The sequence below is a fragment of the Drosophila subpulchrella genome, unplaced genomic scaffold, assembly GCF_014743375.2.
Source record: "Drosophila subpulchrella strain 33 F10 #4 breed RU33 unplaced genomic scaffold, RU_Dsub_v1.1 Primary Assembly Seq375, whole genome shotgun sequence".
NCBI classification, from domain to species: Eukaryota; Metazoa; Arthropoda; class Insecta; order Diptera; family Drosophilidae; genus Drosophila; species Drosophila subpulchrella.
In genome coordinates this window covers 1,059,929-1,204,107 of record NW_023665596.1, presented here as the reverse complement: position 1 = coordinate 1,204,107, position 144,179 = coordinate 1,059,929, and positions in this window count along the sequence as shown.

Sequence of the window (144,179 nt, the reverse complement as noted above, 5' to 3'; positions counted from 1 at the left end):
TTTGGGACGGAGTTAATTAAGAAATTTGGGAGGAGCCCTGTTAGATTTGCTCGATGATCTGAGCGGTAATTGTTAGGTACATGGAGTTCGTTTCGTTAGATCGGATTTGGCATCAGTGGCGTTTTCGCCTGCAGCCTTAATGCATATATTCATAGCGGACTTTGCTAATTATGCCATTACGAATAGGACTTTTTTAATTTATTGATAGACTTTAAAAATAAATTTAAAAAAAAATTTTGGAGTTCGGAAATATAAATCTAAAACAAGAAATTAAGCTCACTTCGGCACGCCGGATTTTCTATACCCTTTCAGGTCATTCCCGTGGGAGCTTTGTATGAACAAAGCTTCTCGATTTTTAGAAAACTAAACTAATTATAAAAGTTTTAAGATAGTGCTTAATTTCAATTTACTACCGTGTATGATTACCGAAAACGAAATATAACGGTCTATGCATTATTTTGACATTAATTATTTGATCGTTCCTATGGCAGCTATTTGTTCAAGTCTTCCGATTTGTTTTAAAGTTGTTTTCAAAGTTCTGAAATATTAAAAGAATGATATTCCCAAGAGTTGAAGTTAAAAGACACCAAAGCTAAATTTTTTTTTTAATTTTAAAAATCGTTTTTTGATCATTCCCATGGGAGCTATTCGATATAGCTGTCTGATCCAGCTCGTTCCTGCTTGAATACTACCTGCAATATAAATAAGACTTTTTGGAAGGCTTCTTCCCGGTAGCTTAAGAACTAAGAGACTAGCTTGCGTAGAAACGGACAGACGAACATGGCCCCCATGTACCGACAATTTATGGTACACCCTGACGATCGCAAGTTTCAACTGACATTTTGGGGATCTTGACCAGAGCAGCCAATGGAAGTCTATCACCTCAACACGAAGGACCTATGGAATGGCATACGCACCATTCCTAACATAAGGAGTTTTCAATTTATAGCCCAACGGAAACAAGAACGGCATCCTATTAGTGCGTCTGTACTTCACTGTACATTAGGGCGGTCCACACTTGTATGGACATTTTTAAGGTCCTACACTCACCCGCCTATACGCTTTGAGATATTTAATGTATGCCAAAATAAATTTTTTGAAAAAACGCGTTTTAGGGTCTGCGAATTGGTTTCAAAGATTATAACTCATACGCACTGTTGCCCTTGATCAAAAATATTATTTTCATACGGGTGGCCTTGACTTGGTTTTATTTCTCAAATTCGTTTGTCAACTTTCCGAACTACTTTGGAAGCCTTAAAAATTGAAAAACTTTTCTAGTTGCTAAAACCAGAATTTACTTGGTCGTCCAAGATCGAATTGGACTTAATTTTTGAAAATATTTACAACAAGGTATTAAAATCCTCGAGTTGCATAATAAGTCATTTAAAAAACATTTTATTATTAATTTTATTTATTTTTGAAAAAACCGTTTCATAAATAGACCTTCTGTAAACACTTATACACCCAAAAGAGGAAGGACAAAGAAGGCAATACTCAATTATATATGTTTATTTATTATTTAAAAACTGCCATCAGTTACATTGCCATCACTTTCTTCCGACAAAGCAGATGAAGATGCCAGGGCATGGTTGATATTAAAGCGTTCATTCAACATGATTCTGAAACGGCTCTCCTTTTTTATTAACATTTTTTTAGGCTAAAATAATCTTGTGAAGCCGCGATATGGATTTAATAAAATGATGGTGAGGCCGGACTGGAATACCCCTTTGACTCCAAATGGTAACTAGCATTTGTGTTACATCTTTGGCGCTTTGTAACAAAGTTTTTCCGGAAAATCTAGTCCAAAAGAGGACACTAGATAATACGGACCTTTTAGATGGTAAATCCGTTGTGCCAAATTCGGTTCTTAGATGTCCAACCAAAAACATTTCAAAATTGTCCATTTCTTACTAATATTGACTGAGCTAAGAATTTTGACAAAGTTGGGGGTGGGAAATCGATTTTTTCGAAAAATGATCTGGCTGGAACACATGTCTTATGAGTAATTTTAAAGCAAACTTTGAGGACGATTCGCAAGGTCTAAGTCCCAACAAAAATTTTTTTTATTATACCCGTTACTCGTAGAGTAAAAGGGTATACTAGATTCGTCGGAAAGTATGTAACAGGCAGAAGGAAGCGTTCCCGACCCCATAAAGTATATATATTCTTGATCAGGATCACTAGCCGAGTTGATCTAGCCATGTCCGTCTGTCCGTTTGTCCGTCTGTCCGTCTGTCCGTCTGACCGTCTGTCCGTCTGCCTGTCCGTCCGGATGAACGCTGAGATCTCGGAAACTATGAGATTTGGCGTGCAGATTCCTGAGCTTCTTACGCAGCGCAAGTTTGTTTCAGCAGAGTGAAACGCCCACTCAAACGAACACAAACCGCCCAACACTGTGGCTCCTACAGTTTTGGTGCTAGAATAAATTTTCTAACTGAAATGTATTGTACTTATCAATACCTATCGATTGACCCAAAAAGTTTGACACGCCCACTTTAACGACCACAAACTTCAAGAAATCGTAAGTTTGAACGCGGATATCTCGGAAAATATCAAAGATAGAGATATGGGACTTCAGATTTATATTCCGTAGGCTTGAGCACAGCGCAAATTTGTTACGCGAATATGCCACGCCCACTCTAAGGCCCACAAACCGCCCAAGCCTGTGGCGCCCACAATTTCTATCCTAGATAACAAATTTTAACTGAAATATATTGGTCTCGTCAATACCTATCGATTGATCCAAAAAAACCTTTGCCACGCCCACTCTAACGCCCACAACGCTTAAATCTGTCTACCACCGGTAGGTGGCGCATTTCAATCTCACTTTGCTGCTTGCATATCTCCATTTCCCTTTGGTTCCTTTATCTGAGTAACGGGTATCTGATAGACGAGGTACTCGACTATAGCGTTCTTCCTTGTTTTTAATTACATTTTTTTACAGAAATTAATCTACCATGTAAAATGGTGAGAACTAGTTTTCATTTTTTGGACCACCCAACTGTACATGTATGTCGACGATCTGCTGACAGGGGCAGACTCCATTGAACAGCTACAGGAGAAGGTCCACGAAGTTAACAATATTCTCGCGGAAGCAGGAATATCACTTTCAAAACGGAACGCAAGTCACCTCATTGAATCAAATACGGAGTTCTATATCAAGCCAAATGGAGACAGTATGACGAAGGCTCTCGGCATGTCTTGGAAGCCACAATCGCATTGCCATCGGTCGGAGAAGTTACCTACCAACGAGTTATTTTAGTCCTAGCTCGTCTTTACGGTCTATTCGGCCTGCTCAGCTCAGTGGTCGTTCGCTGCAAAATCGTCGCTCAACAACTCTGGCTGCAAGGACTGGGATGGGATTTCACATTACCATCTAACCTCAACGTGGACTGGCATCGAATCGAATTGGTTCTCCAGAACATTAATAATATCGATATACCACGATTTGTGAATTCATCGCCAGAGCAATCTAGACAAATCCATGGGCTTTATGAGATGCGTCCGGACATGCATATTTGCATTTTCTGCGCACACGAATAAACGGCAAGTTCATATCACGGTTGATAATTTTGAAGTCAAAAGTCGTGCCAACTAAGGCACTTTCGCCACCAGGATAGGAGCTATGTGGAGCAAATTTTTTGTGCAACGTATGGCACAACATTAAACACATGCTCTTTTGCACAGATTCGAAATTGTGCTTCATTGGATAAACTTACATTCATCGCAGCTCAAATGCTTTTTTTGCCAATAGAGCAGTGGTCGGCACACACTTACCATCACAAGTTTGCCTTGCATTAGTGTGAGTGTAAAAAACACGAAGTTGGCGCGCAGCGCTCTGACTCCTGACGTTTCTCTGTTTTGCACTGAAATTCTGTGTCGCAGCAGCAAAAAAGCGCGCCGAAGCTGAGAAAAAAAAGAACCGAAGACCCATGCCGAAGTCATACGAACATCTACGTTATACGTGAGCGGGTTGAGGATGGGCAGAACACTTCCCAATGCTCACTAGATAGGCCGCTGCCGACCACTGCAATAGAGTATCCATAATTCAAGCACAATCGGTCGATGTCACCTTCCGACATGTGCCAGGGAAGATCAATCCTGCAGACATCGTAGTAAGACATTACAAGCCCAGACTTGCTAAACAAATAATGTGTTCGCTTCCTTTTGACCGACTTTAGACTGTCAGACCATTTACTGTAACTGGAGTTGATGTATGTGGACCGATCTGTTTGCTTCTTATCAAACCTTTCAACTAAAATTTTCATTCTTTCGATGAAGCATTTTGTTTCTCGTCATGGCACCCCTTGTCGCATATATTGTAATTACATGGCACGTGGGCATATTAATGCCCGAGTCCTGACGGGGATAGGGCCTAGGGAGAGGCGTCCGATGTTCAGGCACCATTTGCCGGCTCCATTTGCCGGGTCGTGGGATCTTGGTAAGCCTCTCTCCTCTCCAACATAACGAGAATAAATATTTAAAGTGCCCAGAAAATAATATTAGTCCATAAAATCAGTCAGTCGTCAGTCCACACTGCCCCACAAGCTTAGCTGTCGCTTGATCGCAATACGATCGGGCTGTGTTTTGGCCATATTCCCCTATTGTCAATGTTGTCCGTCGAAAGTTATATCATTGTTCTTAACCTACTCCACTTCTCGCGTCAGCACACCCCCCTTAATAAAGTTCTAGCACTTCATGGTTTTGATCTCTTTTCAAATTATAAATTTATTGAATAATATATTTCGGCGTGAATGAGTAACATAATGTTGGCTATTGCATATGGAAATTAATTAATTGACAATTGTATTGTTAGCGGAGAGTATCGAATTTATCACCTGGTGTCCACATCAGCAAAACGCTGACTATTCACGACTACATGCGTCGCTCAGAGGGCTCTTGCAATTGTACATACAACTACAAGGCTGATACTTGCCGCTGAAAAAGTAGTCTATAAAACTGTAGGATACTGCACGAATATTTATGTATGTATTTATGTATTTTATAAGAAAGGAACCGTGTTCCGACAAACTTACCCCCTTTTAATCGACGATATCGACGCTCCGGATCCTGGGCTTTGGAAAATATTATATTGTATATATATATATATATATAAGTATATATATGTATATATATATATGTCGGCGATTGGTATATCTCAGTGTATAAGGAATGCTAGTTTCTTGTGTCCTCTCTTGTGTCATCTTATGTCCTGCATTTTTGTAATATCATGCATAATTTTTGCATATCATGTTGCCTGTGCGGCGCTAAAAAAAAGTGTAGCACGACACACGACTGCGTTGCAGGCTTCGTGGATTTTGTCATGTCCTTTTTTGAGAGGAACCGTTTTAGCGAGGCGTCAGCGTTGTGGCGCTGTCGCCGTGTGTGGTTCGGAGGAACAGGATAGGCAGTTACAAGAACGAATAGTCACTCTCTGTAAATCGACGCCTGTGTTCAGACCGAAACGCACTCCGCTCTAATGGAACCCGAACGTAATTCGACATATATATAAAAGCGGCTGTTCTTAAGTATACCAATTCACTTAAACACAAAATTTATAGACATATTATGCCAGAGGCATGCGATTTATTCAACGGAGAGACTCGCTTTCTCTAATTGTTCATCATGATTCGCACTTTGTCTGTCGATTCGGTTGATTTAAATGTATTTTTAACGCATTTTTGAATGCTTCCAATGTTTTTTGACTCTCACTTGGCTCCTACAGCTGAACAATTTTCAGGAGCATGGGGATCACGGGTACTGCGGCTACAAGCATCACAGTATGTCAGATGTCGTCCTTATTGTTGATCCTTTCCACGTTCTTTGATGACAATGGCGGCGCTGATCCGACACATAAAATTCTTTCGAGCTGGGATTTGTGCCCTCCTTAAGGACTGTTGGATATGGTGGCTGGTCCTGGTGGCAGAAGACTCCGTGGACGACTACGCCAGGGAAAGTCGCCTTCCCTCGGAGCTACCGGCTTCCGTCAGCAAGACACACAAATGAATTCTCCTCTTTTTTCTAATTGTCTCCGGTCTTTTATACCAGACTAGAGCTTTTACTTGGCTGCCGGTATGGATCGGATAAACTAGGTGTTCCCAGCTAGGATTACTGTTTCTTGATATCTACTATCTTGGGAGTCAACGGTCGGCTGTTGCACTTTGCCTGCCATGTGGTAGCAGCGAAGAATACTGCCACAGCGTGTCATAGCTTGTCGTAGGAGGCGACTAATATGGCAATGGTTGCCCCATCCGAGCTTGTCGGAGCTGAAGGGGTGAGGCCTACCGAGCCTGTAATTTCGGTAGCACGGGTTGAGCAGCTCCAAGACTGCTCATTGAGATTGGCCCCCTTGTGGGAGTATTGTGGTGGCTGTGGTTGACACCTAAATCGAGGGTAGAGTCTCAGGGCTCGACGTGGATGTTGCGTTACACAACTCGGGTGCTGTGACCCACAGAACAGTAGAGATTATAGATAGATCTCGCCCCTACGCAAGGGGAAGTGCTTGCCCGACAAGTAAGTACTTGAATTGCTACTGGGGTGGTTCCTATATACATACACCCAAAAAAAATGATCATAGAAACTAAACTATTCGTACATTAAAACTAAACTATTGAGTGTCAAAAATATCTTGATAAGATGCGTATTAACCTTATGACACCCAAAGTATTAAACTGAAACTTTCGAAGTTATCAAAGTTAAACTAACGAGTATACAATTTATACTCACTCAGTGTACTGAAATGTATGCTGATAGTTTACTTTTTATACTATTTAGTATAAAAGCTATCCTATGTAGTCTCCGTTTTATACTATTTCGTATACATTTTATACTAATCTAGAGGGCCGTAGTATACTTTTTAAGCTATTTATCGAAATCGTTAGTATACATTTTATACTATTTCGTATAAAACTTATACGATTTCCCCGTTGCCTGTAGTATAAAATTTATACTATTTTGTTTTTCGTGGTATCCCAAACCCAATAAAATCAAGTTGTATGTTGTTTTTCTTTTATTTCTATTTCACATATTATTTTGTTATTATTTCACAAATATTCATTTTTTGCGCAACACACATAACACATGTTTTTAGCTCCTTCGTGTTTTTTTTTTATATTCCTTTACCTAACACGTATATGCAGACTAAAATAAGTACAAGCAACAAGAGTAGGGGCCGTGATTGCGCGGTATCACCGCAAGGTATTGCTTAGCGCAATGGTAGCCACCTAGGCTGTAGCTTCTCTCCTCTCCTTCTCGATGCGACGCAGCGTTCGCAGTACACTCGCTGCGAAGGCTGCCGTCGCTGGCCGAACTCTTGCCCCGGTGGTCTTCATCAGCATTTGGCGATCAGACCCGAAGCGGCGACATTAAAATAGGACATGCTGATCGTCCTCAACAATCCCACTGCCGCACTCTGGACAACCGTTCTCCGTGTCGTGCCCGAAGCGCTTAAGGAAGCTTCGGAAGCAGCCATGTGCACTCAGCGCCTGCGTGAGGTAGAAATCTACCTGGCCGTGCTTCCTATTTACCCTTGCGTCCAGCGTCCAGCGTCCCTTGCTGGAGTTGTCCCAGGCTGCCTGCCAGTTGTCGACGCTCTGCATCCTGGCACTCCTCTTCACCTCGGTCTTGGTTCTGTGGCTCCCGCACCAGTTCACATAGGGGAACTTGGCCTGCAATGACGAGCGCTGCGTCGTCCGAGATCGTCCGGATGGCAATAATAATTAACGCGTCAAGCAACGCCAACTCCGGTAGCATTTTCTCTGTTCGTATACTCGCTATTGTCCTGGTTTTACACCAAAATATATGTTCGAATAATCGCTATTTTCCTAGTTTCACACCATGAAAAACTATAGTTTAAAAATAACACAACAGATTTACGCTTTATACTCTTTGGTAGAGCACTTACACTACAAAGTATACAGTTGAAACTAATTAGTGTTGAGTTAATACTTACATTTTTATACTAACTTTAGTATACTTTTAACACAACGCTTATTAAGTGTATACTTTTGGTTTTTTTTTTGGGTGTAGCTATAGCTGCTAGTCCAGGGCGTTGGTTTGGCGCTTAATCTAGACCCGTGCATTATATACTCACTTGTGGGTATATTAGAATGCCGTGGCAGTAATCCCTTCAGTGCGGAACACGTCACGTTAAATAAGTTTGGAGGGATCTGAGACACACCTGTTGCACTTTGCCAGCTTCCGGAGTATGGTCACCAATAGGTCGATCGTGGCCGTTGTTCTGGCCACGAGACACCTGAGAATTTCCGAATTACATTTACTTCTGCCTTTACCAGTATGAGTCTGGCTAGTCAAATGCACCCCTCCCCCCGACTAAGGATTCATCGTTGTTTCCCTATGTGAATCATTCTATGTGAAGGGCGCACGTAACAGGCTCGAAGTGATCGATGCGGACCATATGGAATGACTTCGCAAAAGGAATCTGCGTACGACCATTGTTGTCGGTTCCGTGTTTTATTTTCTTCTCCTTCTTAGGCGCCCATTCACGTGTGTCTTTGACCCACTCCTGTTATCAAGAGTCTCATGTTTTATCGGCTGAGCTGTCCAGGCGGAAACTCTTGTACTATTAAGAAAGCTTTGTAGTGTTGGGCATGTTTTTCGAAGTATTTCTTAACCAGCGGTCTACTCGGAGACCCTCCTTTTTGTATTCCGCTAACGAAGTTAATGGGGATGTTAGCAGCAAGCCGCCCATCTGGGAGTTCATTTTGTCTTTCAAAAGCTTCAGTTTGAAATGCAAGTTGTGCATGTCGGAGATATAATCGCTGAAGGTTTCGTGCTGTCCTTGCTTGCGTTCCATTAATTCCTTGACTTTCATGAGGCCACTTCCGGTAGTGGAAGACGCTCGTTCCATCACCTGTGTCAACAAATAGTAGTCAAAATCGTAGTCTTCTGTCTTGTCCTCCATTGGCTGCCAATACCATTTAGTCGCCGCACCTGCCAGCAGAAGATGGAATTCACGAAAGACTTGTTGGCGGCTGAGGTCATAATATTCTTGCAATCGGTCCACGCGGAACAGGAAGCTCTCAACTGTCATGCCGCATCCGCTTCCGTTGAACTATAGGTTCCATCTGTCTAAGCTGCTTTTCGATGCTCTGCCTCAAGAGCTCCATCAATCTTTGTTCACGAAGCTCGGCAGCCTCTAAGTTGACCTCCTCGTGCCTCTGAAATTGGGGTAGCATACTTGATCTTCCTTTCTGCGGTCCTAAGGGTAGATTCTCCCCACAGGCGGATCCTTTCATTTCAGTGGATTGGTCCAGATTGTTTTCCTCGGACAGGGTGTCCTGGGTGATTCTGTGCGAGCTCCCACAACTCTCTTTCAGGTGAATCTCCTAGCCTTGGCGCGTTGTTGCTCGGGTCACACTTCAGGTGCTGGGTTGGAATAAGACCTTCTTCTTGGCCCCGTTCATTTATATGGTTGGAAATTCTTTAAAGGCCTCCACTTCTTTAATAAGTTGTCACTTTGTGCTAATAAATAGACGCACTGAAATATGTCTTCACTTTTTATTCGTTTGGTATAACAGGATCACGTGATTCCTTTCAAAACATACGGTCAGCGAAGTAAACGCTGAATAAGTCGACAATAAAATGATTTAAAAACTGGGGGTGCCCCTTTGCTCCTCAAGTTTCTCTTCGGTCAAGAACCGTCCGTAATTTAATCCCCAAAAATAACACAAAACAAATACTCCTAACTAGGGGTGTTAGCTGCATCTACAAAACTGGGTTCCGCTAAGCTAACATGCCCATACTTTCCCTTTTTATAGTCAGCTCAGATGTTCCAAACGGAAACTGGCTGTGTTTAGATAAGGAACCTGTACAAAATCCGCCTCCCGCCAGTCGTCGGAAAACAGGTTGTTTGACCGATAATTCTCGGGCTCCACAACCGTTTCCTATTTCTCAGGACTCGAACCAAGCAAACGACCAGACAAACTAGCCTAGTACGTCATGGGTCGTCGGCAAGAGAAACTAAAAATAAGACCATCTTCTTGGCCTCTTTCATTTATATGGTTAGAATATCTTTAAAGGCCTCCACTTTTTTTAATAAATTGTCACTTTGTGCTAATTAATACACGAACTTAAATATGTCTTCACTTTTTATTCGTTTGGTATAACAGGACCACCTGATTCCTTTCAAAACATCCGGTCATGCTAACATGCCCTTACTTTCCCTTTTTCTATTCAGCTCAGATGTTCCAAACGGAAACTGGCTGTAATTAGATAAGGAATCTGTTCAAAATCCCCCTACCGCCTGTCGTCGGAATACAGGTTGTTTGACCGATCATTCTCGGGCTCCACAACCGTTTCCAATTTCTCTGGACTCGAACCAAGCAAACGACCTGACAAACTAGCCTAGTACGTCGTGGGGCGTCGGCCAGAGAAACTAAAAATCGTCCACCACCCAAATATGTCAAGGGAAACCGCAAAGACTCGAACCAATCAAACGACCCGACAAGTGCCTAGTGCGTCGAGGGGCGTCCGCTTTGCGTTTCCTGTCAGTTCATCGCAGCTCAAATGCTTTTTTTGCCAATAGAGCAGTGGTCGGCACACACATACCATCACAAGTTTGCCTTGCATTAGTGTGAGTGTAAAAAACACGAAGTTGGCGCGCAGCGCTCTGACTCCTGACGTTTCTCTGTTTTGCACTGAAATTTTGTGTCGCAGCAGCAAAAAAGCGCGCCGAAGCTGAGAAAAAAAAGAACCGAAGACCCATGCCGAAGTCATACGAACATCTACGTTATACGTGAGCGGGTTGAGGATGGGCAGAACACTTCCCAATGCTCACTAGATAGGCCGCTGCCGACCACTGCAATAGAGTATCCATAATTCAAGCACAATCGGTCGATGTCACCTTCCGACATGTGCCAGGGAAGATCAATCCTGCAGACATCGTAGTAAGACATTACAAGCCCAGACTTGCTAAACAAATAATGTGTTTGCTTCCTTTTGACCGACTTTAGACTGTCAGACCATTTACTGTAACTGGAGTTGATGTATGTGGACCGTTTTTAACATCCTATAGTATACGCAGCAAGGTGCCATTTGAGACGTATTTGGCTATCTGTTTGCTTCTTATCAAACCTTTCAACTAAAATTTTCATTCTTTCGATGAAGCATTTTGTTTCTCGTCGTGGCACCCCTTGTCGCATATATTGTAATTACATGGCACGTGGGCATATTAATGCCCGAGTCCTAACGGGGATAGGGCCTAGGGAGAGGCGTCCGATGTTCAGGCACCATTTGCCGGCTCCATTTGCCGGGTCGTAGGATCTTGGTAAGCCTCTCTCCTCTCCAACATAACGAGAATAAATATTTAAAGTGCCCAGAAAATAATATTAGTCCATAAAATCAGTCAGTCGTCAGTCCACACTGCCCCACAAGCTTAGCTGTCGCTTGATCGCAATACGATCGGGCTGTGTTTTGGCCATATTCCCCTATTGTCAATGTTGTCCGTCGAAAGTTATATCATTGTTCTTAACCTACTCCACTTCTCGCGTCAGCACACCCCCCTTAATAAAGTTCTAGCACTTCATGGTTTTGATCTCTTTTCAAATTATAAATTTATTGAATAATATATTTCGGCGTGAATGAGTAACATAATGTTGGCTATTGCATATGGAAATTAATTAATTGACAATTGTATTGTTAGCGGAGAGTATCGAATTTATCACCTGGTGTCCACATCAGCAAAACGCTGACTATTCACGGCTACGAACGTCGCTCAGAGGGCTCTTGCAATTGTACATACAACTACAAGGCTGATACTTGCCTTGATCCTGGGCTTTGGAAAATATTATATTGTATATATATGTATATATAAGTATATATATGTATATATATATATGTCGGCGATTGGTATATCTCAGTGTATAAGGAATGCTAGTTTCTTGTGTCCTCTCTTGTGTCATCTTATGTCCTGCATTTTTGCAATATCATGCATAATTTTTGCATATCATGTTGCCTGTGCGGCGCTACAAAAAGTGTAGCACGACACACGACTGCGTTGCAGGCTTCGTGGATTTTGTCATGTCCTTTTTTGAGAGGAACCGTTTTAGCAAGGCGTCAGCGTTGTGGCGCTGTCGCCGTGTGTGGTTCGGAGGAACAGGATAGGCAGTTACAAGAACGAATAGTCACTCTCTGTAAATTGACGCCTGTGTTCAGACCGAAACGCACTCCGCTCTAATGGAACCCGAACGTAATTCGACATATATATAAAAGCGGCTGTTCTTAAGTATACCAATTCACTTAAACACAAAATTTATAGACATATTATGCCAGAGGCATGCGATTTATTCAACGGAGAGACTCGCTTTCTCTAATTGTTCATCATGATTCGCACTTTGTCTATCGATTCGGTTGATTTAAATGTATTTTTAACGCATTTTTGAATGCTTCCAATGTTTTTTGACTCTCACTTGTTCTCTAATTGTATTACTAAAGGATATTGGTCTTTGGTTACGCATAGGTTCACTTAAGCGTTGATTGGCTCTATTAACACATTTAAATTGCATTACTACTTTCTCCGAAATATGTTATTGGTCACTATGCTTTTGAAGGGATGGCTCCTACAGCTGAACAAATTTCAGGAGCATGGGGATCACGGGTACTGCGGCTACAAGCATCACAGTATGTCAGATGTCGTCCTTATTGTTGATCCTTTCCACGTTCTTTGATGACAATGGCGGCGCTGATCCGACACATAAAATTCTTTCGAGCTGAGATTTGTGCCCTCCTTAAGGACTGTTGGATATGGTGGCTGGTCCTGGTGGCAGAAGACTCCGTGGACGACTACGCCAGGGAAAATCGCCTTCCCTCGGAGCTACCGGCTTCCGTCAGCAAGACACACAAATGAATTCTCCTCTTTTTTTCTAATTGTCTCAGGTCTTTTATACCAGACTAGAGCTTTTACTTGGCTGCCGGTATGGATCGGATAAACTAGGTGTTCCCACCTAGGATTACTGTTTCTTGATATCTACTATCTTGGGAGTCAACGGTCGGCTGTTGCACTTTGCCTGCCATGTGGTAGCAGCGAAGAATACTGCCACAGCGTGTCATAGCTTGTCGTAGGAGGCGACTAATATGGCAATGGTTGCCCCATCCGAGCTTGTCGGAGCTGAAGAGGTGAGGCCTACCAAGCCTGTAATTTCGGTACCACGGGTTGAGCAGCTCCAAGACTGCTCATTGAGATTGGCCCCCTTGTGGGAGTATTGTGGTGGCTGTGGTTGACACCTAAATCGAGGGTAGAGTCTCAGGGCTCGACGTGGATGTTGCGTTACACAACTCGGGTGCTGTGACCCACAGAACAGTAGAGATTATAGATAGATCTCGCCCCTACGCAAGGGGAAGTGCTTGCCCGACAAGTAAGTACTTGAATTGCTACTGGGGTGGTTCCTATATACATAGCTATAGCTGCTAGTCCAGGGCGTTGGTTTGGCGCTTAATCTAGACCCGTGCATTATATACTCACTTGTGGGTATATTAGAATGCCGTGGCAGTAATCCCTTCAGTGCGGAACACGTCACGTTAAATAAGTTTGGAGGGATCTGAGACACACCTGTTGCACTTTGTCAGCTTCCGGAGTATGGTCACCAATAGCTCGATCGTGGCCGTTGTTCTGGCCACGAGACACCTGAGAATTTCCGAATTACATTTACTTCTGCCTTTACCAGTATGAGTCTGGCTAGTCAAATGCACCCCTCCCCCCGACTAAGGATTCATCGTTGTTTCCCTATGTGAATCATTCTATGTGAAGGGCGCACGTAACAGGCTCGAAGTGATCGATGCGGACCATATGGAATGACTTCGCAAAAGGAATCTGCGTACGACCATTGTTGTCGGATCCGTGTTTTATTTTCTTCTCCTTCTTAGGCGCCCATTCACGTGTGTCTTTGACCCACTCCTGTTATCAAGAGTCTCATGTTTTATCGGCTGAGCTGTCCAGGCGGAAACTTTTGTACTATTAGGAAAGCTTTGTAGTATTGGGCATGTTTTTCGAAGTATTTCTTAACCAGCGGTCTACTCGGAGACCCTCCTTTTTGTATTCCGCTAACGAAGTTAATGGGGATGTTAGCAGCAAGCCGCCCATCTGGGAGTTCATTTTGTCTTTCAAAAGCTTCAGTTTGAAATGCAAGTTGTGCATATCGGAGATATAATCGCTGAAGGTTTCGTGCTGTCCTTGCTTGCGTTCCATTAATTCCTTGACTTTCATGAGGTCACTTCCGGTAGTGGAAGACGCTCGTTCCATCACCTGTGTCAACAAATAGTAGTCAGAATCGTAGTCTTCTGTCTTGTCCTCCATTGGCTGCCAATACCATTTAGTCGCCGCACCTGCCAGCAGAAGATGGAATTCACGAAAGACTTGTTGGCGGCTGAGGTCATAATATTCTTGCAATCGGTCCACGCGGAACAGGAAGCTCTCAACTGTCATGCCGCATCCGCTTCCGTTGAACTATAGGTTCCATCTGTCTAAGCTGCTTTTCGATGCTCTGCCTCAAGAGCTCCATCAATCTTTGTTCACGAAGCTCGGCAGCCTCTAAGTTGACCTCCTCGTGCCTCTGAAATTGGGGAAGCATACTTGATCTTCCTTTCGGCGGTCCTAAGGGTAGATTCTCCCCACAGGCGGATCCTTCCATTTCAGTGGATTGGTCCAGATTGTTTTCCTCGGACAGGGTGTCCTGGCTGATTCTGTGCGAGCTCCCACAACTCTCTTTCAGGTGAATCTCCTAGCCTTGGCGCGTTGTTGCTCGGGTCACTCTTCAGGTGCTGGGTTGGAATAAGACCTTCTTCTTGGCCCCGTTCATTTATATGGTTGGAAATTCTTTAAAGGCCTCCACTTCTTTAATAAGTTGTCACTTTGTGCTAATAAATAGACGCACTGAAATATGTCTTCACTTTTTATTCGTTTGGTATAACAGGATCACGTGATTCCTTTCAAAACATACGGTCAGCGAAGTAAACGCTGAATAAGTCGACAATAAAATGATTTAAAAACTGGGGGTGCCCCTTTGCTCCTCAAGTTTCTCTTCGGTCAAGAACCGTCCGTAATTTAATCCCCAAAAATAACACAAAACAAATACTCCTAACTAGGGGTGTTAGCTGCATCTACAAAACTGGGTTCCGCTAAGCTAACATGCCCATACTTTCCCTTTTTATAGTCAGCTCAGATGTTCCAAACGGAAACTGGCTGTGTTTAGATAAGGAACCTGTACAAAATCCGCCTCCCGCCAGTCGTCGGAAAACAGGTTGTTTGACCGATCATTCTCGGGCTCCACAACCGTTTCCTATTTCTCTGGACTCGAACCAAGCAAACGACCAGACAAACTAGCCTAGTACGTCATGGGTCGTCGGCAAGAGAAACTAAAAATAAGACCATCTTCTTGGCCCCTTTCATTTATATGGTTAGAATATCTTTAAAGGCCTCCACTTTTTTTAATAAATTGTCACTTTGTGCTAATTAATACACGAACTTAAATATGTCTTCACTTTTTATTCGTTTGGTATAACAGGACCACCTGATTCCTTTCAAAACATCCGGTCATGCTAACATGCCCTTACTTTCCCTTTTTCTATTCAGCTCAGATGTTCCAAACGGAGACTGGCTGTAATTAGATAAGGAATCTGTTCAAAATCCCCCTACCGCCTGTCGTCGGAATACAGGTTGTTTGACCGATCATTCTCGGGCTCCACAACCGTTTCCAATTTCTCTGGACTCGAACCAAGCAAACGACCTGACAAACTAGCCTAGTACGTCGTGGGGCGTCGGCCAGAGAAACTAAAAATCGTCCACCACCCAAATATGTCAAGGGAAACCGCAAAGACTCGAACCAATCAAACGACCCGACAAGTGCCTAGTGCGTCGAGGGGCGTCCGCTTTGCGTTTCCTGTCAGTTTCCCCACCTCCCATTCTCTCCTGGATCGACAAACTAACAGTAGTCCCGCTCCGCAATGGCTAAATGCGTTACCGTAATGCTTGCGCTCCTGCTCTTTCTGGACTCGAATCTATCAAACGACCTAGAAAATGCCTAGTACGTCGTGGGGCGTCGGCCAAAAAGCACCTATAAATTGTAATTACGTTAGTTTGAACAAATAGTCGTTCAGCGCCTAGTTGTAAGTAAGTATTATAAAAAGGATAATTCACAGTTCTTGGTTTAAGGAAATTCCGGAAAATTTGTCCATGAACAAAATAGGGAATATCTACGTTTAAAATCATTTCAAAGTGAAGCCTTTAGTCTGCAACAAAGTTTGATTGTCCCGTAATGAAGTTCTAGCACTTCATGGTTTTGATCTCTTTTCACATTATAAATTTATTGAATAATATATTTCGTGAATGAGTAACATAATGTTGGCTTATGTATATGGAAATTAATTAATTGACAATTTTTTTGTTAGCGTCTCCGCTATCGAATTTATCACCTGGTGCCCACATCAGCAAAACGCTGACTATTCACGACTACATGCGTCGCTCAGAGGGCACTTGCAATTGTACATACAACTACAAGGCTGATACTCGCCGCTGAAAAAGCTTATAGTAGTCTATAAAACTGTAGGATACTGCACGAATATTTATATATGTATGTTTATAAGAAAGAAACCATGTTCCGACAAACTTACCCCCTCTTTAAATCCTGGGCGATGAGATCTCTTTAAATATATTAATATACGTGCAAAAAAAAACGGCTGTTCTTAAGTATACCAATTCACCTCAACACAAAATATATAGACATATAATGCCAGAGGCATGCGACTTATTCAACAACCGGTGGAGAGACTCGTTCGGTTGGTTTATATGTGTTTTTTACGCATTTTTGAATGCTTCCCATGTTTTTTGACTTTCACTTGTTCTTCAATTGTATTACTAAAGGATATTGGTCTTTGGTTACGCATAGGTTCACTTAAGCTTTGATTGGCTCTATTAACACATTTAAATTGCATTACTACTTTCTCCGAAGTATGTTATTGGTCACTATGCTTTTGAACGGATGACTCCTACAGCTGAACAATTTTCAGGAGCATGGGGATCACGGGTACTGCGGCTACAAGCATCACAGTATGTCAGATGTCGTCCTTATTGTTGATCCTTTCCACGTTCTTTGATGACAATGGCGGCGCTGATCCGACACATAAAATTCTTTCGAATTGCCGAATTACATGTTCTTCTGCCCTTACCAGTATAAGTCTGGTTAGTCAAATGCACCACTCCCCCCGACTTAAGATTCATCGTTGTTTCTCTATGTGAATCTTTCTATGTGAAGGGCGTACGTAACGAACAGTACAAATTTCAATGGTGCCTGTTGGACAACTCAACCGCTTCAAGCAAGATCTCTCCAGCCAGCAAAGTAACAAGTTCCCAAAAATTGAACGCCCTTTTGACGTAGCAACTTATCTTATAATGACTGCCTTCTACTGATTAGTATCGTTCTTTTGGACCAATTTATAGTTAGTTGATCGCGAACAAATTAGAAAATGGGGGAACGTCAGTTTCTTTGCTATAAGTGCTGGGCAAGCTAAAAAGTATGCGATTGCAGTTACCAGGAAATCATTTTCATATATTTTTAGCAAGGAAATAGCAAGGAAACTGACGTTATGCATTACAACTTGCGTCAAATTCTTACGTTCCCTAACACTGAACATGGCGCATATTCTCCGTTAATATTTACCCTTCAAGAAAACAACATAAAACTAATTTCGGTTTTTAGGCGTGTATTTTTTAAGAAGCCATTTATGCCAGGGTTTTTCATTTTATCCAACTTTTTCAACTTTGACGAATTGTAGCTTCTAAACTAATGAATGGAACTCAATGATGTGTATAAGAATAAAGTATAAGTTAAAAAGCATTCTATAACCTGTAAAATGAGTCATAGATGCCCGAATTCGATTTATCACAACTCGAGTTAGAAAATAAAAAGGTGCGAAAAGGCGAAAAACGTTTTTTACACTTAAAAAAAAATTGGTACCATAGAAAAAACTTTAAACGCCCTTTTCTTAATCAGGGAGATGTATCTTACCGGAAAACAAAGGTTTCCTGAAAGGCGTATTTCATCAATTTTTTTTATAAACTGGTGTAATCGATATATTAACAAATTTCAACGGTAGTACATTTGGGTGGTCTTTTCTAAGAGTTGTTCGAAAACAAAAGATATTTATTTATTTCTACCATTAGGCAGTGCGCAGTGACTCCAAACTGGAAAAGTATCAAGAACCATACTGGATGTGTTGTCAAAAAAGATAACTTTACGTACATAAACCGTGACTTAAGTGAAGAAAAAGGATGCGGAAATAAGGATGTTTGTTGATTATATGGGCGTAAACAAGAAAACCGTCCATGACAATTAAATGAGTTGCCACTCATAGTGGATTTTTTTTTAGCATTGACTGGAAGAGTGGGTCTGTGAAATACAAAGCATTTGTAACTTCGGATGGTTCCTCTGAATAGCTGGGAGTGCCGGCTGGCCCTAAGATTGGACCTATTGTTTTCCAAAGGCTTATTTCAGACGTTTTGCAAGATATCCTCGAATCGTGGACCATCTGGACGATATCATTTTTTCCACCCGCACAATTGATAAACATAATTATATTTATGCGAAATTCATAGATTATTAAAGTTACAATGTAATAACAGAAGTCATTTTGCCGAATAATGTTCACTTGAACAATTCAAGCAAACAAGAGTATCCAGAACATAAAAGGAACCGACATTGAAGATCGTCGGCTAATCCAACTGCCATATAAAGAGATTTTTTTCTCAGCTCGGCTTAAATTCTGAATGTAAAGGTTTGATAAGCTTATTAAACATTGTTTGTCAGCTAATAGGGTCTTCCCACAGAGATCCATCCACCCTCTATCATCCGTTGAACGGATGGTCCATAAGGCTTTGCCGTTCCGAAAATTTCTCAGTTAGTTCCCCATCGAAATTTGACGGACTACTTTATGCGATAGTTAGACGATAATTTTGGGTGGCAGGAGAACATCGAGGAGTTGCCGGGAGCCCGAAAAAATGTCCATATATACAAGGAGATGGCCCAGACCTTAATGGAAGCTGGGTTTGATGTGTCCTACAAGGACGTCCGGACAAAAATAGAGAACCTGACCAAAAAGTACAGGTAACTTATATGCGCGCAACAACATATTGGAAATCCACTCAACAATATTATTCCATGCAGGCAGCCAAAAAAAATAAAATGGGGCCAAGCGGTGGCGCTTCTTCCGCGTGGCAGCATTATGAGTTGCTCCACGCGTTTCTAGGCGCATACCGCATCCACAACATGGAGCAGGACTCCTGGGAGATCGAAAGTATGTCCTAACACTTATATTTTTGGTTTTAAATTATCTAAAAAAATGTATTTATTGCAGATACTAGGGAACACTTTGTGGAGCTCTTGGATGTAGACCCAGATGACAGGGAAGCCTCTACCTGCAGCGGCAGTCAACGCTTAGGCAGCACTGCGCCCTCTGCTAAGCGCGCAAAGGTGGACCACAAGTCGGAACTTGTGGAGATAGCTCGACAAAGACTGAAGGAGCAGAGAACGCTGACAGAAATATTGTCGAGAATGGCAGACAGCCAAGCCAAATTCCAATCGGATTTGTTGGAGCTGTTAAGTAAATCAACGAATTCCTTATAAACTTATAATTATTATAATGATATTATAATTAAATAAAAAACAAACAGATTTATATTAAATTAACTTTATTTGTTACCATTTAGACAATATTGGGAAATAGCTGCTCTTATTTTTTCTGCAGGTTGGCTAAAATCTGCAGACATACTAGTCCGATTTGGTTGTTCGCGTAGGACATTTGCAGCCTGTTGTCAAGTTTCATTTATAGCGCTGTTGTGCTCATTTAAAGTGTTGTGCAAAAGGCTAGAATGACTGCATTATTGTTCTTGTAGTGGCTGTCAAGACCTTTCCCAATAAACCGAAATTTTGCCTTTAAATGGCCAATGCATTTTCTATCACTCGCCTAGCTTTAGACAGATTGTAGTTAAAATTTCGCTGTCCTTCGGATGCAGTTGTGGAAAATGGGTACGGCTTCATCAGCGTTTGGGAAAATCTAAAGGCAGAGTTCCCAATAAGCAGCACCGGAACTTGAACGCCACAAATTTCCCTTGTTTTTTCGCGAAGACTTTTGAAATATAGTGGAGTTGTTGCAGCGCCCAGCAGACCCGATGTTTACATAGGTAAATCTGTATATGTAGTAAATTTAAAATACAATGCGTTTAGAACATTGTTGAGCTCTTAGAAGAAGGCCGTTTACCTGTAATCCACGAGAGCGAATAGTACTATTGAGTACCAGCCTTTGTATACCCCCTTCCCATACAGTCCATCCGTTAGAAACGGTTGCGATTTTTGACAAATGGCACGAAATTTGTGTATGCTGATACAATTAAAGAATGCGATTTATATTAAACAGAAGCGATACGGAACATTTTCGGAAAAGGATGTAACAGAAAAAAACGACGAGTTCTTCAAGGAGAGCTTTCGTATGAAGAAGAGTACCTTTTCGTTTTTGGTGGACCGACTTGGTGTTTTGCGGACGAGGGACACCAACTGGCGAAATGCCATTCCTCTTGAAAAGCGGATCGCTATAGCCTTGTACATCTTGGGATCATCAGCGGAATATCGTTACATCGTAAGGCTTTTTGGAGTGGCACAGAACAATGTGTGCAAAATTCTCCACAAATTTTGCCGGGCACTCATTTTTGAGTTTGCCAGTGAGTTCATGTCACCGGACTATCTTACTCCAGAAAAAGTGGACGAGTGTGTCAAAGGATTCGAAGCAATCGGATTTCCCCAGTGTCTAGGTGCAATTGGTAAGACATAAATTCATTAAATCAGTTCATGGTCTTAGCAATGTATAATGTGTAGATGGTTGTCACATTGAGATAAAACCGTCAGCAGCCGAAGCAGTCGATCACCACAACTACAAAGGCTGGTACTCAATAGTACTATTCGCCCTCGTGGAATTCAAGTAAACTGCCTTCTTCTAAGAGCTCAACAATGTTCTAAGCGCATTGTTTTTTAAATTTACTACAGATACAGACTTACCTATGTAAACATCGGCTCTGCTGGGCGCTGCAACGACGGTGTCTTCTTCGTTTCTTCGCGAAAAAACAAGGGAAATTTGTGGCGTTCAAGTTCCGGTGCTGCTTATTGGGGACTCTGCCTTTAGATTTTCCCAAACGCTGATGAAGCCGTACCCATTTTCCACAACTGCATCCGAAGGACATCGAAATTTATACTACAATCTGTCTAAAGCTAGGCGAGTGATAGAAAATGCATTTGGCCATTTAAAGGCAAAATTTCGGTTTATTGGGAAAGGTCTTGACAGCCACTACAAGAATAAGTCATTTTGCACAACATTTTAAATGAGCACAACAGCGCTATAAATGAAACTTGACAACAGGCTGCAAATGACCTACGCGAACAACCAAATCGGACTAATATGTCTGCAGATTTTAGCAAACCTGCAGAAAAAATAAGTGCAGTTATTTCCCAATATTGTCTAAAAGGTAACAAATAAAGTTTATTTCATATAAATCTGTTTGTTTTTTATTTAATTTTAATATCACATTTCATTTTGTTCTATTTATTATAAATTATAAATTTATAAGGAATTCGTTGATTGACTTAACAGCTCCAACAAATCCGATTGGAATTTTGTTTGGCTGTCTGCCATTCTCGACAATATTTCTGTCAGCGTTCTCTGCTCCTTCAGTCTTTCCCGAGCTATCTTCACAAGCTCCGACGTCTGGTCCACCTTTGCGCTCAGTGCTGCCTGAGCGTTGACTGCCGCTGCAGGTAGAGGCTTCCCTGTCATCTGGATCTTCATCCAAGAGCTCCACAAAGTATTCCCTAGTATCTGCAACAAATACATTTTTTTAGATAATTTTAAACCAAAACAAGGAAGACCGCTATAGTAGAGTACCTCGACTATCAGATACCCGTTACTCAGCTAAAGGGACCAAAGGAAAATGGAGATCTGGAAGCAGCAAAGCGAGATTGAAATGCGCCACCTACCGGCGGTAGACAGATTTAAGCGTTGTGGGCGTTAGAGTGGGTGTGGCCAGGTTTTTTTGGATCAATCGATAAGTATTGACGAGACCAATACATTTCAGTTAAAATTTTCATTCTAGCATCAAAACTGTAGGAGCCACAGTTTTGGGCGGTTTGTGGGCGTTAGAGTGGGCATGGCACTCTGCTGAAACAAACTTAAGCTGCGTAAGAAGCTCAGGAATCTGCACGTCAAATCTCAATTGCCGAGCTCTTATAGTTTCCGAGGTCTCAGCGTTCATCCGGACAGACAGACGGACAGACGGACATGGCTAGATCGACTCGGCTAGTGATCCTGATCAAGAATATATATACTTTATGGGGTCGGAAACGCTTCCTTCAGCCTGTTACATACTTTCCGACGAATCTAGTATACCCTTTTACTCTACGAGTAACGGGTATAAATACAAGTGTGGGGACATACTTTCGTTCTCCCAGGTGTTCTGCTCCATGTTGTGGATGCGGTATGCGCCTAGAAAAGATTGGAGCAACTCATAATGCTGTCACGCGGAAGAAGCGCCACCGCTTGGCCCCATTTTATTTTTTTGTCTGCCTGCAAGGAATAATATCGTTGAGTGGATTTCCAATATGTTGTTGGTAAGTTAACTGTACTTTTTGGTCAGGTTCTCTATTTTTGTCCGGACGTCCTTGTAGGACGTAGGTCTGGGCCATCTCCATGTATATATGGACATTTTTTGGGGTCCCGGCAACTCCTCGATGTTCTCCTGCCAAATATTGAGGACATCTGCATAGTCCACCTCAGTTGCCACCGGCAGTTCGCGTATTCCACTTTCCACTTTCAAGAAGAAGAGTTTAGGGCTTCCACCCAAAATTATCGCCTAACCATCGCATAAAGTAGTCCGTCAAATTTGGATGGGGAACTAAATGGGAAATTTTCGGAACGGCAAAGCCTTATGGACGGATGGTAGATGGTGGATGGATCTCTGTGGGAAGACCCTATTAGCGAAACACAGTTGTGTAGAAACGGCTAACCCCCCTAGTTAGGAATATTTGTTTTGATTTATTTTTGGTACTTAAATATAGTACGGTCAAGACCGAAGAGAAACTTGGTGAGTATAGATGAACACCCCCCCACCATATAATCCTATATTTTCGAATTATTACGCGTCTACGTTGCTGAACGGGCGTTTAGTAATTATCACGTTGATTCTGTTATACTAACCAAAAAATTGCACTATTCAAGTAGGAGGAGGCCTTAAAAGATAGCCCAAGCAACAACACGCGGGGAGGATCACCAAACCCGGAGTGCGAGCGCTCCAAGGCTAGGCGATTCACCTGAAAGAGAGCCTTGGGAGCTCTCACAGAATCAACCGGAGCAGGAATATTCATTGTCTGAGGAAAATAATCTGGAATTTATGAAATAAATTTATACTAACTTGATATGAAATTTATAAAAACTAACTTGATATGTGAAACCCATTTGTTTGTTCCTTTTTTGTTTGTCTTAAATTTGTTTACCTAAAGTATTAGTTGTGTTCCCACTCGATTCCACATTAGAATTTTTTTTAAATCTTTATCACAGTTTTTAGATCTTAAATCCGTTAAAGTTAGGTGCGGAACGTTGCGGATGTATTTGTAATCGTTAATATGCTAACACGACTTCTTATTTTTTCAAGGTCACATTTTGCCAGCGCGCTGCAGCGGAGCCCCTGTGTCTTCTTTTGTTTCTCCGTCTTTGTATTCCCATTTTTTGATTGTTTACAGCTTTTTTTTGTCAGTTTATTACTTTTACTTAAAATTATTCTAATTATTTTTTCATTTTTGTATATTTTTTTTGCACTCCCAAAGGAGTTTCGAATTATTGTGTATTTTCACTACAGTATATTTTGAATTTATTGTGCACCAAAGATGGTAGCAATGCTGCGAAATTAAGGGAAGTTATCGAAGGTGTTCAATATAATATTGAGAGTAACGGCTACAATTTCGAACCCAACAAGCATTGTAAATCGATTGGCTACATATAAAAGAATTGCTGCTTGTTGGACTCGGTATGATCGACAAAAATCGACAAGTTTACTGGATAATACAGCATCGAGCACATTGGAGCTTCATGGAGATGTAGTGTAATGCCCTAAATCAAGGACGCACAAATCCTATTCATTCATATTTAGTTTATTGTAATCATTGTCATAGTTTCGCTATTAGCTTTAAGATCGGACATGAAGTTCAACGTTATGAATTAAAAAGGAACTAAGGAAACTAATCAAACTAGTGTGGGATTGGTTTTTCTTATTTAAATGAGAAGTCCCACTAATTGTAATTTTATTATAATATGTTTATAGTTTTATTTAAAAGGAATAGTGATAAGTAGTTCTGAATATAGTTTTAGGTATTTAATAGGGATTTTAACAGCGTTTTAGATTATTACTCGCGTCGTTCTTTTACTTCGTGTATATTTCACGTCTTTCTTCTTCGTCTCTCTCGTTCTAAGTGCTCGTCAAAGACTTCCTTTTTCACCTCGCCCATAATTAGTAGTGCTGTTCATCTGTGGTGGGTTCGGCTGACAAGGATGCCAGAACTATTCCCACAACTCGGCCATCCTTCTAAACATTCGTCCCGAATGTATCCTCGTCGTCCTCGGAATACTTCTTGAACTCGTCTGAAGTGAACGCTGTGCCTCGATCGGATATTATTTGAGCAGGATTTCCAAATATTGCGCTCTGAGCCTCTAGTCTAGTGATGACGTCCTTAGAAGACGTTGATTTCGTAGGATGTAGCCAACAAAATTTGGTGAATCCGTCAATGACAGCAAGAATGTGCTTGTAGGCCTTGTGGGTTGATTCGAGAGGTCCCAAAAAATTAATGTGGAATGTTTGAAGTGGCTCCGCTTCCTTGGGCAATGGGTGCAACTCTCCTTCTTTTTTCCCAAGTTTGCGGTTGAATACGATACACGGAATGCAGCATTTAATCTGTCTTTGGATCTTGTCTTCAAGTTTCGGAATGTAATATTTCTTTCCGATGATCTCTTTGGTTTTCTTTACAGAAAAATGTCCTTTTTCATGAGCCTGCCGAATGATTTCACGTTGAAGGATCGGTGGTACAACTATAATCTCATCGTCGTTCACCAATTTGAACAGCAACCCAGATCGTAAAAAGAAATTGTTGTGGATAGATTTCTCAGCAAGGATGTCAATTATGGCCTTTAATTCATCGTCTTACCATTGAACAGACTTCAATTTGCTGTGCAAACTTTCGTCGGAGATCATCATTACAGGGTAACGGCTTAGAGCATCAGCATGGCGTATGCGTGTGCCTGATCTGTGTTCGACTTCAAAGTCAAACTCCTGAAGTTCGAGGATCCAACGTGCGACTCTGGTGCAGACTTCTCTTTTCTCAATCGTCTTCGTGAAAGCATTGCAATCGCTGATCAGCTTGAAGTGCATACCCAACAGGTATACTCGGAACTTTCTAAAAGCTTCTACCACTGCAAGGATCTCCAACTCGTAGCTAGAAAACTTTCTTTCTGCGTCTGTAGTTTTCTTACTCATGTAATACACTGGATGAACTTGGTTATCCTTAGGAGATTTTTGGAGTAAAACTGCCCCAAAACCGTGTTTCGTGCTGTGGATGAAAAATTTTGAGCACAGGTTTTTGGGTAATCAAACTCTTAAGCTTGTTAAAAGCGTCAATCTCTCTGCCAGAAAAACAAAACTTGGCGTCATGCTTCATAAGATCGTTCAAAGGTTTGGCGATGATCGAAAAGCTCAGGATGAATGTGCGAAAATATCCAACCAGACCCAGAAAGCTTTGTAATTGCTTCTGGTTTGTCGGGAGAGGAAACTTCGTCACAGCTTTCGTCTTGTCGTCTGAGATGCTGATCGATTGGTTTTCAATACAATGGCCTAGAAACTCGATTTTCTTTTTTAGGAAGCAGCATTTCTTCAGGTTGATAACTAAACCATACTCCTCACATCGCTTGACGACTGTCTTGAGACTGGCTACTGCTTCGCCTTCGTCTGCAGCTGGGACAATGATATCGGGTCAAGTCTCGGAAAATGGCGTTAACGTGTCTTTGAAATACGCCTGGAGAATTCGTGAGGCCAAAAGGGACTTTCAGGAACTGGTACTGGCCATTGTGAGTTACAAAGGATGTGAACTTGCGGCTTTCTTCATCGACATTAACGTAGAAAAATCCGTTTTTGAGGTCCAGCGTGCTGAATACATGGGCATCTTGCAGACGGTCTAATTGGTCTTCGATCAAGGGAAGGGGAAACATATCTCATACTATTACCTTGTTAATCCTCCTATAGTCAATGCAGAGTCGAGGTGTGTTATCGCGTTTCTTTACCAGGACGACCGGACTGCTGTACTAGGACTCAGAATGCTCGATGATTCCGTCCTTGAGCCATTGTTCGATTTGATCGTCTATAATACACCGCTCGGAAAACGCGAATCTACGCGGGCGCGAATGTACTGGAGTGTCGTCCCTTAAAACGATACGCATTGAAACGTTTGTTGTTTTTGTACTTGTCGGCTTACAGTTATTAATTAGATCGTAAACTTCGCGTTTTGCGTGTTTATGTTTACATTTTCGGCATTTTCGACGTTGATTTTCATTAGTGCACCTATTTCAGTTTCGGCATGCTTTCCTTGGCTTTGTATTTTTATTCCGTCACGATTAATTGTTATTTCAGCGTTGTTACAAAATTCGGCACCTAACACAACTTGCACGTCTAGAAAGTCAGATGAGACAACAAGAAAGTGTTCTTCAAACACTTGATCGTCAACTTCGAATTCTTCTTTAAAAGAACCGAATGGTTTTACCCGGTTGTTGTTCCCGAAACCGACAAGAAAAATGTTTACAGCACTTAGTTTTGGCTTGTTCAAGATTACGTACGTTGTTTCACTTACAATGTTGTATTTGCTGCCTGTGTCAATAAGGGCTGTGTACTTGTTGCTTTTCATATAAATGTCTTTACACATCGAAAGTTTATCATCGGATACTTTGCGCGTATTTTTCGGAGTTTCAACCGTTTCTATCTTGCCTGTGGGGCAGTCTTTCGATATGTGTCCAAAATTGTTGCAGTTAAAGCACTTTCGACCACTGTTTCGATTGGGGCACTGATTGGATGTATGGCCACCGGCACCACAGTTGAAGCAATGTACCTTTCTTTGCATTGACACTTCCTTATGACCTTCTTTACCTATCGGGTACTTCGACTTGTCTTCGTAAATTTTAGGCTTTCCGGATTTTTCGCGAATTTCAAGTCTTTGGCATTGTACAAAATCGATTTGTTTACACTTAAGTCATTGATGCCATCGATTACATATTGCATGAGTGCACAGTTGTCTACACTGCCACGAGAAGCAATTTCTTTCATTTTGAGAAGATATTCTTGAACACTTTCATTGTTTTTGATTTTCCTTTCGGATAGCAACTTATGCAATTGAGCGCTATTTACTTCGGCCTTGAACTCTTTGATCAACGCGATTTTTAACATTTGCCAATTTTTGATACCACTCTCACTCATAATAAAGACTTCAGCGAGACCTTTTAGAGAACGTTTCGCGAAGATGAGTTTTTGCAGGTCATCCCAATACATAATGGAAGCCATGTCCTCGAAATCGGCAATCCACACCTCAACTGCAAGGGTGTCATCTCCACTGAACGGTCGAATAGAGTCTTCTACATCGCGGAAGTTTACAGAAAAACGCGGCGAATTCACAGCGAAATTTTGTACAGAGGCGGAATCGTTATTGTTGGACGCCATTGTGCCAGCCCGTGCGTTTTTCAGTTTCTTCTGCTTCTCTGCGTTGCTCTCGTCGTTATGTTCGTCATTCTCTTCTCGTTCGTCTATTTCATCATCTTCGGAGTCCTCTTCATCTGCATCTTCCAGCAGTTTTCCTGCGCGCAAATTTCGGAAAATGTGAAGCATGAGATCACTTTTGTCGTGGTGCATGCCCAAAATGTTGCAAATTATGGCAAGATCGCTGTTTGATAAATTTTGCGCAACGTAAGACACTTTCTGGTTATAGAGTCCATCAGATTCCGAAAAGTCAAACCCATCGAAACCTCGTAGTCGCTTTCGGTTATGCCGATCGCCTTAATTTTCGTAGACAAACTTATGCAGCAGGTCGACATTCTTTTTTTTTTCAGATTTCAGTGCCTGAAAAACCGACTCAAAATCAGCTAGACTGGACATGAAATAGTTTTTGTAAATGTTCGCTCGTACTCGTTGTTCTTCCTTACACTCGTATTCGTCGTTCTCACTCACATTCTCTACCCGTCGTTTATATACACATACGCGTCGTTATATATGTATATGGCAGATCACAGTGGTGGTTTTTAAAGTTTTTCCTCGTTTTCCACAGTTTTTGTCGTTTTAAATCTTTTCTTAAGCACACTTTTCGTCGTTTTACTTTTACTTTTCACGTAGCACTATGGGGAATTTGCCCACTTTTTGTGGCATTAATTAATAACTTAAAAACAAAGCAACATTTCAAAGTTTTATTTTTTGAATTAAGTATATAAAATCCAAAGGAAGTAAATTAAGAAATATGGGCGTGGTCCCGCCTTTAAAAGAAAAAAAAATTTTTTTTTCTTTTTGTCAATCAAATAAAAATTTTTTTTCTTAACTTTTTTTTTATAGAAGACCAAACTGAATTTTAAAAAAAATGTTGGCGTTTTTTATTTTTCATTTTCTTAACGAAATTGTAATTTTTTGTTTTGTTATCACTATAATTCTTAACAAAAATACTAAAATATTTTATATCAACGGTTAGTAAGTGAAATGATGTTGTAAAATAATTTTGAAATAATCGTTATTTAATAAGAAATATAATTGCACACTGTTTCTCTTAAGATAACATCGAAACTGGCATTTACCAGACAAAAATGCGAGAAATATACCATATTAGGTAGAGGTCTTTAAAGCTAAATTTTAGAGAAAGTGCGCAAAAGTGCACTTTTATACTAACCGAGCTCAATGAGAATTAAATACTCTACAAGATACAAAAGGTTTCAGAGGTGGAAACAGCTGGAATCACTTTGTAGCTCCATTTAAAAATACAAATTAACTTAAACATCTTGTTTTTTTTGAGGTTAGAACTACAACACGAATATACGAGCACCACAATCAATAAATACAACATCAAGGTCACAAACACAAGATATAAGTCCCTCTGATTGGATGGTATTTCAAAAACTTCAGTGCTATGTTTAGTTTTCCACTTTTTGACAATTTAAACTATTAAGAATAATAGGCGTTTTACCAGCGCTGCCACCTCGTTGAAATAAAAACAGGCTTTAACAGCTGATAACTTAACAGTGGGGCGCACTGTTAAACTTTTCTGTTAGTAACATTAGATATTGATGTTATCCTGATGCATTGTGATAATAAAAACCAAATTTTAACTACTTTTAAAAAATGGGTTTTGGCCAAGAAAAGTGGTCAAATTCCCCATAGTGCGTAGGTTGAGGCCCCATATTTGTGGGATTGGTTTTTCTGATTTAAATGAAAAGTCCCACTAATTGTAATTTTATTATAATTTGTTTATAGTTTTATTTAAAAGGAATAGTGATAAGTAGTTCTGAATATAGTTTTAGGTATTTAATAGGGATTTTAACAGCGTTTTAGATTATTACTCACGTCGTTCTTTTACTTCGTATATATTTCACGTCTTTCTTCTTCGTCTCTCTCGTTCTAAGTGCTCGTCAAAGACTTCCATTTTCACCTCGCCCATAATTAGTAGTGCTGTTCATCTGTGGCGGGTTTGGCTGACAAGGATGCCAGACCTATTCCCACACTAGTATTAATTTTGAGCCAAGACACGCTCCCTAGACAACGCCCCCTAACGCGTTATCGCACTCATGAGGCCCGCAATCGATAGCACCACCGATAGCGGGGAACTGGTTCAGCGAACGTGACGCTCGACTGAAGTGCGATCTCTGACTGCTAAGCTCGTCCTCTTCCGTTTTGACTTTTCGCCGAGAGTGGACGTGTGTCCGAGCATCCCTCCGGCACGCCACAACCGACACACACGTGACAAGATACGCGCTGATCTGCCGGGGACTAGTCAGCCTTGCGTCTCCGAACCCGCGCCCGACGCCGCACCTTTTCGTTTAGTGTTTTAGGCTCTTGTCGATCTGCGCAACACCGACCGGCGCACCAAAATACACGTAAGCAAGCATACTCATTGTGACGGCAGCAGCCAGGGCCCCCCCTATTCTAATGAATTGCGAATACAAACCTGAAACTTAAAAACCCCGTGTGTTATTTCTACCCCTACACCCCCCTCCTGCTTCTCCTATCCTTTCTCGACCCAGATCAACGGCGCGTGTTTGGTTTCGCATCCACGCGGCGCATCTCGACCGAGAGCTCCCACCATAGAAACCTCGTAGACTCCGAGAACATCCGGAGTCTAGAATACCCGTAGACTCCGAGAACATCCGGAGTATAGAATCCCCGTAGTCTCCGAGAACATCCGGCGTATAGAATCCCCGTAGTCTCCGAGAATATCAGGGGTATAAAAGTCCCGTAGACTCCGAGAACATCCGGAGTGTAGAATCCTCGTAGATTCCGAGAACATCCGGAGTATAAATCCCCGTAGTCTCCGAGAATATCCGGAGTGTAGAAACCCCGTAGACTCCGAGAACATCCGGAGTGTAGAAACCGAATAGACTCCGAGAATATCCGGAGACTCCCAGTTCACCCGGAGTAGATAAACCACGCCGTTCACGCCCGGCGGAATCCCCGTAGCCAACTCCAGTCGGAGTCATCCAAGTTCACCACCAAGCAGCGCGATCGCCCTCTCAGTACCTCGCTCTGCCACAAGAAAGCGTTCTCAGCGGGACCCCCCCCCCCCCCTCCCTCCCCCAAGTTCCCCACCAAGCAGGGCGATCGTCCCTCTCAGTACCTCGTGCTGCCACCTTCCATACAAATTTCATCTACAGGTTCCACCCTTCTACATAAATTTCTTGTATAGGTTCCTTGGCCCCGACTGAGGTTTTACCCCGGCCAGAGAACTTCGTGACAGTAGTTAAATCAATCACGGATGAATCTATTGAAAACCTAACGTTAATTGGAAAGTGGGGTTTTGATGGAAGTACGGGCCATAGTGAGTACAATCAAAGATTTTCAAGTTACGATTCAGAGCCTATTTGTCACATCAACTCCAACTAATTTAAAAAAGTCGCCATTCAATTATTTGGAAGAATCCGCGGCCATTATCAACACGTTACTGCAGGACAGTTCATTTTCAGTTCAAAAAAGAGACAAGTAAACTGTCAATCGAAGAGGAAAAATACTTTAGGGAAAAAAAAAACATAAACTCAAGTCGACAGAATTTTTGATTTATAATAAAAGGATAATGGTTGAGAATAGTTTACAACTAACTTTGATAGACGAAAAAGTATGCAACGCTTTAAGTGAGTCATCCCCTTCAAAATTGTATATATGTGGAGCAAATCCAAAAGAGATGAATAACTTTGATAAATGTCTAAAAAAAGACGTGAACAAAGAATATTTCGAATTCGGTTTATCCCCACTTCATGCTAATATATGTTTCTTCGAATACTTTATACATCTATTCTATAAGTCCGTCTTAAAAATGTGGCTAAAGGTCCGGAGTAAAAGTTGAAAGTTTTAGACCAAAAGCATAAAATTCAAGCGGCGTTTCGGGAAAAAATGGGATTAAAAGTGGACAAGCCCAGAGACGGAAACGTCCAATGATGGAAATGTGGCTAGAAAATTTTTCTCAAATCACAAATTGGCTTCTGAAATCACAGGGCTTTTCATTAAGCTTATCCATCGTTGTGCCACTATACTCCAAGCTATTGCCTCGGGGTACAAAATAAATTTTGACATATTAAATGAATATGCCATAGATACTGCTAAGGAATTGATAAGGGAGTATCCATGGTACTATTTGCCAGCTACAGTCCATAAGATGTTAGTTCATGGATCTTCTGTGATTGAGCATGTACTCGTATCAATCGGAGAGCTTTCGGAGGAAGCTGCCGAATCGAATAATAAAGAATTAAAAAAATGTAGACTGTATCACAGCCGAAAAATGTTACGCATTGCGACAAACACAGACATGTTGAACACACCCATTTTACGGTTAGACCCATTTATAACTGAACAAAGAAAACATGGAAAGAAGGATAAATCAACGTGTTCGTGCCTAACCGAAGTAGACACTTCTGGGTCGCACCGCGGGACAAGGGGGTAATGAGCACTTGTCGCTGGCACGGGGACGCTTTGCTGGCAGGACGATCGCGTCGCGGCAATGGTAACGATGGTTACTGCGATGCCGGACCACAGGCGATGCTGATCTGCGCTGAGGTTAAGCTAACGTGGTTAGCTGCTAGTTGAGATGGTGTGTTACGAGCCCTATTCCCAGAGATGGAAGTAGAACCGCGGAGTTATTAGGTGTGTTGATAACTGATTTATTCTTCATTTGATACCTGCTTATATTCTACTTGGAACACGGAAGCTTAGTGTAATGGTTAGTGAAAGAAGCTATATTCTAAAGTAGGTCAGGGAATTATGATTATGGTATCAGTTGCGTAGTTGGCTCGGCTGACACCGCAAATGTGCTGACTGCATTGGCGGGTCAGCGTATCGTTGTGACGGTGAGATGGTAAGTTAGTGAGACATATAATATGCTGACCAGCAATTCTCATCTGCAGTGAGTGCTACTGAGCGCCTGGTACTGTTCCCAACTTGGCTACTGCTTGATTTGTTGGGTGTGGTCATGTTGAGTACCTTTGGGTACGAACACAACGTTATTTGAATCTGTGTTCAACTTATTAGAAGAAACATTCTACATTTTTATTATAATTACAACTAGGGTATTCAATTGCGTTGCAAACGTTTGAAAAGTGTAAGCAGTTCCAACAACAATTTCCATACAAAATAGTTTTCAAGGCCTACAACACCCCAGCCTATGTATACAAATCTGTTGTACTACCCATAATAATGGGTAGGAATTTTAGGAAAGAAACAAATTTGAATTTTAAATGCAAAAGAAAAAAATTTGTTTTCTATAAATCAAAATCATTGAATAACAATTTCAATGGAAGAAAACACCTCAAGAAAGCGAGCCAGGGTGGTCGAAACTAAGCGATGGTCTGAGAGCGAAGTGAATAAAGTCCTAAATTATATGTTGGAGCAATACAAAAATTGAAAAGTTATCTTTCTTTTGTACGTCAATTTCCTGCAACGATGTTTTAAAATAGAGGGCGTTCACAATTCTCGTCTGGCAAACTTACAAAGCTTACACTTTTGCAATGCAATTGAATACCCTAAATGATTTGTTGATGGCTGTGCAAATATATATTAAATAAAATGGTTTCGGATGGTTTAGTTTATGATTTTTCGATATGATATTATCTTAGTAGGTATATAGTTCGGGGATTGGATGGGATTGAAATATAACAAAAAACAATAAAAAATCTTTCCTGTGGCAGATATATGATTTAGTTGTCCGATTTGAATAAAATTTGATAAGCATATGTAAAACTACACCGAACTATATGAACCGAACTATATGTTTTAGTTGTCCGATTTAAATAAAATTTGATAAGCATATGTAAAACTACACCGAACTTATAGTGGAGTTTAGATAACATATCTTTAAAAATAAAAAAAAATGTATACTAAATTTGTATTATAACCGATCGTTCCTATAGCAGTTATATCATAAAGACGTACGATATGGCCCATTTTCATAACATATATTTATAAAAACTTTCTTTGATTTTGGGGAAAATTTTGTAACAATATAATAACTAGAAGTATTTAAGACCGCGGCTTCATACAAGCCGAGACACTGTGCAGAGGCACCAGAAGGACACAAAATTGGGGGAGCTCTTCAGGCAGAGCAATGAAATGCAGCGAGTCATGAGCGCCCAGATAAAAGCTCTGAGTGCGCAAGTGGCCGAGTTACAGTCTCCGTCATCTATTAGGCAAGAGCAGACTGACCTCATCGCTCCGAAGCATTCCAAATCCCACCGATGGTGTTTTAAGGTATTAAGAAACGTCGCCCCAGACCCGGTAACGCAAGACATGCACAACAGCCAGATGCACCGGTTAAATGCATAGACTACCAACGGCGCTACGCGAAAATGTATTCATGTACCTACACGACATGCTGCTCTGTTCACCTACATTAGAAGCTCACCTGGATACGTTGAGCCAGGTCAGCGCCTGCTTTCAGCGGGCGAAACTAAGCTCTAGGGCATGACTGGCTGGTACAAGAGGCTCATCCAAAGCAACGCACAAGCAGCAGCACCGCTCTACGATTCCTTAAATAAAGACTGCGTAAAGAAATTTGAATTTTCAGAAGAGGCAGTTAAGGCAATTGATCTTTTAAAAACCAGTATGGCATCAGCACCTGTGTCGTCACCACGGATTTTAAAGGCCCTTTACCGATGACTTAAGCGGCGAACTCCCGATTGCCCATATGTCAGACAAATTGAACAAGACACAGCGGAATTTTAGCATAACCGAATTGGAATGTTATGCCGCCATTTTCAGCAATACCAAATTCCGTGCCTACGTAGGCGGGTTTGCTCTCTAATGTTATTACTGACCATGCTAGTCTAAAATGGCTGCTGAGTCAAAAGGACATATCTGCCAGATTAGCGCGATGGAGTCTAAAGCTACAAGCGTCACTCAATGTAGTCCCAGATGCCCTCTCAGTATTAAACCCTTAGGAATGTCCTACACGAGTCAATAGGTATTGAACAGTATTACGCTATCTTCGGGACGCGAATGATTACCCATTTATCCGATTTTGCGGAAATTGGGCGGAGTACAGGTAGGAGACCCTCAAAAAAGCTTCCCGGATAAAATGGAACTCTTCCGACAAAAAGTGAGCCAGGGACTAATTCGAACCCATGAATGCGCTGAAAATTCAATTTTCTGTGTGACAAGTTGTCTATAGGAAAAACAACATGCAGAGTAATAAGTGTGTTGTACTCCAGCGTAAGGGCAAAGCACTATATGAGCAAGGTAATGTTGTGAAAAAGTGTCAGGGTATTCCATGCCAAAGACCGGTATGTCGCCTAGCTCCATAACCGTAAACCGACGACTCCAAATAGCGATAGGCTCAGAGAAAATACTGATCAGAAAATACTGATCTCAGTAGAAAATACTGATCACGTGATAGGTGAAACATGTAATCGGAACAAGACCGATTCCGCTATAAAAGTCCCAAAGCCCCAACAGATACCTCACCAGACATAATGCATTCCCTTAAGAAGTACAACCAAGACATCGAAGCTGCTCGCCAGCTCCGTAGACTTGGGAACTGGGCTTCCATCTGGAGTAGCTCAATGGGCTCCAGAGGAGCATCGATATCGACGAAGACTTTATCCAGCAATGCTGGCTACAACTCCTCTCAAGCCGAAAGCGCAACAAGTATGAAGTCTACGGTATAAGACGGGAGATCCGGCAACGGACCCGCAATCAGAAGAGGGAGAGGAGTCAATTGCTGCGAGTCCAGGAGCAACTATCCCGTACACAACGAGCAATAGTCCGCGCGCAGGAGGAGGACCGGAAGGTGGGCGATCTTATGAACCGCGCCACTAAGAAGCTCAACAGAATAAGCCGGCGGCTGGGACTAGTCGCTCGGATGAACCTATTTATCTGAAAACAAGCCAAATCAGTCAATACCGTGGTTACGCACACTCAGCATTATAATCCTATCATGTTTCAGTTGTACATTATATATTTCTATAGTCTCTATTGAGTTATATTTTCTGTTTACAGGTATAAATATGTATGTATGAATGTTTCCGTGCATGGCCGCAAAGCTCTTTAATATTGTTTCAGGAATAAAATATCAATAGTTTAGCTTACATAAAAGGATAAATAAGCCCGATTAGCTCTTCAATCTGAGACTGGGTCACAGGATTGGGTCAAAGCCACAAGTGAATGGGCGCCTTAAGAAAAAAAGGAAGAAACACGGAACAGACCACTATTGTCGTACGCAGATCTATTTTGCAAGTGCAAAGTGCACCTGCCGGTCATTGACTCCCAAGAAAGTGGAAATATAGAAACAGTACACCTAGGTGGGAACACCTAGTTAACCCATCCAGTATGAGAGGTTAGTGAAAGCTTTCGTCCGGTAGTCCCCAGACAAATAGGAATGGCAGACAGAATCTGTTCTGATTTCCCTGGCTCTGGATTAAAGGTGCTCTCCCATCAGAACAGACCACAGACTAGAAGAAGACTGGTGTCCAGATGGACGTCTTGACCGTTTCCCTGAGATCAACTTTATCCTGAAGGAAGTCCTGGTTACTTATCCTGGGATCAACTTTATCCTGATGAAGTCCATCTGCAAGCACCGAACGACGGAAAGTACTGGTAAGCTGTATGTCTGGAAAATACCCCCAAGATGGGCAGCCAATCAACCAAAGTGCCTGGCAGTACCGCCAATGCTATCAACACAATGTAGATCATCGAACATAAGGACGATATCCAAGATGTCATCAAGACTTTGAAGCTTATCGTTGGACTACCCCTAGTTCTCGTAGTCTTGAAGGTCTTTAAGATGTACAAACGATCTGTGCAGAGACGCCGCGACCAAAATCACTCCCTGGAGAGAGTGGTTACTCACATTTGACGCTAACCGAAGCAGACACACACAAGTGCCCAAGACCACAGTGCCTACCAAGAAAAGTTCGTAAGCAAAGAAAGATATCAAATTTCAATTAATTACAAACAAAAGTGAATCGCCAAAAACAATTAAAAATAAACAAACTGCGAAATCATGCATGTCTGAATGCAAGTTAAGTAAAACCAACAAGCAATGAACCACAATTTAATGGAAGAATTTAGTATTTATAGTCGAAAAGGCTACTGTCATCTCTACAGTACATGCTTTGATAAAAACATATTACTGGGTAATGTAACTACGTTCATAGTTAAATTCAAGAATTAATTATAATAAAATCATAGGTACAAAAAATATTGTAATCAAAAATACATAATAATTTTAGATATACTCAGCATATTTTTATAAATCTACATTTTTATATAATTTATAAATATTAACTTTCCAGCGGAGAGTATCAGTCTTGTAATTGAATGTGCAAATTCAAGGGCCTTAAAGAGACGTTTGTAGTCGTTAATAGTCAGCATTATGCTGATGTGTGCACCTTTACAGTTGATCAATTCAATACTCTCCTCTAACAAAATAATTGTCAGTAAAAGTACATCCCATATGCATTAGCCAATACTATATTACTCAACTACGGCGCACGCCAATTTTTTATTAAAAAAACGTATAATGTAAAAACTGAATACAATATCATGAATTGCTAATCCTTTCAAAAAGGGGGGTGCTGACGTGAGAAGTGGAGTAAGTCTAGAACAATGACATACCTTTCAACGGACAACATTTACAATAGGGGATCGAATTGCACGGCCCGCGACGATTCATATGGCACACCGCCCGATCGTATTGCGAGCTTGTGGGGCAGTGTGGACTGACGAACTTTATGGACTTATATTGTTTTCCAGGCATTTTATATATTTATTCTCGTTATGTTGTAGAGGAGAGAGGCTTAGCAAGATCCCACGACCCAAATACCACGTAGCTTATGCCGGCAAAATGGTGCCTGAACATCGGACGCCTCTCCCTCGGCCCAAGTCCTCTTTAGGAATCAGGCACTAATATGCCGAGGTAAAAACATTTTACAATGTGTATTTAGTAAGTCGAATTTATAAGCACTTTTGCGTCGAAAAATTTAATATCAGAACTTTGGTAAGTATAAGGTGCGATCGTCAGGACCCCTTACCTCGTGTCAAAGTTTTTTTTATATGAGAAGTTTTTGTTTTAAAATTCACTTCCCCTTGAGTTCTATTAACTTTTGCTGGCATACTCACATATAATAATAATAATAATAGTAATAGCCTTAAAATCACAATATATATTTTCGTTGGCAAGGTCACGCCCACTTCATTACTGTATCCCGTACTGAACTATAAAAATGTTTTTTCCAGGAATTTAAATGAAGTATGTGTAGTTTGACATTGGAAAAAAAAACTAAAAATGTTCTTATTATAAAAAATTGTAGCTGATGACAAACTTTTAAATATATTGCTTTTATTGAAAAAATGTCTTTTTAGAATATTGTCCTATCAAGTTAATGTTGCATAGTTTTGGGCATTAAAGGTAAGCATGAAATGTTTTTAAATTGAACTGAATGGGGTTGCACTTTTTATCGCTCAATAACTTCCAAAGGGTAATTTTTATGACAAAAAGTGTTATGGATCAAAAGTTGAGGAATCTTAAGGACCATATAGTTTGAAATTTAAAAATAAATCGTTCGAACCAATTTTGAGAAAATAGACAAAAAAAGATCTTAAAATAAAACTTTTCGCCATAACTTTAAGTCTATTGAATTTTAGAATTTGAGGGATGAAAGCGTGAATAACATATTATTATGCCTTTTCAGCGACATTTAGCGTGTATCCGTAGCATTAATTGTTAAGAAGCTATAAGCAATTAAAATCGAACTATTATTTTTGGATTTCCCGCCAATCTAGTGGGCCTTTTTAAAAGTCGTAGTACAAAAGTTTACAATATCGAGCTTCTTAATACAGCCAAAAGGGATTGATACAAAACCACAAACAAGGGGACAAACATTTTTATTTTGAAAAGATCCCAAAAAATTTATGTTTGGAATAATTTTTGAACGGGGCATTGCATATTAATTGCATATTAATTAGGTGTTATTCGCTGCGTATTATCGGTAAAAATAAAAGTTGGCCTATAACCTGGGGAAGTTATCCCTACCGGGCTATACAGCTCCAATGATCTAAATTTTCACTTTTACACTTTCACCGCTTTTTCCCCCAAACCAATTAAAAATATTAAAATCTTGGTGAGCAATCTTTTTAGTTTTTGCAATACCTTTCGATTGATGATCACTCATTGTGATCGGTCCGATTTGCATATTTTTAATTGCGTGCTTGACACTCCGTAGACTGCCTTACACAGTGATAAGTTTTGTAATGTGAGTATCGTAAGCCCATGAATAAGAACTGTAAATTTAGAAATTAATGCATTCTAGTATGTAACAGGTAGAAGGAAACGTTTCCGACCCAATTAACGCCCACAACGGTAACCAGTCAACAATTTTTAATATTTTTCAAAAAATTTAAAAGAGATTTCGTATTTAATATTAATACACATCTACATGCAAGTGGTATGGAGATGTATTTATACAGAATATCGTATGGTTACTAAATTTTACAAGCGTCACCTAGGTATCACGTTATGTGGCGTGTTAGTGAAATCTCCCAAAAAGCCGATTGGAAGGTTAGCGGGTATCTGTTGATGTTGTTTAATTGGGCTTGCATTTGGCAAGCTAGCTGACTTATTTGGGGTGGGTCATTTGGAAACGACCCCTTCTCCAACATAATGTAAATAAATTAATGGTGCCTGAAAAGTGGATAGAATATGTAAAATTCATCGGTCTTCTGTTCACACTGCCCAACAAGATTAGATGTCGCTTGATCGTAACACAATCGGGCATTTTTTCTCCCTCCCCTTCACACGTCGTGTAGCTAACGGAGCGTCGCGGGGCTAATCCCCTAATGTCATAGTCGTCAGTCATTGTCATTGTCTTGGCCCCTTCTTCCATTCCCCTTTTTTATGGGCTTCTACCAAGACATTATTATGTTTCGCTTCCCATAAATATTTTATAAAAAAGGTTCGTGTACGGATGCATAACTCTGACAAAGAAAATGACAAGATATATGTTGTAGTGTAAAGACTGCTTTGATTTGTTTTAATAATCTTTATTTTAAATCTGGAGCAGCATTAGTGCCGCTACCAACGTCCAGTTGTTTCTGATTTAACATTTTTCATTAGGTTCTAAGTAAGCCTAAGTCTTGTAGCTGCGCTGCCCACAGTTGGACGGCAATGAGACGGCTATGTATATCTTATATATATTATGTGTATTTAATTATACTCTCTTAAGCTAGAGCGCGAGGGTATACATATGCATGTACTTGAGTTCTGTTGAGAGGCCTGCGTGTGTAACAGAATGCTGACACTTGCACTTTCTGTGAGCGCGCCTTTTGACCGGGCCTTTGTTTATGTAAACACTGCAACAAAGTGTTATAGTGTGTTTACTTCAAGTACTCTTGGTACAGTAGATATTCAATATATGTGCATACTACATCTCCGTCCTTTTGAAAAATAACGTAGTATTATGCAGTTATCTTATATATATATATTACTTAAAAGGATAATTTATTTTTAAAATCTTTTTTTTATTTTTTTTTTTCATTAGTTGAAGAAGCAGTGTGTTTTACTTTCCTTAGCATAGTCATCTATATTATATATGGGTTCTATATTTTTTATACTATTCAATTGTTTTGGTAAATTATTTGCTTTACCAAATACTAGCTCGTATGGACAATAATTATGTGCCATTGAAGGGGTCGTGTTAAAACAAAAAACGAAATATTGAAGCCATACGTCCCAATCAGATTTATCAATCGATATATATGAGCGTATGTATTCATTGAAAGTTCTATGACTTCGTTCTATTGTTCCTACTGTCTGGTGGTGGTGTGCCGTAGATGTTATATTTTCCATTTTTAGGTATTTGCACAAGTCATTTATAATTGAATTCTTATATTCTGTACCCATGTCCATAATGAACGTCTTCATTAGACCGCACTTCAGAATAAATTATTCAAAAATTGCTTTAGCGACAGTGTTAGCGTTTTTACTTGGAACTGGTATGGCAACTAAATATTTAGTCAGGTCACATATTAGAGTGACTGCATACTGATTGCCATTTTCTGATTTTGGTAGTGGACCAATAGTGTCCACTGTTACTCTGTCGAAACCATATATAGGCGTATCAGTTATTGTACTTATTGTACTTAGTTATTTTAGCTTTTAGGCATTTCTGACATTTTCTTACGTACTCAGTAATATCTCGAGTCATACCTGTCCAAAAATAATGTCTTTTGACCTTAGCCAAGGTTTTTGTAATGCCAGTATGACCTCCTTGTATTGGATCGTCATGGAATTTAGACAGTATTGCTTCTTTCTCGTCTTTTTTTCTATAAGGGCCACCGGGTTGAGTAGCGCTACTCTTAAGGTATTCAATATCTTGTTGCCCATTTGTTTAAAATTATCTATTGAAACATGTTCAAAGATATGTTCCCACGGTGCCTTGCATTTAAGCCTTTGGAAAAATGACTTCATATACGTTGGGCTTAGAAGCTTTCTCTATAGATTGCGTAGGCAATTCTATTTGTTTGTTTTCCGCGCGGAATTTCTGTCTATTTTAATATCTAGTAGTGACTGTTTTTATATTTCCAGTAATGTTTTGTAGATCTTTAATGGTTATTCTTGATAACGCATCAGCTACATAATTGTCTTTTCCCTTTAGGTATTCAACTGTGAAATCATACGTTTCTAACTCTACCTCATACGTGTCAGTTTAGAACTCAAATTAATCATTGAAAATGATATATTAATGGTCTGTGATCTGTTTTGATTGTAAAGTGATTTCCATAAATATATGGTCGAAAATGTAATATTTCCCAATGAATTGCAGCTAATTCCTGCTCAGTTGTACACTTATTAGTTTTCCCTTAGCGAAAACTCTTTATGCATATGCAATGGGAAGTTGGAGTCCGTTATGGTTTTGAGTTAAAGCCGCTCCACACACTTGCTTACTTGCATCAGTAATTATACAAAATTCTCTGTTGAAATCGGGATATTGTAGCAAAGTAGGTTCCATAAATTTTGTTTTTAAATATTGAAATGCGTTTTGGCATTCATCTGTCCATTCAAAAGGAACATTCTGTTTACATACATTCTGTTTACGGCGAAGTTTTTTATGAAACGCCTATAATAATTGCAAAATGCTACGAATCGTCTAGCGATGTCCGCATTGTGCGGCGCATGGTAATTCATAATGACGTCATATTTCTTGTCGTCTGGAAGTATTCCTTTATCTGTACATTTATGACCGAGAAAAGTCACCTCATGAATAAAAAATAAACATTTTTCTGGATATAACTTTTGATTGTATTTTATGCATTTCTCAAAAACAACCTATAATTATTAAATCATCCATATAAAGGAATGCTTGTGAAGGTTCTAATCCAGAGAATGCAATAGTCATCATTCTCTGAAATGAATTGGGCGCAATTTTTAATCCGAAAGGTAATCGCGTGAAGCGATACGAGCCATTGCTCGTTGAAAATGACGTTATATCCTTTGAACTTTTTTCGAGTTCAATTTGATGAAATCCTGACATTAAGTCAAGGCATGAAAAATATTTTGCTTGTCCCAGTTGATCCAAAAATATCATCAATTCTTGGGAGAGGAAATTTATCGGACAGTGATTTTTTATTAATTCGACAATAGTCAATCACCAATCGCAATTTCTTTTGTTCTGAACCTGGAGATGGTTTTTTAGGAACAAGTAACAATGGGCTATTATATTCAGATACAGATGGTAAGTAGTAGTTTTCTGAAAGCGTTTTTATACCCTTGCAGAGGGTATATTGATTTCAGTGAGAAGTTTGCAACGCAGTGAAAGAGACGTTTCCGACCCCATAAAGTATATATATTCTTGATCAGCATGACTAGACGAGTCAATCTAGCCATGTCCGTCTGTCCGTCCGTTTCTACGCAAACAAGTCACTCAGTTTTAAAGCTATCGGGCTGAAACTTTCCCAAAAGTCTTATATTTTTTGCAGGTAGTATATAAGTCGTAACCAGCCGGATCGGACAACTTTATCTTCTAGCTCCCATAGGAATAATCGGAAAAAAAAATTTAAAAAAATTATATCTTTGGTGTTTTTTGACATATAACCTCCTTAGCTTGGAAATAACATATTTTACTTAGTTTTGATTTACGAATTAAATTTTATCGAATTCGGACGACTATATCATATAGCTGCCATAGGAACGATCGGAAAATTGGTGGAAAAATAATATGAAACAAATTATAGCTTCGGTGTTTTTCAACATATAACCTCCTACGCTTGGAAATAAGATTTTAAAGTTAATTCTGAATTTCGAATTTAATTTTATCAAAATCGGACGACTATATCATATAGCTGCCATAGGAACGATCGGAAAATTGGTGGAAAAATAATATGAAACAAATTATAGTTTCGGTGTTTTTTAACATATAACCTCCGACGCTTGGAAATAACATTTTTCAATTAGTTCTGAATTTTGAATTTAATTTTATAAATATCGGACGACTATATCATATAGCTGCCATAGAAACGATCGGAAAATTGGTAGGAAAATAATATGAATCAAATTATAGCTTCGGTGTTTTTTTATATATTATCTTATACTATTGGGAATATTATTTTTTGTGTTTTTAAATTTAATAATTATAGCTGCAAGGGTATACAAGCTTCGGATTGCCGAAGTTAACTTCCTTTCTTGTTAGATGTTGCTATGGTACTTGCCATATAAATACCATGCTTAATTTCTTGATTTGGAATCAATACACTGTCTTCTTTTAAATTTAGATGAATTTTTCTAATAACTTCGGATCTTGCTGGCAGAAGTATTGAGTTGTTGTCAGAACTGTATGTTATTGGAACATAAATTGGAAATTTTAAGTTATTAGGTCTAATTATAAGACAATCTTCAAATGACTTGAAGTCTAATTGACAGTTGTATTTTTTTATAAAATCGATTCCTAAAATGCCATCACAAGGGATAGCGAAATGTAAATCCACGATATGAAAATCGTGTTGGATTATGTTCTTAGTGGTCTGTATCTCAATAGAAGTTAACCCCTTGGATTCGGCTACCTCTTGACTTATTCCTCTTATGTCTATAATATAATTATCTTGTATGTCATGAAAGACATCAGAATTTTCTTTAACTACTGAAATGTCTGCACCTGTGTCTACTAAAAAGACAAGTTCTTTTCCTGTAGCCACATGATTGAATGATACAAATATGTTCTGACTGAGATTAACGGTATGAACCCTTGCATTTTCTACTGTTGAATATCTAAAGGGTTTTGTGAGTTTCCCGATGTACTATTGGTTACTCGGATATTATTTTGGTTATTATTGCCTCGACTCGAGTTGCCACGGCCTCTAAAGTTTCTCTTTATTGGCCTCGTCCAGTATTGTTTTGGGTACTATTTGTAGTTGTAATTATTATTACGACTACGAAAGTTACCTCTGTAATTTCCTCGTCTGCGGTTTCCGCCACGCTGCGGATCATTTTTGTAATATAGGACAGTGTTTGGCTGTCCGGTTGCTTCTGTGCAACTGTTTACAAATTTTGATATGGCATCATTCATAGACAGAGAAAATTATGACGTTCTCAAATTGAGTATTTGTATTCTCAATTTGAGGATGTACTCAATTTCAGTACAAAATTTGCGGAAAAAACTCATGTTGAGAAAAGCTGCACTCATTTTAAGAAAAAGGACTTTAATTGATCGCAAAATTCTAAGTTTGAGGAAATATGTTCTTCAATTTCCAACTTGAGAATTAATATTCTCATTATGAGTAACCGATAAACTCAAAAATGAGTTGCGAATTCTCATAAGGAGTTCTAGAGAATTCCGTTCTGCGAACGAGACGAGAGATGAACGGCCTTTAGTTCGTTGCGTATATGGTTGTCTCTCTCTCACTAATGGGTGTGTAAAGTGGTGCGCGCCGCATTTGTGTGACTGTCATTTGCCGTGTGATTTAGCTAAGTCAAGCCGTGCGCGTAACACAAAGCTAAAAAACTATTTTATGAATAGGACATTCGTGCGACCCTTCCGTACCTCGAGGGTAAGTTTTTTAATTTAAACTGTATTTATAATGTGCTAAATAATGATACAGTAAACAAACACTGCAAAAATATTGCCAAAGCGTGTACATTAATATGTATGTATGTGTGATTGTAAGTGGCGTGAAGCAGTCTAGTTTAGTTAGTTTCTACGTACATTGTACATACATACATACATATATAATTTCTTAAATGCTTTTTAAATGTACACTTAATAACATTCTATACATACAGTGGCGAGCAAAATTGAGTGCATGTTCACGACGCACACTTTCGTCACCTACAAAATCATAACTACACCAGAAAATCCAAAAGAGTTTTTTGTTTTATTTTGATTAATTAATTCTTAATAAATTCTAATCAAAAACAATGATGATAAAGATGAATTCGAAGAAACTAAAAGTAAAAACGATAAAACCCCGCATAAACTCAATTTTGCACGTTGGCACCTTTTCACCAATTTTCGCTTTCTTACTTCTCTTATCAGCATAAATCTGCAGAATTCACCGTTATATTTGTTTTCGTGTTATTTTTGATGTTCCTAGCGCAGATTAAAACGTGTTTCGGACTAAGCAAAGTGTTTTTAAACTAACTTGTAATTATAAACAATTTTCGAGCATAAAAATGAGAAAATTATCTGAAGCAATTGAAAATAATGTTGTAAGCCTGACCGAGAATGGTTGTACTTCACGTGCAATTTCCAAGAGGCTTGGTATAAGCCAATCGGCGGTAATCGCAGTTCAAAAGAGACGGAGTGTGACTCCCAAAGCGCAAGTCGCAGGTCGTAAAAAATTATTGAAGGAGTCAGATGCTCGACTAATGATGTCTGAGATGAGAAGGAACAAGCTTCTAACACCAAAGGGTGCTTCTTTGGCTATTAACAAGAATGTAAGCGAATGGACTGCTAGAAGAGCACTGCGAGACATCGGATATATTTCAAGTGTAAAAAAAAAACAAACCTGCATTATCCGATAAAAATGTTAAAGCGCGGTTGAAATTTGCAAGGGCACACAAAAGTTGGACTGTTGACGATTGGAAACGTGTTGTCTGGTCTGACGAGTCAAAATTTAACCGTTTTCAGTCTGACGGAAAACAATACTGCTGGCGTAGACCCGGAGAAAAAATACAGAGACACCATGTAAAACAAACTGTAAAACATGGTGGTGGAAATATAATGGTTTGGGGATGCTTCACATGGTGGCATGTTGGCCCTCTGCACTTAATAGACGGTATTATGCGGAAAGAGGACTACCTACAGATTTTGCAAACCAATCTTACCAATTTTATTGAAAAATGTGCTTATCCCGAAACAGAAATTGTTTTTCAACAAGATGGGGATCCGAAGCACACTGCGAAAATTGTTAAGGAATGGATTGGAAAGCAACAATTTAAATTGATGGAGTGGCCAGCACAAAGTCCCGACCTCAATCCCATTGAAAATCTTTGGTCAATCGTGAAAAGACGGCTCGGGCAGTACGAAGCAGCTCCATCAAACATGGCCAACCTTTGGGAGCGTGTTGCAGCAGAATGGAGTCGTATTCCTAAAGACATAATTGAAAACTTGGTAGAAAGCATGCCAAAACGCGTAAATGAAGTCATATCAAACAAAGGTCTTTGGACGAAATATTAATATTATTTTAATAATTAAAACTTTTTGAAACGTGCAAAATTGAGTTTATGCCGGTTTTTTTCGTTTTTACTTTTAGTTTCTTCGAATTCATCTGTATCATTATTGTTTTTGCTTAAAATTTATTAAGAATTAAATAATCAAAATAAAACAAAAAACTCTTTTGGATTTTCTGTTGTGATTATGATTTTGTGGGTGACGAAAGTCTGCGTCGTGAACATGCACTCAATTTTGCTCTTAATAACGTTTTCTTTTTCAGCCTCTGCTCTTCGCTAGACCAGTCAGCTAAGGGAAAAAATATCATAACCTAGAACATGTATAACCTGGAACATGTATATATACATATAACTGTATTACAAAATAAAATAAAAAAAAAATATTTACCTTTTTCTGGGAATGGGTGGAGCGGGTTTAAGTGCAAAAGTTCTTCATTTGAGAATTTAGAAGTTCACTATCAAGAACTTGTTTCTCATTTTGAGCGCTGGAAATTTCTCAGTATGAGTAAAGGGGATACTCGATTTTAAAATTCAAGCTAAATTATTTCTTAAAATGAGTGCAGTTTGTACTCATATTGAGGAAAAATGTTCAAAAAAGAGCACAAATGTACTCAATGTAAGTACAAATTTTTTGAGAAATTTGTACTGAAAGTGAGTATTTTGCACTCAATGTGAGAATTTTTGTTCATGCTGAATTTTTGAGTACAAAAATACTCAATTTGAGTGCAAATTACTTGAATAATTCTCTCTGTGTAGTATTGAAGGTACCAGCTTGCATGATAAGTTTTACCTTATGGATTGTACAATTTTTAGTCATTGCTTTGACTGCATGCTGAGTGGAATAACTTCTGGCTAACTCTAGTGGTAAGCCGTCTGTTATATATGCACCTTCTAAAGATTTTATCATATGCTCAACCTCTTGTGTGTACTGGCTAGCAGTTTTATTGCGTTGCTGTAGGTTCATCAGTTTTGCTGACAATACTTCTACAGTTTCGCCCTTGACGTTGCTTTTTAATCTGGAAATGACTTCAGTTATTGTTGTTTCATTTCCGATTAGATTTCTGGCGACACCTTTTAGCTTTGTTTTTATACCCTTGCAGAGGGTATATTGATTTCAGTCAGAAGTTTGCAACGCAGTGAAAGAGACGTTTCCGAACCCATAAAGTATATATATTCTTGATCAGCATGACTAGACGAGTCAATCTAGCCATGCCCGTCTGTCCGTCCGTTTCTACGCAAACTAGTCACTCAGTTTTAAAGCTATCGGGCTGAAACTTTCCCAAAAGTCTTATATCTTTTGCAGGTAGTATATAAGTCGAAGCCGGATCGGACAACTTTATCTTATAGCTCCCATAGGAATAATCGGAAAAAAAACTTAAAAAAACTATATCTTTGGTGTTTTTTGACATATAACCTCCTAAGCTTGGGAATAACATTTTTTACTTAGTTTTGAATTTCGAATTAAATTTTATCGAATTCGGACGACTATATCATATAGCTGCCATAGGAACGATCGGAAAATTGGTGGAAAAATAATATGAAACAAATTATAGCTTCGGTGTTTTTCAACATATAACCTCCAACGCTTGGAAATAAGATTTTTAAATTAGTTCTGACTTTCGAATTTAATTTTATCAAAATCGGGCGACTATATCATATAGCTGCCATAGGAAAGATCGGAAAATTGGTGGGCAAATAATATGAAACAAATTATAGCTTCGGTGTTTTTTAACATATAACCTCCTACGCTTGGAAATAACATTTTTTATTAGTTCTGAATTTCGAATTTAATTTTATTAAAATCGTACGACTATATCATATAGCTGCCATAGGAACGATCGGAAAATTGGTAGGAAAATAATATGAAACAAATTATAGCTTCGTTGTTTTTTGACATATTATCTTATACCACTGGGAATATCATTTTTTGTGTTTTTAAATGTAATAATTATAGCTGCAAGGGTATACAAGCTTCGGCTTGCCGAAGTTAACTTCCTTTCTTGTTATTATGGAAACTGCTAATTGTTCGTGCTCGCCTTTTATTGATTCTATTATTTGTTATGCATCAATAAAACTTGTTAAGTTTTCAGCTTTACCATCGAAAACTGGTATAAGCTTGGATGCTGTATTAATAAAATCAATATTAGATGGGGCCATTGTGATATTGTTGCTTATTTTATTTTCTATTGTGTTTGAACTAAAATCAGAATCTGTAGAATTATCCAGATCTGATATTAAATTAGCTGGAATAGTAAGATTATTTAAACTTGCTCTTCTATTTTAGGATTTGTCTCTGTAAGGTCTTTTGATTCTATTTGGTCAATGTCAGTTTGATTTGTTGATTTAGGTTCATCACCAGTTTCAACTGTTAGGGAAGTGTTAAGTATAGTCGGTACTGATATGTCTAAACTGAACTTTTGTTTAATTGATATTAAATTAGATCGTAGTCTGATCAAGAATTTTGATACTTGGGACTAATGATCTTGATTTAATTTTTACCTCTGGCCACGTATTAGTATTCGTGCTTCATTAAAGCATTTTACAAGTATTTCCATATGTTTTTTAATAGTATGTTTTTGAATTGACCTGTTTTGAGTAAGTGAATTGTATGATTTATCAAGGTCAACTTTTATGTTATTTATTTGCTTATATAATTAATTCCATTCCATTTTTTTATGGATATGAATTATTTCTTATAGGTTATCAACACTATTGTTCTACCTAGCATTGGGTGTTCGTCTACTACTGATCTAACTTGTACACCTGGAATGGTGTATAATACAATTCCCTTTAGGGTGCTTGTGCAATGTATTAGTGGGGGAAAATCTAATTTAAAGGTTCCAGTATATAAATTTTCTTAATCGTATATGCTTACTGAAATCGCTGAGACTAATTGCGGAACACTTTCTTTAAAATAAGGGTCCCTATCATATGTCTCTCTAATTGCCTTTAGCGTAGCCATGTTTTAGTTAATATATTTTTATTTGTATTTATTTTTATTTATTTTATTCCATTTTCTTAATGTTTAAAAGTTGATTACAGAATTATTTTTCAATTAATGTTGTTTGTGCTCTATTTTTTTTTTAATTTTGTCCAGATCATTTGCCTGGCTCATATATTTCTTTTTTAGACATTTATTATGCAATTTATACAGCTTATAGAAACAATTTGCGCACATTATAACAACAATTATATATAACAATGTATGTATTAATTCTAAGTCATTGTTATTTGACTCTACCTTATTAATAACATTTGCAGTAGAATCCACTGTTTTTGTGTCTATTAAACCCATCGTTGGGGTTGGTATTCTTAATACGTATCTTGGTCTGTCAAATATTTTAGAGTTTTGAATTAATTCATAAGTTTTGTTAATGTTATTCATTAACAACTAGTTCGATTTAAATAATTTAGATTTGACTGTTTGGACGAAGAATTTTTTCCTGCATAAATTATGCGCTCTTGGCAGCGCTGTCGGTTCACGTTTCCTTGGTCTGGCTTGGTGCGGCCGACGGTGTCGGTGCTGGCTGCACAGGCTATACTTCTTTGGTGGGGCACCGGTGCTGGCTGCACAGGTTTACTCGCAATGGGGTGAACACAATTGTCCCTCGCAGTCATTCGGGCATGTCTTCTTCAGCTTGGGAATCTCAATTTTTTCTGGTAGAGGCAGTTTTTGTATAGTTTTGGCAAGATTTTGAATTACAGGGTAGGTGGATGTGTGTGTGGCTGTGATTTGATTTTTACGTACTGTTAGCAAATTTTTGATGTGTTCAACTTCGGCATGTAGTTTTACCGAGTTGTTCCAACTTATTGCATTGCCGCTGTTCAGCAGTTTCAGTAATTCAGCCTTTCTGGCTTTTAATCTTTTCACAACGCCACTACGTTTGGCACACATCACACTCAACTCAGTTTTGTTTCTTGTTGCTCGTGTTACTGCCGTTGTTGCCGTGGTTGCCGTTGTTGGCGTTTCTTATTGTGCCAGGTCCAGATCCAGGTTCAGATCCAGTTGGACCAAAGTCACGGTCGCCATGTAGTGTAAAGACATCTTTGATTTGTTTTAATAATCTTTATTTTAAATCTGGAGCAGTATTAGTGCCGCTACCAACGTCCAGTTGTTTCTGATTTTACATTTTTCCTTAGGTGCTAAGTAAGCCTAAATCCGCTGCCCACAGTTGGGCGGCAGAGAGACGGCTATGTATATCTTCTATATATTATGTGTATTTAATTATGCTCTCTGAAGCTGGAGCGCGAGGGTATATGCATGTACTTGATGATGATGAGCGGCCTGCGTGTGTAACAGAATCTGACACTTGCGCTTTCTGTGAACGCGCCGATCGACTCATGTTTCGGCCACTTAGGTTTTTGACCGGGCATTTGTTTATGTAAACACTACAACAAAGTGTTACAGTGTGTTTACTTCAAGTACTCTCGGTACAGTAGATATTCAATATATGTGCATTATGGCGGTCAACATTTGTATGGAAAGTTTTAAGGTCCTTCTCTCACCCGCCTATACGTTGCGCTTTGAGGTATTAAATGTATACCAAAAGAAATTTTTTGAAAAAAACGCGTTTTAGGGTATGCGAATTGGTTTCAAAGTTTATAACTCATACGCACTGTTGCCCTTGATAAAATATATTATTTTCATATGGGTGGCCTTGACTTGGTTTTATTTCTAATACTATAATTATGCTATGAATTTCATGCTTTCTCCAACACATGAAATTAGAAAAGCCCCTGTTTATACAACACAGACAAATTCATGAAATGATATTAGTATAGCTGTCAAATTTTTTGAATTTGATATAGAGCTCTATAGAGTAGTTGGCTGTGAAGTAGTGTGAGGAGTTGAATAACTCCCCTCAAATAGAAGCAGCAGCAGATGGCCGGCCGCTTACCAGATACTCGGCGAATTCGCGTAGTAACGGCGCGGCGAAGAGAGTTTGGAGACTTGGATAGAGAGCGAGAGAGTTTAGAGACCAAGGATGGAGATCGAGGGAGTTTGGAGACCAACGAAGGAGAGCGAGAGAGTTTGGAGACCAATGAAGGAGAGCGAGAGAGTTTGGAGACCAAGGATGGAGATCGAGAGAGAATGGAGACTTCGCGGGCAGAGCAAGAGTGCCGTGTGCAAAAGCGGATAACGGAACTTCAACGGACCTTGGACTCTCCCGTGAACTTTGGACCGGGAGAAGAAGTGCCACATCTCGGCAGTGGAGTGGCACACAGGCGTGCCACAAACATCATGGGAATCAGCGGGACGGCAGCAGTGCGCGGAGCATCGATTGGAAGCGGTACATGAAGGACAAGTGGGTCAACCAGGAGGCACGGACTTTGGACCCGGAGTGGAGAGATCCAGCGTGCCGTGCGCAAAAGGGGAAAAACGGTTCCCGGAGGCCCTATATAAGGCCGCAGAGCGCTGGCAGCTGGATCAGTCGATCACGAGGAGTCAAACCTTCAAGATCAGTCAAAGTACCAAGTGAACAATCAGTCAAGCAAGTAATCTACGAGGGAGCTACAACCAAGCGAGTCGTCGGAAGCAGCGCCGTGGGAAGCACACAAGGAGCAAGATCGCCACGTCGAGACGTTCGGGATTGGGACATCAGGAATCTCCGAATTGAGACACAAGTGGCTGAGTTCCGGAAGGCAACACACGGCTAAGTCAAGGCGTTCGTTTTCCAACTTAGTCGCGACCACACCCTGGCGAGTCGCCCGGCGGGTCCGTCAGAGACAAGCGGAAGAGTCCTACGACGAGGAACCGTCAGTTCGGGGAGGAAAGTTGTCGGAGACCCAGCGTACCTTGCCCCACCAAGCAGGACCTGGCGTGACGGACGAGCGGTAGATCGGTTTGCTGTTTCGAGAGGCGAGCGCCTGGAGAGCCCTGCGATTACCGGCGAAGTTCCTGAACTGCAACCACCCAACTCCCCGAGTGCCAGAACGACAAGCTACTGGTCAGGAGACCATGCAGAAGACATCGGCAGCGACGCCAGCAGACATTTCCGGCAGCCACGTTACCACCGCCGCGCGGAGCTCATTGGGGAGCGCAGGCGCGTCACGGACGATAAGCATTAGGGTGAAGCCGGGTGGAACGTTCGTCTGCGCTAGGCGTAAAGCGAAGTGAACTGCTAGGCAGCTTCCTGGCGACAGCCTGGACTGTCAGCGCGATCTGAGCAAGAACCTAGCGGGACCGTCCGGGACAGAGCAAGGGACAGGTATTGCCTCGAAAGGCGTCGGCCTGGAGAGCAAGGCTTGTTCACCCTAGTCTGAGAACGGTGACGCTTCCCTAAGCCCACAAGGCCGAGCTCTTTGCGAGTCTAAGGCGCAACAAGCGACCCCGAGGCAGCGCGTCGGCGAGTGAGCAGAGGCGGCCACTACGAGCGTCCCGAGACCTAGGAGCCAAGCGGAAGCCGAGTCAACGCGTCGACAAGCCAGAAGGAGGAGCACCAGCAGCCGGCGGAGCCAGCGCAAGGAGATACAGGAGCCAGCATAGCCACACACCCGCTGTACCAATACCACGAGAATAAATCCCACTGTTGCCATCTGAACCTTTTGTTTTCTCACTGATCTACGGGGCAGTCACGTCATATAAATTTGGTGGGACGAACACACAATCTTCTGAGCTAGCCGCACGAATCTCGTAGCGAGCAGACATACAAAATCAGTTCGTTACATCTGGCGCCCAACGTGATTGTCCCAACAGTGAGAACAGCACAGTAAAAATAAGAAAGAAGTGGATTTACCGCCTCAAGAAGGAAGACTTCGCCCATGTCGCACAGAGGCTTAATGTCGCCCTGGAGGGCAGGCTAGACGACATGAGGAAGGCACTATCGGAATACTACTCCGAAACAGAGAATGATCCACAACTCGTCGACATCTGGGCCGAGCTGGAGGCAACATACTACGACAGAGCCGGCCCAAGCATTACGCTAACGAACGCTGAAGGGGACAACCTGGTGGCAAGCTTGAGCATTGACAACATGCAAAAAGAGCCCCACAGGAGAGAATCAAGCCAAGAAAAGAAAGCAGCAGCGCTGACCCCGAGACCAAGCCAGTCGGACTATGCAAAGGTCGCTAAACAGGTCCGTGAATGGTCGTTCAGGTTCGACGGGGCGGAAAAACCATTCGAGTTCCTGGAGCAAGTAGAATGGTCCGCCAACACGTACGGTTTGGAGCTCGATATGATCCCTCGAGCGATGCCGGAGTTGCTAAAAGGAAGGGCTTTGAAATGGTTCATCGCCAACAATAAGCAGTGGAGAACTTGGGCAGAATTCATTGAAAGTTTCCACACATATTTCCTGCCAAGAGATTTCTTCACCAGGCTGGCGGACCAGGTCCGGCAAAGGAAGCAAGGCTTCAGCGAGTCGTTCAAGGACTACATGATCGACATGCAGACGATGGTGAGGCCACTTAAATACTCCGCTAAAGAGACCCTAAGGATCATCAAGGAAAACTGCACCCCTAGTCTAAGGATCTTCCTAAGGGCATACAAAGTGTCGGACCTGGACTCGCTGATGATATTAGCAGACGAGTACGAAGAACTTGAAAAGGAACGGGAAGTTTTCGCACAGGAGAACAAGTTCTCAAGGACCAAGTCGGCGTCACCAACACATGTGACATGCAGAAGATGCGAGGAGACAGATAACCAGGACATACGAGGAAACGACCAATGGTCACCACCACACCAAGCCAGACGACAGCAGGCAACAAACGCACCACGCGGAGGTCATGGGACACCACCCCCACAGCAACAGAGACAGCCAAACAATACCTTGTGGAGGCCGCCAAGCAACACACAGAGGCCACAAGATGCCACCCATATCACAGACCCGCAGGAGGCCTGTCGGAAATGCGGTGGGAACGGACACTGGGCCAGAGGATGTCGTAACCAGCGGCTGCTGTTTTGCTGGATATGCGGCAAGGTGGGTGTTAGGAGCGTCGATTGCTGCCAACGATCGGGAAATGGCCAGCGATCTCAGCCGCAGAGAGGCGAGCGGGGATCGCACAATGCCACCTCTCCAAACTAACGGGCGAGCTAATCGAGGAGGAGCAGCAGTTGTCCGCAGCTGTGATGATTGGTGGGAAAAGCTACAAAGCCACAATCGACACCGGAGCAACGGCAAGCTTCGTTAGCGAAGATTTGGCGGACAATATTGCTGCTCTAGGAAAGATTACCAGGACGAGACGGCAAGTTAGGTTGGCAGATGGAAGGTGCGGCGGAATTAATGCGCAGCTCGAGGTCGAGGTCAAATTCGGCAACAAACAAGTGACCATGAGCCTGTTGATTTTACCCGGGGTAGTGGATCCATTAGTGTTGGGATGGAACTTCCTGAAACAAGTCGGAACCGAGATAAGGTGTGCTGGACACGAAATAATAATACCAGCCAGGAACCGACACAATGGATGGCTCGAGGAGAAGCTATCAGTAGCAGTCGTTCAACAAGTAAACGAGTTGGACGATACTACAGCGTTCCTTGAAACAGAGCTGGCAGACTTCAGCACAATGTCGGGAACATCGAATATGGCAGACCACCAGATCAAAATGAAGGACGACAAGCCAATCAAGCAGAGATACTACCCAAAGAACCCAAAAATTCAAGGGGAAATCAACGCAAAGGTGGACGAGCTTCTCCAAATGGGGTTCATAGAGCATTCAAAGAGCCCATACAGCTCCCCCATCGTGATGGTGAAAAAGAAGACAGGCAAGGGGAGACTGTGTGTCGACTTCAGGCAGATCAACGCGAAGTCAGTGAAGGATGCCTACCCAATGCCCCGCATAAACTACATCCTAGATCAACTAAGAGAAGCGCGGTACATCAGCAGTTTGGACCTGAAGGATGGATACTGGCAGATCCCACTGGAAGAAAGTAGCAGGCAATATACAGCATTTACGGTACCAGGCAAAGGTCTGTTTCAGTGGAGGGTAATGCCGTTCGGACTTCACTCGGCGTCGGCAACGTTTCAGCGGGTCTTGGACCAAGTAATTGGCCCCGAGATGTCACCTCACGCATTCGCTTACCAGGATGCCATAATAGTGATCGGTCGGACGCTGGAAGAACACAAAAGAAACCTGAGGGAAGTGTTCCGCCGTCTAAAGGAGGCAAATCTGAGGCTGAATCCAGAAAAATGCCAATTCTTCAAAAAGGAGCTGCTGTACCTGGGTCATCGAGTGACTAGCGAGGGAATAGGAACAGATCCAGAAAAAGTAGCCGCCATCGCCGAACTAGAACCGCCATCGACTGTCAAAGAGCTCCGGCAATACCTAGGAGTAGCGTCGTGGTACCGCCGGTTTGTACCAGATTTTTCCAGAATCGTCAAACCCCTGAACGACCTGCTGCGCAAAGGCAGTAAGTGGGAGTGGACACCAGAGCACCAGATGGCGTTTGAGAAGGTTAAGGCAAGACTCTTGGCAGATCCAGTGCTAGCATGCCCGGACTTCAGTAGAACTTTCATCCTGCAAACAGACGACAGCGACTACGGCATCGGAGCGATACTGACCCAGGACACCGAAAAGGGCGAAAGAGTAATCTCCTACTCGAGCCGAACACTGAACGGCGCGGAAAAGAACTACTCGACAACGGAGAAGGAGTGCTTGGCGATCGTCTGGGCGATCCGAAAGCTCAGGCCATATCTGGAAGGTTACCACTTTAAGTTAGTAACCGACCACATGGCCCTGAAGTGGCTCAACAGCATCGAAAGCCCTTCAGGAAGGATCGCCAGATGGGCCCTGGAGCTACAACAGTACGACTTTGAGATAGCGTACAGAAAGGGCCAGCTAAACGTGGTGGCCGACGCATTATCAAGACAACCACTACCAGAGACGCTACGAGGAGTAAAAGAGGCATCGTCAACAATAACCTCAGGAGAGTGCAGCTGGATCAAGGACATGGGCGAAAAGATAAGGACCCAACCGCAGAAGTACCCGGACTATGTTATGGATGGTGAGACAATGTATAGAAACGCGTCATGGAAGATGTGCGTCCCGAAGCCGCTACAAGAAACAGTGTTGAGGGAAAACCACGACGCACCGTCCGCGGGACACGTAGGAAGCCGAAGGACAATCGCACGGTTGGCAGCCCGATACTACTGGCCAGGCATGCATAGAGACGCCCGAGCCCACGTACGAAAATGCGAGATTTGCATGCGGTTTAAGCCCAATCAGATGCAGGCGGCCGGGAAGATGTTGACCCAAGTGCCGGAGGAACCATGGGCCACGGTATGTGCAGACTTCGTGGGACCCCTACCAAGATCTAAGCACGGGAACCAAATGCTGCTGGTCATGATTGACAGGTTTTCGAAATGGACGGAACTGGTGCCCCTACGCAGTGCGACAGCAGAGTCGCTCAAGAAGGCGTTTAGGGAGCGCATAATCGCAAGGTACGGGGTCCCGAAGGTGGTCATAACGGACAATGGAGTACAGTTTGCAAGCCGCATATTTAAAAATTTCCTGGCTGAGATGGGTATCAGTCAACAATTCACCGCGCCATACACACCACAAGAGAATCCGACCGAACGAGCAAACAGAACGGTCAAGACCATGATTGCGCAGTTCGCAGGGCAGGACCAGAGAAACTGGGACGAGAAGTGGCCGGAGATTATGCTAGCAGTGAACACGAGCACATCGGAATCCACCGGCCATACACCGGCGTTTCTTACCCAGGGAAGGGAACCACGTCTACCCAGCAGCCTATACGATAAGGAAACCCTAGGAACTGGACGAGCTACGGAGACCCCTGAGGAAAATGCCAACAAACTAAGAGAGGTATTCGAGATCGTGCGGCGAAATATGGAAAAGGCGTCCCAGGACCAAGCTAGACACTACAATCTGAGAAGGAGTAGAGGAAATGTAAAAGGAACTTACCCATGAAAAATTGCAAAATCACCACGAGCCAGGGAAGGGGGCGCCTCGATAGGCGATCGATTGGCATTAGATGAAAGTACGATCGATGGGTACACTTCAAATGGTAATATCGGCTCAAGGTGGAAATATCGCAACGAGCAGGTGGCAACGCCGCGCCGTCTGTATCGATAAACGAATAAACATCGATCACGCACGAATGGTGTGACCAGGCGGAGGAAGCGATAAAAGGAAGGGAACGCAGCAATGAGCAGCGAGCTGGGGATCGATAGCCCAGGAGTATCGATGTCCCAGTGGGAACACAGGAAATATCGGCGCGGGAGATTTAAAGTTGCTACGAGGAGGATGACCCCCGCTGTAGAAACTCAAGGGAGTTAAGAGCGTCGAGGGAGCATCGAGGGAGCAACGAGGGAGCGCCGCGGGAATCACAAGGACTCAAAGGCTAGGATAAGCAAGGAAACGCCGGAGAGTAGGAACCAGTCTTAAATGTTTCCCGAAGTAAGGGGGGAATGTGAGGAGTTGAATAACTCCCCACAAATAGAAGCAGCAGCAGATGGCCGGCCGCTTACCAGATACGCGGCGAATTCGCGTAGTAACGGCGCGGCGAAGAGAGTTTGGAGACTTGGATAGAGAGCGAGAGAGTTTGGAGACCAAGGATGGAGATCGAGGGAGTTTGGAGACCAACGAAGGAGAGCGAGAGAGTTTGGAGACCAATGAAGGTGAGCGAGAGAGTTTGGAGACCAAGGATGGAGATCGAGAGAGAATGGAGACTTCGCGGGCAGAGCAAGAGTGCCGTGTGCAAAAGCGGATAACGGAACTTCAACGGACCTTGGACTCTCCCGTGAACTTTGGACCGGGAGAAGAAGTGCCACATCTCGGCAGTGGAGTGGCACACAGGCGTGCCACAAACATCATGGGAATCAGCGGGACGGCAGCAGTGCGCGGAGCATCGATTGGAAGCGGTACATGAAGGACAAGTGGGTCAACCAGGAGGCACGGACTTTGGACCCGGAGTGGAGAGATCCAGCGTGCCGTGCGCAAAAGGGGAAAAACGGTTCCCGGAGGCCCTATATAAGGCCGCAGAGCGCTGGCAGCTGGATCAGTCGATCACGAGGAGTCAAACCTTCAAGATCAGTCAAAGTACCAAGTGAACAATCAGTCAAGCAAGTAATCTACGAGGGAGCTACAACCAAGCGAGTCGTCGGAAGCAGCGCCGTGGGAAGCACACAAGGAGCAAGATCGCCACGTCGAGACGTTCGGGATTGGGACATCAGGAATCTCCGAATTGAGACACAAGTGGCTGAGTTCCGGAAGGCAACACACGGCTAAGTCAAGGCGTTCGTTTTCCAACTTTGTCGCGACCACACCCTGGCGAGTCGCCCGGCGGGTCCGTCAGAGACAAGCGGAAGAGTCCTACGACGAGGAACCGTCAGTTCGGGGAGGAAAGTTGTCGGAGACCCAGCGTACCTTGCCCGACCAAGCAGGACCTGGCGTGACGGACGAGCGGTAGATCGGTTTGCGGTTTCGAGAGGCGAGCGCCTGGAGAGCCCTGCGATTACCGGCGAAGTTCCTGAACTGCAACCACCCAACTCCCCGAGTGCCAGAACGACAAGCTACTGGTCAGGAGACAATGCAGAAGACATCGGCAGCGACGCCAGCAGACATTTCCGGCAGCCACGTTACCACCGCCGCGCGGAGCTCATTGGGGAGCGCAGGCGCGTCACGGACGATAAGCATTAGGGTGAAGCCGGGTGGAACGTTCGTCTGCGCTAGGCGTAAAGCGAAGTGAACTGCTAGGCAGCCTCCTGGCGACAGCCTGGACTGTCAGCGCGATCTGAGCAAGAACCTAGCGGGACCGTCCGGGACAGAGCAAGGGACAGGTATTGCCTCGAAAGGCGTCGGCCTGGAGAGCAAGGCTTGTTCACCCTAGTCTGAGAACGGTGACGCTTCCCTAAGCCCACAAGGCCGAGCTCTTTGCGAGTCTAAGGCGCAACAAGCGACCCCGAGGCAGCGCGTCGGCGAGTGAGCAGAGGCGGCCACTACGAGCGTCCCGAGACCCAGGAGCCAAGCGGAAGCCGAGTCAACGCGTCGACAAGCCAGAAGGAGGAGCACCAGCAGCCGGCGGAGCCAGCGCAAGGAGATACAGGAGCCAGCATAGCCACACACCCGCTGTACCAATACCACGAGAATAAATCCCACTGTTGCCATCTGAACCTTTTGTTTTCTCACTGATCTACGGGGCAGTCACGTCATATAAATTTGGTGGGACGAACACACAATCTTCTGAGCTAGCCGCACGAATCTCGTAGCGAGCAGACATACAAAATCAGTTCGTTACATCTGGCGCCCAACGTGATTGTCCCAACAGTGAGAACAGCACAGTAAAAATAAGAAAGAAGTGGATTTACCGCCTCAAGAAGGAAGACTTCGCCCATGTCGCACAGAGGCTTAATGTCGCCCTGGAGGGCAGGCTAGACGACATGAGGAAGGCACTATCGGAATACTACTCCGAAACAGAGAATGATCCACAACTCGTCGACATCTGGGCCGAGCTGGAGGCAACATACTACGACAGAGCCGGCCCAAGCATTACGCTAACGAACGCTGAAGGGGACAACCTGGTGGCAAGCTTGAGCATTGACAACATGCAAAAAGAGCCCCACAGGAGAGAATCAAGCCAAGAAAAGAAAGCAGCAGCGCTGACCCCGAGACCAAGCCAGTCGGACTATGCAAAGGTCGCTAAACAGGTCCGTGAATGGTCGTTCAGGTTCGACGGGGCGGAAAAACCATTCGAGTTCCTGGAGCAAGTAGAATGGTCCGCCAACACGTACGGTTTGGAGCTCGATATGATCCCTCGAGCGATGCCGGAGTTGCTAAAAGGAAGGGCTTTGAAATGGTTCATCGCCAACAATAAGCAGTGGAGAACTTGGGCAGAATTCATTGAAAGTTTCCACACATATTTCCTGCCAAGAGATTTCTTCACCAGGCTGGCGGACCAGGTCCGGCAAAGGAAGCAAGGCTTCAGCGAGTCGTTCAAGGACTACATGATCGACATGCAGACGATGGTGAGGCCACTTAATTACTCCGCTAAAGAGACCCTAAGGATCATCAAGGAAAACTGCACCCCTAGTCTAAGGATCTTCCTAAGGGCATACAAAGTGTCGGACCTGGACTCGCTGATGATATTAGCAGACGAGTACGAAGAACTTGAAAAGGAACGGGAAGTTTTCGCACAGGAGAACAAGTTCTCAAGGACCAAGTCGGCGTCACCAACACATGTGACATGCAGAAGATGCGAGGAGACAGATAACCAGGACATACGAGGAAACGACCAATGGTCACCACCACACCAAGCCAGACGACAGCAGGCAACAAACGCACCACGCGGAGGTCATGGGACACCACCCCCACAGCAACAGAGACAGCCAAACAATACCTTGTGGAGGCCGCCAAGCAACACACAGAGGCCACAAGATGCCACCCATATCACAGACCCGCAGGAGGCCTGTCGGAAATGCGGTGGGAACGGACACTGGGCCAGAGGATGTCGTAACCAGCGGCTGCTGTTTTGCTGGATATGCGGCAAGGTGGGTGTTAGGAGCGTCGATTGCTGCCAACGATCGGGAAATGGCCAGCGATCTCAGCCGCAGAGAGGCGAGCGGGGATCGCACAATGCCACCTCTCCAAACTAACGGGCGAGCTAATCGAGGAGGAGCAGCAGTTGTCCGCAGCTGTGATGATTGGTGGGAAAAGCTACAAAGCCACAATCGACACCGGAGCAACGGCAAGCTTCGTTAGCGAAGATTTGGCGGACAATATTGCTGCTCTAGGAAAGATTACCAGGACGAGACGGCAAGTTAGGTTGGCAGATGGAAGGTGCGGCGGAATTAATGCGCAGCTCGAGGTCGAGGTCAAATTCGGCAACAAACAAGTGACCATGAGCCTGTTGATTTTACCCGGGGTAGTGGATCCATTAGTGTTGGGATGGAACTTCCTGAAACAAGTCGGAACCGAGATAAGGTGTGCTGGACACGAAATAATAATACCAGCCAGGAACCGACACAATGGATGGCTCGAGGAGAAGCTATCAGTAGCAGTCGTTCAACAAGTAAACGAGTTGGACGATACTACAGCGTTCCTTGAAACAGAGCTGGCAGACTTCAGCACAATGTCGGGAACATCGAATATGGCAGACCACCAGATCAAAATGAAGGACGACAAGCCAATCAAGCAGAGATACTACCCAAAGAACCCAAAAATTCAAGGGGAAATCAACGCAAAGGTGGACGAGCTTCTCCAAATGGGGTTCATAGAGCATTCAAAGAGCCCATACAGCTCCCCCATCGTGATGGTGAAAAAGAAGACAGGCAAGGGGAGACTGTGTGTCGACTTCAGGCAGATCAACGCGAAGTCAGTGAAGGATGCCTACCCAATGCCCCGCATAAACTACATCCTAGATCAACTAAGAGAAGCGCGGTACATCAGCAGTTTGGACCTGAAGGATGGATACTGGCAGATCCCACTGGAAGAAAGAAGCAGGCAATATACAGCATTTACGGTACCAGGCAAAGGTCTGTTTCAGTGGAGGGTAATGCCGTTCGGACTTCACTCGGCGTCGGCAACGTTTCAGCGGGTCTTGGACCAAGTAATTGGCCCCGAGATGTCACCTCACGCATTCGCTTACCAGGATGCCATAATAGTGATCGGTCGGACGCTGGAAGAACACAAAAGAAACCTGAGGGAAGTGTTCCGCCGTCTAAAGGAGGCAAATCTGAGGCTGAATCCAGAAAAATGCCAATTCTTCAAAAAGGAGCTGCTGTACCTGGGTCATCGAGTGACTAGCGAGGGAATAGGAACAGATCCAGAAAAAGTAGCCGCCATCGCCGAACTAGAACCGCCATCGACTGTCAAAGAGCTCCGGCAATACCTAGGAGTAGCGTCGTGGTACCGCCGGTTTGTACCAGATTTTTCCAGAATCGTCAAACCCCTGAACGACCTGCTGCGCAAAGGCAGTAAGTGGGAGTGGACACCAGAGCACCAGATGGCGTTTGAGAAGGTTAAGGCAAGACTCTTGGCAGATCCAGTGCTAGCATGCCCGGACTTCAGTAGAACTTTCATCCTGCAAACAGACGCCAGCGACTACGGCATCGGAGCGATACTGACCCAGGACACCGAAAAGGGCGAAAGAGTAATCTCCTACTCGAGCCGAACACTGAACGGCGCGGAAAAGAACTACTCGACAACGGAGAAGGAGTGCTTGGCGATCGTCTGGGCGATCCGAAAGCTCAGGCCATATCTGGAAGGTTACCACTTTAAGTTAGTAACCGACCACATGGCCCTGAAGTGGCTCAACAGCATCGAAAGCCCTTCAGGAAGGATCGCCAGATGGGCCCTGGAGCTACAACAGTACGACTTTGAGATAGCGTACAGAAAGGGCCAGCTAAACGTGGTGGCCGACGCATTATCAAGACAACCACTACCAGAGACGCTACGAGGAGTAAAAGAGGCATCGTCAACAATAACCTCAGGAGAGTGCAGCTGGATCAAGGACATGGGCGAAAAGATAAGGACCCAACCGCAGAAGTACCCGGACTATGTTATGGATGGTGAGACAATGTATAGAAACGCGTCATGGAAGATGTGCGTCCCGAAGCCGCTACAAGAAACAGTGTTGAGGGAAAACCACGACGCACCGTCCGCGGGACACGTAGGAAGCCGAAGGACAATCGCACGGTTGGCAGCCCGATACTACTGGCCAGGCATGCATAGAGACGCCCGACCCCACGTACGAAAATGCGAGATTTGCATGCGGTTTAAGCCCAATCAGATGCAGGCGGCCGGGAAGATGTTGACCCAAGTGCCGGAGGAACCATGGGCCACGGTATGTGCAGACTTCGTGGGACCCCTACCAAGATCTAAGCACGGGAACCAAATGCTGCTGGTCATGATTGACAGGTTTTCGAAATGGACGGAACTGGTGCCCCTACGCAGTGCGACAGCAGAGTCGCTCAAGAAGGCGTTTAGGGAGCGCATAATCGCAAGGTACGGGGTCCCGAAGGTGGTCATAACGGACAATGGAGTACAGTTTGCAAGCCGCATATTTAAAAATTTCCTGGCTGAGATGGGTATCAGTCAACAATTCACCGCGCCATACACACCACAAGAGAATCCGACCGAACGAGCAAACAGAACGGTCAAGACCATGATTGCGCAGTTCGCAGGGCAGGACCAGAGAAACTGGGACGAGAAGTGGCCGGAGATTATGCTAGCAGTGAACACGAGCACATCGGAATCCACCGGCCATACACCGGCGTTTCTTACCCAGGGAAGGGAACCACGTCTACCCAGCAGCCTATACGATAAGGAAACCCTAGGAACTGGACGAGCTACGGAGACCCCTGAGGAAAATGCCAACAAACTAAGAGAGGTATTCGAGATCGTGCGGCGAAATATGGAAAAGGCGTCCCAGGACCAAGCTAGACACTACAATCTGAGAAGGAGTAGAGGAAATGTAAAAGGAACTTACCCATGAAAAATTGCAAAATCACCACGAGCCAGGGAAGGGGGCGCCTCGATAGGCGATCGATTGGCATTAGATGAAAGTGCGATCGATGGGTACACTTCAAATGGTAATATCGGCTCAAGGTGGAAATATCGCAACGAGCAGGTGGCAACGCCGCGCCGTCTGTATCGATAAACGAATAAACATCGATCACGCACGAATGGTGTGACCAGGCGGAGGAAGCGATAAAAGGAAGGGAACGCAGCAATGAGCAGCGAGCTGGGGATCGATAGCCCAGGAGTATCGATGTCCCAGTGGGAACACAGGAAATATCGGCGCGGGAGATTTAAAGTTGCTACGAGGAGGATGACCCCCGCTGTAGAAACTCAAGGGAGTTAAGAGCGTCGAGGGAGCATCGAGGGAGCAACGAGGGAGCGCCGCGGGAATCACAAGGACTCAAAGGCTAGGATAAGCAAGGAAACGCCGGAGAGTAGGAACCAGTCTTAAATGTTTCCCGAAGTAAGGGGGGAATGTGAGGAGTTGAATAACTCCCCACAAATAGAAGCAGCAGCAGATGGCCGGCCGCTTACCAGATACGCGGCGAATTCGCGTAGTAACGGCGCGGCGAAGAGAGTTTGGAGACTTGGATAGAGAGCGAGAGAGTTTGGAGACCAAGGATGGAGATCGAGGGAGTTTGGAGACCAACGAAGGAGAGCGAGAGAGTTTGGAGACCAATGAAGGTGAGCGAGAGAGTTTGGAGACCAAGGATGGAGATCGAGAGAGAATGGAGACTTCGCGGGCAGAGCAAGAGTGCCGTGTGCAAAAGCGGATAACGGAACTTCAACGGACCTTGGACTCTCCCGTGAACTTTGGACCGGGAGAAGAAGTGCCACATCTCGGCAGTGGAGTGGCACACAGGCGTGCCACAAACATCATGGGAATCAGCGGGACGGCAGCAGTGCGCGGAGCATCGATTGGAAGCGGTACATGAAGGACAAGTGGGTCAACCAGGAGGCACGGACTTTGGACCCGGAGTGGAGAGATCCAGCGTGCCGTGCGCAAAAGGGGAAAAACGGTTCCCGGAGGCCCTATATAAGGCCGCAGAGCGCTGGCAGCTGGATCAGTCGATCACGAGGAGTCAAACCTTCAAGATCAGTCAAAGTACCAAGTGAACAATCAGTCAAGCAAGTAATCTACGAGGGAGCTACAACCAAGCGAGTCGTCGGAAGCAGCGCCGTGGGAAGCACACAAGGAGCAAGATCGCCACGTCGAGACGTTCGGGATTGGGACATCAGGAATCTCCGAATTGAGACACAAGTGGCTGAGTTCCGGAAGGCAACACACGGCTAAGTCAAGGCGTTCGTTTTCCAACTTAGTCGCGACCACACCCTGGCGAGTCGCCCGGCGGGTCCGTCAGAGACAAGCGGAAGAGTCCTACGACGAGGAACCGTCAGTTCGGGGAGGAAAGTTGTCGGAGACCCAGCGTACCTTGCCCCACCAAGCAGGACCTGGCGTGACGGACGAGCGGTAGATCGGTTTGCGGTTTCGAGAGGCGAGCGCCTGGAGAGCCCTGCGATTACCGGCGAAGTTCCTGAACTGCAACCACCCAACTCCCCGAGTGCCAGAACGACAAGCTACTGGTCAGGAGACCATGCAGAAGACATCGGCAGCGACGCCAGCAGACATTTCCGGCAGCCACGTTACCACCGCCGCGCGGAGCTCATTGGGGAGCGCAGGCGCGTCACGGACGATAAGCATTAGGGTGAAGCCGGGTGGAACGTTCGTCTGCGCTAGGCGTAAAGCGAAGTGAACTGCTAGGCAGCTTCCTGGCGACAGCCTGGACTGTCAGCGCGATCTGAGCAAGAACCTAGCGGGACCGTCCGGGACAGAGCAAGGGACAGGTATTGCCTCGAAAGGCGTCGGCCTGGAGAGCAAGGCTTGTTCACCCTAGTCTGAGAACGGTGACGCTTCCCTAAGCCCACAAGGCCGAGCTCTTTGCGAGTCTAAGGCGCAACAAGCGACCCCGAGGCAGCGCGTCGGCGAGTGAGCAGAGGCGGCCACTATGAGCGTCCCGAGACCTAGGAGCCAAGCGGAAGCCGAGTCAACGCGTCGACAAGCCAGAAGGAGGAGCACCAGCAGCCGGCGGAGCCAGCGCAAGGAGATACAGGAGCCAGCATAGCCACACACCCGCTGTACCAATACCACGAGAATAAATCCCACTGTTGCCATCTGAACCTTTTGTTTTCTCACTGATCTACGGGGCAGTCACGTCATATAAATTTGGTGGGATGAACACACAATCTTCTGAGCTAGCCGCACGAATCTCGTAGCGAGCAGACATACAAAATCAGTTCGTTACAGTAGGCAGTGCCTCAGCATTTCGTAAATTGGGGCTGAATTCATAGAGAACTTTCGTGTGTTATCGAATTCATGAAACGGTGTTTATGCACACACGAATTTGCTAATTTCGTGAATTGATTTCATGAAATAGGCATAGCATAAACACAGTATATAATTCGTTTGTCACCTTTCCGAACTACTTTGAAAGCTTTACAAGTTGAAAAACTTTTCCAGTTGCTAAAACCAAAATTTTCATGGTCGTACAAGGTGGAATTGGATTACATTTTTGAAAATATTGACAATAAGGTATAAAAATTCTCGAGTTGCATAATAAGTCATTTAAAACGTTTCGCAAATAGTTTTATTTATTTTTGAAAAAACCGTTTCATAAATGGACCTTCTGTAAACACTTATAGACCCAAATGAGGAAGATCAAAGAAGGCTCTCCTTTTATATTAACATTTTTTTTAGGCTAAAATAATCTTTGTGAAGTCGCGATATGGATTTAATAATATGATGGTGAGGCCGGAATGGATTACCCCTTTGACTCCAAATGGTAACTAGCATTTGTGTTATATCTTTGGAGCTTTGTAACCAATTTTTTCCGGAAAATCTAGTCCTATAGAGGACACCAGATAATACGGATCTCTTAGATGGTAAATGCGTGGATCTCAGATGTCCAACCAAAAACATTTCAAAATTGTCCATTTCTTACTAATATTGACCGAGCTTAGAATGTTGACAAAGTTGGGGGTGGGAAATCGATTTTTTCGAAAAATGTTCTGGCTGGAACACATGTCGTATGAGTTATTTTAAAGCAAGCTTTGAGGACGATTCGAAAGGTCTAAATCTCAAAAAAAAATTTTTATTTTTGGTTACATTTTTTATAGACCTTAATATAGTTTTCATTTTTCGGACCACCGTAATGTGCATACTACAATGTGTATATACAATTTCTAGTGTTAAGACTAGAAGTAAATTAAATAATTAATAATTATTAAATAACAATAATTAATAATTTAATAATTAACAAGGAAGAACGCTATAGTCGAGTACCACAACTATTGGATACCCGTTACTCAGCTAAAGTGACCAAAGGGAGAGAGAGATATGCCCTTAGACTTCATACCTCGTTTCGAGGTTTTTTTTATATGAGAAGTTTTTGTTTAAAAATTCACTTCCCCTTGAGTTCTATTAACTTTTGCTGGCATACTCACATATAATAATAATAATAATAGTAATAGCCTTAAAATCACAATATATATTTTCGTTGGCAAGGTCACGCCCACTTCATTACTGTATCCCGTACTGAACTATAAAAATGTTTTTTCCAGGAATTTAAATAAAGTATGTGTAGTTTGACATTGGAAAAAAAACTAAAAATTCTTCTTATTATAAAAAATTGGAGCCGATGACAAACTTTTAAATATATTGCTTTTATTGAAAAAATGTCTTGTAGAATATTGTCCTATCAAGTTAATGTTGCATAGTTTTGGGCATTAAAGGTAAGCATGAAACGTTTTTAAATTGAACTGAATTGGGTTGCACTTTTTATCGCTCAATAACTTCCAAAGGGTAATTTTTATGACAAAAAGTGTTATGGATCAAAAGTTGAGGAATCTTAAGGACCATATAGTTTGAAATTTAAAAATAAATCGTTCGAACCAATTTTGAGAAAATAGACAAAAAAAGATCGTAAAATAAAACTTTTCGCCACAACTTTAAATCTATTGAATTTTAAGAATTTGAGGGATGAAAGCGTGAATAACATATTAATATGCCTTTTCAGCGACATTTAGCGCGTATCCGTAGCATTAATTGTTAAGAAGCTATAAGCAATTAAAATCGTACTATTATTACATTTTTCATCGGTGCGAAAATGAGCTTCGAACAAAGAGCCAACATTAAAATTTGTTTTAAAATTGGTAAAAATTTTACCGAAACGTTTCAATTGATGAAACAAGTTTATGGCGACGATTGCCTATCCCGTAGCAGAGTGCACGAGTGGTTTCAACGTTTTCAAAGTGGTCGTGAGGACATAAATGACGATGAACATGTGGGCCAACCAAAATCCGTGATCAGCGAAAATTCCATCGAAACTGTGCGTGAATTCATAAAAAATCAGCCGAAATCATCATTGAAATTCATGGAAATAGAATTGAACATCTCCAAAACATCGATTTATTGTATTTTGACCGGACATTTTGGCTTACAAAAGATGTGTGCACGGTTTATTCCGCACAAATTGACTGACGTCCAAAAATTGCTCAGAATTCAACATTCGAAGGACATCATTAAAGATGCAAAAAAAGACCCGAACTTCCTTTACAAGATTGTGACTGGTGACGAAACGTGGTGTTTTCAATATGATCCCGAAACGAAACGCGAGAGTGCTGAATGAAAGGCGCCGGACGAGCCGAAACCCAAAAAATCGCGCCAGGAAAATTCAAAAGTGTAGACAATGCTGATTTGTTTTTATGATTCCAAGGGTATTGTCCACAAAGATTTTGTTCCACCCGGCCAAAACGTTAATGCGGTATTCTACCTTGGAGTTTTGAAGCGTTTGGTGCGCCGTATTCTACGTGTTCGGCCCGAATATCGCGAAGATGGAAGTTGGCGTTTTTGCTCGATAATGCGCCGTCTCATCAATCGACGCTTTTGTTCGACTATTTGACCAAAAATCACATTTTAACCATAAACCACTCCCCGTATTCACCTGATATGGCACCGTGCGACTTCTACCTTTTCGGAAAAAGGCATTTGCCGATGAAAGGAAAGCGGTTTGCAGACGTAGAGGCCATTCAAAAGGTTTGCACCGGCATACTGGCGGCCATACCGGGCAACGAGCTAAAACACTCGTTCGACATGCTTTTGGACCGTGCAAAACGCTGTATTAAAGCAGAAGGAAACTATTTTGAATAAAATAAATTGATTTTGCCGAAAAACTATTTGTTCTGTCTTTTTTTAAAGTCCTGTTTACTTTGGAACTCACCTTGTATATAGGAGTTGCACACTTCGCACACTCTCCAGGTGAGTGCTCGCCACTCCGTAGACTGCCTTCCACAGTGATAAGTTTTTTAATGTGAGTATCGAATAAGAACTGTAAATTTAGAAATTAATGCATTCATGCAGACCTCTAGTTTGTAACAGGTAGAAGGAAACGTTTCCGACCCAATTAACGCCCACAACGGTAACCAGTCAACAATTTTTAATATTTTTCAAAAAATTTAAATGAGATTTCGTTCTTAATATTAATACACATCTACATGCAAGGGGGATGGAGATGTATTTATACAGAAAATCGTATGCTTACTAAATTTCACAAGCGTCACCTAGGTTTCACGTTATGTGGCGTGTTAGTGAAATCTCTCAAACAGCCTATTGGAAGGTTAGCTGAGAAACGGGTATCTGTTGATGTTGTTTAATTGGGCTTGCATTTGGCAAGCTGGCTGACTTATTTGGGGTGGGTCATTTGGAAACGTCCCCTTCTCCAACATAACGTAAATAAATTTATGGTGCCTGAAAAGTGGATAGAATATGTAAAGGTCATCGGTCTTCTGTTCACACTGCCCAACAAGATTAGATGTCGCTTGATCGTAATACAATCGGGCATTGTTTCTCCCTCCCCTTCACACGTCGTGTACCAAACGGAGCGTCGGGGGTCTAATCCCCTAATGTCAGGAAGAACGCAACTATTGGATACCCGTTACTCAGCTAAAGTGATCAAATTGAGAAGGAGATGTGCAAGGAGCAAAGCCAGATTGTAATGTTCCACCTACAAGCGATCTCAAGCTACATGGGCGGCTGACAGACTTAAGCAATATGGACGTTAGAGTGGGTGTGGTAAACTTTTTTTGGGTCAATCGATCTCTATTGACGAGACTAATACATTTCAGTTAACATTTTTTTACTAGCGTGAAAATTGTGGGCGCCACAGGCTTGGGCGGCTTGTGGGCGTTAGAGTGGGCGTGGCATATTCGCTTAACGAACATGTGCTGCGTACAAGGCTAAGGAATACAAATCTGAAATCCCAGTTCTCTATCTTTGATAGTTTCCGAGTTATCCGCGCTCATACTTACAATATTTTAAAGTTTGTGGACGGCATTAAAACCTTAGGAGCCACAGTTTTGGACGTTTGAATGGCGTTAGTATGGGCGCTGCGCAGATATCTCTAAAATCTACATGCCTAATGCCAGAATTGCAGATTTTTAGTTTGCGAGATCAGTAGTATGGAAACGCGGATTCTGGGACAATTAGCATAATCCAATAAATTAAGTGATTTTAATGGACTTTGAACTCATAAAAATGTCACGATCATGTCTATAAAGAGTATACTTAATTACCCCCATCGCCTCCACATCCCCGTGTGACAATATTGATCATGTATCCTTCCCCTCATTATGTGCAATTAATAGTCAGGTGAGAAAGGTGCACGTGTGAAAGGTCGCACAACCATAGTATCCAAAGGTTGTTATCTTACAGGAACATATCCGATCATGTTGGGGAAAGGTGTGATCACGTACCCTTTTGCCTCATTATCACAGGTGTGTGATCACGTACCCTTTTGCCTTATTATCACAGGTGTTGCTGTGCACGTGTGAAAGGTCACACACCCAAAGTATTCAAAGATGGTTATCTTAGAGGAACATGTCCGATCATGTTGGGGAATAATGTTTTCTATGATTGTAAAACTAATTTAGAAATCAAAAGAACCTCAATAAAATAAATCTCACAAGTTAATGATTCTCAGATGTGAAATAGTTTAACTGGTAAATTCTCTAAGATTCTCTCCTTTCCACAAATGGGTCATAAACATGTCATAAAAGGGATTCAAGCAAGAGCTACCCGAACATGCGCACCTGTCCATTACCTGACCGCAATAAAAGGGACACATGCACAAGCCTGAAGGCGCACGCTCATTGACAAGCGCAATAAAAGGGACACATGCACAAGCCTAAAGGCGCACGCTCATTGACAAGATCATGGGCCTCACGCCAACGACCTCACGGCTGACTGCTAGCTCTAATACGTTCCCATAATAGGGGTTGAAATCACGACCGCGCAACAACTCGCAAGTAGCCGACATATCTCAGTCATGGAAATATTTTCCAATCTCCATACCTGTAAATTTAACTCGAAATAAAAAGTCAGAAGTGTATTTTGTAGCATAATAATACATTTATTCATTTATTTTGGTATTGCGAACGTGTTTTTTACGTTACTTAATCTTTTTCATTCTTTTTTCAAGATTATAGTATATATTCATAATGTTGAGTGCTTCCTTTTTGTAATCCGAAATTCGATGGCATACACAAGTATCAACTCCCTCGGTGGCTGCATCATTGCTCCACACGCAGGTGTTCATATGATTTCCATGAATAAATATTTTTATATTACCTGCATCACATTCAAAGAGTTTTGATTGTATGAACTGGAGCCGTACATAGTGTGCATTGAACAGAATTCCGTCAAATGCGTTCAGAAAATTATTTATTTTAACTGAATGCATGTTGTCTATCTAAGTCAACAATCTCGTCTTACACTTTTAAATATGGTTACACAACTTATAAGGAAATTTTATATAGGTTTTCATCTTCATCTTTTACCCAAAGATGTGCATTCTCGAAATTCAACAAATGAAAATCTTTTATTTTTCCTTTTCTTTTACCCAAAGATGTACATTCTCGAAATTCAACAAATGAAAATCTTTGATTTTTCCAAACTCGAAATGATTTTTACCAAACTGTCCCCTATTGGCTACCTGAGTATGATTGTGTGTATAAATTGACAAGATCTTTCCTTTCCCACCTGCAGCAAAGTATGTGCGACCTCTTCTAACCAACACTCTCCTTTATTCTATGATTTTGTGTCTCCTTTATCGATTTGATGGTGTCCTATTGGTTACACTTGTATCAAATATTTTTCAAAAACAATACTTCTCATCTCTTCTAACCAATGAATAGTCGATGTAACCTACTAGAATTACCTAAGATTTTGAATTTAAAAAAATCTTAAGTATGCACCTCTCATCTTCAATATTATCGTTCAAGCCCACTTCAAACACTATAAATGATCGAGGACAATAGTTAGTCTTCCAAAAATAGTCTTGAAGTGGGATACTCTGCTACGTCAAACGCAACTTAAGTAAAAGTGAAACAGTGATCGTGAAAAAAGAGTTTAAACTAAAAGAATAAAATAAAATGAATAACCAAAATCAGTATTGTCAGTCCTGCAAGTGTTTCTTGCAAAAGAATAAGTGGGCAAACCATGTCCGTTCGGAGGTGCATAAGCGAAATGCAATTCAACCCCTTGACGGAAGAGTCAAAAAAATTTCTGAGGGATTCAAGGGAAGAATACTGCATTACATGTATGTAAACGATGGATCGGACTTGATCTTACCTGAGAGTTTCTTGAATGAAGCTGGATTGTCACTGCTACCTCATCTCAGCATTCTATTAGAAAGTTATACTTCAGCAAAAGTCAACTTTGAATTGTTTGCAGAGCATATACTTTTTAAAGATGACTCTGAGGAAATTGAAATGAAAAGCTTTCAAAGTAAAATGACGATCATGAATAAAGATTCTTATTTAGAATGCATCTTTCATGAACATACCATGGAAATAATTTCTAAAACTCAAGAATTTCAAGAGAGAGACAGCGGATGGTCTCTTATAAAATTGATTCGCTTGGAAATGAATGTGAACCACTATACACCGATGGCTGGTTCGTCCTTTATACCACTACCTCGTTTCCTTTTGACAAAAAGAGCAATAGTCAATGTTTGTAATGAAAATGATCAATATTGTTTTAAAAGGGGGTTGATTTCTGCCTTAAAAATTGTTAACAGGCCGCAAAGATGTTCGGCATATAATATTGATATATCGCTGGAGATAATTTATATAAGTGATGAAATAAAATTAGATTTCACAGGGTTGACTTTCCCCCTTGAAATAAAATGTATTAAGCATTTTTTAAAAAAGAATACTCATATGAGTTTGAACGTATTCGGATACAATGAAGAGACGAGGGAAATAATTGGACCACTTTTTCAATCGGAATGGACATTACATGTACATTAAAAATATTTCAAGGTAAATTCTTTTATTCATTTTATCTCTTTTAAGCAATTAAATAATGTGTATATAATTCTCTTTCAAAGACTAATGACTGCGCAAAGAGGAAATCAGAGGAGGGGGCAATTTTTCTGCAATGTGTGCTTGAATTTTTCCGGAACCCAGGAAGCTTCATTGAAACACAAGACGCTCTGCAGTAGGAAGGTTTCAAAGATGCCGCACCCCCAAAATAATACACTGAAATTTACCCAAACTCAACATCAGCTTCAAGTTCCATTTGTTGTCTACGCGGATTTTGAATGCATTCTGGAACCAAAAAATCTTGAAGTGAGCCCCAAATTATTTAATATTAATGAACATATTCCAATATCATATGCGTATTATATAAAGTGTGCTTTTGATTCTAAACTAGATAAAGTTGTTTTAGAAATAGGAAACAATTCAGGAATAAGTTTTGTAAATTCATTGATAAAAGATTTAACTAAATTCAGTGATGACTACTTACATAAAATAGTTCCTATGAAAATGACTTTGAATGACCAGCAAAAATTTGATAATTCATTGAATTGTTCTATTTGTCAGACAGTTTTAGGGACTGATAGGGTTAGAGATCATTGTCATTTCACAGGTCGCTTTAGAGGTGCAGCCCACTCTAAATGTAACTTGGATTATAAAGTTAACAAATTCCAGTATTTTTTCATAATTTTTCGAAATACGACTGTCATTTATTTATACAAGAGTTTGGAAAGATTCCCGGTGAAATTTCCGTAATTCCAATAAATAAGGAAAACTATATTTCTGTTTCTAAAATAATTAAATGCTTTAGTGGAAATAGTTTTGAAATTCGTTTTCTGGATACGTATAGATTTATGCCATCACGTTTAGATACCCTAGCTTCTAATTTAGTTGATGATCAAATGAATACTGTAAAGTCATTTTTTAGTAATGATATTGAATTTCAACTAATGCGTAAGAAGGGTATATTTCCCTATGAATATTTAGATTCCGCTAGTAGACTCGAGGAAACTTCCCTCCCATCAAGGGAAGCATTCTATAGTAATTTAACGGAAAGGGAATGCTCTCAGGAAGATTATGATCACGCTCTTAAAGTTTGGTCCCATTTCTCATGTTCAACTCTTAAAGATTATTTAGAACTATATTTGAAATCTGATGTATTCCTTTTAACTGACATTTTTGAAAACTTCCGAAAAATTTGTATGCAAATTTATTCACTTGACCCAGCTCAGTATTTTACGACACCAGGTCTATCTTGGGAAGCAATGTTGAAAACTACAAATATTCAACTTGAATTGCTGACAGATATAGATATGTATAGATTTATTCAAAGTAGCATTCGAGGTGGTTTAGTTCAATGTTGTCATAGATATACAAAAGCAAATAATAAGTATTTGTCAGATTATGATTCCTCGAAGGAGTCTTCATTTTTAATGGATGTGAATGCGAATAACTTGTATGGTTGGGCAATGTCACAACCTTTACCATATAAAGACTTTAAGTGGATGTCTACTACAGACATAGACAATTTTAATATTCATAATATTCCATTTGATAGCAACTACGGTTATTTTTTGGAAGTGGACTTAATATATCCATACCGTTTACATGATCTTGCTAATGATCTTCCATTTTGTCCGTCAAATTGTCTGGCCTCAAAAGAGGATAAGGTAAATAAATTAATTGCTGACCTGGGAAATAAGAAAAATTATGTAATACATTATAGGAATTTGCAACAATGTATACAGAATGGGTTAGTACTGAAAAAGATTCATAGAGGAGTTCAATTCTTACAAAAACCTTGGTTAAAGAATTACATTGATCTAAATACTTTACATAGGCAAAATGCAAAAAATAAATTTGAAAAAGATTTTTTTTAAATTAATGAATAATTCTGTATACGGAAAAACAATGGAAGATCACGAGCGCAGGGTTGATATTAAGCTTATTGGCACATGGAAAGCTCCGGATAGCTCGAAGACTGGACGAAAAGCACATTGTGCCAAAACTTTAATTTCAAAATCCAATTTTCATAGTGCAACTAAAATTAATGATAATTTCTATGCAATTCAAATGAAAAGATTGTCCGTTCTATTTAATAAGCCAATGTATTTAGGATTTGCAGTATTAGACTTATCGAAATGGAAAATGTATGATTTTCACTATCAATATATGAAGCCAAAATTTCAGGAAAAAAATCTATATAACTTCAAAAGAGTTAACAAAAAAAGTTTAGGATTTTTTAAAGATGAACTTAACGGTAAACTCATGACAGAATTTGTAGGTCTGTGCTCAAAGGTTTATTGTTATAAAATAGATCAAGTTGAATCTTCACATAATAAAGCAAAGGGAGTGAGTTCACGAAATCCTACAATTGAACACTATAAAAATGTTTTATTATCTGGGGCCTCACTATATGGTAATAGAACAATGTTCAGATCAAAAGCACACAAAATAACTACAGTTAGTTTGTGGCAAAAATAATAAAAGAAAACGTAATGTTAATGAAACACAATTTTTAGAGTTAAGTAACGAAGACCATGGTACGACATCAATAAAACATCAGAGATTAATTGAAAAAGATATTTTAGAAAATGTTGAATGGTTAGAATCAAATTCACTTTGCTTGGGTGAGATGATACAAAATAATTATGTGAACGATGGAGAATCATTAGATAGTCTTAAATTTCAAAAGGAACATATTGAAAAAGAACTATTTTATAAATCAGTTGAATTGGAGATGTTTTATTATGATCGAGACTTTGGAAAATATAAATGAAAATGATTTTGAATTTGTAATAAGTATTTTTATTATATTTAATTTTAGTTTAAGACATTGTACAAAAATATTAATATTAAACTTAATATAAGATAAGATAAATATATAAATAAAATTAATTAAATAAATCATTTATTATACTACAAAATGTCTTTTTTATTTATCCAGCTAGTCTTTGAAAACCCGAGCCACTTAACCAAAACTTTATTTCCTTTTCGCCTTACAACTTTTTCAACTAGGTATGTGTGGGGAAATCGTGTTTTTTTCAGTTCTTCTTTATAGAATCCGCCCTGAATCTGGCTACCATCTAAATCTTCAAGTAAGTATGTTTTAGGGTATGTATTCTTCACCTTTCTAATTTTAAAGATTTCAGTTGTATAGTTTGGTGTATACCCTTTCTCAAAGACATGTTTATATTTACTGATACGAACGTGATCCCCCTTACGGAATTTACTTGCAACAAATATTTTCAGGTGATTATACGAAGTTTGTAATATTTGTTTTTCATTGGAGGAATTGACTTTACTTGGACTCATTTTTATTGTTCTATGCACTCTATAATTGCACTTATATTTTCCATTGAAACTAAACTCACGCCACATTAATTCTTTAAGAGTTCTATTGAAAAGTTCAACTATTGATGCTATTAGAGTACTGAAGGTTGAATAATGATTTATCCTATAACTTTTCATTAATACCTTAAATTTAGAATTAAAGAATTCAGTGCCATCATCAGTTTGCAAGTTTTTTGGTGTTCCATGACCCGATTTAAATATTCTCTCTATGGCTTGGGAAACATCATTTGCATTTTTTGATTTTAATGCCTCACCCCAAGCATATTTCGAAAATGTGTCTATAACAGTCAACAAGTATCGGTACCCATCATTAGATTTTGAAAAGGCTCCCATTTCAACCAAATCTGCTTGCCACAGATGGACCGTGCAACTCATTTACGATTTCTCGCTTAATCATATTCTTCTAATAGGCTGAAAAGCGACACCTTCTAACTCAATTGTGGTTTTTTTCGGTAATGATACCGGTTTTGTTACATATTTAAATATATAGTCCTCGATGGTTTTAGTCTTTTCCAGAATTTTGGCAAAAATTTGGTCAGCGCTGGCTGCCCTCTTATTATTCAATTCAATTTTATTTTCTAAGATTGCAATTTTTGTGAGTCGGCGATTAACATTTTGAGTTATAATTTTCCTTAAGTCTTCTCCCAACTTTCCGAGAATCTCATCAGTATAATGTTTCGTTGCTAGATCATTGTTGTCTAAAGGCTTAGATCCGTTTTTGATACGTTTATTTTGAGCATTTAGATTACCGTCCTCATCGATGAATAACCCCTCAGTAGAATTAACACGTCTTTTCAAATTTTCTGATCGTTCCTTATCAACAGAAAAATGTCCAAACTTGTCGACAGACATGATGTTTATACATGTAAAACATATTTGTCCTTCTTATTTATACCCATTAAAATATAATCCTTTCTTCACGCAATTCCTCTAATATTGAAAAAATTTCGTTATTGTGGCTGGTGTTACCCGCTCCTTTTGATGCTACTAAAATTTCCAACCGTTCGACTAACTCATTTACATCATTCCAATATACATAGTTTGGATTTGATTTCTGAAGAGTCATGTAACCAAAACCTGTTTTTGAGCGAAGTGGAGTAGATGTTGTAGGACTGAAATCTTTGTCTATCAACTTCTTAATAATATGGCTATATTTGTATGCTCGTGTACCCTTGATTCTGTTATTAGGTTTAAAGCCTACTCTATGTATATTCGTTTCTAAAATAATTTTTTTATACATTTTCAAGTCTTGATCATCATAGTTTTCAGGTTTACTAAGAAAAATTAGAGAGTACAGACCAGGAGTCAGATCACAACTCATTCCACTAGAAAATGTTATTTTATTATTTTTAATTTTTATTTCTTTATCTCCCAGTGTTAATGAATTGTTTGCAGTTTTTTTAGGTCCATAACCTTTATCCAACACATTTCCTCTGGTCAAATTACTGATATTAAAATCATAATTATAACTAGTGTTATTATCTTCTAGCTCTGCATCCACACCCATATCGGCCTCTTCTGTATACATTGGTAAAGGTGTTGTCCCTTCTTCTTCTTCACTATTTTCCGTCTCCTTTTTCTCATCTTCTATATCTTCCTCTATATTCGTCTGTGAAAAGAATTAATTATAGGAATCACTATCATCGAAAGACCTTGGTGGAGTTATGTTTCGATTAGACTGCAGATCTTTCTCATTAGTTGTAAAGTATAAATCGTCAAGCTCTCTCTCATCACCATCGTATGTTTTAATTTGCTTCATTTCACGCTTTACTTTTATACTATCTTTTACATTAGAAACCTTTTGTTTTTTATTTTCCTTAACAAGTTCATGTAAGGGTTCAGTAATAGGTTTAAAAGTCTCCTCCAATTGTAAATTAGTATGATTTTTGACTTGTTTGAGATCATCGAATTTTCGCTTCAGAGCAAATCTAGCTTTGGTTAACTGTGACAAAATATTCATTGTAGTATATTTTACAAACTTTATAGGTAAAAGATTTTAAATTTTCGAAATTTATGTAGTCACTCCTCAGTTACTATACAATTACTGTTTAGGGAACGCCATAATCTGTAATATTTATACACCATTTCCGAATAAAAAAAGATTCGATACATTTTCTTCATTATATTTAAAAAAGTGTATTTATTGTTATATTCTTAAAATCGCAATCTTTTTAATCATTACTGACTTATTTCTAAATACAAACTGTCATTACTTTTATAAATATTAAATTTTCCATCAACCATTTCATTGATGATATCATCTTGAAGAGAGGTGTACCTTTCCGGCATGTACAGGATGTGCTCCTCCAACTCGAGAGCAATAGATTCTCCAACCTTTGTTGTTTTGCGCTCCGCCTTGAGGATCGGGAATCTTACATTTTCAGGCATCCTTGTCTTCGATAGCAGTGTCTTTTTATTAAATTTATTGAACTCTTTAATTACAATATTCATCTGGTTTTCCTGATTCATGATGGTTGTTGAGGTTTTTGGACTTGGTACAGTTGTTCCACGTTGTATTTAGCTGTATTTTGATGTTTACTACCTGTATAGCAGTTGTTCAGTACTTGTTTCGTACTTGCTTACTACTTGTTTTAGCTGGTTAATAGCTGTTATTCGATGGTTATTATCTGTTTAGTAGCTGTTAACTGGTTGTTTACTAGTTGTTATAAGCTGGTCACCAGCTGTTTTGAGCTGTTATGAGCTGTTATAGTTTTTTGTTAAGAATGATCAAAAATTCTTTAGAAAATGGGATAGTCCCAGTGTTTTTGTTTTTTACTGTATTACGCCGGAGCGGTTTTAATTACTCTCCCAATTATAGTTAGTTTGAAATCGTTTTTTGACGTTCATATATTTTGTTCTTTCTAGACATTTTATTGTAGCTAATAACTATAGTTATGGGGTGTAAGGCTAGCTATTGTAGTTAAGGATACACTTATTATACCTACATAACATGAAAAAAGGAAATGATTTATTTTTACAATATAATAGTTAAAGTGGATGATATTATTATATGTTCATAATATCTGTCAACATGAATCGAAGTTGTTTATCAAAACAGCTTCGAAACAGCATTTAGACATTTTGTGAACAACACATTTTTAATTAGTTTTACAACCATAGGATACATCTTTCCACAACATAATCGGACATGTTCCCCTAAGATTTATATATCAATCTTTACATGTTTAGGTTGCGTGATATTTCTAACGTACACAGCAAACACATTTAAAATCAGAGTGTAAGTTTTTACTTCACATCGAAAGTCGTCTAGTGATCAAGAATTTTTGATCATTCTTAACAAAAGACTATAACAGCTCGTAGAAGTTAATAACAACTAGTAACCAGCTAACATCTAGTGAACAACTTGTATACATTCACCAATCATATAGAAACCAGATACTAAGCGGCTTGTAACCAGCTAATAACATCTAGTAAACAACTTGTAAACATCTACTAAACATATAGAAACCAGATACTAAACAGCTGGTAACCAGCTAATAACATCTAGTAAACAACTTGTATACATCTACTTAACATACAGTAACCAGCTAATACTAACTAGTAGACATCTACTAAACAGATAGTAACTATCTATTGATAGCTCATAACAGTTAACAACAGCTAGTAATCAAAGTCCAAGCAGCTCAACCGCCATCACGAAAACCAGATGAGTATTGTTATTAAAGAGTTTATTAAACTTATTCAAAATCTTAGACAATTATGTCTAACTCATACAAATAGTATACAAATAGAATATAACTAGAAAACTAGAACTAGAAAAATAGTTGGCAACAAATAACAGATATTACCAGGTCACACAACCTATATCATATACTTGAATTAGAAATTAAATTAAAAGACGCTCCTATGTTAGCTAAAGATGCCTTCGAAATAGTTTTAATCTTTAGAAATAATACAACATCTGAGAAACATTAAATTGTGAGAATTTTTGTACACCTATCTATGGGAACCAAGCGAAAATATGCGTTTGGAACGAAGGTTAGCAACCCATATATTTCTTACAGAGGGAGGAGTCAGAAAATTAATTATATAAAAAATATATATAATACATCTAACTATGGGAACCAAGCGAAAATATGCGTTTGAAACGAAGGCTAGCAACCCATATATTTCTTATAGAGGGAGGAGTCAGAAAATTAATTATATAAAAATATATATAATATATATTTAATTATGAATTAAATGAATTTGTTTACAATAATAAAATAAATAAAATAATATTAAATGATCCTACAAAATTTCTTTCTGACTATAATTAAAACTGAATGAAGGGAAAGTATTTTGTCCATTGAGTTACGTTGGCTACTTGCGAGTTGTTGCACGGTCGTAACTTCATCCCTTATCAATGGTCTTGAGATGTATGATCTTATCAGACGTCCTGCTCCTTAGGTCTTTGGCATGTGACTTTAATGACGGTCGGGTAATTATAGTTCACGGTAAGTTGGTTGGTATGCTTTGATAATTCTTAATAAGAGACTATAACTACTCATAACACTTGTTAACAGTTAGTTACCATCTAAAACCAAGTACTTTACAGATACTATACAAAAAGTAATCATCCAAAACCATGTACTTTACAGGTACTATACACAAAGTAACCATCCAAAAACAAGACTAAACAGAAAGTAACCATCAAAATACTGCTAGGTTACAACTAAATATAACGTGTCCAACGTGTCAAGTCCATGTCAATATGAGTACTACCCTAAACAATTATATATCTCTGGATAATCTTTAAAGTCAAAATCTATTAAATTCTGGATGGAGCAGTGGAGACGAAATTTCTACGGGACCCCACTTCAACTTTTCTGTACCAATAAAATTTTGTTGAGATTTGCTGAGGATTATAAAAAAGTTTTGTTAAATTGTAAACACGAACTAGTGTTGATGCTAACTAAGAATCTTGGTGATGTGTTTGAACAAACCAGAAATGAACAAACTTTTAATTTGGAAATGACGAATATAACCTGGAAAATTCCACATGTAACTCCGAGCGATTTTGCAAAAATTAAGATGTACGATATTATTAAAAGTGGTGTAAACCTACCAATCGCATTCCGGAGTTGGGATTCATATGTTAACCCCAAATTGGGGTATGGAAGTCAACACAGCTGGAATGTGAAATTGTCGGCTAACCGCGAAAAACCCAGATTTGCCATAATTGGATTTACACTAAATGGAGAACTTATCACAAATAACTTATCAAACTTGAAAGTTCACTTGAATTCTGAATCATATCCATATGATAATCTGAATGTTGATTTTAGTAAGAATCAGTATGCAAATTATACTTTTTAGTAGCTGGCCCGGCGGCGGTACCGTTCCTGTACGGGCCAGTGGTAATATGGGGCACCGGTAGGGTGCTTGCTAAAGGTGAGGGGTACCGGCAGGGTACTTGCCGGAGGCGAGGGGCACCGACAGGATCCTTGTTGTAGGTGAGGGGCACCGGCGGGGTGCTTGTTGTAGGTAAGGGCACCGGCAGGGTGCTTGTCGTAGGTGAGGGGCACCGGCAGGGTGCTTGTTGTAGGCGGGGTAGCCGCTGTGTAGTTATAGTTGTCCGCTAGACAACTATGGTCGCTGATGTGCTGGATGAAGAGTAACCACTGTGTGGCTGTCGTTCAAGTGGTTGGGAGTTGGCTGCTGGCAACTATAATCGCTGATGTGCTGGATGTGGGGCAGCCGCTGCGTAACTCTCTTCCGAGTGTTGGGGGTTGGCTGCTGGGCAACTATGGCCACCAATGAGTCAACTGAAGATTATGGTGAGGGGATAACTGTCCCCCTATGCCCCTGGCCTTAAGCTCAGTGGACGAATGTAAATAAGTTTGACGGCGATGGCCGGAGTAATGTTCATGAGCAGGGTGCTCTTTATTCGAGATATCAAACAGAACTAAATATGAATTCTGAACTTAAAGCTTACAGAAGCTAACTCATAGCGGCCACGCAAAAGTGCTGTGTTTGCCGGCTATGCACGAGCATCCGGTCAAATGCTGTGTCAGCGATTTGGCCGGTGCATGGTATTCGGACAGCCGGTCATCGACTCTGTCCGGTTGACTTTAGTTAACTACTCCTCCCTCAAGATTGAGGCCGCCCTCGGCCGACCCTATTTCGGCAATCACCTCCCTTAGTTGGATCGCTGATCTTCTGGCCCTGGTGAGTCGCTGATAGGTGAGACCGACACAAATCAATGCGCAAAATATTGCTCCTGCGATTAGCGCTACCATGTGTGTTCGATTGGTATTGATTTCTTCTCCGAACTTCTAAATATATTCCAAATTACGTTCATTTAGACGATGAAGGTAGGGAAGGCTCAGAGTGCTTCGACTGATGGTGATATTCAGAGAGGGCGAATTGGCTACCCCCGCAGTCCTCTTCCGGACAGTGTCGTGATTTACGAACAGGGTTTCGTTAACGGTGGTGCGTTCATCGAAAGTGACAAGGTGCGTTCCATGTACCCAGACGCTGGTTCCGTTGTCCACCTGCACTTGGGCTGACCGGTCATTGATGATGATGATTCCCTCGTCGACGTAGGTGATTGGATGTAAATCACTTGGCTGGGTCTCGCAGTGCGCTATTCCACCTGCATGTAGCTCTCTTGCGCACGAGCTCTCCGCCGTTAGTCGACAAAAGGTGACTCCTGGTGCCACCGAGCAGTTCTTAATCGAGTGGACTTCTCCGTTGCACTCGGCTATTGTATTACCAACTAATCGTAACATCACATTATGGTGTGCTACGGGGAAAATTGTGATTTTCTTACATGCTAGTTTGACCTTAGGAAATTTAATGATGAAGTGTAAAATGTTATCGGATTGTAGAACTTTTACGGACGCAACAGACAAAATGTCCCTCATGGGAGTGTCGGTGGGCTCCTCAAGCCAAACATTCTCTAAGTCTGCGTGGTCTAATATATTTGGACTAACCATATTGATTTTTGCAAGTGTAATCGCAAGTACTAAGTTCTGCAATTCCATCATGATCATCCTGTTCCGAGCAAGCAATGTCTCGTATAAATGACCAGTGTCAATTTGTGAATTTTTAGCTGATTTCAGGACTTGGTTGACTGTTGCGGTAAGCTTATTAATTTGATCTTGTACTCTATTGTTAATTTCCACTTGTCTATTGTTTGAGTTAATAAGCTGCAATTCAGTAAATTTGATCTTTTCTAAATCTTCTGCGTCTGGTGTTCCTGCCACGATTTTTAATGCTGACCCTAGAAAATCCAAACTTCTAGCCACCCTATGGTGTACGCCCAATGAGTCAAGTAGGTCTCGGAGATGAGCGGTATCCACGCTCAAAAGCTTTTTCATGTGCGATAGGGGAAACATTTCGCTCATGTTGTCCGTTTCCTCAACTACGCGCCTATATTCAGACAGATTTGCCGAGTGCCTTACGAACGCGTACTCTTTCCAAACCAGGATGCGACCATCAATGATGGGAATATATTTCGCCTGGGAATAGTCAGTTATGTGGGTCGACGCCGTAGTTAGAGACAAGATGAAGAGGACCATTTTGAACCTGTGAAATGAATTCGAAGCTATATTTTTGTTTATGACAAGGTTGCCCACCACCAACGGAAATTAGCTTAAACTTAAAAAATATGTTTTACCATCTAGCCTATAACTATTAAAAGTTGGGCCAATTGGCTACGAAAAGGATTAAAAATTTGTGCCAAGTGGCTAAACAGAAATAAAAGACATTGTTTTTTCTGGTTGGTTAAATTATTTCAGGTTGTCTTTGTGGACCACCCTCCCCTTAATGAGGACCGTGGTCCCCATGTCCGCTTCCACAGTTTTCTCCTCGCATAATGGTGAAAGCTTGTTGCCTAGCCTTTTGTTGGATTTTACCAGGACTTTGTCGCCAACCTTGAACACCCTATTTTGCCTAGAAGCATTTTCCCTTGTTCTCAGCTTGTCCTGGGCCTGTTTTATCCTCTCCTGTATTTCGTACTGTGGATGACTTGATTGTGTTACAACTACGTCGGCTGGCCTCTTGTCGATGACCGAATGGATAGACTTGTTGTATTTAGCAGTGGCCAGCAAAATTAATTCAACGGTGTCGCTGATGCCTTTGTCGATTTTAAGACATCTGGCCAGCTCTACCAGAGTGCTGTGGAAGCGTTCCACTTGTCCGTTCGAGACGCTGTGGAGAGGCGGTGCATTCGAAATGCTAACGCCGAAGTGATTTTCCAGCATGGCCAAAATGGTGTGCGAGTTCAATGATGGCTCATTGTCGCAATAGATGACTCTAGCTTTGGGGAAGACGTTAAGTAGTTGTAACAGAGCCGGTTTAAGATCCTCTATGGTTCTAGAGGGAATTGGCTGGACCATTGCAAACTTTGAAAATTTGTCAATGCATGTCAGAAAATATTTTTTATCTGTGGAGAAAATGTCTATGTGTAGCATTTCTCCCACCTGAGATGGAACTGGCGTTTCGCCGAGCTCGTGTTTCTTTGGATGTCGGTCGTATTTTGCCTTAGCGCAGGTTTTACAGTTAGTGACGATTTCACTTGCTAACTTGGTCATTTTTGGAAAGTAGTATTCTGAAAGTACTTGCTTAACATTTTCCTGCGCTGACCTGTGAGCTCTATTATGCTCGGCTGTGAGGATTTCCCGTCTTTCATCGACTGCAAAAATATCCGTAACACGGTTTTTGCAATGCCAGAACTTGGTGGCTGGGAATTGCCGGACCAATACATCCTGAATCATCGCCAGCGTGTGAAGATCGCAGTGAATGGCGTTTACGCCTTTTGGGACAATCGCGTCTGCAAGCTCCTCAAGCAACGACTCCTTGCATGTGAAGTCAATGCTATGTCGTCTCTTGTTTCCGAAAAGAACGAAGCTGCGTTTAGAGTTTAATGGCTTATCCGTAGTTTCAATGGTGTGCGTGAGTGACATTTCACTGTGAATAGTGGCCGCACACGAATAAGCTTCCTCCTGCTCCACAACGTTAAGTTGCTGTCTGGAGAGGGCATCTGCGACGAGGTTATCTTTGCCGGGCTTATAAAAGATTTTAGCGCCGGACTCGTCGATGCGAGCTTTCCACCGTTTGATTTTCGCATTTGGATTAGATTCTGCCACCGCGAAGGTCAATGGTTGATGATCAGTAAAGATGTTTATATCTTTGACTGCATATAAGTAGTGACGCAGCTTGGCCAGTGTCCAAATTATGGATAAGAGTTCCCTCTCGTTTGTGGCGTAGTTAACCTCCCTATCTTTCAATGTCCTTGAGATCATTGTTATTGGCCGTCCCTCTTGGGACAATACTGCCCCAATGCCATAGGCCGAGGCATCTGTCGTTAGATCAAATGCCTTTTTGTAATCGGGGTACCTTAGCATCACGTTGTCGGATGCCAAGATATTTCGAAGTTTCTGGAACGCTTGTTGTTGCTTCTCACAGAACTGAACTGGAATGTTTCGTGACCTGTGTCTACTAACTGTTCCGTTTTCCCCCTTCAAGATGTCCGATATAGGCCTCGCTATTGCTGCGAAGTCCTTAATGAAACATCGATAATAACTGGCTAAGCCTAGAAATGATCGTACCTCAAAAATATTTTTGGGTTCCGGAAATTCTTTTATGGCCTTTACCTTTTCTGGGTCTGTTGTAGCACCGTTACAGGTGACTATAAACCCAAGGAAGCTCACACTTTTTTTAAAAAAGCTGGACTTTTCTCCCGATACTCTCATGTTCGCATCGTACAGGCTCTTAAGAACCCAATCCACGTGCCTAATGTGATCGTTCTCATCCTCCGAAAAAATGATTACGTCGTCAACGTAAACATAGCAGAACTTGCCGATCTGCTCCCGTAGGATGTCGTCGATGGTCCTCTGAAAAATGCTGCCTGCATTTTTGAGGCTAAACGGTAGTCTGCGGAATTCGTACTTCCCCCCATTCACCGAGAAGGAAGTTTTCTCACGGTCTTTTTCCGCGAGAGTAATTTGGTGGTAGCCGGACTTTAAGTCCAGCGTTGAGAAATACTTGGCTTTGCCCAAGTTTTCTAATATCATTGAAATGTTCGGCATGGGATAACGATCAGGTATTGTTCTTTCGTTCAGTTTGCGAAAGTCCAACACTAACCGCATTTTTTTGTTCCCATCCTCATCGATTCCCTTTTTATCCACAACCCATATTGGGTTATTATAGGGGGAGACCGATTTTTGGATTATGCCGTTTTTAAGCAGATCGTCAATCTCTTTGTTGACGAAATCCGCCGCCCCCATGGGGTAAGGGTACAATTTGGTGTAAATGGGCTCTTCATCGAGAGTCCTGATGGTAGCTATTACCGACGTATTATATGGCAGGGCTTCATTAGGGTCAGCGAAGGACTTTTTTCTGTCCTTTAGCATTTTCTGGAACGCTCCCTTTACTAAAGGAGGTGCCTCTGAGCAGTCCACCCTAGTAAAGTTGACGTCTGGGCAGGTGTGGAATGAAATCTGTTCCACCTCTGTGCCCCATTTAAGTTTACCTGAAGCCAAGCATAGTGATACCCCTGCCTGTTTTAACAGGTCGAGGCCTATTATCCCGTCAAATGTTTCTAAATCCCGTAAAATAAAAAATGTGGCATTCGTGTTAAACAGTGCCACACAGCATTTCTCTGTGATTTTGGTCTTGCCGTGAATGGAATGAACTGAGAATTTGGATTCTACCGGGCGAACGCCTTTCAACCCTTTATGCGGTCGAATGAAATTTTTGGACGCGCCCGTGTCAATGAGGAACTTCATGTTCACCCCCGCTACTCTGCGTCCGATGACGGGTAGCAGGGATTTTCCCCTAAAAAATGTATTGTGTCTGAGTCGTACTCGTAAATTGAGTCGTCGTTTATTCCCGCAGCTGCGACAGAGGCAGCATCGGCATACGATTTTACGACTTGTTCGTCGTTCTGAATGACGTGATTAACCCTCTGTTGTTTCTTTGGGTTACCCGTGCGATCGGAAGTTGCGGGTCTTCTGTTCTGATAAGTGGGGACTTGAACAGGGTGGATTACCTTGGAGGCGGATGGATCTACATCCATGGGCTCCTGCGTATTTTGAAACTTGTTGTTGCGCGGCTCATTATCATTTAAACGTTTTGCTATAGTGCGGGTTTTTACCGGCACTATTTTGTGGGTCCGCCTGTGCGGGTGTCTTGTCCTGTTGACGACTTTGAGTCTTTGGACTTGACTTTCGCTCCTCTTGGCTTCTTGCGAACGTAGTCGCGAACTGATACCTCTCGTGGTTTGATTCCACCTCTTGCGCCAGGGCTAGTGCCGATGGCATATCCTTCGGCTTTGCCGAGAAAAGCACGTCAGTGAGACTGCGTTTTAGGCCCGAAATAAATACCCTTAGCGCGTCGTCACGGAATTTTTTACATAGAATTTTCGCCATACTTTGTTCGTAGGACATGTTAACCTTGTTGGTCAATAAGGTCAGCTTTTTCTCAACCTCATCGTAGTATTGTAATAGGGTTAGGCTACCCTGCCTGAGGGTGCCTAGCTCTTGTTCGATGACGTGCATCGGTCTTTTGTCGCTGTAAGTAAAGTCAAGACGACTTATGATCGCGTCAAAATTTAACACAGTTCCAAATGAGGATAGTACTGCGTCGGCAGGTCCCCTAATTTTGCTTCTAATAATAATTACCGCCTGATAGTGGCGTGAACTACCATCATATCGTCTGAATATGTGATATGCGGCCGTGGCCGCCTGTCTCCAAGAAACATACGCTTCTTGTGCCCCCGCGAATTCGGGTAGGCATTTGACTGCGTCGAGGGGCTCGCTACACTGAACGTCATCCCTGATTTGTATGGCCGCGTATACCCTAATTTCTGGGGCCGGCGCCGGTGCTTGGGCTGCGGCGGGTGCCACGCGTAACTCTGCCACCTCGCTGGCCAGTGTATTGATAGTTAACCTTAGTTGTTCCTCCCTTTGTCGATTTAAGGCGGCCTGCTCTGCCAACGCATTGTCAATGGCCGCCTGCACAACCTGCCTAAGTTGCTCGGGATCCATCCCACTACCTGCTGGGGGGTCTATTCCCGCGTTTATCGGAGTTGAAGCCCGAAGGGATTCTTCGCTATCGGAATCTGAGTCGCTCGGGTACTGGTCAGCGTTTCTATACTGACGAAATTGTGCACTCATGGGCTTAAATACCCTAACGATATGCGAACGTAAGCAATTAAACAAAAGAACAACAAAGACAAAAAGGCAACGAGGAATGCGGGGTCATATTTCTTTAAGACGGCGAACGGGTGGTTCCGTTCACTAAATTCAAAGCTAGCGAATATAGTGCTAATAGCAATAATAACTTGATATGAATTATTTGGGATATAGCGTAAATAAGAGCGATGCGTTGTATAACTCTTGTTGGGAAAAAATTTATCTGCAATACCTAAATTGTCAACCAAATTCTGATTCCAAAATTCTGAGTCCGTTGTAACTCTTTTATTTATTATTTATTAAGGCATTGATTTTTCACATGGAGTTGCAGAATTAGTTTTTATAAGTAAAAAGTTATTGTTCTTTTTAATTAAACAAATTAAAATTTTTTTTTTAATTTAAAATAAGTTTTTTCTTTTTTAGAACATATATAATTTTTTTAACTGTTTATAACCTTGTGCAGATTAGAAAATATTTAAATAAGGGGCTCACTTACATGTTTTTTTTCTGTGTGTGTGTGGTGTGTTCCCTCAAATTTATTCCAAAATTAATTTACGTTGAGCGCCAATTATACTTTTTAGTAGCTGGCCCGGCGGCGGTACCGTTCCTGTACGGGCCAGTGGTAATATGGGGCACCGGTAGGGTGCTTGCTAAAGGTGAGGGGAACCGGCAGGGTACTTGCCGGAGGCGAGGGGCACCGACAGGGTCCTTGTCGTAGGTGAGGGGCACCGGCGGGGTGCTTGTTGTAGGTAAGGGCACCGGCAGGGTGCTTGTCGTATGTGAGGGGCACCGGCAGGGTGCTTGTTGTAGGCGGGGTAGCCGCTGTGTAGTTATAGTTGTCCACTAGACAACTATGGTCGCTGATGTGCTGGATGAAGAGTAACCACTGTGTGGCTGTCGTTCAAGTGGTTGGGAGTTGGCTGCTGGCAACTATAATCGCTGATGTGCTGGATGTGGGGCAGCCGCTGCGTAACTCTCTTCCGAGTGTTGGGGGTTGGCTGCTGGGCAACTATGGCCACCAATGAGTCAACTGAAGATTACGGTGAGGGGATAACTGTCCCCCTATGCCCCTGGCCTTAAGCTCAGTGGACGAATGTAAATAAGTTTGACGGCGATGGCCGGAGTAATGTTCATGAGCAGTGTGCTCTTTATTCGAGATATCAAACAGAACTAAATATGAATTCTGGACTTAAAGCTAATAGAAGCTAACTCATAGCGGACACGCAAAAGTGCTGTGTTTGCCGGCTATGCACGAGCATCCGGTCAAATGCTGTGTCAGCGATTTGGCCGGTGCATGGTATTCGGACAGCCGGTCATCGACTCTGTCCGGTTGACTTTAGTTAACTTGCACACCTTTATGAAATGTATACAAGATTTCAATCTAGTTACTATAATCGTGAATCACAACCATTTTTGACCCCAAATGAGTTTAAATTGAAGGCTCCTATTATTGTGGTTGATCTTTCATATCAAAACGAATCAGTGAAAACTGGTCCTATTGATGTGAGAATTTCCATAGAACTGAAGACACCAAGTCATGAAAATACCCAAGCTTACTGTCTCCTCATACATGACCGTTTAGTTGAATATAACCCATTAAACGGACTAGTACAACGAGTTGTTTAACATTAGAAAAATGTTGAAAGATAGTGTTTCGATTGATGTTCAAGGTTTCTTTGATAATAATAATAATCTTATTCTAAAGGAAATTGGAATTGTATTCGAAAAAGATCCAAACTTGAATAATAGTTTTTTAATAGAACCACCATATGATTTTACTTTGCTAAATACAAAATCTCGAAAGACTGCAATTTGGTTAACCAATACACATCACAAAATTTTTTAGAACGATGGAGAAAATAATTTTCCACAAACTCGAAAGTATCTAAGGACAATTACAAGCGGAAAACAAAAAATCTTTGTAAAGGTGTGGAAAAGAAACGATTTCTACAGAAGTTTTTTGGGAGTCGTCAGCTCATTAATATCGGGGAAATGGGCTGTCCGTCAATAAACAGGTTTAAAGGAAACCGGTTTCCCTATTGTGAAACAAACCTTAAGGGCGGGGTTTGTGCTCTTAACAATGCATACATTATTTTGACATTTTTTAAAAGTAGCTCCTAAACAATAAAATAATTTTTATACATCATTTTAAAGTTGAGACTACATGTGTAAAGACCTACAAGAAAATAAAATTAACAAAATGAAATTTCATGAGGAAATTGAACAATTTATTGAAGAATTTAAAGGACAGATAATTGGTCAGCATTTTCAATATATTCTAAACACAAAAACTATGTTTATGAATCGAGGTGGACATGATCTCAAAACTACGAATTATGGTGAACACTTTACATTTGGTAATCCAGAAATGACGTCGGAAACGTGCGCCTGCTTCTTCTATGCAAATCGTCGGAATCAAAGCAGAAAATTAATTTCTATATATAATAAAAATGTTCACAATACCAAAATAAATGAATAAATGTATTATTATGCTACAAAATAAACTTCTGACTTTTTATTTCGAGTTAAAATTACAGGTACGGAGAATGGAAAATATTTCCTTGACTGAGATTTGTCGGCTAGTTGTTGTGCGGTCGTGATTTCAACCCCTATTATGGGAACGTATTAGAGCTAGAAGTCAGCCATGAGGTCGTTGGCGTGAGGCCCATGATCTTGTCAACGAGCGTGCGCCTTCAGGCTTGTGCATGTGTCCCTTTTATTGCGCCTGTCAATGAGCGTGCGCCTTCAGGCTTGTGCATGTGCCCCTTTTATTGCGGTCAGGTAATGGACAGGTGCGCATGTTCGGGTAGCTCTTGCTTGAATCCCTTCTATGACATGTTTATGACCCATTTGTGGAAAGGAGAGAATCTTAGAGAATTTACCAGTTAAACGTTCTGGGGCGGAAACAAAAATGTGTGTTTGAAAATATTCCCCATCTGAGAATCATTAACTTGTGAGATTTATTTTATTGGGGTTCTTTTGATTTCTAAATTAATTTTACAATCATAGAAAATATTATTCCTCAACATGATCGGACATGTTCCTCTAAGATAACCATCTTTGAATACTTTGGGTGTGCGACCTTTCTCACGTGCACAGCAACACCTGTGATAATGAGGCAAAAGGGTACGTGATCAAACCTTTCCCCAACATGATCGGATATTTTCCTCTAAGATAACAACCTTTGGATACTATGGTTGTGCGACCGTTCTCACGTGCACCTTTCTCACCTGACTATTAATTGCACATAATGAGGGGAAGGATACATGATCAATATTGTCACATGGGGATGTGGGGGCGATGGGAGCAATTAAGTATACTCTTTATAGATATGATCGTGACATTTTTATGAGTTCAAAGTCCATTAAAATCACTTAATTTATTGGATTATGCTAATTGACCCAGAACCCGCATAGGTTAATGAGCGGGAGGGGGGCTTGGGGCCGCCTTTCCCTACTACTGAGATCACAGCGTTTATACAGACAGACGGACATGGCTAGAACGACACGGTTAGTGATCTTGATCAAGAATATATATACATCGAAAACGCTTCCTTTTACCTTACAGGATCAGGCTAGGCATTATAACCTGAGAGGAGGCAATGGTCGCCAGCGGTGGGTGACGTCGTGTGGGCCAAGGAACACCATTTATCAAAAGCGGCTGAAGGGCTCGCAGCAAAATATGCCCCAAGATACGACGGACCTTACCAAGTCATGCATTTTGCGTCACCAGATATCTGCAAAATTCGACACGTAAATACAAAAAAAGAGCGGACCATCCACGTAAGCGAGCTGAAACAGCAACAAACGCAAAACACAAGAGAGCAGCTACAACAAGCAGACACAACAGACGCATACTCCAAGGATAACTCCAAGGATTCTCAAGGAACACGACGAAAAGAGTCCAAGGATACCTCCAAGGATTCTCAAGGGATACTACGAAAAGAATCCAAGGATAACTCCAAGGATTCTCAAAGGACACTACGAAAAGAGTCCAAGAATAACTCCAAGGATTTTCAAGGGATACTATGAGAAAGGAAGGAGGGAGAAAGGATGAGAGAGAAAGGAGTGATGAAATTCGGAATTTTACCCATGTGCGATAGTTATTGTCCCAATTGTAATATGTTGTCCCAATTAAGATTGTACGCCAACCTTTTAGTTAGAGTTCTCTTTATTCAATGAATTCTTACCGCTATAACAATTCTTTGTACAGCTACTGAGAGTGTAGCTGCGCCGCCAGAGACGCCGGCGGAGCAGCGTTCAATGCTTATGTATAGATGTATGTATTAGTAGCCGCTGGCGAAGAGTCGCCGCGGCGGAGGGGAGGTCTTATGTTCACTTGGTGAGCGGTCGCGCATGTCAAATATGCAGACTAAGCACTGTCCAGTCCCAGCCCAGTCCCAGTGCACTAAACGGCGATCATATTACCGGACACTTGAAAAACTGTTTAGGACTTGTATTTGTGGCTTACTTATTGTAGCCAAGTGGATATTATCTGTATAGTATTAATAAGGTTTAGGAATACAATAGTTTGTACATATAAGAGTTATATAAGTTTTGATGTTGATTAACGCGACTTTTCGACTGATTTTGCGACTGAAATGACCACTTTTCGACCAACGACTTCTTTTCCCAACTTCTCTGTATCTTGATTCGGCTGATGGTGATGGACTATCGAATATCATTTTAGAAAGCAGCGTGATAAGGACTGCCCACCTATGTCCAATCCACCAGCTCACATTCGGCCATTCTGCAAAACATCTGTCCCAGATGCATCGTCCTCTTCAGTTGAAACGTTTTCATCTTCCTCCTCGTTGCTAGCATAGCGCCACAGCTTCATGAAGTCAGCGCTAGTAGACGTTTGTAGTGGACCCTCAAAATCATACCTGCCGTTGCGTTTAACCTGTATGACTTCATATGGTCCCATGTATTTGTTGGCTAACTTTTTGCCGGTTATAAACTGCGTCACCTTGATGGCAACAAGATCGCCCAACTGATAACCATGATGTCCTTTTCTCTTCTTGTCAAAGTTTTTCTTGTAGATCTCTTGAGCTTTTTCGATTTGGTGACGAGTTTCTTTCCAAATTTCGTTACGTTCTACTTGTTGATTTATTATCATCTCATCTTCAAGGATCTTTAGGAGTTCGGCACTAGAGTTGTTCCTCATTCGCATCCCAAACATAACTTCGAAAGGCGTGAAGCTAGCTGATGCGTGGACATGTGCATTTATGGCCTGCTGTACTTGTGATGTATATTTATACCACTTTGCGGGCTCCGATTCTGAAATCTTTTAGAGTACCGAAATAATTACTCTGTTGACCCGTTCGATTTGTCCGTTGCGCCTTGGCACACCGGCTTTAGTCTCAATGTGATCAATACTTTTCGCTGTGCAGAATTCCTTGAGAGTGTGATGTAAATGCAGCTCCTTTATCGCTGATGATTCTCTGTGGGCTGCCAAAAATTGAGACCCAGGACTCCAAGTGTTTGATAACTTCCTCTGCGTTCGTTGACTTAGTGGAAAACAACCAAGTGTATTTAGGAAAGCTATCCACAATTGAAAAAATGTAGCGGTCGCTTTTTGATGTCATGTCTAATGAGCCCAGATGATCCACATGAAGCGTTGAAAGGGGAGTATCTCCTTTGTTTATAGCGTGCAAGAAGTCGTCCAGCACCCCAATTTCTGATTATGTGTGATTCACTCGATACAGTTGGAAATAGTCTGCTTTACTTTCTTCTCAAGGTGGGAAATGTGGAAATCCTGCTGGATTGCATGCATAGTCTTTTGCGTTCCCATGCGTCCAAAGTTATTCGAACTTGTTATAATCTCTTTCTCCATGCATTTTGGTACAGCTAAAAGTTCTTGCCCACTTACTTGCTTATAGATTAAGTTGTTTCTGATTATATAATCGGCATACGGTCCATGCTTCAAAATTTCCCGAACAGCCATTAAATGTTCATCATTTTGTTGGGCTCTCTTGATCTGCGTGTTAACTTCGGATGACACGATCATTATAGGGAAACGACTAAGGCTGTCGACATGTTGCATTCTAGTTCCTGCGCGATGCTCCACGTTGAAGGTAAAGTCTTGAAAGTACATCAACCACGGCGTAACTTCTCGAGGGACATCTTTTTTTGAGATTGTCTGCCTGAAAGCTGCACAATCCGTTACCAGGTCAAACTCAATACCCAGCAAATAATGGCGAAGACTCTTTGTTGCTAGGAAAGCTGCCTTTACCTCAAGCACGTAACTGGTGGCTTTTTCATCTTGTGGTGTGGTTTTCTTACTCCAGTAAAAAGCGAGGTGCCACTTCCCAGTATGTTGTTGCAGCAGCGTTCCACCGAAGCCATGTTTTAAAGCATCTACGTGTAAATGAGTTTTGGCGCCTTGACTCCAAACCTTCAGGACTGGCTATCCTATAAATGCTGCTTTTAATCGATCAACGGCTTGTTTCTGTTATCCTTCTATTTTGAAAACGGCATTCTTTTTTAGCAGCTGTGTTAAGGGTTTAGCAATAAAGGCGTAATCCTTAACAAACTTGCGAAAATTCCCTGTTAGGCGGAGGAATGCCTGTATACCTCTTATGTTGACCGGTATAGGAAAGTTTTTGACTGCCTTGATTTTCTCTTTTCCTCGCCATATCTGCCCATTTTCTATTTCGTACCCAAGAAAATTGATACGCTGTTTTAGAAAGTGGAATTTAGACCACTTTATACTGCTGGGCCTGCTTCAAGTCGCGTTCCATGTTGCTTAGACATTCATCGGCTGTTTGTCCAAAAACAATAATGTCATCGATGTACATTTCCATAATACTTGCATTTATCAGCTGTTGAAATTTATATGTGACATACCTTACAAAAACTGCGGGAGGATTGCAATACCCGAATGGTGCTCTGTTGAATTCGAATAGACCCTCTTTGGTCACGAATGCAGTGTATTTTCGGCTGGCTTCATCAATTTCGACATGGAAAAATCCATTTTTGAGATCGAAGACTGAAAAATATTTCGCATTTTGCATCTTGTCAAGCACTTCGTCTATGAGTGGAACTGGGAAGCGATCTTTAAGAACTTTGGTGTTTAATATACGGTAATCTATGCACAGTCTGTATGTCTTATCCTTCTTCTTGGCTAGCACAACTTTACTAGCAACATCTGAACATGACTCTCTTACAATTCCCAGCTGCAGCCATTCCTCCACCTGTTTGCGAATTATTTCCCCTTCTGCTGCTAAAGATCGGCTTGGATGTTCTCTAAAAGCTATGTTGGTGCAATTAGGGATGATTGTCATCTTTACAGGGCAGGTTAGCTTCACGTCAGACGGCTGGTAGTCATCAACCATTTGCTTGACTGCTGTTTTGTATTCGCCTGGAACGTCTAGCTCTAATTCATGACTCAACACATTGTAAATATTATGGTCATTCTCGTCAACGGTGTCATCTCCTCGTTTGAAAGCGTATTTTCGATTCTCCAGCACAACAGTAAACTTTTTTAAGAAGTCGGGAACGATGAGAAACCTATGTAGCGTTTGCATTCCATCTACCTCCACGTCGACATTCAGTGCACCCAGCACGGAGGTTGCAATGTTTCCGAGCCCGTACAGTTTTGCAAAACTTCTATGCACGGGGATTTCAGCGAACTTATCCTTGTAGGTCCTCATACGCATAAGCGACACATCAGCTCAAGAGTCTACTAGGCATGCCACACTCTTTTTGTTGATCGCTAGTACTTTCTCCCTTACACCGATAATTGGCTTTTCACCTGGACAATTCCTTGAAGTATGCCCACCTCCGTTGCATTTAAAGCATTTCATCTCCTCTTTACATTCGGCTCTCATATGCTCAGTTGAGCCGCAATTGAAGCATTGCCTCTGGCTCTGATTTTGTTTCTGATCGAAACGCTTTGCTACTTTTCCTGCTTTACCTAGCTCATTCTGATTCACTGCTTGCTTGTGCTGTATATTGGATTTCGTCATCATTTCGATCGTTTCAAATCGGCTTCGTATCTCCTTGAAAGTTGTCGCACTGTATAGAGGGTATTTGAGATCGTCACGAAGCTTTAATCCATCTGCGATATATCGGATCACCGACTCATCCTCCACAATTCCAAGAGCTGCTATCTTACGCATATGCAAAACATATTCGTGGAAATTCTCGTTGTCGTTTTTCTTTCGCTCTCGAAGCTGCTTGTGTACTTCAACACTGGTCAGCGTCTTGTCAAATTCGTCCAAAAGTACTTCGCATAGGGTATCATAGTCCGAAACAGTGGTGGACTCCAGGAATAACATTGCAGTTCCCTTCATTTTCATACGAGTGTTCACATATTTTTGCTTCAACGTTAGCTCGTAGGCACTGGCGTTTTCGTTGAAACATTTAAGCCACTGTCTAATTGTAATTGATACTCCATCAAAATCGTGGACAACTTTAGAGAAGCTCTCAATTGGAACAACGGTCCTGCTTGAATCACTTTGCCAAATTTTTATAGCAAGCAGTTTTAGCACTTCGCTCAACTCGTTGCTGTTGGTGTAGACTTCTTCGCGACAACAGATTTTTCACTTGCTCGACGGTTGAGCCCCCATGTAAGATAATTGGATATTATCTATAGTTTATTAATAAGGTTTAGGAATATAATAGTTTGTACACATAAGAGTTACATAAGTTTTGATGTTGATTTACGCGACTTTTCGACTGATTTTGCGACTGAAATTACTACTTTTCGACCAACGATTTCTTTTCACAACTTCTCTGTATCTTGATTCTGCTGACGGTGATGGATCTAAAATGATATTCGATATCATTTTAGAACGCAGCGTGGTAAGGACTGCCCACCTATGTCCAATCCACCAGCTCACATGTATATGTAATAATATTAATGCGAAACACTGAGTTCAATATGTGAACATACTATACCTCCCCTTCCTTATCAAAATAACGTAATGATATGGAGTTATTGTCTTAGTATATTAATTTGTATATAAGAATCTATATATATATAAATTTATGCATTTCAGTTAGTAATGTTTTTTTTTGCTTAATTATGTTTTTACTATGTATGGCCATATTTGAAATATTTGTAAGAGTAATGAACTGATTATGAAATAAAAGTTTTTAGTTTATCTCTATGTACTGTTTGCTTCTTATTTTTATACCCGTTACTCGTAGAGTAAAAGGGTATACTGGATACGTCGGAAAGTATGTAACAGGCCGAAGGAAGCGTATCCGACCCCATAAAGTATATATATTCTTTATCAGGATCACTAGCCGAGTCGATCTAGCCATGTCCGTCTGTCCGTCTGACCGTCTGTTCGTCTGTTCGTCTGTCCGTCTGTCCGTATGAACGCTAAGATCTCGGAAATTATAAGAGCTACAATACTGGGATTAGGCATGCAGATTCCTGAGATTCCTGCGCAGCGCAAGTTTGTTTCAGAAGAGTGCTACGCCCACTCTAACGCCCACAAACCGCCCAAAACTGTGGCTCCTACAGTTTTGATTCTTATCAATACTTATCGATTGACCCAAAAAGAAGTTAGCCACGCCCACTTTAACGCCCACAAACTTCAAAAAATCGTAAATATGAACGTGGATATCTCGAAAACTATAAAAGACAGAGAACTGGGATCTCAGATTTAGATTCCTTAGCCTTGTACGCAAAAAAAAAATTTGCCACGCCCACTCTAACGCCCATAACGCTTAAATCTGTCTACCGCCGGTAGGTGGCGCATTCCAATCTTGCTTTGCTGCTTGCATATCTCCATTTCTCTTTGGTCCCTTTAGCTGAGTAACGGGTATCTGATAGTCGATGTACTCGACTATAGCGTTCTTCCTTGTTATTGTTTGAAATTATTATATTTTCGATATCTTCTAAACTTTCTACAGTATATGTTCAAGTATATTTAGAATCTAGCTTATGTCCTGTTTCATTTTTCAAGAAAACTTTATCTTCTATAGATATATCTATATCATTAGCCATAAGGTCATAAAATTCTTTGTTTTTCCTCTTATTTTCCTCTATCATACTTCTAGCTCTTTTATGTACTATTTCTAATCTATATTTACTCTCTCTAGCATAATCATCTATGTTATATATAGGCTCTTTGTTTTTATGGTATCAAATTGTTTTGGCAAATTTGATGTTTTGCCAAAAACTTACTCATATGGACAGTAATCATGTGCCATTGAGGGTGTAATGTTGAAGCAGTATACGAAATATTTTAACCATACGTCCCAATCATTTTTATCAATCGATATGTATGAGCGTATGTATTCGTTAAATGTTCTGTGACTTCTTTCTACTGTACCAACTGTCTGGTGGTGGTGTGCTGTAGATATTATATTTTTAATTTTTAAATATTTGCACAAGTCGTTTATGATTTAATTTTTATATTCGGTTCCCATGTCCGAAATAAACGTCTTTATTGGACCGTACCTTAATATAAAAGATTCGAAAATAGCTTTTGCGACAGTGTTTGCACTTTTATTGGCAATTGGAATGGCAACTAAATATTTTGTTAGATCACATATAAGTGTGACTGCATATTCGTTACCATAATCTGATTTTGGTAGCGGACCAATTGTGTCTCCTATCACTGTCGAAAGCATTTATTGGAATGTCTGTGATTGTCATAGGAGTCTTTGTATGTGCTGTCACTTTTGATTTTTGACATTTTCTTATGTACTTAGTAATATATCGGGTCATACCTTTCCAATAATAATATCTTTTGACGTTGGCCAAGGTTTTAGTTATGCCAGTGTGACCTCCTTGTACTGGATCGTTATGAAATGTAGACAGTATAGCTTCTTTTTCTTTATCATTATATATTACGGTCACCGGGTTGAGTAGCGCTACTCTCAATGATTTCAGTGTCTTATTGCCCATTTTTTTAAAATCATCTATTGAAACTTGTTCAAAGATATTTTCCCACGGTGCCACTTTTAGTTGGCTGATTTTATATATACCGGCTTGCATTTCAAGCCTTTGGAAGAACTGACCTAACTAAAGAATTGCATTGGTAAATAAATCGCTAACATTATATCTTGCAGTAATTTGTTTTCCATGTTTGAAGAAACAGGTGATATTATTTACGTGCAAGGTCACTACTTTACGTACTTCGTCATTATTGATGACTCCGTATATGTTGGGCTTTGAAGCTTTTTCTATAGATTGCCTGGGCAACTCTATTTCTTTTTCTCCTGCGCAGGATTTCTGTCTACTTGATATCTTGTAGTGAGTTTATTTATATTTCTGGTAATGTCTTTTAGCTCTTCGATGGTTATTCTCGATAACGCATCTGCTACGTAATTATCTTTATCCTTTAGATACTCTACAGTGAAGTCGATCTCTTCTAATTCAAGCCTTATTCGCGTGAGTTTGGAACTCGGATTTATCATGGAAAATAGGTACGTAAGTGGTCTGTGATCTGTTTTGACAGTGAATTGTCTACCATAAATATATGGTCTGAAGTGTGTTATTGCCCAATGAATTGCTGTAAGTTCTTGTTCCGTTGTACTTTTTTCACTTTCACCCTTTGCGTATGCAACTGGGAGTTGAAGTCCATTTTTCTTTTAAGTTAAAACTGCTACACAAGCTTGCTTACTAGCATCTGTTAATATGTAAAATTCTTTAGTGAAATCTGGGTATTGTAACAATGTCGGTTCTATTAAAGCCGATTTAAGATGTTCGAGCGCATGCTGGCAGTCAGCTGTCCATTCAAATTTTAAATTTTTTGCATAACTTAGTTATGTGACGAGAATAGTCGGCAAAGTTTTTAATAAAACGTCTGTAATAATTACAGAATGCAACAAATCTTCTAGCGCTGTCCGCATCGTGTGGGACTGGATAATTTTTTATGACGTCGTATTTTTTGTCGTCGGGCTAGATTCCTTTATCAGTGCATTTATGTCCTAGAAAAGTGGCTTCATGCATAAAAAATGAGCATTTTTCAGGATGTAACTTCAGGTTGTATTTCCTACAATTCTCAAAAACATCAGATACGTTTTTAAGCATATGTTTTTCGGAACAGCCAATGACTATTAGATCATCCATGTAAAGAAATGCTTGAGAAGGATCTAGTCCAAGGAATGCTATAGTCATCATCCTCCTCATCATCCTTTGGCGCTATTTTTTAGCCGAATGGTAATCACGTGAAGCGATACGAACCATTGCTTGTCGAGAAGGTCGTTATATCTCTAGAGCAGGGGTCGGCAGCGACCTATCTAGTGAGCATAGGGAAGTGTTCTGCCCATCCTCTGCTCGCTCACGTATAACGTAGACGTTCGTATGTCTTCGGCATGGGTCTTCGGGTCTTTTTTTTCTCAGCTTTGGCGCGCTTGATAGCTCCTGTGGCAGAGAATTTTAGTGCAAAACAGAGAAACGTCAGGCTTCAGCGCGCTGCGCGCCAACTTCGTTTTTTTTACACTCACACTAATGCAAGGCAAACTTGTGATGGTATGTGTGTGCCGACCGCTGCTCTAGAACTTTTTTCAAGCTTGATTTGGTGAAAGCCTGACATTAAGTGGAGACATGAAAAATATTTTGCTCTGCCTAGTTGGTCTAAAATGTCATCAATTCTAGGTAGAGGGAACTTATCAGACAATTGTTTTTTATTGATTTGACGATAGTCAATTATTAATCGCCATTTCTTTTTATCTGAGCCCGGGATGGCCTTTTTCGGAACTAATACGAGTGGGCTGTTATATGCAGATACAGATGGTTCCACAATTTTATCTTTTATTAATTTTTGTACCTGGGTTTGAATTTCATCTTTTTGAATGTGAGGACTTCTGTAGTTTTTGATATAAACCGGTTTTTCATCCTTCAATCTCAGCTTTTGTCTATAAAAATTATTTGTACTTAACGATTCGGCTTCCAATCCGAATACATCGCTATATTGTGTGCATAGGGTTGACAGTTGTGTCCGGAATTGTGGAAGAAAATTTTTGGAAAGTTGAGATAATACAAACTTTTCTCTATTTTCTTTGCTTGATTGAACTACGATGTAGTTCGAACGTGATTCATAATTTAATTTATTAGTGCTAACTACTTTATCTGTATTTGTTGTGTTAAGTAGTCTAATGAATGAATTTTCATTGGATGCTATGGTACTTGCTATGTACATACCATGCTCAATCAACACACTGTCTTCAATTGAATCTATTTTAATTTTTCGGACAACTTGGGATCTTGCTGGCCGAATTATGGAGTTATTGCCAGAACTGTATTTTATCGGAACATAAATTGGGAATTTTAAGTTATTTGGTCTAATTATAAGCCAATCTTCGGATGGCTTGAAGTCTAACTGACAGTTGTATTTTTTGATAAAGTCGATTCCTAATATTCCATCACAGGGAATGGCGAATTGTAAATTTACAATATGAAAATTATGTGGGATTATATATTAAGAAGTCTGTATCTCAATGGATATTTGTCCTATAGATCTTGTAATTTCTTGACTGATTCCTTGTATGTTTATTACATAGTCGGATTGAATGTTAGGAAAAACATCTCAATTTTCTTTGAGTATAGATATGTCTGCACCAGTGTCTACTAAAAATACAAGTTCTTTTCCGGTTGCGACATTTTTGAAAGTTACAAATATATTTTGGCAATTATCGATTTAGCGTCGCTTGTGAACAGATGTGTTTACTTTTGTGCTCTGAGTTTTTGTCTTTTTCGGTGATTTTTTGCGAGTTTCTTGTGTTTGTTTTTTAACAAAGCTTAGCCTAATAGTTGTGTTAGTGTTTTTGACTTGATCCCCCATTAAACGGGTATGTGGTTATAGATATTTTAACATTTCTATTAGATTTGTTTAATCTCCTAGCTTTGTTAGTGTAATTTTACACTCACTAATCTTGCTAAAACTCTTTTATTCCCACTCTCTCTCCCGCTCTATATTACAACTGTAATTTAAACTCTCTTGGAACCTGCCGATTTTCTGGTAGATTTTTGGAGTGCTTTTCTCTTATTCTCTCTCTCTTGCTTGCTTTACATTGTAACTGTTCGTGCGTAAAGTTGTCAGTGTCCCACAAGCAACGCTCAGTCGATAGAAGATTTATTCTCTCGTGCTCTCTTACATTTAAACTAAAACGCGATCTCGCGCTCTTATTTTTTTTCGTGTTTTGTGCCTTTGTGGTTTTGGAATTTGATCCCAGTGCCAAATTTACTTAAGGTATTTTTCATATTTTATTTTATTTTTATTTCATCTCCTAAAATGGCTCTTGTCTGCTGTAAGAAAAATTGTACTCTTTCGGCTTCGACTAAAGACCCTTTTATTTTCTGCTGGCTCTGCGAATCGATGATGCACGTTAAATGCGCATGATTTACTGGCAGAGTCAAAGACTTCATTGATCTGAATTCTGGTCTCATGTGGTCATGTGGATCCTGCAAGGAAATGGTAGTTGAGATGAGCGGCCTTATGAAGCAGACTCGAGACAGCCTTTTGAATCTCTCAGGTGCTTTTAAACAGCTCAATGAGGGGTTTAATTCCGTTTGTGCCCAATTTAATAATAAAAAATTACTAACTGTGTCGCCTAAACGCAAAAAAGCCAGCTTAGCGGCAGTTAACACGGTCACGGTATCCTCCCCTAATCCGAACTTGGTAGCTGCAGCAGTTTCTGTCGACACTGGGGTAAGCGAACCAACTGCGCCTAGGGATACAGCTGATTCAGGTGGAGTCACTGTTTCTCGAAGTCTGGTGGTAAAAAAATCTTCAGTGCCGGCTACGGTGCCGACCGTACCTATAGGTACAGTAGGAACCGATTCTGGCTCTCAGCTTAGTGTGGTTCAATCTGCTGCTGGGGGACGTAAGAAACTGTCAGTTGTTCCTCATAGGAAGCAATTATTTGTTTCTAGATTCACCCCAGATACTACATCTGAGGATGTTTTGGAATTTATACGTGAAAAATTCCCATCCGAGAATATTTCAGTTGAACAATTTCGATTTTCATAGGCTCGTAGTATATCCTCTTTTAAAATATTTGCACCGCCTGATGTGTTTAAGGTACTACTTTCTGAAAGCTTTTGGCTTAATGATGATTTAGTAATAAAAGAATTTGTTCCCAATAAACCGAGAACAAATAACAGACCCTCCACTGCGCCAAAAAACTAAAAAGTTTATTTTTGGCTTATCAAAATGTTAGGGGACTAAATATGAAGCTACCCAAGCTTTATGCTGACTCCTCTGCATTTACTGCAGATATTTTGGCTTTTACGGAAACTTGGCTGAAACCAGAGATATCTGACTCTGAAGTTCTGTCAAATAACTTTAATGCCTATAGGACCGATCGCTCCTCACGTAGGGGAGGCGGTGTGCTAATTGCCGTTACCACTAGCCTCACATCTAAAAAAATTTACTTTGATACCCATAACGAAATTGAATTTGTTAGTGTGAAAGTTTCCTTGCAATCCATATCTATTTTTGTAACATGTTCCTATATTCCACCTGGCTCTGATTTAATAATTTATGAGCACCATCTGTCTGCCATAAAATCTGTTCTATCCCTTCTTTCTAACAGAGACCTTTTGATTGTTTTGGGTGACTTTAATCTCCCTGATATCTCTTGGTCTTCTCCTACTGACTCACTTGTCGCTATACCTCTATCCGCCCATGATTTTGTAGATGGTTTTCTAGAATTATCGTTACAGCAAGTAAGCTTTATACGGAATTCATTAAATAGACAACTAGATGTCGTGTTTGTTTCAGACCCGTCTGAAGTCACGGTATCTAGAATTGACGCTCTTGTTGTACCTGAAGACCGATATCATCCAACAATGGAATTGACAATCTGCCTCCCATGCGTCGATACCCTCTCTCCTTTAGTTCCTCAAACTAAAATGAGATGTTTTCGAAAATGTGACTATAAAAAACTTATCGATATGATTTCTCAATATAATTGGACAGACTTGTACAATTGTATGGATATTGAAAGTGCCACTGAACTCTTCTATATAGTGTTAAATACTTTTTTAATGAATGCGATAGGCTTCCTTCAAAGCTAAACAGGCCTCCTTGGTTTACCAATGCGCTTCAAAGACTTAAAAACCTTAAAACAAACACCTATAAAAAGTATAAAAAATCGGGTAAGCCATCTGATTTTTCGAAATATGTGGTGGCTCGATCGGACTTTAATGTTCTCAATAGTCATTGCTATTCTATGTATTTAAGTCGATGTAAATTTGAATTTTCAAATGATCCGAAGCAGTTTTATAACTTTGTCAATGCCAAGCGTAAGTCGTCAGCATTGCCTTCATCGGTACGTTTTAAATCAATGGAGGCATCGACGGATTCTGAAATTGCTGATTTATTTGCCGAGTTTTTCCAAACTACTTATAGTTCGGCTGCTTGGTCAAATTCTAACTACCCTAATCCCTTAAATAAGGCAAATTGTATCTTTACCCCTGAAATTACGGAAATTTCTCTCGTAAGAGACTTAGAAAAAACAACGCCAACTTATTCTCCCGGTCCTGATGGACTCCCCGGGTGTGTGCTTAAGTTTTGTGCGTCAACCATATGTAAACCGATTCTTAAACTTTTTAATTTGTCTATTTCATCGTCAGTTTTTCCTACTATCTGGAAGGACTCTTTTATCATTCCACTTCACAAAAAGGGTGCGAAGGCGGATGCCCAGAATTACAGAGGTATTTCTAAATTGTCGGCAATTCCTAAAGCATTTGAACGTATTATTACTTCTCATTTGCAACATTTATGTTCCTCGCTAATATCACCGTGTCAGCATGGTTTTGTTAAGCGAAGATCGACCACCACCAACCTTCTGGAATTGTCATCTATTGTAATAAATGGATTTAAGAATAAAATGCAGACTGACGTTATATACACAGATTTTAGTAAGGCCTTTGACTCTGTCAACCACTCTCTTCTCTTATTTAAATTAAATCAGCTTGGGTTTCCACGTAATCTATTAACTTGGATTTCAAGTTATTTGAATGGTAGGACTCAGAGGGTTATATTCAAGAACTCTGCCTCAAAACTGATCTATGTGACATCTGGAGTGCCTCAGGGTAGTCATTTGGGCCCTTTGCTGTTTACTTTGTTTATTAACGATCTTCCCTCTATCATAACACACTCTCGTGTACTAATGTATGCTGATGATGTTAAGCTTTGTTTATCACATAATGATATAGCGTCGGGTTTCAACTTACAGTCAGATATTGATTGTTTTCAGGGATGGTGTGAGTATAACCTTTTAAATTTGAACTGCCTTAAATGCAACGTTATGACTTTTCATAGGGGTACTCCTACTTTTGTTAGTTACTCTCTTCAAAATACGCCACTCGACCGCATATATTCAGTTAATGACTTAGGCGTTCTTCTGGACCCAAAACTTAAATTTGACTGCCACATAATGTCCACTGTCAGCAAGGCCATGAGTGTTCTTGGGTTTATAAAGCGTTGGTCAAAAGAATTTGATGACCCTTATACAACCAAATTATTATTTACCTCCCTTGTCCGTCCTATTTTGGAATATTGTTCTTCGGTTTGGAGTCCACAATATCAAGTGCACATTGACCGTATTGAGTCGGTACAAAAAATATTTCTTCTTTTTGCCCTTCGTAGTTTGAACTGGGATCAAAACGTAAGGCTACCTTCCTATCAGAGTAGATTACTATTGCTTAATTTACCTACACTTGTAAATCTAAGAACAATGCTTGGTACTATTTTTATGCAAAATCTTATTAGAGTGATATTGATTCTGTAGAACTTGTAAACCGCCTAACTTTCAATGTCCCTGCTAGACTAACACGAAATTATTATCCCCTAAATTTGCCACGATGTACATCAAATTTTTGTCTGCACGAGCCCCTTCGCGTTCTATGTAATAATTATAACAATCTTTACCATTTAATTTGCACATTATCTTCTATCCCGGTATTAAAAACTAATATTTTAACTCATTTGCTTCATTCTTAGTTGCTTCTTTTATTTTCATTTGTGTCCCGTCTCTATTTGTTTTTTGTATCTTCCTCGCGAACTCGCATTTTTGCCCAAATTTATAGAAGGGCCCCGCGCGTAACAAGCACGTGCTTGGTGTCGTTGGGCCACTTGTTTGTACTGCTCGTAGTGCATCAACGTCCATCATATATATATATATATATATATTGATTGTGTGAATTTTTGTGGTTCCTCTTGCTCGGTTTGCTAAAGGTTGTTGGGACTTTCCCGAAACGTTTTGGGCTACCCTAACATTATTGTTATTATTATTGTTATAGTAATAACCCCTATTTTGGTGGTTATTTCCTCTATAACTTCCTCTATTTTGGCTTCGTCCTCTATTATTGTTATAGTAACCACGGTTACTATTATTGTTGTTATAAGAGCGGAAATTAACTTTTCCGCGGTAATTTCCACGGTTACTTCTATTGTAAAACAGGACCGTGTTTGATTGGCCTGTTGCATCTGTACAACTGTTTACGAATTTTGACATGGCATCATCCAATGTGTTGAATGTGCCAGCCTCCATGATAAGTTTAATCTTATCGATTGTACAGTTTTGGTCATTGCTTTGACGGCATGTATTTTGCTGTACTGAGTGGCTAATTCTGTGGACAGTCCGTCATTTATGTAGGCTCCTTCTAGTGCCCTTGCCAATTTCTCTACTTCTTGAACGTATTGATTGGCTGTTTTCTGTCTCTGTTGGATATTCGATAGTTTTTCTTTTAGCCTAGTCTTGATCAGATTAACTGCTAAAGCTTCATGTGATTCCTTCAGGGAGTTTACCAAATTTAAGGAATCTAAGAAACTTTTTAAATTTTCTGTCTTACTATTATACTCTGGTATGAGTGATGAGGCTAATTTTAGGAATTCAATTGGTGTGATAGCCATTTCTTCTTGTTCCGGTATTATGACTGGTTTATTCTCAACAGTAATACAATTAGATTTAGATTCTAGCCCATTTTCTTCTTTTGGCTCAGGTAATGTGATTACGGCAGGTGTTGTTAAGTCATTTATATTTTTCTCGTCTATATTTTCTTCTTCTTCTTCTGAATCTATTTTTTCAGTAGTATCGGTATCTGACTCTAGTTGTTGACTAGGTTCAGCCGTCAGTGGGGTATTAAGAACAGTGGGAATAGATATATCCAAATCGTATTTTTCTTTGACAGAAATAAGATTGGATCTTATCCGTAGGAATAATTTTGAGGCATATGACCAGTGTGACTGGTTTAGTTTTTCTCTGTTATTATGTACTAGCGTTCGTGCTTCATTAAAGCATTCTACTAGTATTTTAGCGTGTTTGTTTATGGTGTCTTCTTGTATATTTATGTTTTGATTTAGGCATTTAAAGGATTTGTCAAACGTAATTTTTACTTCTGTCAGCCTATCCTTTATTTCTTTCCATTCCATGCTGCTTTTGTCACTATTACATTACCAAGAAACGGATCTTAATTTACTTCCGAAAAATTTTTACAATTTGGTACTGTACTCAGAATAATTCCTTTTTGTGTTGCAGTGCAATGGATCAATGGTGAAAATTTTAGGTTATATCTTTTAATGTATTCTTTTTCGAGCTCATTGATTGACATTGGTGAGTTGTGCAATTGAAGTATGGCTTGCACTCGCTCAGAAAATTCGGGGTCCTTTCCAAAGGTTTCCCTTATCGCTTTATTTGTTGGCATAATTAAAATATTTTTAGCGAGGTTTGTGTTTATTGTTCACCTATTTTTCCATTCGTACCTATCCATCTATTTGCATAGGAAATTACAGGGGCTCTATTATCTTTTGATATATCAAAATTACCCTATTCTCTATTCTCAAAATCTAGTTCTTTTTTTTGTGTTCTTTTACGATCATGTTTTTTTTAAATTTGTATTTATTATCTTTATTTTTATTTTATTAATTTCATTATTCAGAAACTATGTTTCTTAGACAATCAATTCATATCTCATTACTTAGACCATTATTTTGAAAAAGTTTTGTTTTCAATTTATATATATTTCTTTCAAAATTTTTGAATATATAATTTTATTATAAGTATCATAATGTTGTGCGTACGCATTAAGATCTTATCTAGATCGTTTGCTTGGCTTAGGGCCCTTTTTGTTATACACCTGTTGTGTAATAGGTTTGCTTTATAAAGTATATATCCGCACAAAATTATGACAATTATCAATAACAATATATTTGTTAAATGGAGATCGATATTTGACGATTCTATTTTATTAATCACGTTTGCAGTGGAGTCCACTGTTTTCGGATCGATCAATCGCATTTTGTTTATATAACTTATCTCATTACTTTCATCGAATTTACTTATACTATTATCTTTCATTAGAAATTTATTTTTTATTTTTAATTTAATTAAATTTTTTGAGTTATTGTTTTGATTTTTTTTTTTGATTCAGAAATATATCTCTTTTACAGTTCTCTGCCTATTTGTTCGTATAGCTTTACGGGCTATACTGCTGTTGGGCAGAAAGGGTTCCGCTCAATTTGACATATTTTTATTATAATAACATATATTAACTTAAATTTGTTTTGATCTTTATTTTTTTTAAATCCGTTTTTCTTCAGACCCTCTATTGCATCAGCTGGGCGTCGCCGGGGTTGGCACGCTGATGCTCCATCGACGGCGTAGGGGTTTTGGCCTGCCCCCACACTTGTATTTTCTGGTGCTGCTGTCCGGGGCCTCTGGGCTCAGGCGGTACCGGTGCTGGTCATATCACAGGTTTATTGGCAAGTTGATTTGGAGCAATTAGATCTGGACCAGTTGTCCAAGGCAATCGGCTGGTCGTTAAGGCACTTGATTTGGGGATGGATGTTTTAATATTATTCGTTCTTTAATGATTTTCATTTTTGCTGAGTGAGTTGTGAAATGGAGCGCTTGATTTTGAGACTTGATTTTAAATGATCAAGCTCAGCTTGTAATTTTTGGTCTGGTCGACACCTCCGCGTCTACCCCATCACTCAAAAAATCTGATGACCAAACGGAAATCAACATGATCGGAACGACGACAAAAAGTCTGAGTGAGTGACTTTTTGTCGTCGTTCCGATCATGTTGATTTCCGTTTGGTCATCAGATTTTTTTCAATTTACTGGGTTGTCCTTCGTCCTGCGATCTTATGAGGTCCTGCAATCTTCTGAGGTCCTGCAATCTTCGGATTGCATGACACGGTCGCCATGTGATAGTTATTGTCCCAATTGTAATATGTTGTCCCAATTAAGATTGTACGCCAACCTTTTAGTTAGAGTTATCTTTATTTAATGAATTCTTAACTCTACTACAATTCTTTGTACAGCTACTGAGAGTGTAGCTGCGCCGCCAGAGACGCTGGCGGAGCAGCGTTCAATGCTTATGTATAGATGTATGTATTAGTAGCCGCTGGCGAAGAGTCGCCGCGGCGGAGGGGAGGTCTTATGTTCACTTGGCGACAGAGCGGTCGCGCATGTCAAATATGCAGACTCAGCACTGTTCAGTCCCAGCCCAGTCCCAGTGCACTAAACGGCGATCATATTACCGGGCACTTGAAGAACTGTTTGGGACTTGTATTTGTGGCTTACTTATTGTGGCCAAGGTCTACAATGTATATGTAATAATATTAATGCGAAACACTGAGTACAGTGTGCATTCAATATGTGAACATACTACACATGAAAGATGCAAAATCACCATGAACCAGGGTAGGGGGCGCCTCGATAGGCAGTCGATTGGCACTGGATGATAGTGCGTATCGGTGCCCAGTGGGAACAAATGGAGGATCGGGGCGGGGGATTTGAAGTTGCTACGAGGAGGACGATCAGCGCTGTAGAAACTCAATGGAGGTAAAAGCGTCGAGGGAGCATCGAGGGAGCAACGAGGGAGCGCCGGGGGATCGACAGGAGCATCGAAGGCTAGGATATGCAAGGAAACGCCGGAGAGTAGGATCGAGCTTTTAAATGTTTCCCAAAGTAAGAGGGGAATTTGAGGAGTTGAATAACTCCCCACAAATCCCAGCAGCAGCAACAACAGATGGCCGGCCGCTTACCAGATACGCGGCGAATTCGCCTAGTTTGGAGACCAAGGTTGGAGAAGAAGAGAGTTTGGAGACTAATGTGGGGGAATAAGATAGTTTGGAGACCAAGGATGGAGAATGAGACAGTTTGGAGACCAAGGTGCGGTGAATGAGTGAGTGGAGACTTGGCGGGCAGAGCGAGAGTGCCGTGTGCAAAAGGGAAAAATGGAACTCCACCGGACTTTGGACTTTGCCGTGAACCTTAGACCGGTAGAAGAAGTTCCACATCTCGGCAGCGGAGCGGGACACAGGCGTGCCACATGCATCACGGGAACCAGCGGGACGGCAGCATTAGGCAGAACTTCTGTTGGAAGCTGTTCGTAAAGGACAAGTGGGTCAAACAGGAGCCACAACAATTCAAGTCGCGGAAAAGTAGAACCGTGAGACCCTACAAGGAGCAAGATCGCTACGTCGAGACGTTCGGGACTGGGATACCAGGAATCTCCGAACTGAGACACAGGTAGCTGAGGTCCAGAGGGCATCACACGGCTAGGTCAAGGACATCTGTTTATCCCTGTCAGCTAAGTCGCGGCGTAACGCCTGGAGAGTCGGTAAGAGTTTGAGCGGTGAAGGCCTACGACTAGAAATCGTGAGTTCGGGGAGAAGCCTATCTAAACCAAGTGTACCTCGCCCCAAGCACTAGTGGGGTCCCGGATCGGCGTATGCCCGAAGCCCCGAGTACCAGAAGCCACGCTACGTCCAGCCACGCAGTCAGCACAGCCAGAAGCAATGCGCAGGACATTGTCAGCAGCAAGCACGACAGCCACGCAAGACAGATCGAGCTACGCGGAAACGTCCCAAACAATAAGCAAAAGCGTGAGGCTAGAGTGGTACGTTCGTTTACACTAGGCGTAGAAGCGAAGTGAAGCGCGAGGCAGCTTCCTAGCGTTTAGCCTTGACTGTCCGCGCGATCTGAGCAGAAACCCCAGTGGGACCATCCGGGACAGAACGAGGGACAGGAAGGAAGTGTGTCGAGTCGACGCGTCGCGGACGAGCAGCGATCGAGCATCTTCAGGGAGCTTCAAGGATCTTCAGGGAGCTACAGCACTGGAGCATCGAGTCAACGAGGCGAGAGGTCATCAAGACAACCAGGGCCGTTGAAGATACCTATGCCCACAAGTGGCGATATCAAGGCATCCGAGCTACCAAGTCGTTTGGAATAATATACCCGCAATAAACCCTCTATGCCCCATGAATTCTGTGCTTTCTCACTGAGCTACTGGGCGGTCACGTTTATATAAATTTCACGGGACGAACACACAATCTACTGAGCTAGCCGCACGAATCTCGTAGCGAGCAGTCCACAAAAATCAGTTCGTTAAAAGGTCCCACAACTCTCAAGATGAGGATGAATTCCAAAATTTTAAAACATCAGAATCTTACTCAAATTCAAACCCGTACTTTTTCTCAGAATATAACAAAGGGGGTAGATTTCAATATAATACCTTTCAAAACAGATATAATAGCAAATAACAGAGACAGAGTAAGACTTTGAGTAGAACATTTTTGGACAACAGCCTCGGAAGTAACACCACAGTTATAAAAATTAAAATTTATAATAGTCATGCCCTCACTATCGCTTAATTTTCGGGACCGGTGCTGCTAGCACGTCAAGGACTAACAATCCATTTAGTTTCTTTCGTCACGTGACACAGGCTCGACTGGTGTTCGACTCTCTGCTGTAGGATTTGCTAGTGCTGAACTCGCTGTAATTCTACTTGTTCTTCATAGCGGGTTCCCATATACCTCCTTTTTTCACCAGTCTTAGCTTTAAAGCTTGGTTGTCGGTTGGTTCTCCTATCTCGTTTGACTTAATTATTTGCAACCCCATCTTTTGCCTGTAGTTCGTCTGGGGAATTTTATTTAACTGAATATGATATCAATCGCCGAGAACAAAGTGTGTTTCATTTAGAGAACAAACTTCTACTACTTTTTCAAAGGGCCAGTCGAATGCTGGCCCCAAGTATGCAAGTGCACAAAACTGCGGATCCATGACCCGACACCTTCATTCCGTTTATCAATAACACCCTACTTCTATAAGAATTATATTATATCGTTTCATGACTATAATAACTATATTCTGACTGCTTTCATGACTTTACATGCCGGAAAGAGAATATAAAAGGATCAGAAGATGTAGTCAACATATGGAAGAAATCTTTATTTTCCCTCATTGTTGATGTGCAAAATGAATTTTTTTACAACTTCTTCAAAGCAATAAATTTATTTTTTTATGTTGTTAAACAAGCTATAACTTTTGTGAATCTAGATTAAGTCCATATTTCTGCACTTAAAGAGCTTTGTCGCCCGCTTAAAATATAATGGATCGTGAAAATGCCCTCTCAACGGTCTCCTGAGTCGACCATGCATTCTGTAGGAGTTCTCTATTTTATCATAGATTTGGACAAGTTTTTTTAGATGCAGGCTTTTCTTTGGAAAACAGGGACTCTTATTTTGCAGCACATTTATCACCGTCGAATAATGGCATTCACCTCAAATAAAATCTTATTAAAGCACTTTATTACAAAATTAGTTTAGTAAAAGTGTGAGATTTTGACAGGCACATTATACTTTGTTAAAACATTTTATAAAAACAGTTTACAATAATAAAATCGAATCAGATCTTCAAACACAAGTAGCTTTACCTGCCTTAGCTCGAATAAACCATATTTGATTTCAGCTAAGATTACATATTTTTTCAAAAACTCATATTCTAGAATTTGTATCTCTGCCAATAAATTATTTTTCTCTCTCTGCTCTCGTACTTTAGTCTAAGGTTCGTCTATATTATAAAGAATTCGCTGTGTACTAATATCATTCCTGCAAGTGGAAAGTCGCTTTGTACGTATCCTTGCTCACGTCAATATAAATCTTCATCCAATCCCAATCCACGTCAATACTAAACAGCAAAGAACTCTTTTAAGTCTAATAATTTTTCCATCATTAAGAATTTACACTTTAATCTCGTACCAACATCCAGACATGGTATGTTTTTCAGCCTTCAATTAATAAACGTCTGCACTTATAAGAGTGTGAGTGGCACCCTGTTGAAACAAACTTGCGCTACGCAAGAAGCTCTCGAATCTCAATGCCAAATCCCTAATTTAGCTAGCCTTTATAGTTTCCGAGATCACAGCGTTCAAACGGACGGACAGACATACGGACAGACGGACAGACGGACATGGCTAGTGTTTGTGCCTAACCGAGGTAGACACTTCTGGGTCAAGCCGCGGGACAAAGGGTAATGAGCACTTATCGCAGGAACGGGGACGCTTTGATGGCAGGACGATCGCGTCGCGGCATTGGTAACGATGGTTACTGCGATGCCGAACCACAGGCGATGCGGGAACTGCGCTGAGGTTGACCTAGCGTGTTAGGGAATTTTGATTATGTTAGCAGTTTGGTTAGCTAGCTGGGCTGACGCTGCAAAGTGTGCTGACTGCATTTGCAGGTCAGTGTGCCGTTGAGCCGGTGAGACAGTGAGACGATGAGTTAGTGAGACCTATAATATGCTGATCAGCAATTCTCATCCGCAGTGGGTGCTACTGAGCGCCTGGTACTGTTCCTTACTTGGCTACTGCTTGATTTGTTGGCTGCTGGTCGTGTTGACCACCCTTGGGTATGAACAGCTAGATCGACTACGCTAGTGATCCTGGTCAAGAATATATACATATTTTATAGTGTCGGAAACGTGTCCCACCCAGATCAATTTCACGCAGCCCAAATAAAACGGATGCTGTAAGCATCCAAACCGATATTGTAAACATCGGAGTCCCAAGCGAGAACTGAGCCCGCTAACGTAAACAAAAGATCCCCAAAGCGAGCCCCGAGTCCGCTAACATAAACAAAAAGATCTCCAAAGCGGTCCCTAAACCCCGCTAATGTAAACACCAATTTCCGGCCAAGATTGAACTTCAAATTTAATTGGCAAATTGCATCATCCTATTTTCCGACTCTCTTCAGTCATTCTCTTTATCAATTTTTGGGGATAAATTCTCGTAAGCCGAGGTTTGATTATTAATCATTGAACTGGAGATCAGGCAGTCCGTTTTTGAGATCCGAATCGACAAGTAGAACAAATCGAGAAAAAGTAAACGAGCAGTGAATAAAATAAGTTCGACCTATTGAAAAATTGTAATAGTGAATAAGTGATTAAAAAAATACAAATAAATTTTTTAAATTAAATCACGAGTGAGAAACTTAATTTGCATGTTCCGTTGCACATAAAAGCGGGGTACTTATAGACATATCCGACTATGCAAATCGTTTATAGTAATATATATTTTAAATTTCACATAATAATAAATAATAATAACAAACTTAGAAATTTTTTAAGAAATAAAAATATTTTAAAACCCACACAAAATATTTTAACTGGTTGTATTTAAGCCTAGCGCATAGCCGGGATTTAAAGGGAGATTGTAAAGGAAGACCTCCTTTCAATTTAAATTAGCAACAATTGAAAAGGTGGTTAAAGATGTATTTAGGTAATATTTTCTAAAAAAAATCATATTTAAAACCTGTATTTATGATACCCATGAACAAAGCATGAATACGACATAAATTAACAGAACTTTACTCTTAAATCTACATTTTTTTAAACGAACCTCTTCAAATGTATGATTTTTTTCAATGGATCGTTTTCGTCTTCTTATTTCCTCAGTCTCATCAATTGGGTCTGTAGGTTCCGTTACTTCAATGGGCAGCATCATAACTCGATGTTCGTCTTCTTTATTCTAAAAAAAAAGAATGAACTTTTTTTCAAAATTTTTTGTTAAATACAATTAAATTATAGCTATTAGCATTTCGTAATGACATAATAATCCCAAACAAACATTTTGCTCAAAGAACGACCACACACCTAATCCTGGATCCGCAAGTGCTCTGAAATAATTACTTACTTATTTATTTATTTATTCTCAGGTTAGAAGGCAATTGACAAATTACCTATAATCAATTATTTTTTCTTATTGCAGCTATAGCTACGGGGGCTTTAAGCTACGTTTATTATATAATAGATGTGGGATGCGGTAGTGGAGAGACAAGGACAACTAGAAGCGGTCTCATCTACTGATCCAATACCTTTCCCTTTCTGTACTCGATATTTCAAGTAATACTCGATATTCCTAAGTAAGTGAGTGAAAAGTGGCAACGCACCGCCATACTCACTCGCTGCCAAAATCTCGCCAAGTACAGTACTATAGCACACGTATATTTTGTAAAACCTAAGTTAACCCGTCGAATGTGAATAAAGCATATCATCATACTATTTAAGTCAGCGTTATCTTTTCTAAAAAGAGGACCCTGCAATTTTTGGGGGCTCAACCGAGATATAGCCTACCATTCGACAGAACTTTCAACTTAGCAAAAACACGTGGAGTGCGGTGTAAGCAGAGAGCTGGTGAAATTGAGCAAATCGGCTAAAGATCTTCAAATCGTCATAAGCAATTTGGCTAGAGTGTGACAAAAAGGCTGGTGTGGAAAGCAGACACAGTTGGTGGCTTTTACAAAGGCAAGAACTTGGAGACCTAGCGTACGAAGTGCTGGAAGGACTAAGAGGCAGCGGATCGTGGCAGCAGATACGGGCTGGAAGCAGTGAAGATTCAGCGAGCAAGATCTTGGCAGCAAACGAAGACATCCAGAAAGTTCCAGTTGAGTTTGGAAGTCTTCATTGTATGTGTGACGCTACAAAGCGAAAAGCGTGGGAAGGAAAAACGTCGACGAACAAAAGCGACATCATTGTGCAAGTGGCTGAACTTTTGGTGGAGTGTTGCCAGAAAGTTTATTTCAAGTCGTTTGTAAAGTAGTGGGGTAACATTGAAATCAAGCAGTTCCAGAGACAGGCTGGTTAATCTATTTACAATTTGCATTTGATACTAGATTTAAGAAAACATTGTTTAATCTTAATATTCTACAGGACAAAGTTGTAAAATGGAGATAAGAGAGATCTTGGCACTGCGAGTTGAAGAGTTGCGTCGGAAGTTGTCGGAGTTGCAATTGGGTACGACTGGATTGAAAGCGGAATTGCAAAATAGGTTGTTAACCTACTATGGTCTAAGTAACGAGGGTGAGTCAGAAACGGAGGATGGTGGTGAAGATGGTCTATCAGTAACGTCCGCAGAAACCACTATAAATCGGCCAAACGCAGCAGGTTGGCATCAAGGACTAGGAAATGAAAGGCAGGGTAGATCATGGTTCACGTTGAAAGATGTCGAGGGCAGTGTCTCGCAGTTTTCTGGGTCGAGTTCCCCAGATATAAACCAATGGATAGGAGAGTTGGAAGATTGTGCAGCTACAGTTGAGTGGAACCCTTTACAGTTGTTTGTGTATGCAAAACAGTTGCTCAGTGAAGCAGCAAAGATGTTTGTGCGTAGCCAGAGGAATATCAAAGACTGGGCAAGTTTGAAATCGGCTTTGTTGGAGGAGTTTGGAATCAAGTTATCCTTAGCAGAAGTTCATCGCAGGTTGGGAAAACGTCAGCAGCATAAGGGTGAATCCTTGGACGAGTTCCTTTATGCACTTATGGAAATTGCAAAGCCCATTTGTTTGGAGGAAGAAAGTTTGATCGAGTATTTCGTTGAGGGTATCCCAGATGCTAGATCAAATAAAGCAATGCTATACCAGGCCAGAAACCTCAAGGATCTAAAGCTTCAAATAGACGCGTATCAAAAATCACGTGGATCATCCAAACCAGCAAACAAGTATGGTTCACAGGGTAGCAAGGCTGTGCACGACACAAAACAAGATGCGGTATCTGGATCAGTTAGGAAATGTTTTCGGTGCGGAGATTCGTCGCACATGAAGAAAGACTGTCCCGTCAAGGAGAAATGTTTCAAATGCGATCTATCAGGACACCGAGCAGCGCAGTGTAAGGCTGAAGTACAGGTCAAAACAGAGAGAGCAACCAATGTCGTTCAGGACGATAAAGTCGTTTCACAACCATCGCGCGAGTCCTTTTCTTCGAGCTTGGAACTGAAATCTGTGTTTTGCAGGAATTCAGAATTCAAAGGACTTGTGGACACAGGTGCTGAATTGTGTTTGATGCGTAGGCGTGTGTTCTTGAAGCTAGGCGTAGGAGTAGGCAGTCTGATGGGTCGTCAGAGAGTTTTGACAGGTATCGGTGTCAGGTGCTAACATTCGGAAGCTTCGTTACAAAGGTCGTTATCGATGGAATCGACATGTCGGTCGAGTTTCATGTCATACCTGATGATGATATGAAGTTTGACGCAATCTTAGGCACAACAATCTTAAACAGCAATGACATGATGGTAACCACGTCTGGCACTATATTTTCGCCAAGAGTCCCAAGTGTTCAGCAAAGGCCAGTGACGGGATCAGACGATCAGGGCAAAATACTTGTATGCAGCTCATTAGCGAATTCGAAAGTCTATGCATGATCAGCACGAAAGACTCTAAGACAGTTTCGGCAGTAGATTTGGAGCATTTGAGTCAGGAAGTAGCTTCTGAAGTGGAGTTGTTGATTGATAATTACAAGCCAGAAAGAAATCTCACCACCAGTCGAGATGAAGATCTTGTTGACAGACGAGTTGCCTGTTTTCCAACATCCGAGACGATTAGCTTATTGCGATCACAAAATTGTCGATGACCAAGTTCAAGAACGGCTAGAGGAAGGGATAATCAAGTCAAGTACATCCGAGTTTGCTTCGCCAGTGGTGCTTGTAGATAAGAAGAACGGGAAGAAGCGCTTGTGTTGCGATTATAGAAAGTTTAATGAAAAGATTGTCCGAGATAACTTCACAACAGCTCAAATGGACTGTATGATTGAAAAGCTACAAGGTGGACTAGTTTTTACAACTCTAGATTTGACTAATGGTTTCTTTCACGTGCCTGTTTCGCCAGAGTCCCAAAAGTATACATCGTTCGTAACTCAGAGTGGGCAGTATGAGTTCCTGTTTGTACCCTTCGGTATAACAAACTCTCCAGCAGTGTTCACCAGGCTTATCAAGGCAGTTATGCGTGATTCGATCAAGAACGAAGATGCGGTTGTATACATGGACGATGTTATCATTTCGAGCAAGAGTTTTGATGAGGGCGTGCAGAAGTTGAAGCGAGTTTTGGAAGTGGCACAAGGAAATGGTTTGCGCATTAATTGAAGTAAATGTCAGGTGTTGAAGAGCAAAGTTAACTTCTTAGGCTATGTCGTTGAAAACGGTACCATCAAGCCAGGTAATGAGAAAACTCAAGCAGTTGCTGATTTTCCGATTCCGCGCGACAAGAAAGGAGTCCAACGATTCTTAGGATTGACGTCGTACTTCCGTAGGTTTGTGGAAAGGTACGCTGTAATTGCCAAACCGTTGTCCGACATGTTGCGCAAGGAGGTGAGGTTCGAGTTTCAAGACCAGCAATTAGCAGCATTTAAAAAGCTAAAAGAAGCGTTGATCAGTGGACCAGTTCTGAAGCTCTATAACCATTCGCTTGACACGGAAATTCATACCGACGCATCCAAGTTCGGATTTGGAGCCGTTTTGCTTCAACGAGATCCCTGTGATAACTTGTGGCATCCAGTTTTCTACATGAGCCGTAAAACCAAGCCATGTGAGGAAAAGTATCATTCCTATGAACTGGAAGTACTTGCAGTTATTGGAGCCTTGGTAAAGTGGCGGGTGTACGTTCTAGGGAAGAAGTTTAAAATTATTACGGACTGTAACGCTTTTACCATGACCATGAAGAAGAAAGAGATTCCGCTCAGAGTGTCTAGATGGGCGATGTACCTACAAGATTTCGACTACGAAATAGAACACAGGTCAGGTTCGAAGATGAGACATGTCGATGCGTTGAGTAGGGTGTCACGTTATACGCTGACTGACAGTTTGTTTCATCGTTTGCGGGAAGCACAGTTATTAGATGATTGGACAAAGGTGCTCAAAAGTGTCGTTGAGACCAAAGGCTATGAAGACTTCTACATAGTGAACGAAGTTCTGTTCAAAGATCCTAATAAAGACTTGCTTGTAGTTCCTTCACTGATGGAGACCGAGATTATCCAAAACAGTTACAATCAAGGACATTTCTCATCCAAGAAAACTCAGGATTTGATCGAGAAGTGGTATTACATTCCGAAGATAAAAGAGAAAGTAGCGCGAGTAGTTGATAGCTGCGTACAGTGTATCCTTGTGAATGCGAAGGCTGGTAGGCAAGAAGGGTTCCTTACACCAATAGACAAAGGAGACAAGCCGCTCGTCACATACCATGTAGATCATGTTGGTCCGATGGAGTTAACCAAAAAACAATATAATCACATTTTCGTAATTGTAGATGCCTTTTCCAAATACGTATGGTTGTATCCTACACGAAGCACAGGGGTTGAAGAAGTGGTGACCTGTTTGGAGCGCCAGGCTGTTTGTTTTGGAAATCCGTATAGGATAGTGTCAGATCGTGGAGCTGCATTCACATCCCACCTGTTCAAGGAGTACTGCGATAGGGAGAAGATCCAACATTTGCTGATTGCAACAGGCGTACCAAGGGGAAACGGACAAGTAGAGCGCATGCATAAAATAGTTGTTCCAATGCTCTCCAAACTAAGCTTTGAAAGCCCAGGGTGCTGGTATAAGTATGTAGGTAAGGTACAGCAGATCATCAACAACACTGAGCCAAGCAGTACCAAAGTTTCACCATTCAAACTGCTAACAGGATTAGATATGCGTATCTCAGGAGATGTCCAGCTCAAGTCATTGATACAAGATTGTTTAATTTCGGAGTTAGATGATGAACGCGACAAACTGAGGAAGGAAGCAAGGGAGAACATTCAGAGTATCCAAGCGGAAAACAAGAAAGCTTTTGATGCAAAAAGAAAGGTAGAAAAGAAGTTTCAGTTAAACGATTTGGTAGCCATTAAGCGCACCCAGTATGGTACTGGTTTAAACTTGAAAGGAAAGTACCTAGGGCCGTATAAAGTAGTCAAAGTAGGAAACCATGGAAGATACGAAGTTGAAAGGTGATGGGCCATATAAGACATCAACCGTCGCAGAGTACATGAAGGCATTCGGGACGAATCCTGCGTCAGGAGGGCCGATTGTGGGATGCGGTAGTGGAGAGACAAGGACAACTAGAAGCGGTCTCATCTACTGATCCAATATATTTCCCTTTCTGTACTCGATATTTCAAGTAATACTCGATATTCCTAAGTAATACTCGATACCCAGTTGCAACGTGAGTGAAAAGTGGCAACGCACCGCCATACTCAGTCGCTGCCAGAATCTCGCCAAGTACAGAACTATAGCACACGTATATTTTGTAAAACCTAAGTTAACCCGTCGAATGTGAATAAAGCATATCATCATACTATTTAAGTCAGCGTTATCTTTTCTAAAAAGAGGACCCTGCAATTTTTGGGGGCTCAACCGAGATATAGCCTACCATTCGACAGAACTTTCAACTTAGCAAGAACACGTGGAGTGCGATGTAAGCAGAGAGCTGGTGAAATTGAGCAAATCGGCTAAAGATCTTCAAATCGTCATAAGCAATTTGGCTAGAGTGTGACAAAAAGGCTGGTGTGGAAAGCAGACACAGTTGGTGGCTTTTACAAAGGCAAGAACTTGGAGACCTAGCGTACGAAGTGCTGGAAGGACTAAGAGGCAGCGGATCGTGGCAGCAGATACGGGCTGGAAGCAGTGAAGATTCAGCGAGCAAGATCTTGGCAGCAAACGAAGACATCCAGAAAGTTCCAGTTGAGTTTGGAAGTCTTCATTGTATGTGTGACGCTACAAAGCGAAAAGCGTGGGAAGGAAAAACGTCGACGAACAAAAGCGACATCATTGTGCAAGTGGCTGAACTTTTGGTGGAGTGTTGCCAGAAAGTTTATTTCAAGTCGTTTGTAAAGTAGTGGGGTAACATTGAAATCAAGCAGTTCCAGAGACAGGCTGGTTAATCTATTTACAATTTGCATTTGATACTAGATTTAAGAAAACATTGTTTAATCTTAATATTCTACAGGACAAAGTTGTAAAATGGAGATAAGAGAGATCTTGGCACTGCGAGTTGAAGAGTTGCGTCGGAAGTTGTCGGAGTTGCAATTGGGTACGACTGGATTGAAAGCGGAATTGCAAAATAGGTTGTTAACCTGCTATGGTCTAAGTAACGAGGGTGAGTCAGAAACGGAGGATGGTGGTGAAGATGGTCTATCAGTAACGTCCGCAGAAACCACTATAAATCGGCCAAACGCAGCAGGTTGGCATCAAGGACTAGGAAATGAAAGGCAGGGTAGATCATGGTTCACGTTGAAAGATGTCGAGGGCAGTGTCTCGCAGTTTTCTGGGTCGAGTTCCCCAGATATAAACCAATGAATAGGAGAGTTGGAAGTTTGTGCAGCTACAGTTGAGTGGAACCCTTTACAGTTGTTTGTGTATGCAAAACAGTTGCTCAGTGAAGCAGCAAAGATGTTTGTGCGTAGCCAGAGGAATATCAAAGACTGGGCAAGTTTGAAATCGGCTTTGTTGGAGGAGTTTGGAATCAAGTTATCCTTAGCAGAAGTTCATCGCAGGTTGGGAAAACGTCAGCAGCATAAGGGTGAATCCTTGCACGAGTTCATTTATGCACTTATGGAAATTGCAAAGCCCATTTGTTTGGAGGAAGAAAGTTTGATCGAGTATTTCGTTGAGGGTATCCCAGATGCTAGATCAAATAAAGCAATGCTATACCAGGCCAGAAACCTCAAGGATCTAAAGCTTCAAATAGACGCGTATCAAAAATCACGTGGATCATCCAAACCAGTAAACAAGTATGGTTCACAGGGTAGCAAGGCTGTGCACGACACAAAACAAGATGCGGTATCTGGATCAGTTAGGAAATGTTTTCGGTGCGGAGATTCGTCGCACATGAAGAAAGACTGTCCCGTCAAGGAGAAATGTTTCAAATGCGATCTATCAGGACACCGAGCAGCGCAGTGTAAGGCTGAAGTACAGGTCAAAACAGAGAGAGCAACCAATGTCGTTCAGGACGATAAAGTCGTTTCACAACCATCGCGCGAGTCCTTTTCTTCGAGCTTGGAACTGAAATCTGTGTTTTGCAGGAATTCAGAATTCAAAGGACTTGTGGACACAGGTGCTGAATTGTGTTTGATGCGTAGGCGTGTGTTCTTGAAGCTAGGCGTAGGAGTAGGCAGTCTGATGGGTCGTCAGAGAGTTTTGACAGGTATCGGTGTCAGGTGCTAACATTCGGAAGCTTCGTTACAAAGGTCGTTATCGATGGAATCGACATGTCGGTCGAGTTTCATGTCATACCTGATGATGATATGAAGTTTGACGCAATCTTAGGCACAACAATCTTAAACAGCAATGACATGATGGTAACCACGTCTGGCACTATATTTTCGCCAAGAGTCCCAAGTGTTCAGCAAAGGCCAGTGACGGGATCAGACGATCAGGGCAAAATACTTGTATGCAGCTCATTAGCGAATTCGAAAGTCTATGCATGATCAGCACGAAAGACTCTAAGACAGTTTCGGCAGTAGATTTGGAGCATTTGAGTCAGGAAGTAGCTTCTGAAGTGGAGTTGTTGATTGATAATTACAAGCCAGAAAGAAATCTCACCACCAGTCGAGATGAAGATCTTGTTGACAGACGAGTTGCCTGTTTTCCAACATCCGAGACGATTAGCTTATTGCGATCACAAAATTGTCGATGACCAAGTTCAAGAACGGCTAGAGGAAGGGATAATCAAGTCAAGTACATCCGAGTTTGCTTCGCCAGTGGTGCTTGTAGATAAGAAGAACGGGAAGAAGCGCTTGTGTTGCGATTATAGAAAGTTTAATGAAAAGATTGTCCGAGATAACTTCCCAACAGCTCAAATGGACTGTATGATTGAAAAGCTACAAGGTGGACTAGTTTTTACAACTCTAGATTTGACTAATGGTTTCTTTCACGTGCCTGTTTCGCCAGAGTCCCAAAAGTATACATCGTTCGTAACTCAGAGTGGGCAGTATGAGTTCCTGTTTGTACCCTTCGGTATAACAAACTCTCCAGCAGTGTTCACCAGGCTTATCAAGGCAGTTATGCGTGATTCGATCAAGAACGAAGATGCGGTTGTATACATGGACGATGTTATCATTTCGAGCAAGAGTTTTGATGAGGGCGTGCAGAAGTTGAAGCGAGTTTTGGAAGTGGCACAAGGAAATGGTTTGCGCATTAATTGGAGTAAATGTCAGGTGTTGAAGAGCAAAGTTAACTTCTTAGGCTATGTCGTTAAAAACGGTACCATCAAGCCAGGTAATGAGAAAACTCAAGCAGTTGCTGATTTTCCGATTCCGCGCGACAAGAAAGGAGTCCAACGATTCTTAGGATTGACGTCGTACTTCCGTAGGTTTGTGGAAAGGTACGCTGTAATTGCCAAACCGTTGTCCGACATGTTGCGCAAGGAGGTGAGGTTCGAGTTTCAAGACCAGCAATTAGCAGCATTTAAAAAGCTAAAAGAAGCGTTGATCAGTGGACCAGTTCTGAAGCTCTATAACCATTCGCTTGACACGGAAATTCATACCGACGCATCCAAGTTCGGATTTGGAGCCGTTTTGCTTCAACGAGATCCCTGTGATAACTTGTGGCATCCAGTTTTCTACATGAGCCGTAAAACCAAGCCATGTGAGGAAAAGTATCATTCCTATGAACTGGAAGTACTTGCAGTTATTGGAGCCTTGGTAAAGTGGCGGGTGTACGTTCTAGGGAAGAAGTTTAAAATTATTACGGACTGTAACGCTTTTACCATGACCATAAAGAAGAAAGAGATTCCGCTCAGAGTGTCTAGATGGGCGATGTACCTACAAGATTTCGACTACGAAATAGAACACAGGTCAGGTTCGAAGATGAGACATGTCGATGCGTTGAGTAGGGTGTCATGTTATACGCTGACTGACAGTTTGTTTCATCGTTTGCGGGAAGCACAGTTATTAGATGATTGGACAAAGGTGCTCAAAAGTGTCGTTGAGACCAAAGGCTATGAAGACTTCTACATAGTGAACGAAGTTCTGTTCAAAGATCCTAATAAAGACTTGCTTGTAGTTCCTTCACTGATGGAGACCGAGATTATCCAAAACAGTTACAATCAAGGACATTTCTCATCCAAGAAAACTCAGGATTTGATCGAGAAGTGGTATTACATTCCGAAGATAAAAGAGAAAGTAGCGCGAGTAGTTGATAGCTGCGTACAGTGTATCCTTGTGAATGCGAAGGCTGGTAGGCAAGAAGGGTTCCTTACACCAATAGACAAAGGAGACAAGCCGCTCGTCACATACCATGTAGATCATGTTGGTCCGATGGAGTTAACCAAAAAACGATATAATCACATTTTCGTAATTGTAGATGCCTTTTCCAAATACGTATGGTTGTATCCTACACGAAGCACAGGGGTTGAAGAAGTGGTGACCTGTTTGGAGCGCCAGGCTGTTTGTTTTGGAAATCCGTATAGGATAGTGTCAGATCGTGGAGCTGCATTCACATCCCACCTGTTCAAGGAGTACTGCGATAGGGAGAAGATCCAACATTTGCTGATTGCAACAGGCGTACCAAGGGGAAACGGACAAGTAGAGCGCATGCATAAAATAGTTGTTCCAATGCTCTCCAAACTAAGCTTTGAAAGCCCAGGGTGCTGGTATAAGTATGTAGGTAAGGTACAGCAGATCATCAACAACACTGAGCCAAGCAGTACCAAAGTTTCACCATTCAAACTGCTAACAGGATTAGATATGCGTATCTCAGGAGATGTCCAGCTCAAGTCATTGATACAAGATTGTTTGATTTCGGAGTTAGATGATGAACGCGACAAACTGAGGAAGGAAGCAAGGGAGAACATTCAGAGTATCCAAGCGGAAAACAAGAAAGCTTTTGATGCAAAAAGAAAGGTAGAAAAGAAGTTTCAGTTAAACGATTTGGTAGCCATTAAGCGCACCCAGTATGGTACTGGTTTAAACTTGAAAGGAAAGTACCTAGGGCCGTATAAAGTAGTCAAAGTAGGAAACCATGGAAGATACGAAGTTGAAAGGTGATGGGCCATATAAGACATCAACCGTCGCAGAGTACATGAAGGCATTCGGGACGAATCCTGCGTCAGGAGGGCCGATTGTGGGATGCGGTAGTGGAGAGACAAGGACAACTAGAAGCGGTCTCATCTACTGATCCAATATATTTCCCTTTCTGTACTCGATATTTCAAGTAATACTCGATATTCCTAAGTAATACTCGATACCCAGTTGCAACGTGAGTGAAAAGTGGCAACGCACCGCCATACTCAGTCGCTGCCAGAATCTCGCCAAGTACAGAACTATAGCACACGTATATTTTGTAAAACCTAAGTTAACCCGTCGAATGTGAATAAAGCATATCATCATACTATTTAAGTCAGCGTTATCTTTTCTAAAAAGAGGACCCTGCAATTTTTGGGGGCTCAACCGAGATATAGCCTACCATTCGACAGAACTTTCAACTTAGCAAGAACACGTGGAGTGCGATGTAAGCAGAGAGCTGGTGAAATTGAGCAAATCGGCTAAAGATCTTCAAATCGTCATAAGCAATTTGGCTAGAGTGTGACAAAAAGGCTGGTGTGGAAAGCAGACACAGTTGGTGGCTTTTACAAAGGCAAGAACTTGGAGACCTAGCGTACGAAGTGCTGGAAGGACTAAGAGGCAGCGGATCGTGGCAGCAGATACGGGCTGGAAGCAGTGAAGATTCAGCGAGCAAGATCTTGGCAGCAAACGAAGACATCCAGAAAGTTCCAGTTGAGTTTGGAAGTCTTCATTGTATGTGTGACGCTACAAAGCGAAAAGCGTGGGAAGGAAAAACGCCGACGAACAAAAGCGACATCATTGTGCAAGTGGCTGAACTTTTGGTGGAGTGTTGCCAGAAAGTTTATTTCAAGTCGTTTGTAAAGTAGTGGGGTAACATTGAAATCAAGCAGTTCCAGAGACAGGCTGGTTAATCTATTTACAATTTGCATTTGATACTAGATTTAAGAAAACATTGTTTAATCTTAATATTCTACAGGACAAAGTTGTAAAATGGAGATAAGAGAGATCTTGGCACTGCGAGTTGAAGAGTTGCGTCGGAAGTTGTCGGAGTTGCAATTGGGTACGACTGGATTGAAAGCGGAATTGCAAAATAGGTTGTTAACCTACTATGGTCTAAGTAACGAGGGTGAGTCAGAAACGGAGGATGGTGGTGAAGATGGTCTATCAGTAACGTCCGCAGAAACCACTATAAATCGGCCAAACGCAGCAGGTTGGCATCAAGGACTAGGAAATGAAAGGCAGGGTAGATCATGGTTCACGTTGAAAGATGTCGAGGGCAGTGTCTCGCAGTTTTCTGGGTCGAGTTCCTCAGATATAAACCAATGGATAGGAGAGTTGGAAGATTGTGCAGCTACAGTTGAGTGGAACCCTTTACAGTTGTTTGTGTATGCAAAACAGTTGCTCAGTGAAGCAGCAAAGATGTTTGTGCGTAGCCAGAGGAATATCAAAGACTGGGCAAGTTTGAAATCGGCTTTGTTGGAGGAGTTTGGAATCAAGTTATCCTTAGCAGAAGTTCATCGCAGGTTGGGAAAACGTCAGCAGCATAAGGGTGATTCCTTGCACGAGTTCCTTTATGCACTTATGGAAATTGCAAAGCCCATTTGTTTGGAGGAAGAAAGTTTGATCGAGTATTTCGTTGAGGGTATCCCAGATGCTAGATCAAATAAAGCAATGCTATACCAGGCCAGAAACCTCAAGGATCTAAAGCTTCAAATAGACGCGTATCAAAAATCACGTGGATCATCCAAACCAGTAAACAAGTATGGTTCACAGGGTAGCAAGGCTGTGCACGACACAAAACAAGATGCGGTATCTGGATCAGTTAGGAAATGTTTTCGGTGCGGAGATTCGTCGCACATGAAGAAAGACTGTCCCGTCAAGGAGAAATGTTTCAAATGCGATCTATCAGGACACCGAGCAGCGCAGTGTAAGGCTGAAGTACAGGTCAAAACAGAGAGAGCAACCAATGTCGTTCAGGACGATAAAGTCGTTTCACAACCATCGCGCGAGTCCTTTTCTTCGAGCTTGGAACTGAAATCTGTGTTTTGCAGGAATTCAGAATTCAAAGGACTTGTGGACACAGGTGCTGAATTGTGTTTGATGCGTAGGCGTGTGTTCTTGAAGCTAGGCGTAGGAGTAGGCAGTCTGATGGGTCGTCAGAGAGTTTTGACAGGTATCGGTGTCAGGTGCTAACATTCGGAAGCTTCGTTACAAAGGTCGTTATCGATGGAATCGACATGTCGGTCGAGTTTCATGTCATACCTGATGATGATATGAAGTTTGACGCAATCTTAGGCACAACAATCTTAAACAGCAATGACATGATGGTAACCACGTCTGGCACTATATTTTCGCCAAGAGTCCCAAGTGTTCAGCAAAGGCCAGTGACGGGATCAGACGATCAGGGCAAAATACTTGTATGCAGCTCATTAGCGAATTCGAAAGTCTATGCATGATCAGCACGAAAGACTCTAAGACAGTTTCGGCAGTAGATTTGGAGCATTTGAGTCAGGAAGTAGCTTCTGAAGTGGAGTTGTTGATTGATAATTACAAGCCAGAAAGAAATCTCACCACCAGTCGAGATGAAGATCTTGTTGACAGACGAGTTGCCTGTTTTCCAACATCCGAGACGATTAGCTTATTGCGATCACAAAATTGTCGATGACCAAGTTCAAGAACGGCTAGAGGAAGGGATAATCAAGCCAAGTACATCCGAGTTTGCTTCGCCAGTGGTGCTTGTAGATAAGAAGAACGGGAAGAAGCGCTTGTGTTGCGATTATAGAAAGTTTAATGAAAAGATTGTCCGAGATAACTTCCCAACAGCTCAAATGGACTGTATGATTGAAAAGCTACAAGGTGGACTAGTTTTTACAACTCTAGATTTGACTAATGGTTTCTTTCACGTGCCTGTTTCGCCAGAGTCCCAAAAGTATACATCGTTCGTAACTCAGAGTGGGCAGTATGAGTTCCTGTTTGTACCCTTCGGTATAACAAACTCTCCAGCAGTGTTCACCAGGCTTATCAAGGCAGTTATGCGTGATTCGATCAAGAACGAAGATGCGGTTGTATACATGGACGATGTTATCATTCGAGCAAGAGTTTTGATGAGGGCGTGCAGAAGTTGAAGCGAGTTTTGGAAGTGGCACAAGGAAATGGTTTGCGCATTAATTGGAGTAAATGTCAGGTGTTGAAGAGCAAAGTTAACTTCTTAGGCTATGTCGTTGAAAACGGTACCATCAAGCCAGGTAATGAGAAAACTCAAGCAGTTGCTGATTTTCCGATTCCGCGCGACAAGAAAGGAGTCCAACGATTCTTAGGACTGACGTCGTACTTCCGTAGGTTTGTGGAAAGGTACGCTGTAATTGCCAAACCGTTGTCCGACATGTTGCGCAAGGAGGTGAGGTTCGAGTTTCAAGACCAGCAATTAGCAGCATTTAAAAAGCTAAAAGAAGCGTTGATCAGTGGACCAGTTCTGAAGCTCTATAACCATTCGCTTGACACGGAAATTCATACCGACGCATCCAAGTTCGGATTTGGAGCCGTTTTGCTTCAACGAGATCCCTGTGATAACTTGTGGCATCCAGTTTTCTACATGAGCCGTAAAACCAAGCCATGTGAGGAAAAGTATCATTCCTATGAACTGGAAGTACTTGCAGTTATTGGAGCCTTGGTAAAGTGGCGGGTGTACGTTCTAGGGAAGAAGTTTAAAATTATTACGGACTGTAACGCTTTTACCATGACCATGAAGAAGAAAGAGATTCCGCTCAGAGTGTCTAGATGGGCGATGTACCTACAAGATTTCGACTACGAAATAGAACACAGGTCAGGTTCGAAGATGAGACATGTCGATGCGTTGAGTAGGGTGTCATGTTATACGCTGACTGACAGTTTGTTTCATCGTTTGCGGGAAGCACAGTTATTAGATGATTGGACAAAGGTGCTCAAAAGTGTCGTTGAGACCAAAGGCTATGAAGACTTCTACATAGTGAACGAAGTTCTGTTCAAAGATCCTAATAAAGACTTGCTTGTAGTTCCTTCACTGATGGAGACCGAGATTATCCAAAACAGTTACAATCCAGGACATTTCTCATCCAAGAAAACTCAGGATTTGATCGAGAAGTGGTATTACATTCCGAAGATAAAAGAGAAAGTAGCGCGAGTAGTTGATAGCTGCGTACAGTGTATCCTTGTGAATGCGAAGGCTGGTAGGCAAGAAGGGTTTCTTACACCAATAGACAAAGGAGACAAGCCGCTCGTCACATACCATGTAGATCATGTTGGTCCGATGGAGTTAACCAAAAAACGATATAATCACAATTTCGTAATTGTAGATGCATTTTCCAAATACGTATGGTTGTATCCTACACGAAGCACAGGGGTTGAAGAAGTGGTGACCTGTTGGAGCGCCAGGCTGTTTGTTTTGGAAATCCGTATAGGATAGTGTCAGATCGTGGAGCTGCATTCACATCCCACCTGTTCAAGGAGTACTGCGATAGGGAGAAGATCCAACATTTGCTGATTGCAACAGGCGTACCAAGGGGAAACGGACAAGTAGAGCGCATGCATAAAATAGTTGTTCCAATGCTCTCCAAACTAAGCTTTGAAAGCCCAGGGTGCTGGTATAAGTATGTAGGTAAGGTACAGCAGATCATCAACAACACTGAGCCAAGCAGTACCAAAGTTTCACCATTCAAACTGCTAACAGGATTAGATATGCGTATCTCAGGAGATATCCAGCTCAAGTCATTGATACAAGATTGTTTGATTTCGGAGTTAGATGATGAACGCGACAAACTGAGGAAGGAAGCAAGGGAGAACATTCAGAGTATCCAAGCGGAAAACAAGAAAGCTTTTGATGCAAAAAGAAAGGTAGAAAAGAAGTTTCAGTTAAACGATTTGGTAGCCATTAAGCGCACCCAGTATGGTACTGGTTTAAACTTGAAAGAAAAGTACCTAGGGCCGTATAAAGTAGTCAAAGTAGGAAACCATGGAAGATACGAAGTTGAAAGGTGATGGGCCATATAAGACATCAACCGTCGCAGAGTACATGAAGGCATTCGGGACGAATCCTGCGTCAGGAGGGCCGATTGTGGGATGCGGTAGTGGAGAGACAAGGACAACTAGAGCGGTCTCATCTACTGATCCAATATATTTCCCTTTCTGTACTCGATATTTCAAGTAATACTCGATATTCCTAAGTAATACTCGATACCCAGTTGCAACGTGAGTGAAAAGTGGCAACGCACCGCCATACTCAGTCGCTGCCAGAATCTCGCCAAGTACAGAACTATAGCACACGTATATTTTGTAAAACCTAAGTTAACCCGTCGAATGTGAATAAATCATATCATCATACTATTTAAGTCAGCGTTATCTTTTCTAAAAAGATTACCCTGCATAGATTACATTTTTACATTTAGACTATGTCTAGGTTTTAAATGACATGGTATAATTTTATTACATTTAAGAGCTCCATGGAAGCTAGGATATTAAGGGTGTTGGGAGTAAGGAGCTCAGACGGGTTTGAGGATAGGAACTTCTTTTTTTCCGATAGAAAGAGAGGACATTCTAGGAGAATGTGTTTGGTAGTGATTTGAGGAAATAAGGTCGCCCGCTAAGGGACAGCTGGAGGAGCCATCACCAGCCATTATCAGGATTATTATTATTATTATTTATTGTTTTAGGCTTCCTAACGCTACAAGTTTTAAAACTTATAAATTACAGCGCTAGTCACAACTGGTAAACATATTTAAATTTTGACAAAATTGGTTCTTAAATCTAATGACATACATTGTTACATTTATTGTTGAACATTTAGATAAATAGAAATTAAGTTAAATCGAAATTAAAAAACTAAGGAAAAGGTTTTGGGGATAAGTCGCAATGTTAAAATAGTATACCTTATAGTAAAATATATACCTTATAGTAGACTAGAACTGCTATTTTTTAGGTGTGAGAGAAGTTTTGTCTTAAATATTGTTGCGCTCCTAGTTTCTTTTATGTAGTTGGGAAGCTCGTTCCACGTTCTAATCGCATTTATAAAAAATTGTCTATTTGAAAGCAGAAACCTGTGTCGGATGCAGATAATATTCTTTGTTCTTGTAGATCTGGAGAATTGTAATTTTTCAAATAAGTACGATGGCTCCCTGGTGTATATAACTTTGTGTAAAAAGATTATTGTTCTACTTTTCATATAATCTGCCAAGCTTATATCAAATATCTTGTAAGATATTGGTCAGATTTATGCAAATTAAATATAAAACGCGCAATACTGTTGTATGCTATTTTCAGCTTATGTTGACTTGCTACATCACAATTTGCATAGATCTCTAGACCATAAAAGAGTGTGGGTATTATACAAGACTTGGCAATTAGAAGACGCACACTAACAGGTAAGGAACATTTAACTAGTGACAAGGATCTTATTAGTCCGTATGTTTTGCCTACAGCTTTGTTTACGTGGTCATTCCAGTTCAAGGTTCTATTAAATGTGATACCCAAAGTATTGGCGGTTTCCACGTACTCAATTGGTGTTTTGTTAATCATCAAGGGGAACAGTTCAATATTGCATAATTTCTTCTTAAAAATGATTAAGCACTTTGATTTCAATGGATTGATGGCTAGACCGTTGTTTTTTGCCCATTCATTTACTCTTCCAAGCTCCATTTTACAAATATCTAAACACTCACTAATTCTGTTTAGGGGCGACTAACATACATCTGAACATCATCAGCATATAAATGGACATTACATTTCGACAGCACAGAAGAAAGATCATTTATATAAAGTGTGAATAATAGTGGTCCAAGAACCGAACCATGGGGTACACCACGCTTCAGATAGGCAAACGAAGAACAAATATTTGACGATACAACATATTGACGACGATTTTTAAGATACGAACACAAAAGTTTGACGGCAGTATTGGAGAAGAAATACAAATTTTTGAGTTTTGAGCACAGGATATCATGATTTACTGTGTCGAACGCTTTGCTGTAGTCCAGCAATAGTAAGAAGGTGACATACGAGTTGTCCGTCTGTTGACGTATATCTTCGGTTATTTTTAAGATGGCTGAAGTGCAGCTACGATTTTTTCTAAATCCAGATTGATGGTCATTTAAGAGGCTATTGACAGATATAAAATTATTTATTTGTGATGCGACAATATTTTCAAACACCTTCGAGAGGTACGGAAGAATAGATATCGGCCGATATTCTTTGTTTGATTTTGGTATTGGGATAATTTTGGCGGTTTTCCAGCAATCAGGGAACGTAGACGTGGTAAGAGCCGTGTTAAATGTGTGCGTAAGGTATGGGATAAGTTTAGGAAGTAGAATTTTTATAAATTTAGGATGAATATCGTCAGGTCCAATTGCGTTAGACTTAATTTTAAGAATATTATCTAAAACATCACATTGGTCAACACACATAAATCTAAACCTAGTATCACAGATGTTTTCAGGTACTGAATTCAGGTACGTGTTGGTTGGGACCTCTGGAATTTGGCATTCTGCTAATTTAAGGTTGAGTTCATCTATGTCAACATCTAGTTCCTGTGATGGCTTTTGTTTACCTATCCCTAGAGTTTTAATCTGTTTCCATGTTTGACTCGAAGAGGTTGAGTTTTTAAATTTTTGGCTAAAATAGTTTGATTTTGCAGAGTCGATTAGTTTGGTAACCGTTTTCCTCAGGGATACAAACATGCTGTGGTGTTGCGGTGTTTTGTATCTTTTCCACTTCTGGTATGCTTCATTTCATTTTATAATTGCCAATTTTATATTATTAGTAAACCATGGTTTTTCGGACAGTCGAATTGTTTTACTTTTAACTGGGACAAAACTATCGTATAAGTGGCTAATATTATGTTGTAGAAGTTTAAGTTGACGATCGACTGTTGGAAGACTGTAAATATTGTTCCATACACACAGGTCAAATGCTTCGTTCAACAGTATGTAATTAATATTATTAAAATCACGATAAAATATTGTATGGTCCGTGTAGTTTAGGTCAAAGTTATAGGTCAGGTATATAAGGTCATGTTTTGAAAAGGACGGAACGATTAGCTGATCATACAAACATATTTTATTAACATCACTCACAAAAAACAAATCTAATAATGTGTTACGTGTTCTGCTGAAGTGGGTTGGAAATGAAAGATTCACTGGTTTCAGACTTAGCGATTCCATGTTGCTGGTAAGGTGAGATTCCCTCAGAATATCACTATTAAGATCGCCTGCAAGGATTACATCAGTGAAGTTTACTGTAATGTCTGTCAGAATATTGATTAAATCATCATAGTTTGTGTTGCAATGCGGACGATAAATGCAGCCAATTAACAGATTTTTCTCAATAATCGGGTTTTGTATTTCAAGAAAAATATATTCTATTGCACTGTTTATTGTGTGTTGGCAAATAATTTTGGCTTTTAATTTTTTGTTTACATATATAGCAACTCCTCCCCCATGACTAACACGATCAGAACGGTACACATTATATCCATCACACGATATTAGCACATCACATAGACTCTGGACAAACCATGTTTCAGACACGCATATAACATCAATTTCCGAATTTACAAACATGTACCTAAACTCTTCAATTTTCTTTGGCAGGCTTCGGGCATTAATATGACAAATCTTGAGACCAGGTCTCTGCTTTGCCAGGATGCACAGAAGGGCACGACTATTTGCTGTTGAATTATTAAGGTTTTCTTCCATTGTGAATAGTTTTAAATTTCAAAATAAAAAAACAAGGACTGCACACCAGACAAAAAATTAGGCAGACTACTAAATTAACAATGCGACTGATCCTAAACATATGAATAACAAGAGATAAAGATATTAAACTAATTGGAAATCCTAATATAGAGATAAAAAATATTTTAATTACGAAATGAATTATTCTCTAAAGCGGCATCTCTGCTTGAGTTGATTTCGCCCACATCACTACTCAGATCAAAAAGCTCATTGGAGCTTTGCACGTAGTAAGCCTCTCCTCCGTCTATAGGCTTAACAAATACGTCTCCACGGCGAGTAAAGACGGCCGCTACGCGCTTTTGTTTTTTGAGGCGCATGGCATGCTTAAAAATTTCGTAATTTCGGCGAGTCAAAACCGATCAGCTGTAAGCTCAGCTGCGATTTGGTTGTTTGTCGGTGCATTCCAATCGCCCGCAGCAGCACAGCTTTTTCGCGCACGTGATCCATTTTTATTATTATTATTGGGTCAACAAGTGAGTTTCTTTGGCGCGGTCGGACTCGAAAAATATACCTAACTCGCGGAGGAGGGGTCAGGTGTAGTGAGAAACAAAGTCGATTGAAAAGGGTGTTTAAATTTTCGCCTTCGACGTGCGGTACACCATGCCAGCGCAGGTTGCATGCAACATCCGCGACCTCCTGTGCATTGCACTTTGCTGCCAGTTGAGCATCTAGTTCACACACTTGTTGTTTCAGTGTATTCACCTCTTTTGCCTCGGTTTCCAGCTCTCGCACTCGTTTCGTAAGGTTGTGTATTTCGGTGTTCATTGCATCGAATTTAGTCTGTATAGTGTTGAGAAAGCGGGCCTCGCTCTCTCGATACTCTCTACCCAGTGACTGCCGGGCGACTTCCTGCAGCATCACGCAGAACAACCCCGTTTCCAATCCGGCTCCCACTTCCTCAAGGTCCAATATGCCTATTGGGACTCGGAGCTGGACTACAGATGGTGGGGGAAAGATGGCGAAGAATCCGTGGGACGAGAAGGAAGCCTTGAGCATCTAATTTACATAAATAAAAACATTCGATGAACATTTCATTTCTGTTTATTTTAATTTCTTTGTGCACCAGCAGACTCTTCTTTTCCGTTTGGCAACAAGCCCAGCTGCGTGACAGACCATGCCACATGCATTGCGGGTGAACTTTGAAAACGTCGGTCACACTACAAAGAATAAGATTTTTCGACTAGTGAAACTCTTAACCGATCTGAGTACTAGGCTTCAGTCTTGAAAACTTAACCAAGTCTTGGCGGCTGAAGTTGCTTGCTTTAATGTTGTAATTTTTTAAAGACAGTTTGTTGGGGTTGATAAGTTTATAGTGGTCTGAGGTATTTTCCCATAGTGATGCGAATTGTTTTTTGAATTTCTGTTTGATAAATAGTTGTACGTCCTTGTAGTTGCAATTATTTTCGTAGAAAAGTAGAAATAAGTGTACTTACTTGAAATGGTGAGGCCAGGGATTTTAAGGGAATTACCTTTGTTAAGAGAGTATGCTTGTGATGTGATCGTAAAATTGCACCTATTTCTCGGCAGATATGCAGACGTTTGAATTTTTGCACGGCTTAATATGTCTGTGAATAGACTGTTTATAGACATTGTGTTAACATTTTATATAGTATAGTGAACTCGTCTGTATAGGAAAAGAATCTGAATCCCCAATGGACTTCAATGGTGCGGCATAGTTTGTTGTACGTTATTAGGAAGAGAATTACAGACAGCGGTGAACCTTGTGGGATCCCATTGTACAATGGTCTGTCTTCAAAAAAAGTGTTGCTCACTTGACATGTGACTTCTGGTTGATAGGGCTGCGGTAGTCTAACAGAGTTAGGCATTCAGATACGAATATGCCCTTTCGAAAACCGAGCTGTCGACTACCAAGGAGCTTGCAGTTTATTGCAAGCCACCAGAGTCGGTTTGCTATGATTTTGTCTAGCACCTTCGAAAGACAAGGGTTGAGCGATATGGGATACGAGGTTACAGATGTTTTGGGAGTATCGAGTTTATGGATCGGTATTATGATACTGTTCTTAAATTGCTGAGGGATGTGGCTGTCTAGGATGTTGTTGTACAAAATAATTAACCGGCTTGTTAATGGCTGACTAAAGTTTTTAATCATTGGGTATGAAATGCGATCAAGGCCGGGTGTCTTTCCATTAAGGCTGTTTAGTGCTGCTTTAAACTCAATCAATGTGATCTAAGATTCTATTAACAATGCTTCCGCTTCCGGGTTGTGGGTTAAATTCATTGAATAGACTCTGTTCTTATTGGTTTGGAATGAATCGGTAAATTTAGGATCCGAAGACGATTCTGACCAATGAGTGGCGAGGACTTGGGCTATGGACTCTGAATTCATAATGTTTATGGATGGAGTTGTGGGAGATGTTATGCAGAGTATATAATTTCTGGTTTTTCTTCCGCAGAATGTATTGATGTTTGCCCAGATTTTTGAGGGACTTGAATTGGGGTTGATTTCCGCAGTAAACTTTTGCAGTGAGCTGCGTTTTGCATGTTTCAGTTCTCTTTTAAACAAAGCCTTATTTTTCTTGAGCTGTATGATGTTCTCGAGCGTTATATTTCTTCTTAGTTGTTCGAGGGATCTGTTCCACCAAGGGACGGTTTTCATTTTATTAAATACTGGGTTTGATTGCGGGACTGCTGTGCTTGCGCGTTGATGGATTATTTTTATAATGTTAGCGTCTTCTTGATTTATTTAGATGCTTGGTGTGCTTTTGTTGTGAAAAATTTACGTGAGTGATGTAAAGAGGGGCCAATTTGCGGCTTTACGGTTTATATGGATGGGAAAATGTTCACTACCGATGAGTTCATAATCGGATTTCCATTTGCTTTGAGTGGCGAGGTTCGAGGTTATTATTGTTAGGTCCACGTGTGTCATTGTATGGCAAGTTGAGAAATGGTTTGGGGAGCCATCGTTAAAAATCGTACATCCCTTTCTATTATTGTTAGGCGATCCTCAGCTTTGGTGTCAGCTGTTGAAGTCACCTGCTATGATGGTAGTTTCATTCTGGTTACCATACATATTTTCTAAATTTCTTAGTTCAACATTGTTGTCTGGGGCAATGTATGTGGATATTAGAAAAATCTTTTGTTTGGAGTAAATAATAACTCCGACAGATTCAATATTGTTGTTAAGATTAGCTTGTTCGTTCTGTATTGAGTTGTGGGCTAGGATTCCTACTCCACCGTGGGAGTTCTTTGATGTGTTTTTATAAATGAATGTGAAGTTGATAGGGATGGGAATGCTATGAAGGGAATGTAAATGGGTTTCTTGGAGGCAGATGGCTTTTGGGTTATAACTTTTAAGTAATAATTGCAGTTGGTCGTAATTTTGTATGTACCCGTTACAGTTCCATTGCAGGATTATTACCAATGTGATAATTTAAACAGTTGTTTTCTATATATCTACTTAGAGTTCTTCCTCAGAGCTGTTGTGATTGGCTAGTCTGCTTAATTCATTAGTTAATTTGGTTGTATTTATAGGCTTTGTTTTATCTGATCTATTTTTGGCTTTGAGAGGGGGTTCTGATGTTAGGTTTGTCTTATTTTTATTTTGGCTTCTAAGCTTACGGTCGGATTCAGTCATCTTCTTCTTAGGGAAAGTCGTAGTGGCATATGATGAGATTTCTGTTTCCATTTTTTCGATGACGGTGCGTTTAGATGAAGTGGTGGGTTGGTGATCCATGATGTCGTTATATGTCCTTATCTGACGGTTGGTGCTTGTGCTGGTAGGTCCTTGGGTGCTGACAGTCTATTGGGCTTCATTTTCTGTAATCGTAGGTTGATGGGTGGACGTTATCTTGGAGTACGGAGTAGATTGATGGATGTGTCATATATTATATATTCTTGTAGCGGTTTTGTGGTCAACTTTTTGTAAGGTTTTTATTGTTGTTATTAATTTTTGTTTAATAAAGGTGGGGCATTTTCTATCTAGTGCGCTGTGATTGAACTGGTTGTTTAAGGGGGTATTCTAGTCCAGAAATTTAAAAAAATCGAAAATTTTTTTTTTCATAATTCGATAGTTTGGATATCCAAAAATATCTCCCTAAACGGATTTTTCAAAATTCAAAATATTTTTAAAATTATGGCTGACTAAGAGAATGTAAGTTATACGTGCTATTCTATCAGTTACACTGCCTGAAATTTAAATGCGTTTTTCTCCAAACTACTTTTTCTGATACGGTAGCCATAATATTTCAAGTTCTAATCAGCCGATTTACTTAAAATTTGGCATGAATATTCTTTCAATATCTCTCTATCGCATGAACTAACAAAAATTAAGAATTTAAAATTTGTAATATTTTTTAAAAAACTCGATAAAATTAAAAAATTAGTAAAAAAATCGAACTTTTTTGAGTGGCCGCCATTTTATGGAAAAAAATTTTTTTTTTAGTTTTGCTGGTTCATGACATAGCGACATTCGTACTGATTAAGAATCTTTTTTTTTTATTTTTAAGATGACCACAAGGGTAGAAATCATGGCGACGAGGACACGGCCTTTTTTTTTCCCCCTCTACTTCAAGAACGCATAACTCGATGAAAAAAAAAATTTTTTTTTTTAATTTTATTTTATGTACTCTTCTAAGTTAAATAAACAAATGATAAAAAAACCCGACACTAAAAATATTAATTGTTTAGTTTTAATTAATTGTTAAAAAAGGCTCTAACTTAGAGCCTCTAGACTAGAATACCCCCTTAAAACTTTTATTTGTCGCATTCGGTGTCCTCTGTGGTGTGTGCTTCTGCGGAATTGCTTGTGCAGGTTTTGGGGTTTCTGCAGGCTTTGGTCGGGTGTCCAAACTTCAGGCAGTAACGGCATATCAATGGGCGTGGAGTATGTGGTCGAACTTTAACTCACTCGTATCCTATCATCAAGGTTTCGGGTAGGGTCGTTGATTCAAACGTGACGGTTATAGGTCCTGATTCTTGTAGAATATTGTTCTTCATGATACGTATTTTCTCAATGTTAGTTACCTTTTGCGACTTAAGCTCGCTTAGTATATCCATTTCATCTATGTTGCAATAGAGTAGATGACTCCTTTTGAGGAATTTAAAGTTTCATGCTCAGCTACGAAAACAGTGAAGTTGTGGAATCGCGTTTGCTTTAGTAATCTAAATGCCTGGGTTGCGCCTTTGGTTTTTACTAAAAGGGTTCCCTTTCTATTCTTGTTACAAGACTCCACATCGCCACCGCAGGTAAAGTCAATGACCTTTTTGATCACGAATGGTGAAACTTTTCAAATGCCTCATTGTCCGTTCTGGTGATCGTGGGAAATTTCGGCTCGAATATTGTTGTCTTTGTAGACAGAGTGGGGATGTCTAAGTCCGGTGGTCGATGCATTGGGCTTCCGCCCGCTACACAGGGCACTTGTGCCTGTTTATAACGGTTGTGATGTAACTTTTGTTTTTGGGTTTTTTCCAAATTTTCTTTGAGCACTTCTTTGTTTTTACCAAAATGGGTAGAATTTTGTATTTGTAACTGCTGGTACCCGCGAAGTTCTGCCGATAGCACGTCTTTACTCGATGAGGCTAGGACTGGTACTTGAAGTACTGGAAAACGATACAGATGAAAATCTAGGTGATGGGGCGGGATTGGCTTGATCGCTGAAATAATAGGGAAGCCCAAGAAAAAAGGTAAGCAAAATCACGGGAGTTTCGCGATGTATTTGGGTGTTTATTTGGACACTTTAAAAATATAACTTCTTCTTTAAACACAGATCGCAGAATTTTAGTACTGGAACAATCCTAGTCGTGAACGAATTTATTTTTGAAACGTCTGCCATTCGATATGTGTCTTTGGACTGAACGTGGAGAGAATTGGCGGATCGGAAGCTATCGACGGCATCAAAGGTTTGAAGGCGCTCAGTCAAAAAGGAATCAAGCTCGAGCAACGTAGGAGTTTCGGCTTTATTACGGATTGATGGCTCCCATAATGAGAGCGTGAGCTTTGGTATTTTTGTCGATCGCAAATAAAGCAGGATAGGGTCCCAATTCTTAATATTAACGCCGGAAAATTGTAAGGATGTTAAGGAACCTTGAAACGTGCGCTGAAGTTCCTTTAAGGCTGCTCCAGACTCCTAAGCTATGGGATGCACATAGAAGATACTTTTCAGGTAACTATTCACCTGGTTAGGTTTTTGCAGGATGAGCGAGAGCCATGGGGATCTGGAAACTATGGAATAAGCTTCCCCACTTGCTTTTGAATTTAAGTGGAATAATTTTTCAACGGACGTTAGACTTGGATTGTCTATGTATATCGCCGTGAAAAGGTCCGAAAAGTCGTCCAGCGAAGACAATCGACCGAAAAAACCTCTGTGTCGATAGGAGCGAGCCGACAACCATAAAACGTGGAATTATTTGACGGAGTTACTGGAGCTTGAGGTATTTGGAAGGAGCTCTGCTGGATTTGTTCCATGAGCTGCGCGGCAAAAATTTGATAAGTGGAGTACGTTTTGGTAATACTTGAATTTAAGTATGGATTAGGTGTCCGCGGCGCTCTCGTCTGCAGCCACAATTCAATCGGAGCATATGTCATGCTGCCTTTACAGTTTGCCACAAGGAATTAAAATGATTGCGAAGGATTTTACAGGCGAACAACGTTGGGGTAGGAGCACCAGGAGCGTTCACAGTGGCCTCAAAGTGTATCAGACATACAGCTGTGGTTATACATCGGGCTAAAGCGGATTTCGCTGATGTTGCCATGACGAAAAATAGTTTATAATTTTAATTCAGAAGTAAGGAAAAGGAAATGGGCTAGAAACTAATTGAAATTTAAAAATCAATCGAAGTCCGTAAAAATATACGGCCACACTGTAGGATAGGAAAATGGATGTTCGGACTTGTGAAAAGATTTACGGACTTTAATTTTCTTTGTTTGGAAGGATCATTTATTGTGAGCCCTTGACCCACTGTACAGTGGAGAAAATGTTGATGTACGTACTCTCAGGTAAAAACACCGTGCTAAAATAAAGTACAAACAGCCTTGATTTAAGCATTGAGCACATTTTGGATTTAAAAAATATATATAATTGAATATAAGTAAATAAAATAAAATATATAGTTCCCAACTGTTTATTCTGAAAGTTGTCCTTTTATGAGGGGCATTAATTACACAGTAGTAATGCCCGTGAACGGCAAGTCGTAAGTAAACTTAAAATATTAATACTATTCAGATATATCTCGTTAATTTTAGTTTCCAATATTTATTTTTCTTACTAGTATATCATTAAAACACTATTTAAATTTGCAATATATGTATTTAGATTTAAGAATTATTCGTCCTTAGTCATGCCTTCAACTTTTTTACTTCAATATTAAATCGTTCTTGTTTTTAGTATAAATATGACGAGATTTAAGAACTAGACCGAAAGGTTCTGAAACCTAGTATTTTCGGTCTTGGAAACACGTTCTTGAAAGCTGCATTTTGTTTTTGGGTTCTGCATTTTCCATGCTTGGCGATGTTCTGAAACCGAAAATATTTGATTCAAGCACGAAATACTTGATTTTATTTCTGAGTGTGTGTATGGACAGTGTTCATAAGTGGGGTGCGAATAGAGGAATAACGTTGCGGGAATTGTGGAGACTTCGCTTATGTTTGTTTGTCGGTGCGTTCGTTTGTCACCTGCTCAATTTGATTGCAGACTGGAGTACATTTGTCGATATTGTAACTTTGTTATTAATTTTAAAAACAATTAATTGCAGTAATTGTAGGTCGAGAAAAGTAGTTGGAGTGGACTGCATTAGAAAAAGTAGTTAAAGTGGACTGAATTAGAATATTTGACGACAAAGATAAAATTCCCTTATTTTTCACAATTTCTCTGATGGAAAACTACTAACTAATTTTTATTTCTCTTGGAATTTATTGTCCACTGTATGCTTTAATATCGGCTTAAAGCGATTTCATGAGGATATTTTATTGGCTTTCCATAAAGTACATATAACTTTGATCAGGTTCACTAGCCGAGTTGATCTAGACCAGTGGTCGGCACACACATACCATCACAAATTTGCCTTGCATTAGTGTGAGTGTAAAAAACACGAAGTTGGCGCGCAGCGCGCTGACGCCTGACGTTTCTCTGTTTTGCACTGCAATTCTCTGCCGCAGCAGCAAAAAAGCGCGCCGAAGGTGAGAAAAAAAAGACCCGAATACCCATGCCGAAGTCATACGAACATCTACGTTATACGTGAGCGAGCAGAGGATGGGCAGAACACTTCCCTATGCTCACTAGATAGACCGTTGCCGACCGCTGATCTAGACATGTCCTCAAGTCCGTATGAACGGTGAGATCTCAGAAACTTTAAGAGATAGAGTGTTGGGACTTAACACTTGGACTTGGGTCTAGCGCCCACATTTTTTAATATTTTTTAAACATTTATATTTGTACTTATTATCAATACCTATCTTCATGCCAAGAATTATTAAAACCGGATCAGAGTAGTTGGGAAAGACGGCTTCTGGGACAATTTGCATATTAAAGGCCCCCGCCCCCTTACTAACTAGCATATTAATGACCCCCGCCTCTCACTAATTAACATAATAATGGCCCCCGCCTCTTCATTAATATATGCGGGTTCGGGGACAATTAGCATAATCCAAAAAATTATCTGATTTTAACAGGTTTAGATGTCATATAAATGTCACGATCATATCCATAAAGAGTATACTAAATTACACCCACCCCCACACCACCATGTGACAATACTGATCACGTGACCTTTTTCCCCATTATAAGCAATTAATATTCAGCAGGTGTTGCTGTACTCGGGAGAAAGGTCGCACACTTTCCCCACATCCCCATGTGACAATATTTATCATGTATCCTTTTCCTCATTATCAGCAATTAATATTCAGCAGGTGTTGCTGTGCACGTGAGAAAGGTCGCAAACCCAAAGTATTCAAAGATGGTTATCTTAGAGGAACACGCCGATCATGTTCGGGAATAACGTTTCCTATGATTGTAAAATTAATTTAGAAATCAAAAGAACCTTAATAAAATGAATCTCACAAGTTAATAATTCTCAGATGTCAAATATTTTCAAACAGACATTTTTGTTTCCGCCCCAGAACGTTTAACTGGTAAATTCTCTAAGATTCCTTTCCACAAACGGGTCATAAATATATCATAAAAGGGATTCAAGCAAGAGCTTCCCGAACATGCGCACCTGTCTATTACCTGACCGGAATAAAAGGGACACATGCACAAGTCTGAAGGCGCACGCCCATTGACAAGATAATGGGCCTCACGCCAATGATCACACGGCTGACTACTAGCTCTAATACGTTCCCATAAGGGTTGAAATCACGACCGCGCAACAATTCGCAAGTAGCCGACATATCTCAGTCAAGGAAATATTTTCCATTCTCCGTACCTGTAATTTTAACTCGAAATAAAAGATTAAAATTTTTTTTTTAGCATAATAATACATTTATTCATTTATTGCGAACATGTTTTATTATATATTGAAATTAATTTTCTGGCTTCGATCCGGCGATTTGCATAGAAGAGGCAGGCGCACGTTTCCGACGTCAGTTCAGGATTACAAAATGTAAAGTGTTCACCATAATTCGTAGTTTTGAGATCATGTCCACCTCGATTCATGAACATAGTTTTTTTGTTTAGAAGGTATTGAAAATGCTGACCAATTATCTGTCCTTTAAATTGTTTAATAAA